General features: G+C 43.4%; 1 protein-coding gene across 1 annotated transcript; it reads left to right on the forward strand.

The window, feature by feature from the left end:
- The first annotated feature begins 24,796 nt into the window (after positions 1-24,796).
- On the forward strand, positions 24,797-83,649 carry LOC143794184 (carbonic anhydrase 15-like). Its single transcript, XM_077280949.1, has 7 exons — positions 24,797-24,863; positions 25,201-25,371; positions 25,460-25,605; positions 27,352-27,444; positions 27,521-27,587; positions 28,782-28,945; positions 83,201-83,649. The coding sequence occupies exons 1-7, from the start codon at positions 24,797-24,799 to the stop codon at positions 83,405-83,407; spliced, it is 915 nt and encodes a 304-aa protein (XP_077137064.1). The 3' UTR covers positions 83,408-83,649.
- The last annotated feature ends 60,530 nt before the right edge of the window (positions 83,650-144,179 follow it).

Raw genomic sequence — 144,179 nt, forward strand, 5'->3', positions numbered from 1 at the left:
AGTACCAAATTGGCTCTGTCACTAAGGGGTTAAATAAGGATAAAGAAATGATTTATGACTGAATTTGTAAAACATTATATGCCTTTATAATGAGGAACATTCCAATGGAGAACAATAGTATATATACAATATATATGAAACAATATAATAATATGCAATAATTAATAGTAATTGATGGACAATACGATGGTAACGTATACTGGAGCTGGTCAGACTGGAACAATCAGCCTTTCAATCATTGTTCAACAATGGACAGTCCCAGGTAGAGTTACCTCAGCATCCCAGGAGGAGCCAGGCTTAATGTTCTGGAAAGAACTCAGCCCTGATCATTACAGACATATAAATATTGATGTCTGAGCTCTATGGGACTGTCCAGTCTACCTGGTGGTGGGGTCAGTTCCTGCTCAGATCTGCTGCTCTGCTGCCTAACTTTCTAGAATCCAAAGTCGGCATGGACATCTATCAGCTCTGCGTGACCTTAATAACTTTTCCCGTGATTAGACAGGTGTCTGGAGGAGGTGAGAATAAATTAATATAACGATTGTCCTGTTATGTGAATAAATCTAGACATGGTTACCTCCACTCTTTCTAACACGAGGTCATTCACCATTGTACATAATGGATTGCTTTGCTCTGTAGTCCATTTAGATGCTGTGCATGAAATACTTGTATTAATACTTTTGAACTACAAAGAGGAATGTAACACCAAATGCCCTGTAAGTAGCTCCATGTGAAATTTGCCTTTTTCTATTTTAAATGAAGTTCCTAATCATATAATATATAGGGGAATCCTCAATAGATGTCTCAATAAACTGGTATTGTAGAAGAAAACCAAGAAAAATGTTGCTAAAATGTTGTTAAAATTAATATTTGCATACCTTCTATATAAAAAGGTAGGTAGCTAAGAATACATTAAATTCATAGAAATATAAAGGTATCTTTTTTGTATCCTTGTCCATGTACCTTTCTGTATAGGAGGCACAGTTACTCACTGCCCCTTATGTCCCCATGTGGACTCTATGCACTCTACCAATGTCATTGAATGATCGAATACTATACTTGGGTGTATGTATGTGTGTGTGTGTATATATAATCTTCCCTGTATGTACAAATTTGAAAACTTATATTTCTGGTAGTGAATTCTTGAATTCCTAATTTAAGACGTAGTTTAAATTAAATATAGGAGCATAAATTAATTTAATTGTTATCTGTCACACCATTGATACCAGTGGTGCCCGATGGATCGTATGCGAATGTTTTTAACCTCTCTACCGCAGATGTGAATGAAACCTAAAACCCTTAGATGCTCTTCTTCTTTAGATACATATATTATCCTATATAGTTTTATATACCTCTCAAATGTAGATTAGTGAAAAACTGATTTTCTTTTTTATTACAGCCTCATACAGTAGTTTTCAATATCTCTGCCGCTTTCAGTATAATAAGGTGTGCACATGTGTGTCCTTCACAAGACCAGTCTCTGGAAAAATAAAGATCTTGGAATCTATATGGAATTCATTCAGAAAATTGGCCATTTAAAAGTGAACTGCACTTTGAATAAACTTTTCATACATCAATAATACAGGCGATGATAAAAAAAACCCAAAACCCTTTGCAATGTATCCTGTTGTGTATCCGCTTTTTGGGCTCCCCTGGTGGTTGCTGGTGGTACTGGTGACTTGTTTGCACTTTGCTTCTTCTGTTCACCTGCTTCCATCAGTGTTTGGGAGTTTCCTATTTAGCCTTGCTCTCCAGTCATTTCCTTGCCGGTCATCATTGTAACCAGAGCCTTCGGTTGCATGTTCCTGCTACTAGTCTGCTGATCAGCTAAGTGGACTTTGTCCTTTTGTTTTGTACCTTTTGTCCAGTTTGCAGCTTTTGTAATTCTCTGTAGCTGGAAGCTCTTGCGGCCTGAAATTGCCACTCCGGTGTCATGAGTTGACACAGGAGTCTTAAAGTAATTTCAGGATGGTTTTTGAAAGGGTTTTCAGTTGACCGTGAAGTCCTCTTTTGTATCCTTCTGCTATCTAGTAAGTGGACCTCTCTTTGCTAAATCTACTTTCATACTGTGTATGTCTTTTCCTCTTAATTCACCGTTATTACATGTGGGGGGCTGCTATCATCTTTTGGGGTATTTCCCTAGAGGTAAGCCAGGTCTGTTTCTTCCTCTACCAGGCGTAGTTAGTCCTCCGGCTGGCGCGTGGCATATAGGAAGCCGTAGGTATGCTCCCTGGCTACTGTTAGTTGTGTGGTAGATTTAGCTCACGGTCAACTCGAGTTTCCATCACCCGAGAGCTCGTTCGTTACTTATGTGTTTTTTACGTTCCCTTGCCATTGGGAATCATGACAGTATGACCGGCCCCCCCCACATGTAACAACACAAGGAAGCGAATCAATCCGTCAGAGGTTTGATGGCTCTCTGAGGCCTTGTATTGATTATCGTCTCCTGAATAAATCTACTTTCATACTGTGTATGTCTTTTCCTCTTAATTCACCGTTATTACATGTGGGGGGCTGCTATCATCTTTTGGGGTATTTCCCTAGAGGTAAGCCAGGTCTGTTTCTTCCTCTACCAGGCGTAGTTAGTCCTCCGGCTGGCGCGTGGCATATAGGAAGCCGTAGGTATGCTCCCTGGCTACTGTTAGTTGTGTGGTAGATTTAGCTCACGGTCAACTCGAGTTTCCATCACCCGAGAGCTCGTTCGTTACTTATGTGTTTTTTACGTTCCCTTGCCATTGGGAATCATGACAGTATGACCGGCCTACAAAGTGTTAATTGTTTGGGCTGAAGCAGGAGAAAAGGAAGTGTTGAAGGGAAATTTTTTATTTTTTTTTCTTTCCCTCAGAGTTTTGCTGCCTAGCCCTTAATTGCTGTCTAGCTGCTTCTTACCTCCTCTTAACCCTTGAATGGCTCTGACCTTAGCTGTTTAACATGGATGTCCAGAGTTTGGCTGCAGGTTTAAATAATCTTGCTACGAAGGTTCAAAATTTACAAGATTTTGTTATACATGCTCCTATTTCTGAACCTAAAATCCCTACACCAGAGGTGTTTTCCGGAGATAGATCTCGGTTTTTGAATTTCAAATATAATTGTAAATTATTCCTTTCTCTCAGACCTCACTCCTCAGGAGATCCTGTCCAGCAGGTTAAGATTGTAATCTCTTTGCTGCGAGGTGACCCTCAAAATTGGGCATTTTCATTGGCACCAGGGGATCCTGCGTTGCTCAATGTGGATGCGTTTTTCCTGGCTTTAGGGTTGCTTTATGAGGAACCTAATTTGGAGATTCAAGCTGAAAAAGCTTTGATAGCCCTATCTCAAGGGCAAGATGAAGCGGAGATATACTGCCAAAAATTTCGTAGGTGGTCTGTGCTTACTCAGTGGAATGAGTGCGCCTTAGCGGCAAATTTCAGAGAGGGCCTTTCTGATGCCGTTAAAGATGTTATGGTCGGGTTCCCTGCGCCTACAGGTCTGAATGAGTCCATGACAATGGCAATTCAGATTGATCGGCGTTTGCGGGAGCGCAAACCCGTGCACCATTTGGCGGTATCTTCTGAAGAGACGCCAGAGAAAATGCAATGTGACAGAGTTATGTCTAGAAGCGAGCGGCAGAATTATAGGCGTAAAAATGGGTTATGCTTCTATTGTGGTGATTCTGCTCATGTTATATCGGCATGCTCTAAGCGTACCAGGAAGGCTGACAAGTCCATTTCAATTGGCACTTTACAGTCCAAATTTATTTTGTCTGTAACCTTGATTTGTTCATTATCAGTTATTACCGCGGATGCCTATGTGGACTCGGGCGCCGCTCTGAGTCTATGGACTTTATCTCGGATCTCCCTGTTTCTCAGAAGATGTCTGTCATCTGGGTGGTGTGTGACCGTTTTTCTAAAATTGTTCATTTGGTGCCATTGCCTAAGTTGCCTTCCTCATCTGAGTTGGTCCCTCTGTTTTTTCAAAATGTGGTTCGCTTGCATGGTATTCCGGAAAACATCGTTTCTGACAGGGGTACCCAGTTCGTGTCTAGATTTTGGCGGGCAGTCTGTGCCAGGTTGGGCATTGATTTGTCCTTTTCGTCTGCATTCCATCCTCAGACCAATGGCCAGACGGAGCGAACTAATCAAACTTTGGAGACTTATTTGAGGTGTTTTGTGTCTGCGGATCAGGATGATTGGGTTGCCTTTCTGCCGTTGGCGGAGTTTGCTCTTAATAATCGGGCTAGTTCTGCCACTTTGGTTTCTCCTTTCTTTTGCAATTCAGGGTTTCATCCGCGTTTTTCATCTGGTCAGGTTGAATCTTCGGATTGTCCTGGAGTGGGTGCGGTGGTGGATCGGTTGCATCGGATTTGGGGACAAGTGGTGGATAATTTGGAATTGTCCCAGGAGAGGACTCAGCAGTTTGCTAACCGTCGTCGTCGTGTTGGTTCCCACCTTCGCGTTGGGGACTTGGTGTGGTTGTCTTCCCGTTTTGTCCCTATGAGGGTTTCTTCTCCCAAATTTAAGCCTCGGTTCATCGGTCCTTATAGGATTTTGGAGATTCTTAACCCTGTTTCCTTTCGTTTGGACCTCCCGGCATCTTTCGCTATCCATAATGTGTTCCATCGGTCGTTGTTGCGGAGATATGAGGTACCGGTGGTTCCTTCTACTGAACCTCCTGCTCCTGTGCTGGTGGAGGGTGAATTGGAGTACGTCGTGGAGAAGATCTTGGACTCCCGTATTTCCAGACGGAGACTTCAATATCTGGTTAAATGGAAAGGCTATGGTCAGGAAGATAATTCTTGGGTAACTGCCTCTGATGTTCATGCCTCGGATTTGGTTCGTGCCTTTCATAGGGCTCATCCAGATCGCCCTGGCGGTTCTTGTGAGGGTTCGGTGCCCCCTCCTTAAGGGGAGGGTACTGTTGTGTATCCGCTTTTTGGGCTCCCCTGGTGGTTGCTGGTTGTACTGGTGACTTGTTTGCACTTTGCTTCTTCTGTTCACCTGCTTCCATCAGTGTTTGGGAGTTTCCTATTTAGCCTTGCTCTCCAGTCATTTCCTTGCCGGTCATCATTGTAACCAGAGCCTTCGGTTGCATGTTCCTGCTACTAGTCTGCTGATCAGCTAAGTGGACTTTGTCCTTTTGTTTTGTACCTTTTGTCCAGTTTGCAGCTTTTGTAATTCTCTGTAGCTGGAAGCTCTTGCGGGCTGAAATTGCCACTCCGGTGTCATGAGTTGACACAGGAGTCTTAAAGTAATTTCAGGATGGTTTTTGAAAGGGTTTTCAGTTGACCGTGAAGTCCTCTTTTGTATCCTTCTGCTATCTAGTAAGTGGACCTCTCTTTGCTAAATCTACTTTCATACTGTGTATGTCTTTTCCTCTTAATTCACCGTTATTACATGTGGGGGGCTGCTATCATCTTATGGGGTATTTCCCTAGAGGTAAGCCAGGTCTGTTTCTTCCTCTACCAGGCGTAGTTAGTCCTCCGGCTGGCGCGTGGCATATAGGAAGCCGTAGGTATGCTCCCTGGCTACTGTTAGTTGTGTGGTAGATTTAGCTCACGGTCAACTCGAGTTTCCATCACCTGAGAGCTCGTTCGTTACTTATGTGTTTTTTACGTTCCCTTGCCATTGGGAATCATGACAGTATCCTGTCAGAGAAATCCACTTCCTTCACCACTTATCAGACACATCTATCTCTGCCCTTGATCCTGATCTTGCCATCTACTATGAAAAAGCAACTCAAGTCCATCCTTTTTAACCCCTTAAGCCCCGAGGGTGGTTTGCACGTTAATGACCGGGCCAATTTTTACAATTCTGACTACTGTCTCTTTATGAGGTTATAACTCTGGAACGCTTTAACAGATCTTGGCGATTCTGACATGGTTTTCTCGTGAGATATTGTACTTCATGATAGTGGTAAAATTTATTCGATATAACTTGCGTTTATTTGTGAAAAAAAAGGAAATTTGTCGAAAATTTAGAAAATTTCGCAATTTTCCAACTTTGAATTTTTATGCCCTTAAATCACAGAGATATGTCACGCAAAATACTTAATAAGTAACATTTCCCACATGTCTACTTTACATAAGCACAATTTTTGAACCAATATTTTTTTTGTTAGGGAGTTATAAGGGTTAAAAGTTGACCAGAAATTTCAAATTTTTACACCACCATTTTTTTTAAGGGACCACATCTCATTTGAAGTCATTTTGAGGGGTCTATATGATAGAAAATACCCAAGTGTGACACCATTCTAAAAACTGCACCCCTCAAGCTGCTCAAAACCACATTCAAGAAGTTTATTAACCCTTCAGGTGTTTCACAGGAATTTTTGGAATGTTTAAATAAAAATGAACATTTAACTTTTTTTCACACAAAATTTATTTCAGCTCCAATTTGTTTTATTTTACCAAGGGTAACAGGAGAAAATGGACCCCAAAAGTTGTTGTACAATTTGTCCTGAGTACGCTGGTACCCCATATGTGGGGGTAAACCACTGTTTGGGCACATGGCAGAGCTTGGAAGGAAAGGAGCGCCATTTGACTTTTCAATGCAAAATTGACTGGAATTGAGATGGGACGCCATGTTGCGTTTGGAGAGCCCCTGATGTGCCTAAACATTGAAACCCCCCACAAGTGACACAATTTTGGAAAGTAGACCCCCTAAGGAACTTATCTAGATGTGTGGTGAGCACTTTGACCCACTAAGTGCTTCACAGAAGTTTATAATGCAGAGCCGTAAAAATAAAAAATCATATTTTTTCACAAAAATGATCTTTTCGCCCCCCAATTTTCTATTTTCCCAAGGGTAACAGAAGAAATTGGACCTCAAAAATTGTTGTGCAATTTGTCCTGAGTACGCTGATACCCCATATGTGGGTGTAAACCATTGTTTGGGCGTATGGCAGAGCTTGGAAGGGAAGGAGCACCATTTAACTTTTCAATGCAAAATTGACTGGAATTGAGATGGGACGCCATGTTGCGTTTGGAGAGCCCCTGATGTGCCTAAACATTGAAACCCCCCACAAGTGACACCAATTTGGAAAGTAGACCCCTTAAGGAACTTATCTAGATGTGTGGTGAGCACTTTGACCCAACAAGTGCTTCACAGAAGTTTATAATGCAGAGCCGTAAAAATAAAAAATCATATTTTTTCACAAAAATGATCTTTTCGCCCCCAATTTTTTATTTTCCCAAGGGTAAGAGAAGAAATTAGACCACAAAAGTTGTTATGCAATTTCTCCTGAGTACGACGATACCCCATATGTGGGGGTAAACCACTGTATGGGCGCATAGCAGAGCTCAGAAGGGAAGGAGCGCCATTTTACTTTTCAATGCAAAATTGACTGGAATTAAGATGGGACGCCATATTGCGTTTGGAGAGCCTCTGATGTGCCTAAACATTAAAACCCCCCACAAGTGATGCCATTTTGGAAAGTAGACCCCCTAAGGAACTTATCTACATGTGTTTTGAGAGCTTTGAACCCCCCCAAGTGTTTCACTACAGTTTATAACGCAGAGCCGTGAAAATAAAAATTCTTTTTTTTTTTCACAAAAATGATTTTTTTTAGCCCCCAGTTTTGTATTTTCACAAGGGTAGCATGATAAATTGGACACCAAAAGTTGTTGTCCAATTTGTCCTGATTACGCTGATACCCCATATGTGGGAGGGAACCACTGTTTGGGAGCATGGCAGAGCTCGGAAGGGAAGGAGCGCCATTTGGAATGCAGACTTAGATGGATTGGTCTGCATGTGTCACGTTGCATTTGCAGAGCCCCTGAGGTACCCAAACAGTACAAACCCCCCACAAGTGACCCCATATTGGAAACTAGACCTCCCAAGGAACTTATCTAGATGTGTTGTGAGAACTTTGAACCCCCAAGTGTTTCACTACAGTTTATAACGCAGAGCCGTGAAAATAAAAATCCTTTTTTTTTCCACAAAAATGATTTTTAGCCCCCCAAATTTTTATTTTCCCAAGGATAACAAGAGAACTTGGACCCCAAAAGTTGTTGTCCAATTTGTCCCAAGTACGCTGATACCCCATATGTTGGGGTAAACCCCTGTTTGGGCGCATGGGAGAGCTCGGAAGTGAAGGAGCACTGTTGTACTTTTTCAATGCAGAATTGGCTGGAATTGAGATCGGACGCCATGTCGCGTTTGGAGAGCCCCTGATGTGCCTGAACAGTGGAAACTCCCCAATTCTACCTGAAACCCTAATCCAAACACACCCCTAACCCTAATCCCAACTGTAACCCTAACCACACCCCTAACCCTGACACACCCCTAATTCTAATCCCAACCCTAATCCCAACCGTAAATGTAATCCAAACCCTAACCCTAACTTTAGCCCTAACCCTAACTTTAGCCCCAACCCTAACCCTAACTTTAGCCCCAACCCTAGCCCTAACTTTAGCCCCAACCCTAACTTTAGCTCCAACCCTAGCCCCAACCCTAACCCTAGCCCTAACCCTAGCCCTAACCCTAACCCTAGCCCTAATGGGAAAATGGAAATAAATACATTTTTTTAATTTTATTATTTTTCCTTAACTAAGGGGGTGATGAAGGGGGGTTTGATTTACTTTTATAGTGTTTTTTATATCGGATTTTTATGATTGGCAGCTGTCGCACACTAAAAGACGCTTTTTATAGCAAAAAAGTTTTTGCGTCTCCACATTTTGAGACCTATAATTTTTCCATATTTTGGTCCACAGAGTCATGTGAGGTCTTGTTTTTTGCGGGACGAGTTGACGTTTTTATTGGTAACATTTTCGGACACGTGACAGTTTTTGATCACTTCTTATTCCGATTTTTGTGAGGCAGAATGACCAAAAACTAGCTATTCATGAATTTCTTTTGGGGGAGGCGTTTATACCGTTCCACGTTTGGTAAAATTGATAAAGCAGTTTTATTCGTCGGGTCAGTACAATTACAGGGATATCTCATTTATATCATTTTTTTATGTTTTGGCGCTTTTATACGATAAAAGCTATTTTATAGAAAAAATAATTATTTTGGCATCGCTTTATTCTGAGGACTATAACTTTTTTGTTTTTTTGGTTATGATGCTATATGGCAGCTCGTTTTTTGCGGGACAAGATGACGTTGTCAGCGGTACCATGGTTATTTATATCCATCTTTTTGATCGCGTGCTATTCCACTTTTTGTTTGGCGGTATGATAATAAAGTGTTGTTTTTTGGCTCGTTTTTTTTCTCACGGTGTTCACTGAAGGGGTTAACTAGTGGGACAGTTTTATAGGTTGGGTCGTTACGGATGCGGCGATACTAAATATGTGTACTTTTATTTATTTTTATTTTTTTTTAGATAAAGAAATGTATTTATGGGAATAATATATTTTTTTTTCTTCTTTATTTAGGAATTATTTTATTTTTATTTTTTTACACATGTGGAAATTTTTTATTTTTTTTTGTCCCGGGGGGGGGGGGGACATCACAGATCGCCGATCTGACAGTTTGCACAGCACTCTGTCAGATCAGCGATCTGACATACAGCCGTGCAGGCTTACCAGCGCCTACACGGCACCCGGAAGTACTCCCTGCAGGACCCGGATGCAGCCCCGTGGTCATTTTGGATCCGGGGACTGCAGGGAGGAGACGCTCGGTACAAGGTGAGTACATCGCCTTGTACCGATTGTCTCAGGGAAGCACGCAGGAAGCCCCCTCCCTGCGCGATGCTTCCCTGTACCGTCGGTACACTGCGATCATGTTTGATCGCAGTGTGCCGGGGGTTAATGTGCCGGGGGCGGTCCGTGACCGCTCCTGGCACATAGTGCCGGATGTCAGCTGCGATAGGCAGCTGACACCCGGCCGCGATCGGCCGCGCTCCCCCCGTGAGCGTGGCCGATCGCTATGACGTACTATCCCGTCAGTGGGAATTAAGGCCCACCCCACCTTGACGGGATAGTACGTCATATGGGATTACGGGGTTAATCACAGCGCGTTAGCAATAAAGTTGAAAAAAAAAATACGATGTAGCAAGCTATAACAGCATAATAGCAGTGAAAATAGATGGGGTGATTGCAGCATCACCTCTGTGTGTTAACCCTTTTGGTTCCTATTGGCTGATCAATCGGTGCTAAAACGGTTAATTAAAAAAAAAAAGATTGCCGCTCTGCACGCCATGTTTCCTGCAGAGTGGATATGTAGACTTCCTGTACAGCTATAAAGGCTCGCACTCATCTGCGTTTAAAATATTGTTCAATGTTGATCCAGAAAAGTAGTGTAATGCTAGTACAATGCGATTTTTCTCACATCCATTTGACATGTGTATGCAATGCATTTTTTTCTCCATTGACTTGCATTGGCGAGTCTCGTCCGATATACGTGGCCACTCGCCGTATTCTGCTATTTGTTTTCTCATCCAGATTCGAGCTGAGAAAAATATTTGCAGATGAGTGCTACGTCAGTGAAAAACATTAGTCCGAGTGCAATCCAATTTTTTTATCGGATTGCACTCGTCCGATTTATACGCAGATGAGTATAAGACCAGTGAGAGATAATTGGTGGCCAGTGGCTGCAATCCTCTGATCTGTGCTGTGCTGTCTGCTCTGCTGTACGACTCATCTGGGGTCATAGCAGCAGCAGTTCCCAATCCCTGCTCCATCTCCCCCATGGAAAAAAAAAATAGTACCAAGTAGCTTCAGAGGTAGCGTATTAGGGTAGCGGATGTCGTAGTGTTAGTGACGTCCATTTTTCTTTTGCAGAAAAAAAAATTAGTACTAAATAGCTTAATAGGTAGAGCATTAGTGTAGTGAACGTGACTGTAATTTTTTTTTCTTCTAATTTTTTCTTCTAAATGTTTCCTTTTTCCTTTTCTGTTCTACCTTTTTTCCTCAATTTTTTTCTGTACTCTTTTTTTCTCCAGTTTTTTATAGTTAATTTAATAATAAAAACATCCTTAATACACACCCCACAGAATACACGTGTAAAAGCACAAGTTACACACACATCCCCACTGTTCAGAAGAATAAAATAAAAAAGGCCCATTTGTCAAGAAGACTCGTACGTTTAACCTTGCCTCTGACACAGATTGAGGCAGTGAGGAAAATCCCACATTCCCCTATTTTTCTTTCTCCTCTTCCTCATATATTGAGGAAGGCGCCCTATGACTGAAGAAATCCTTCAGCAATTGATCCCATATGAATTCCACCCCTGAAAAGTATCAGCATGTTATTTCAGATTTCATGGGCAGCTCAGAAATCCAATTTGATGCTACAGGACTCACTGAAATTTACTTTTCCAAATTATTCTTCACTGAGGAAATAATACATCTTATTGTAGCACAGACAAATTTATTTGCCCATCAGTTTTTCACCCAAAGTCCAACGTTCTCGTATGTCAGATGTACACCTGTAAATGCATCACAAATGATGAGATTTTGGGGCATTGTGTTGCATATGAGGATAGCGACAAAAAAAGGAGATTCTAGAGTACTGATATACTTTACACCACACCAGTTTTTCATATGGCCATGACAAGGGCATGATTTGAAGCAATCCAAAAATGTTTGCATTTTAGTGATAATGTGCAGTGTCCTCCCTGAGGCGATCCGAACTTTAATCATTTATACAAATTTTGGCCAGTCGTTGAACACTTCAGCAGAAAATTTGCTGAGGCGTACAACCTCAAAGGGACATCTGTATAGACGAATCACTGGTTTAAATTGAATTAAACTGTACAAACTGTGCCATTATACCTCAGGGTACACCCACAGATTTAGGGAAGCGGATGTCATAGTGTTAGTGACGTAGTTTGTTTTTTTTTTGCAGAAAAAAAATAGTGCCAAACTAGTACCAACTAGCTTCATACAAATGTACAAAACTGATAGAGACATACCCCAAGCGACTTGCAGCTGTAATCGCAGCAAAAGGTGGCGCAACAAAGTATTAAGTTAAAGGGGCCAAATAATATTGCACACCCCACTTTTCAGTTTTTGAATTTCCACAAAAATTTTAAATAACCAATAAATTTTGTTCAACTTCACAATTGTGTTCCACTTTTTGTTGATTCTTCACCAAAACTTTACATTTGGTATCTTTATGTTTGAAGCATGATATGTGGGAAAAGGTTGAAAAGTTCCAGGGGGCCGAATACTTTCGCAAGGCACTGTAGGTAGCGCACTAGGGGAGCGGATATCGCAGTGTTAGTGACATTCACATCCTGTGGTTTCAAGGTGCTCACCACATCTCTAGATAAATTTCGTGATGGGTGTAGTTGAAAAAATGGGGTCACTTGTGGGTGTTTGCACTGTTTAGGCACATCAGGGACTCTGCAAACACGACATGGCGACTGCTTTCTATTCCAGCTAATTTTATGTTTCAGAAGTCAAATGGTGCGCCTCCCTTTCCGAGTCCTGCTTTGAGCCCAAACAGTAGTTTTCCACCATATATAGGGCATCGGCATACTAGGGAGAAATTGCAGAACACATTTTGGGGTCAATTTTCTCCTGTTACCCTTGCAAAAATAAAACATTTGGGGCTAAAGCAAATTTTTTTTGGGAAAATTTGTTTTCACATCATTAAAAGTAGCCTCACCATAACCTTGTCAAATGACAAGTGCACTAGCAGGATGCAGCAGGCCCCCACTGATAAAGGCTGGAGCAACACAGGTGCAAACTACTGATGAGAACAACCACCCACTGACCTAAATAATGGAGGGGTTGGCTGCCTAGTAGCAAAAATGCACACCGATAAGGCTTGTATAAGATGTTATTCACACAAGTGGGAAGCAAAGTGTCTGGATAACAGCCTGTTGATCACGCCCATAGTATCTGCAGGCGGGCTGTCCAGCACTATATATATATATATATATATATATATATATATATATATATATATATATATATATGCACCACACAGAATCACCAAGCCAACATAAAAGGGCCTAGCTGCATCCTGCAAAAAATTATAAAAAGTGCAATAAAAGATGAAAAAATTAATGCATATAATAAATACATTAAAGAGGTATTGGTTACTATTTGTGCCAAAATGGATAAGCTCGCAACCCAGCTTATCCAGCCTGCCTGCTAATACTATGGGCGTGATCAATAGGCTGTTATCCAGACACTTTGCATCACACTTACCTGTGTGAATAGCATCCAATGTAAGCCCTATCAGCATGCATTTTTGATACTGGCAGCCAACCCCTCCATTATTTAGGTCAGTGGGTGGTTGTTCTCATCAGTAGCTTGCACCTGTGCTGCCAGCCTTTATCAGTGGGGCCTTCTGCATCCTGCTGGTGCATTTGTCATTTGACATGGTTTTAGTGAGGCTACTTTTTATGATGTGTGTTTTTGAGTTTCTCCATGTTAGCTGTTTTAAAAATGTATTTTAATTTTGTTCTTCCACATCGCTAATTCCGGTGAAGCATCTAAATTATTAATAAACTTGAATTTGTTTTTGAGCAGTTTGAAGGGTAAAGTTTTTAAAATGGTGTCACTTTTGTGTATTATCTGTCATATTGGTCCCTCAAAGTCACTTCAAACGTGATGTAGTCCCTAAAAGAAAGTTTTTGTACATTTTGTAGGAAAAATTTGAAATTGCTGATACATTTTTAACCCTTCTAACTTCCCTGAAAAGAACTGTACTATCAAATTATACTCATTGCACTAAAATATAACTTTTATTTTTCAATAAAATTAATAATAAAGACAATAACTATACCTACAATCGTTGTCAAAGTAACACACAAGGGAGAAAAAATGTCTCGCCTTAGAAAAAGACTAATGTCAACCTGTCTAGCCACGGAGGTTGGCACATTAGAGGAGTGTGCAAATGGCGCCCCTACTCAACGATGGCTATCCCTCCGGGCCTTGTAATGCCCTATTTATCAGAGAGAGACCCAATCATAACCATACACCAAAAACAACACCAGTGTTGCCGTTACCAAGATATTAAATTGCGAAATTAAAAAACCCAAAAGGCTACTATTTGTTACCCTAGGGATACTCTCTCAATTTGAAATAGTCTCATTAATGTCAGACATGAATATGACGCTTAACTACCAGGAGGACTATGTCTTACCCTAATAAGGTGCTGTTGTAGCCCTACCTTACAGCGAAGGTTGGCACGGTAACAATCCTGCGCATATGGTGTCCCCGTTCACCAACGACTATCCCTCCTGGCCCTAGTAGACCCTACTGATATTAAGTAGATGGGGTGAATAACACAATTTTATCACAGGATACACATGATGCAAGATACACATGATACAGAAAATCATACATAAAGGCTGAAGTGCTAAGTGCTTCTTCAAGTATTTTTACAGATGCTATGGACCCTTATGGACTCACCTTATAATCAGGGTATATCAACATACAGTACAGACCAAAAGTTTGGACACACCTTCTCATTTAAAGATTTTTCTGTATTTTCAGGACTTTGAAAATTATACATTCACACTAAAGGCATCAAAACTATGAATTAACACATGTGGAATTATATACGTAACAAAAAAGTGTGAAACAACTGAAATTATGTCTTATATTCTAGGTTCTTCAAAGTAGCCACCTTTTGCTTTGATGACTGCTTTGCACACTCTTGGTATTCTCTCACGGAGCTTCAAGAGGCAGTCACTGGGAATGGTTTTAACTTCAAAGGGGTGTCCTGTCAGGTTTAATAAGTGGGATTTCTTGCCTTATAAATGGGGTTGGGACCATCAGTTGTGTTGTGCACAAGTCTGGTGGATACCCAGCTGATAGTCCTACTGAATAGAATGTTAGAATTTGTATTATGGCAAGAAAAAAGCAGCTAAGTAAAGAAAATGAGTGGCCATCATTACTTTAAGAAATGAAGGTCAGTCAGTCCGAAAAATTGGGAAAACTTTGAAAGTGTCCCCAAGTGCAGTGGCAAAAACCATCAAGCGCTACAAAGAAACTGACTCACATGAGGACCGCCCCAGGAAAGGAAGACCAAGAGTCACCTCTGCTTCTGAGGATAAGTTTATCCAAGTCATCAGCCTCAGAAATCGCAGGTTAACAGCAGCTCAGATTAGAGGCCAGGTCAATGCCACACAGAGTTCTAGCAGCAGACACATCTCTACAACAACTGTTAAGAGGAGACTTTGTGCAGCAGGCCTTCATGGTAAAATAGCTGCTAGGAAACCACTGCTAAGGACAGGCAACAAGCAGAAGAGACTTGTTTGGGCTAAAGAACACAAGGAATGGGCATTAGACCAGTGGAAATCTGTGCTTTGGTCTGATGAGTCCAAATTTGCCTTGCGCTGGCGTGTACTCCAGAGGACAGAGAATGAACTTCAATCCAATATTGCGGCCAGCATGCAGCCAGCGGGTAAGGAAAGGGTGAATCAAACACCCGAAAACCCCGCCCATATGACCCAAAACCGGTCCCGCCAAATTCAGGTGACAGGTTCCCTTTAAAAGTTTCTCCAATTTTCTGATATTTTCACAAATAAATGAAAAAAAAATCTACTTCAATTTACCAATACCATAAAATACAATATTTCACGAAAAAAAAAAACAGTCTCAGAAATATTGGGATCCATTGAAGCATTCCAGAGTTATCACATAAAATGACCCTGGTCAGAATTGTAAAATTCGGTCTGGCCTGGAAGGTGAAACAGGCTTCGAGGTGAAGGGGTTAATGAACTTTTCTGATTGCCAGCAAAGCTTATGAGCAGCTCCTTACCTGTGGGATGGACCAATGGCTGGAATGATCATAAAACCAAGCCATCCGTGGCCAGCTTTTGGCATCAGAATCAGAAGTCATGTAAAAATATTGTGTTGACTTTTATGCATTCACATTATACATAAAAAAATACACAAAAAAGTATTGACACATTATCTCTAAATATTTTAGTTCATTTTAGCAAAGGAAATGTTTTTCACATATATATTTTTTAATACAGGTCAATGGTGTTACACCTCTCAAAACCCTGGGTGTGGTAAGTACAATGCAAAACAGTTATTTGGACAAAAAAGTATGTTATTTTTACCCTGATTATGGGACAGGTGACTATATACCGTACTTGTAGGGTGTGGACTGTCTTACCCTGTTCCTACCCCTGAAGACAACAGACTGCGGTATTATATGTAAAAGTAGCATTTGTTCAATGTACTGTAATGTAATATATTATGCTGATGTACAGTATATAAGATGTTAATGCATAATGGGAGTATAGCATAAGGATAAGTGGAGCGCCCCCACACCGCCGCAGGGCCTAGGGGTACCCGGAGCCGGGCCTCTGGGTCTCAGTCCTGGGGTTGTCACGGTGGCTAGACCCGGTCCGTGGCCCTGTTTGTCAGTGGGGGACGTCCGGTAGAATAAGTGATGATGATGGTGCAGTAACGGTGGTGTAGCGGTGCAGTTGTGGGGTGCAGGTCGCGGTAAATAACGAGGACACCAGGTTGCAGTCTCTTTACCTCTTTACTGGAGATCTCTCAGTCCGCAGTCCAGAATACGGTTCACCAGGCTGCGCAAGTCCGGTCGGTCCGATGGCACTTCCAGAGTTCTCCTCACAGGTGGAAATCAGTGCCCTCCTTCTTAGCGCTATGTGTTGTAGTCCTTCCCTGCTGTGCTCACGGAAAGTACCCCACAACTGTTGTGTCTGTTTCTTAAGTTCCCCCACAACTCGATTCACTGATGTTCTTCTCGTATTCCATCCCTCCCTGTTATTCAGGTTGGAACGGCACCCGTTTGTCAGGTAGGCCTGGAGTTCTTCCGGGACCCTAGAGACGCCCCTCTCCCGCAATTGCCCCCCAAGACTTCATAGGTGATATGTGGTAGACAGCCCGCCTTAAACTGACTGCCCTGCCGCTGTTTGGAGTATGGCTTGAAGCTGTATGCTATTCCACTCCCTCGGCGTTCCGGCCACCGGTAATGCACCTCAGTAGGATGTTGCTCCGGTCCTACAGCATGACCCCTACTGGTATTCTCCTTTTTGCTTGATCTCGTTTCTCACTCAGCACAATCTATCTCGCTTCTAGTCCTTTCTTGGGTCCCGCCGCTTCCCGGAGCTGGCGCGGACCCGTTACGTTCTTTCTAATGCCAAGCCTCTGTCAGGATCCCACCCCTGACAGAGACCCTACTGTCTCTTCCTCCACAACACCCTCTGCCACAAGGTGTTGCTTCGTTCAATCCAGTCAGCTTTCTCCTGTAACTTCCTGCCTGACCCCCAGTTTACCCACTATGGTGGGGAGTGGCCTAATGAATAGAACCCTTAGCTCCCCCCGGAGGCCCTGCTGTGAAACATATTGGTGTCTGTGATACCTGGTCAGATGAACTCCTTCAGTGCCATCGAACGCACCATGGCTCCCCATAGTGGCGGATCCACAGTACTGCAACGACCAGGACTCTGGGGCGCTGCACTCCCCCCTGGTTAAACACAGTACTCCGGGACTGGGAAGAAAACAACAATACAGGTTAGCAAAAAGACATACAATTTTCGTTGAGTGCAAAACAATAAGTATACTTGAACAGGCTTCCCTTTATGGGAGGTGAGGACACTTTAACGTTACAAACATGGTTAACATTATAAATTACAGGCTATAAATAACTCCTGTTACCCAACCGGGTATTCTACTAAGTGCAAAATTGTCGAACAATAATTTAACATTGCCTTTAAGGACTCACACTCTAAATCCACTAAAGACCTTCCTATAATCACATTATAAGGCACTTTAACTTTTTCATTCTCCTACTTTGGATCTGCAGGACCGCCTGTCCTATCGGCACCAGACCTACTGCCTCTCCTTTCTGTTACAGGACCGCCCCGTTCAGCCAGGGCCTTCTGCCTTTTCAACTACTATACACAGTATAGAACATAACTTTTCTTTCAGTTTGAGAACACTGAGCCGGCTCTACTTGGCTCCTAGAAGGACTCATTCACTAACCCCTACGGGTTCACTTTCTGTCCTTAGTAACACATTATTAACTTTCGATGGGGAACGCAGGGTCTACCTTCTATCCCCCCCTTCTTTTTCTTACCAACATTATTAACTATCTTCTTTTCATAACGTTAAACTTGCTCTCTACTATGCATGCTGGACACCACGTCTACCTCTACGGGTCCACTGCATCCTTCCATTACCTTTCACTTTCTTCTTTCCAAAAACATTATCAGCATTTCTTTACATTTAACTAATTGCATACACATAACTTTTACATGTAAACGTTATCATCACTTTTCTTTATCAGCATTATAGCTATTGGCCTTAAAGCATTATCAACAAATGAACATCCCCTTTAAGAGAGGATCAAGTCTTTCTGAGGTAGTTCGTCTTCTCAGACTACCAGTCCATGCTCAACAAAGGTTCCGGTACGGTATCTTCACAAAGAGTCTTTGTTTAAGTAAAACCAGTAGGAAGCTCCTTTAAGAAGGTGCAAACTATTTACAAGCAGTTTGTATCATGCACTGTTCATGATTCAGCAGTTTTTATAACATTGTGGAACAAAAAAGCAAAAATGAAAATGAAAGCAAAAATAAAAAGCAATAGGGATCCCGGGTAAACAAAGGGATCCCTTTAAGAGTTAACCCAGGACGGGTTTTAGCAGCAAAACAGCAAGGAAATAAACAGTTAACTATTTACAGTTTCAGGTTTCCGAGGCTTAGTTGGACGGCTTCCAGGGCTGCACCTGGCACTTAACCCTTCTCGGCCTGGGAAAAGTGAGGTCCAGGGTTACACCCAGTGCTGGACAAACGCCGTTAATCCGTCTTTCATGTATGGTTAAATCATGCGCAGCGATGGAGATCTGCGCAGCTTGAGTAGGGGCATTTGTTGCAGCAGAGGTAGAGGCTGCTGCAAGATCAGTCACTAGAACGGGGTCAGCAGCTGTGGCACCAGCAGTCACGGGAGTGGTGTCAGTTGTCAGGGCAGGGTCGTCCTTCATACCTGCTTCAGATGCGGTCCCTCCGGTGCCGGTCTGCTCCGTCTCCACTGGGGTCTGGAACGCTGGTTGCGGGACCTTGTGCTGCGGCGTTGTCATCTCTGCTCGCAGCATACCCCTTCCCGGCAGCGCCTTGCTTTCCAGCTTCGGAGCGCTGGGACTTCTTTCCTGCTCTGGACCAGATGAGGCTGCCGACAGATGTCCGGTGAGGCTCCTGATGATGGCCTTCTTCCACCCGGCCTCGGTGCTCAGCTGCGTCCGCCGGGGTCGGTCGCCGAGCTCGTCCACTCCGGCCTGCAGGAATTCAGCGTCAGCGGTGGAGGCCTGGTTGCGGTGCCCCTCCGGGTAGCTGGGGGAGTCCTCGGCTCCGACCCCACGCTCCGGCTCCGGGTGGCTCGCCATGGCGTCCTCCATGTCTCTGACTTCTTCTTCCTGGTCCTTTTCCCGCTCTCTCCTTCGTGGGCGGTTTCGTTTTCTCTGTCTCTGCCCACCGTTGAGGATCAGGAGGCGGATCTCGGCTGCTGACGGACACGTCCTCAAGGGACCGAGATATTTAGACTGGGCGGCCATTGTCTTTCGCGCTCTTCAGCTTCTTCACGCCCACTTCCACGCCCTTCTTCTTCTCCTGCGCTCTCCTTAGCGCTGTAATGGCGGCGGTTTTGGCGGGAACTCCTGGCGGCAAGTGGCAACACACAGTCCTTGTAATAAAGCACAGTCCAAGCACGATAAATCACAGTTCCAAGGCACACATGACCTGATTCTTCAGGCTTAAGTAGATCCTGTTCGTGACGCCAAGTTGGAGCGCCCCCACACCGCCGCAGGGCCTAGGGGTACGCGGAGCCGGGCCTCTGGGTCTCAGTCCTGGGGTTGTCACGGTGGCTAGACCCGGTCCGTGGCCCTGTTTGTCAGTGGGGGACGTCCGGTAGAATAAGTGATGATGATGGTGCAGTAACGGTGGTGTAGCGGTGCAGTTGTGGGGTGCAGGTCGCGGTAAATAACGAGGACACCAGGTTGCAGTCTCTTTACCTCTTTACTGGAGATCTCTCAGTCCGCAGTCCAGAATACGGTTCACCAGGCTGCGCAAGTCCGGTCAGTCCGATGGCACTTCCAGAGTTCTCCTCACAGGTGGAAATCAGTGCCCTCCTTCTTAGCGCTATGTGTTGTAGTCCTTCCCTGCTGTGCTCACGGAAAGTACCCCACAACTGTTGTGTCTGTTTCTTAAGTTCCCCCACAACTCGATTCACTGATGTTCTTCTCGTATTCCATCCCTCCCTGTTATTCAGGTTGGAACGGCACCCGTTTGTCAGGTAGGCCTGGAGTTCTTCCGGGACCCTAGAGACGCCCCTCTCCCGCAATTGCCCCCCAAGACTTCATAGGTGATATGTGGTAGACAGCCCGCCTTAAACTGACTGCCCTGCCGCTGTTTGGAGTATGGCTTGAAGCTGTATGCTATTCCACTCCCTCGGCGTTCCGGCCACCGGTAATGCGCCTCAGTAGGATGTTGCTCCGGTCCTACAGCATGACCCCTACTGGTATTCTCCTTTTTGCTTGATCTCGTTTCTCACTCAGCACAATCTATCTCGCTTCTAGTCCTTTCTTGGGCACCGCCGCTATGCTGAGCAGGCACAGTCCCGTTATGTTCTTTCTAATGCCAAGCCTCTGTCAGGATCCCACCCCTGACAGAGACCCTACTGTCTCTTCCTCCACAACACCCTCTGCCACAAGGTGTTGCTTCGTTCAATCCAGTCAGCTTTCTCCTCTAACTTCCTGCCTGACCCCCAGTTTACCCACTATGGTGGGGAGTGGCCTAATGAATAGAACCCTTAGCTCCCCCCGGAGGCCCTGCTGTGAAACATATTGGTGTCTGTGATACCTGGTCAGATGAACTCCTTCAGTGCCATCGAACGCACCATGGCTCCCCATAGTGGCGGATCCACAGTACTGCAACGACCAGGACTCTGGGGCGCTGCATAAGCTTAGGACAGCATAGGCTATAGAATAAGAATAATAGTCTTAGCATATAAGATAGGAAATGGTTAATGATAGCATTAACCCAGTGGGTGGGCATCAGTGCAGATAAGAAGGTAAGAGGCAGTTCAGTGTCAGCCAGTGAAGTGTACATTGTAGTGCAAGTTCAGGTGCGGTGGGTTGCTAGAGGCAGCATGGACCAAACATTCAGGGCAGTGGGAGGCCAAGTGGAGATCCCTGATGGACATTCCAACAGCGTCTCGAGCCTAAGGCTCAGCCAGGTACCATAAAATGGGCCTGATCTTCCGAAATCACGAGATTGATGGACATTGAGTTACATGAGGGGCAGGTGGACAGTCCAGGGTGCACTGCCAGAGTGGACAACGAATCCCTGAGGATGATGGAGTCAGCGAGCTTCTGGGTAGTCCAGAATGAATCCTTGGCAGAACAGAACAGGAGTTGTGCTAAAGAGGAAGGAAATCTGAATTGCTGTGCCCTATCCCACTTGTACCCACTACTTTGGCTGTTTAGTAAAGGTTTGACTGTTGCAAATAACCTGTTGTCCCATGCATTGTGTGTGGTGGCTCTTGAGGACGGAAGCATGGAGGCAGCAGAGACCAGTGGCCTACAAGTGAGTGTGATGCATCGCACACCCTACAGCACACTGGACTGGGACACGCATTGTTTGTAAAGTGCCAGAGCGGAACTGGGTAGCAGCTCGGTTGCACCTACCGCTCTGCAGCACTTTACACATTCAAGTTGTGGAGCTTAAGGGGATGCAGCAGAAACCTTCACACATTGGCAGTGATGCCTGAGGGACCCCATGACCACTCTGCCATACTGTGCACTGTTACAGGCTTCCTGTGCCTAGAGAAGATGTTCCTTTACGATAGGTATTACGTGTGCCACCATCTCCTGCAGCTGGACGACATGCTCAATGACACTCCAGTGTGGCGTGACCTCGGCATCCTTGGATAAATATGCCACCCATCCAGGAATACATGTCCCTCATCCTCGTATATATACACTCACTGGCCACTTTATTAGGTACACCATGCTAGTAACGGGTTGGACCCCTTTTGCCTTCAGAACTGCCTCAATTCTTCGTGGCATAGATTCAACAAGGTGCAGGAAGCATTCCTCAGAGATTTTGGTCCATATTGACATGATGGCATCACACAGTTGCCGCAGATTTGTCGGCTGCACATCCCAAAGATGCTCCATACAAGGCAGGATGGATCCATGCTTTCATGTTGTTTACGCCAAATTCTGACCCTACCATCCGAATGTCGCAGCAGAAATCGAGACTCATCAGACCAAGCAACGTTTTTCCAATCTTCTACTGTCCAATTTCGATGAGCTTGTGCAAATTGTAGCCTCAGTTTCCTGTTCTTAGCTGAAAGGAGTGGTACCCGGTGTGGTCTTCTGCTGCTGTAGCCCATCTGCCTCAAAGTTCGACGCACTGTGCGTTCAGAGATGCTCTTAGGCCTACCTTGGTTGTAACGGGTGGCGATTTGAGTCACTGTTGCCTTTCTATCAGCTCGAACCAGTCTGCCCATTCTCCTCTGACCTCTGGCATCAACAAGGCATTTCCCACAGAACTGCCGCTCACTGGATTTTTTTTCTTTTTCGGACCATTCTCTGTAAACCCTAGAGATGGTTGTGCGTGAAAATCCCAGTAGATCAGCAGTTTCTGAAATACTCAGACCAGCCCTTCTGGCACCAACAACCATGCCACGTTCAAAGGCACTCAAATCACCTTTCTTCCCCATACTGATGCTCGGTTTGAACTGCAGGAGATTGTCTTGACCATGTCTACATGCCTAAATGCACTGAGTTGCCGCCATGTGATTGGCTGATTAGAAATTAAGTGTTAACAAGAAGTTGGACAGGTGTACCTAATAAAGTGGCCAGTGAGTGTATATATATATATATATATATATATATATATGTCCCCCATCCTGGAATAATGTGCCCCACCCAGGTATATACAGTTGTGCTCAAAAGTTTACATACTCTGGCAGAATTTTTGCTTTCTACTGTGTTTTCTCTTTTTAAATCATCATGACAACCCAAAACATCCAAATGACCCTGATCAAAAGTTCACATACCCTGGTGATTTTGGCCTGATAACATGCACAGAAGTTGACACAAATGGGTTTGATTGGCTACTAAAGGTAACATCTATCACCTGTGACCTGCTTGCTTGTAATCAGTGTGTATACATAAAAGCTGTGGGAGTTTCTGGTATCCAGACATACTCTTGAATCTTTCATCCAGCCACTGACGTTTCTGGATTATGAGTCAAAGTCCCCTGCACCTCTCACATAACATAGTCTGAGGCAATCAGACTGTGGTGACCCAGAATTAACTCACCGGCACACCTTCCAACCCACTACTACCCCATATGAAATAATACGATAACACTAAATGATGGGTGAAGTATTTTATTTCAACCATTAGAAAGGCACTTAAATTTATTAAACGGCGCTCGCCGAAAAATGCCCTGTTGCATATTGACAAGCAAGTCAGCCAACGAGCCGTAACCATGTGTCCTTTCTTTAATTTACCACTGTGACTTGAATTCTAGAAAATAAAAACATATTTTAGCAATCATAAAATACAACCATAAAAGGGTAACGAGGGTGGGACAAGCACCTCCGGGACTCGAACAGGGGGAAGAGGAGGAGAAAAGGCGCTATGCCCCATTATAAGCACCAGGAAGGGGCTGTACTAGCCACTTCCAGTTTTCATTGGCCCCATCATTTAATAACCACCCCCTTAACATAAGAGTGGGTTGGAAGGAGCAGGAGCGTGCCATATAAACCATAGGGGTGTGAGGGGGGTGCACCGCAGTCAGAGGCACCCTCCTTAAACAGTATAGGGCCTGCCAATCATGGGAGAACATGACAGGATAAAAAATGGGATCTGGCCAAGCAGCCTTGATTTATGCTTTTACAGCTAAGGGATAGAAATAAAAATGCACAGCTCATTCCAGAAAAAGATATGGCAGGTGGCAGCAGCACTGCCAGAGTAATTGATTAACCATTTAATCACCAAGGAATTTTTCACTTTTTTTCTTTACTTTTTATTTTTTTCTCCTCTTCTTTCAAGAGCCATGACTTTTTTTTTTAAATTTTTATCAACATAAACGTAGGAGGGCTTAATTTTTGCAGGATGTGTTGTAGCTTTGAATGACACCATTGATTTTACCATGTTTTTATATATAGGAGTTTTGTGTATATATAATGCTTTGATTGCTTATTATTACATTTTGGTAGGGATGTGAGCTGACTAAAAAAATTGTAATTTTGGCATTTTGATTTTTTTTTGTTTATGGCGTTTACCTATTGGGTTACTTTATTTTATATTTCAATAAATCAAACTTTTATGAACCAATACTAAATATGTTTACTGTTTTACTTTCCTTCTTTATTTTTTAATGGGGAAAAGGGAGTGATTTCAGTATTTACATTTTTGGTGGGTATTTTTGAAACTTATTTTTTATTTTCTATAGTCCCTTTAGGGGACTTGCATCTGCAATCATTTGATCATTTATGCCATATACTCCAATACTACAGTATTGGAGTATATAGTGAAAATCTCTGTCTCCAATGGAGCTCATATGTGGCTGAGCTTAACAGAAAGACCGAGACGGCAGTGATAGGGGCCTTCACCAGGCCATTGGCGGTTATAGTAACCTATCGGTTCTCCGCTATCGTATCACATTCTGTTTCATAAATATAGTATAGTTTAAGACTGTATAGACTAGGTCTACACCACTATAAATTGGCTTACTTTATCTTACATAACGTATTTACCCAAAAATGTTGACGAATTGTATCACATTAGGCCACATCCCTTTCTAAAATGCAGAAAGATATGTTGCAAGTCATATAAGACAAATTATGACAAATTCTGGCCTGCTTATAACTTGATTAATATGCCCTATTCTATTCTATTTACGTGGGCGATTTTTTTGGTAGATTGATGGTCAAAACTAGAAAGATGAGAGACATGTCCTACTCGGGACCCAAAATTGCATTTAATGGAATGGGTGAGCAAAAAAAAAAAAGGACAGCACATGAATTCTGCATTCCAAGAGCTGCTTAGGAAACCTCTCTTTGGACGTCATTCCATTTTTAAAATCAGAAGTAAAAACAGACACCTAGTCAAAAGTAAACAGTCAAATAATTTAGATTGTGAGCCCCAATGGGGACAGTGTCAATAATATCTGTAAAGCGCTATATAAGTGAGTAAAATTAATAAATGAATAAATAGTCACAAGTATGTAAACATTTCTGCAGATGAAGACCAAAATATGCACGTGTGAAGAACACCTAATTGTAAATCCTGTTGCTCTACATATCATTATTTTCTGTATTTCTGGCCAGGTCCTGATCACTGGAAGGACATTAGTCACAATTGTGGAGGCGACCATCAATCTCCAATCAACATTGAAAAGACAAAAGTAAAGAGAGATGACCACCTGGGTGGTATCACTTTCCAGGGATTTGATCATGCTCCGCCTGGCCAGTGGAAGCTTATGAATGATGGACATTCAGGTTGGACCTTTTCTTTCCAACATTTTCTGTCTTTTTTGCAGCCTTATTTAATAAAGTTTTAAAGATTCTAGCCTATCACTTTTTTCAGTGTTGCTGAGTCTGTCGGGAGACATTTATATCAGTGGAGCAGGACTACCAAATACTTACAAAGCATTACAATTCCACTTCCACTGGGGAAGTCCCAACAAGGACGGATCAGAGCATACACTGGAAGGGAAGCAGTTTCCTATTGAGGTATGTTACTTCTTCGCACAAGTTGTGCAATACGATGTTCAAATATTTCTTCATATTTGTACTTCATATTTGTGTTAAGATCATTGGGTGGTAAATGTCTCTATGTATCATGCAATTATAGGAATAATATCAACTTGGTGTTTTGTCACACTATGTGTAATAAAATAAAGGGGTTGTGACAGAAGAAAAAGTCGGCACTCCATCCTCCAGGACGAACTCTGGTTCTTTATTCAAAAATCATGATCATAGATTACGTTAAAAAAATATGTATCAGACCATCTTCTTACGCGTTTCGGAATGAAATTCCTTAATTAGCTATGACTAAGTAATTTCATTCTGAAATGCACAAGAAAATGTTCTGATACGTACTTTTTAAATGTAGTCTATGCACATGATTTTTGAATAAAGAATAAGAGTTCATCCTGGAGAACGGAGTGCTGGCTTTTTCTTCAGGTGGCTATAAAAAAGTGAAAAATAAAGTTTTAAAAATGTGAAAAAATAAAACAAATTTGAAAAAATACCCCTTCTCCCTCATTAGAAATAATAATGTCTTAAAAATTGAAACATATTAGGTATCGCTACATTCGTAAATGTCTGACATAAAAAATAAAGTTATGTAACAGAGAAAGGTAAACGCCATAAAGCAAAAAAAAATAAAAATGGCAGGATTTCCGTTTTTCGAATGTCGCACCTCTGCAAACAACTTTAATGAAAAGTGATCAAAACATCTTACGTACCAAAAAATGGTATCGATTAAAAATGTCAGCTTGCCCATCAAAAAACAATCCCTCACACAGGGCAACAGATTTAAATAATAAAAGAAAAAAGGAATATAGTCAGCTTACCGGTCTTAGATGAAATCCCCAGACCTGCCAACGCCCAGCACGGTTCGGGGTGAGCGCCCACAGCAAATGAAGACAAAAAGAGAAATGATCCAGCTGGAGGTGGAGGCAGTTCAGACTTTGTGAGACTTTATTAGACAACTAAAGCGATAAATAGTTCTTCAAAAAGAAAAATCTTTACATAGCAAACACCTGGCACACCAGTGAGGAGGATCAACACGTTTCAACTATGAAGTCTTACTTAGTCTTGGTAGATCATGAGTAAGACTTCATAGTTGAAACGCGTTGATCCTCCTCACTGGTGTGCCAGGTGTTTGCTATGTAAAGATTTTTCTTTTTGAAGAACTATTTATCGCTTTAGTTGTCTAATAAAGTCTCACAAAGTCTGAACTGCCTCCACCTCCAGCTGGATCATTTCTCTTTTTGTCTAGATTTAAATAATGCAATGGGTCCCCAAAAATGCCAACACACTAAATCCTCTCCATGCTCAAGAACGGATAGGTTTTTTTTTAAATCTATGGTTTACTACTCTTTGCCTAGGTGATCAGCCAATTCAGATTGATCAGTTGCCTAGACAAAGACAATACTTGCAAGTTGTTTGCTGTACAGCTTGCAAGTGCTGCTCTATAATTGTCCAGATTCCAGATGCTTGATCTGGCCCGCCACAGTGTCCCTGCTCTCCTCTGATGATGATGATGATGATGAGGTAAAGCTTCCTCTGCTAGCGCCATCAGCTTAGAAGCAAAACAATGCTTATCCTCTGAACTTGTCAAAATTCAGGAGCACACCGCCCATGGCAAGTAGGTAGCTGAGTGAGAGACAGAAAAGTAGTGCCTGCCTCAAGAAATAAGTTGAATTTTAACCTTTAAGTGTTAAATTTGTGATTCTTGATATCTCCCCTTAGTTACATATTGTTCACATGAATACTAAATACTCCAGCATCACAGAGGCCAAGAAAGATCCTCAAGGCCTCTCAGTATTAGGCATTCTCATCACGGTAAGAGCTGCGCAAAAATGTAGATAAATAACATCTTTGTTTATCTGGCTGATTTTAATATAGTTTTGGTGTTTAGGTAGGAGAAGCTGAGAACCCCAGTTATAGTACATTGGTGGCGGCTATGAAGAATGTGTCTCTGGAAGGTCAGTATAGGCAATATATAATCTATAGACATATGCTGTTTTTTTATCTTTGTCTTTAAATAATATAACGGAATTGTTATTAAAATGTTATTATAATGTTATTGCTATGTAATGATCTATTTTGTGCTCTATTTTAAGCAAGTCATGTATACCTCCAAATGTTTACAGAAGATGGAGACAAAAATGTCTCCATCTCCCCCATTCTGTCAGTCCGTGAAAATTGAATTGCACTCAGATGTCACCTATGTGCAGCCCAGTGATTTCCATGGACTCATTGACTTGCATGGCCGAATATTGGATCAAACTTGGGCATGCTGCAAATTATTCCTTGGTTTGGCTGCACAGTTTTCTACCAGCTCCACCAAAATGGACGGAGCAGGGGTGGCATGGGGTGAGGCATAACAGCTCGATTTTCCCAATGAGCTGTGGTGTTCCCTGCACAAGAAATGTTCCTCTATTTAGGGACTGGAGTAAGATTTCAGGGGTTGGGCACTGAGGTACCTCCTCTTCATGAACCAGGAGCATCTGACTCATCCACGCCTCTTCATCAAGTCCCGTATTTTCTTTTTTTTTTTGTAAATCTGTTTATTAGATTTTGACAATTACAATACAAACCAAACATTTCCAATATGAACAAGACAATGGAAATAACAATAACAAAGTAAATAAGTATCCCAAGATCCCACCCCAACCCAAAACCCTTTCTCTGCATGTGTGTGACCAACGAGGTGTATTATGGAATTGGCGTGTTGCCTCCTATCCGCTGTAGTAAATACCATTGTGTATTTTCAAATTGCGATCTCAGCCTCTCCCTAGTCTCCAGAGGAACAGACGGAATGAAAGTGGCCCACGTGGATAAAAATCTACCCGACAGCTTCTCCCTGCTAGTCAGTGCGTCCATCCACTCCATTCTAAATATGAACTGGATTTTGGTGCGGATAAAAGAGAGTGATGGGACTGTTGGATTCAACCACTGATGCAATATGCTTTTCCTGGTCGCCGAAGCCCATATCCTGAGTGTTGCTTTGATGTGTCTGGGTAGTGTCCCGTATTTTCTTGATGAATCGGGACCTATGTTTCGCCAGGAATATAATAGTGCATGAATTTATTCTTTTAAAGTAAAAGTTAAAAACATAATTCTTTTTATTACAGGTTTTCTAGTAAAGTTTCATCACTTTGCTCATGTATTTCCAGGAGACTTTACTGAGATACCAACGTTTCCACTGGAAAACCTCCTTCCCCCCAAGAATAAGTTGACCCAGTACTATCGATACCAAGGCTCTCTCACAACTCCTGACTGCTCCGAGGCCGTGATTTGGACAGTTTTTGAGCTTCCAATTTCTGTTAGTCAAACACAGGTAAAAGAAACAAAAACTTCTACATCATTGCATAGCTACAAAAAGTGAATTAGCTGCTAATTAGGTCATTATTTAGCTGAGCTTCCCAACCATATAGATTACAATTAGAACATGTGTATTAGATCAGTTCTACGCATGAATCTTAAAATGAACTTTGGAAACTGTGTCAGAAAACCCTTTATTATATGGGTTGCTAGAGAAAAAGAGAGAAATACAGCGACTCCTAGTGCAATAACTTTAACCCCTTCACCCCCAAGGGTGGTTTGCACGTTCATGACCGGGCCAATTTTTACAATTCTGACCACTGTCCCTTTATGAGGTTATAACTCTGGAACGCTTCAATGGATCTTGGCGATTCTGACACTGTTTTCTCGTGACATATTGTACTTCATGATAGTGGTAAAATTTCTTTGATATAACTTGCGTTTATTTGTGAAAAAAACGGATATTTGGCGAAAATTTAGAAAATTTCACAATTTTCCAACTTTGAATTATTATGCCCTTAAATCACAGAGATGTGTCACGCAAAATACTTAATAAGTAACATTTCCCACATGTCTACTTTACATCAGCACAATTTTGGAACCAAAATTTTTTTTTGTTAGGGAGTTATAAGGGTTAAAAGTTGACCAGAAATTTCTCATTTTTACAACACCATTTTTTTTTAGGGACAACATCTCATTTGAAGTCATTTTGAGAGGTCTATATGATAGAAAATACCCAAGTGTGACACCATTCTAAAAACTGCACCCCTCAAGGTGCTCAAAACCACATTCAAGAAGTTTATTAACCCTTCAGGTGTTTCACAGGAATTTTTGGAATGTTTAAATAAAAATGAACATTTAACTTTTTTTCACACAAAATTTATTTCAGCTCCAATTTGTTTTATTTTACCAAGGGTAACAGGAGAAAATGGACCCCAAAAGTTGTTGTACAATTTGTGCTGAGTACGCTGATACCCTATATGTGGGGGTAAACCACTGTTTGTGCGCATGGCAGAGCTCGGAAGGAAAGGAGCGCCATTTGACTTTTCAATGCTAAATTGACTGGAATTGAGATGGGACGCCATGTTGCATTTGGAGAGCCCCTGATGTGCCTAAACATTGAAACCCCCCACAACTGACACCATTTTGGAAAGTAGACCCCTAAGGAATTTACCTAGATGTGTGGTGAGCACTTTGACCCCGCGAGTGCTTCACAGAAGTTTATAATGCAGAGCCGTAAAAATAAAAAAATCATATTTTTTCACAAAAATGATCTTTTCGCCCCCAATTTTTTATTTTCCCAAGGGTAAGAGAAGAAATTGGACCCCAAAAATTGTTGTGCAATTTGTCCTGAGTACGCTGATACCCCATATGTGGGTGTAAACCATTGTTTGGGCGCATGGCAGAGCTCGGAAGGGAAGGAGCGCTATTTTACTTTTCAATGCAAAATAGACTGGAATTAAGATGGGACGCCATGTTGCGTTTGGAGAGCCCCTGATGTGCCTAAACATTAAACCCCCCCACAAGTGACACCATTTTGAAAAGTAGACCCCCTAAGGAACTTATCTAGATGTGTTTTGAGAGCTTTGAACCCCCAAGTGTTTCACTACAGTTTATAACGCAGAGCCGTGAAAATAAAAATTCTTTTTTTCACAAAAATGATTTTTTAGCCCCCAGCTTTGTATTTTTACAAGGGTAACAGAATAAATTGGACCCCAAAAGTTGTTGTCCAATTTGTCCTGAGTACGCTGATACCCCATATGTGGGGGGAACCACTGTTTGGGCACATGACAGAGCTCGGAAGGGAAGGAGCGCCATTTGGAATGCAGACTTAAATGGATTGGTCTGCAGGCGTCACGTTGCATTTGCAGAGCCCCTGATGTACCCAAACAGTACAAACCCCCCACAAGTGACCCCATATTGGAAACTAGACCTCCCAAGGAACTTATCTAGATGTGTTGTGAGAACTTTGAACCCCCAAGTGTTTCACTACAGTTTATAACGCAGAGCTGTGAAAATAAAAAATTCTCTTTTTTTTCCACAAAAATGATATTTTAGCCCCCAGGTTTGTATTTTCACAAGGGTAACAGAATAAATTGGACCCCAAAAGTTGTTGTCCCATTTGTCCTGAGTACGCTGATACCCCATATGTGGGGGGGGGACCACTGTTTGGGCGCATGACAGAGCTCGGAAGGGAAGGAGCGCCATTTGGAATGCAGACTTAAATGGATTGATCTGCAGGCGTCACGTTGCATTTGCAGAGCCCCTGATGTACCCAAACAGTACAAACCCCCACAAGTGACCCCATATTGGAAACTAGACCTCCCAAGGAACTTATCTAGATGTGTTGTGAGAACTTTGAACCCCCAAGTGTTTCACTACAGTTTATAACGCAGAGCTGTGAAAATAAAAAATTCTCTTTTTTTTCCACAAAAATGATATTTTAGCCCCCAGGTTTGTATTTTCACAAGGGTAACAGAATAAATTAGACCCCAAAAGTTGTTGTCCCATTTGTCCTGAGTAAGCTGATACCCCATATGTGGGAGGGAACCACTGTTTGGGCGCATAACAGAGCTCGGAAGGGAAGGAGCACCATTTGGAATGCAGACTTAAATGGATTGGTCTGCAGGCGTCACGATGCATTTGCAGAGCCCCTGATGTACCCAAACAGTACAAACCCCCCACAAGTGACCCCATATTGGAAACTAGACCTCCCAAGGAACTTATCTAGATGTGTTGTGAGAACTTTGAACCCCCAAGTGTTTCACTACAGTTTACAACGCAGAGCCGTGAAAATAAAAAATATATTTTTTCCCAAAAAAATGATTTTTAGCCCCCCAAATATTTATTTTCCCAAGGATAACATGAGAACTTGGACCCCAAAAGTTGTTGTCCAATTTGTCCCGAGTACGCTGATACCCCATATGTTGGGCGCACGGGAGAGCTCGGAAGGGAAGGAGCACTGTTTTACTTTTTCAACGCAGAATTGGCTGGAATTGAGATCGGACGCCATGTCGCATTTGGAGAGCCCCTGATGTGCCTGAACAGTGGAAACTCCCCAATTCTACCTGAAACCCTAATCCAAACACACCCCTAACCCTAATCCCAACGGTAACCCTAACCACACCCCTATCCCTGACACACCCATAATTCTAATCCCAACCCTAATCCCAACCGTAAATGTAATCCAAACCCTAACCCTAACTTTAGCCCCAACCCTAACCCTATCTTTAGCCCCAACCCTAACCCTAACTTTACCTCCAACCCTAGCCCCAACACTAGCCCTAACCCTAACCCTAGCCCTAACCCTAGCCCTAACCCTAGCCCTAACCCTAACCCTAGCCCTAACCCTAACCCTAGCCCTAATGGGAAAATGGAATAAATAAATTTTTTTTTATTTATTATTCTTCCCTAACTAAGGCGGTGATGAAGGGGGGTTTGATTTACTTTTATAGCGTTTTTTTATATCGGATTTTTATGATTGGCAGCTGTCACACACTAAAAGACGCTTTTTATAGCAAAAAAGTTTTTGCGTCTCCACATTTTGAGAGCTATAATTTTTCCATATTTTGGTCCACAGAGTCATGTGAGGTCTTGTTTTTTGCGGGACGAGTTGATATTTTTATTGGTAACATTTTCGGACACGTGACAGTTTTTGATCGCTTTTTATTCCGATTTTTGTGAGGCAGAATGACCAAAAACCAGCTATTCATGAATTTCTTTTGGGGGAGGCGTTTATACCGTTCCACGTTTGGTAAAATTGATGAAGCAGTTTTATTCTTTGGGTCAGTACGATTACAGCGATACCTCATTTATATCTTTTTTATGTTTTGGCGCTTTTATACGATAAAAGCTATTTTATAGAAAAAATAATTATTTTGGCATCGCTTTATTCTGAGGACTAACTTTTTTACTTTTTTGCTTGTGATGCTGTATGGTGGCTCGTTTTTTGCGGGACAAGATGACGTTTTCAGTGGTACCATGGTTATTCATATCCGTCTTTTTGATCGCGTGTTATTTCACTTTTTGTTCGGCGGTATGATAATAATGCGTTGTTTTTTGGCTCGTTTTTTTTTTTCTTACGGTGTTCACTGAAGGGGTTAACTAGTGGGACAGTTTTATAGGTGGGGTTGTTACGGATGCGGCGATACTAAATATGTGTACTTTTATTGTTTTTCTTTTTTTTTTAGATAAAGAAATGTATTTATGGGAATAATATATATATATATTTTTTTCTTTATTTAGGAATTTTTTTTTTTAGTTTTTTTTTTACACGTGGAAATTTTTTTTAAAACTTTTTTACTTTGTCCCAGGGGGGGGGACATCACAGATCGCCGATCTTACAGTTTGCATAGCACTCTGTGAGATCGGCGATCTCACTCATCGCTGCAGGTTTACAGAGCTGCAGCTGCAGCCTGCTCCTGACCCGGAAGTCCTCCCTGCAGGACCCGGATGCAGCCCCGCGGCCATTTTGGATCCGGGGACTGCAGGGAGAAGACGCTCGGTACAAGGTGAGTACATTCCCTTGTACCGATCGTCTCAGGGAAGCACGCAGGGAGCACCCTCCCTGCGCGATGCTTCCCTGTACCGCCGGTACACCGCGATCATGTTTGATCGCGGTGTGCCGGGGGTTAATGTGCCGGGGGCGGTCGGTGACCGCTCCTGGCACATAGTGCCGGATGTCAGCTGCGATAGGCAGCTGACACCCGGCCGCGATCGGCCGCGCTCCCCCTGTGAGAGCGGCCAATCGCATATGACGTACTATCCCGTCGGTGGTCATACGGGCCCACCCCACCTCGACGGGATAGTACGTCAGATGTCAGAAAGGGGTTAAATATGGGTTTATAACCGTAGGCTAAAAAGTTTATGGTAATCATATGGGGTTGGCAAATAGTTTGTTACTTGCTTACATAGTGCCATTAATTCCACAGCATCATCACAGTCCCTATTGGAGCTCACAATCTAAATCCCCTATCAGAGTGATCTTTTTCAAGTGTTTATTTCTGTTAATGTTGTTGATTATGGCTTACAGCCAATGAAAACACAAAAGTCCCAGAGTCTTGAGGAAGAGTGGAGAGGCACCCAATCCAAGCTGCTTGAGGTCTAGTGTGAAGTTTCCACAATCAGTGATGGTTTGGGGAGCCATGTCTTCTGCTGGTGTAGGTCCACTGTGTTTTATCAAGACCAAAGTCAGCGCAGCCATCTACCAGGAAATTGTAGATCACTTCATGCTTCCTTCTGAGGAGAAGCTTTATGGAGATAGAAATTTAATTCTCCAGCAGGACTTGGCACCTGTTCACACTGCCAAAAGTACCTATACCTGGTTTAAAACAGTATCATTGTGCTTGATTTTGGAGAGCAAACTCGCCTGACCTTAACCCCATAGAGAATCTATGGAGTTACTGTCAAGAGGAAGATGAGAGACACCAGACCCAAACAATGCAGACGAGCTGGATGCTGCTATCAAAGCAACCTGGGCTTCCATAACACCTCAGCAGTGCCACAGGCTGATCGCCTCCATTCCTCGCCGCATTGATGCAGTAATTGATGCAAAAGGAGCCCCGACCAAGTATTGAGTGCATTTACTGAACATTTAAGTAGGCCAACATTTCGGAATTTAAAATAATTTTTCAGGCTGGTGTTATAAAGTATTCTAATTTACTGAGATAATGACTTTCATCAACATTAACAGAAATAAACAACTGAAATTGATCACTCTGTTTGTAATGACTCTATATAATATATGACTTTCACTTTTTGCATTGCACTGAAATAAATTAATTTTTTGATAATATTGTAATTTAGTGAGAAGCACTTGTATATACGGTATGTCCCCAATCCAGGTATACCTGGCCCTCTCATCCCTATCCTAGTATGCATGGCCCCCTCATTCTTATCCTGGTATGCATGGTCCCCTCATCCCTATCCTGGTATGCATGGCCCCCTCATTCTTATCCTGGTATGCATGGTCCCCTCATCCCTATCCTGGTATGCATGGCCCCCTCATCCCTATCTTGGTATGCATGGCCGCCTCATCCCTATCTTGGTATACATGGTCCCCATCCCAATACTGGTATGCATGGCTACCATCAAAACATAAAAAAACCAAAACATCCTACTTACCTTCCCTCCGTTCGCTCGCAGCCTCTTGTTCTGTTGTCATCTGCTGATTTATGCTGATAAGCAGTGGATGGCAGCTGATGGAATACTCACTGCTCTCCACACCCGGAGTATAAGAGTGGAGAGCAGTGAATATTCATTGATCTTTAATAGCGGGCACAGTAGCCTGCTTCCTGTGGCCGGGCAATCACATGTGGCCGCTACTTAAGGGAATGAATATTCACTACTCTCCACTCCTATAGTCCCGGTGTTCAGAGAAGTGAATATTCACTCTCTTTAGTAGCGGGCGCATGTGATCACCTGGCCACTGCAGGAAACCGGCAGCTGCGATTATTGTGCTCTCAATTAAAGAGAAATGAATATTCACTGCTCTCCACTCCCATTGGTGTGGAGAGTCATGAATTTTAATTTCTCTTTAGCAGAGGGCTCTAGGGTTAGCCGCTGCAGCCGGCTCCTGCCTCCTGTGACCCGCAGTTCCACCATTGCTGCTCCCCCACCTCCCCATCCACAGCTACAACAGGTACATCATTTCAATTGAATGTGCATCTAAGGACACACATTCAGCTGAAATAAAATGCTCCCTTCAGCGACCCCCTGCCAAGAGGTCTACAGTGCCTGCGAGCCACATGTAGCAGCCTCAGAGGCTGCATGCAGCCCATGGCCACATGTTTGAGACCCCTGATTTATACCAACAAATTTTTGTGGAGGTTTTTTAACTTTGTACAAACTGGGGTGTGGTTTAACTTTTTTTGGGCTGTTCATTTTATTTATATAAATATATGGACGGGTGTATCAACAACAGGACCCAGGTCCTACTCTGCCATTATCTATTTTTACATCTGCTGATACATAGTGAGGTGAACTACAAGAGTTCAGTACGTTACTGATTGGGGTACACCTTGTAGTGGTAGGATGACGTTTATGTTTTTTTTAATCAAAACAAAGTGCCCTTTGTTATTTATATATAATATTAATATTTATGTATTTGCCCATTATGTTTTTATCTTAGGTTCTGCTTCTTAAATGGCCACACTGTAAATACACAGCTATGCAATGCACTTATACCAACCTGTACTCCGGCTCAATTTTTTGGGGGGCTTTTGTTTTACATGCACATATAAATACACACACCACACAGGTCTGCTACATGCACATATAGACACACACAGAGCTCTGCTGAATGTCTGTGTCTTCCCAGCGCTTTCACCAAGCCACAAATATTCAGCACAGTGACAGCCGGAGGTGCAGGAATACAGAGGACCAGTGCCCATCACCCCTCTCTGTCCTGTGCCCTGGTCATTGCTCCTTTCTTGTGTTCAATTGTATTTGCGCCATTCAAGCGCGAATACAATTGAAGTGAGTGCCACCCTGGAGAGGCGTAGAGCAGCCGTAATCAGCTCCCTGCCGGGAACTCCAGCAGAACGAAGGCCATTTCTGACCTGCTACCTGTTGGAGACTGGGCATGCAAGGGACTTCGGATAGTGTGACACAGTGACATCATAGCGCCATCCAACGTCCAGTGCTGCACTTCATAGCAGAGTTGACACTGGTTGTGCTGGAAAGGGAGCCATGATTAGGTGAGTATAAGCCTTTTTATTTTTCTTATACTATTTAGCTAATGAATGGGGGCCATCACAAAAGAGGCTGTGGGGATATTATACTGGGGGTGGCTGACTGTGCATATATTTTATTGGGGGCTGCTGGCTGTAGGGATATTATACTGGAGGCTGGTGACTGTGGAGATATTATACTGGCGGATGCTGGCTGTGGGAATATTATACTGGAGGCTGGTGACTGTGGAGATATTATACTGGCGGATGCTGGCTGTGGGAATATTATACTGGAGGCTGCTGACTGGAAATATACTGGGGCTGCTGGCTGTAGGGGATATTATACTGGGGGGCTGATGACTGTGGGAATATTACACTGGGGGCTCCTTGACGTGGGGGTATTATACTGGTGGCTGCTGGCTGTGGGGATTCTATACTGGGGGATGCTGGCTGTGGTGATATACTGGAGGATGCTGGCTGTGGGGTTATTATACTGGGGGATGCTGTCTGTAGAGATGTTATACTGGGGGATGGCGACTGTGAGGATATTACACTGTGGGCTGCTGGTTGTGGGGTACATATTATAAGGGAGGATGCTGGCTTTGGGGTACATGTTATACTTGGGGATGCTGGCTGTAGAGTACATTATACCTGAGCTGTGGGGGCATCATACTGTATATTGGGGGTCTGTTGTGGATATCACTGTATGGGGAGCTGTTGTGACCATGATATCATGTATGGGGACAGTTTGAGGAGGGGGTACAATTTGGAGAGGACAACGTGGTAGGCAGTATGATTGCACAGTGTGGAGAGGGGGCACAGAATCGATACAGAAAGGAAGTAGCGTGAAATGGGGGCACAGTATGGAGAGAGGTTATTACCATGGCGGGGAACAGTTTGGAGATATAGAAAGTGCACGAAAAACAGTGGAGAAGGGACAGTCATGGTATAGGCCATTGTTCATAGGGGCATAGGGGCAGACAGTATGGCAGTTACGGTATATCTGATAATGGCAGACAGAAGGGTAGTTTTAGATCATTAAAGTGGCTAGTGTAGCTCATAAGGGCAGACCGTGTAGAGGTAATATACCAAACAAGGTTTATTTAGGGCATAGTATGGAAAGATATATTTGTACAGAGGGGACATTTTAATAATGCTCCTATTTTTAAGAGCACCATATGGGGATTTGCTGCAATCGACCGATGGAGAGGGAAGTATGCAGAGACAAGATGTGGATGTGAAAAGTCATCATGGAGTCTGGACAAGATGGAGAGGAAAAGAAAGAACAACTCCAGTCAGAGGAGAAGTCACCTGCCTGCATCTCATCAGTACTGTGATTCCTGTATGGTCCGTAGTCTGATAATGATTGATAACAACAACTCCAAGCATCTCATTACTATTGTTAATACTGGGAGTTGTAGGCTCATGAGACTTCAAAGTATATGGGGCTGACTTGACAATACAATTGATTGCTGTACTAAGCTTGGTGATGTAGTCATGTACTTATGGTGTGTAACAACTCTGCTGGCATCACGACATGGCCTCACATCTCTCACACTATCTTACCCACTGCTCCAGGTCATGATGTGGTTTCTGTTTCATGCCAGCTCCATGTTCTGTGTCTCTGCTCTCTGCATGCTTCATGGCTGTGTGTATAAGGGGGCGGCGCCTGAACTCTCTGGTTCTTATAGGAATCAGGTGCATCTGTCTAATCTGTTCCTGACCAATTACCAAGAGGCCTCCAGTATTTAGTGCAGCTCCACCCAGTGGTCTGGGCCTGTGCAATGTGTTAGCTCAGTTAGTGTTTAGCTTCTGAGTTTGCCAGGCCTTGCTCTGTGTTACTCCCTCTCTGGAAGCTTTTCTCTGTGCTATTGCCTTGGTCTTGTTGTCCGCCCTCCAGGAGGCAGAATATCCTGGTCCCCGTGTCTTTGTCCTTGTTTCTTGTCTTGTTCCATTTCCTTGTCTGAACTTAGTCTTATCTCGGTCTCCTTGTCTGTGGCTTCCTTCCCTGCTGTGTCTTTCCTCGTGTTGTCAGTCTGCTTACACTCCACACTCTTGCAGCTCTGCCTGCTCTGTACCCTTGCGGCTTTACCTTCTGCTCCTTTCTACTCTGCTTATCTTGTGCTGCTGCAGTTATCCCTTGCTGCAGCTCCTCTCCACATTCCTTGTGGCTCCGCTCTGCTTTGCTGCAGAAACCTCTCGCTGCAGCTCCTCTCCATATTCCTTGCGGTTCTGCTCTGCTTAGCTTTTGTTGCTACTCTATCTCTTGCTGCTCTACCATTCCTATCCGCAGCCTTGCGGTTCTCTTCCTGTGTGAACAGGTCCCAACCTGTTCCTTCATTCTCCTTTCCTTCTGGCTTGTTTCCGTACCTACATCTCCTGTGTGAACAGGCCCCAACCTGTTCCTTCATACCTCATTCCTTTCTGCTTGTTTCCTTTCCTGCACCTCTTGTGTGAACAGGTCCCTACCTGTTCCTTCATATTTCATATCCATTCCTGCACCTCCTGTGTGAACAGGTCCCTACCTGTTCCTCCACACTACATATCCGTACCTTCACCTCCAGTGTGAACAGGTCCCTACCTGTTCCTTCATAAACCACATCAACCAGTCCTGTGTTCTCTGCCATGCCTTCCAATCCAGTGTTCCTGCCGTTCCTGCTGTGCCTTCCAGTCCTGTGTTTCCTGCCGTCCTAGCCAGCCCTGTGTTCTCTGCCGTGTCTCTGCCAGCCCTGAGTTCTCTGCCGTGTCTCTGCCAGCCCTGTGTTCTCTGCCGTGTCTCTGCCAGCCCTGTGTCTCAGCCGTGCCAGCCTACTCGTCTGAGTTTCAGCCGTGCTCTTCTGCCAGTCGTGCCTGATGCCCACACCAATCCTGGTGTTCCTGTCTCCCAAGTGGGATCAGCAGCCACAGCCAGACACCACCCTGGAGTAGCACCTGGCAGCTGCCTGCTGCACAAGCCTGACCTCACCATCAGAGGCTCCAGTGAAAACCCAGGCAGCTGTCATAGTCACGCCCCTTCCAGGATAGTCTGGTTTGTGGCACAGTGGGGCCACAAACCACCCGAGCTCACGCCCACCAGTCAGGGCGTGAGCGTGACATGGTGATTCTGGTGATGCAATCATATACTGATGGTGGTTCTGGTGATGTATTCATGTACTGATGATGCAACTGTTGTATTTATTTACTGATGGTGGTTCTGGTGCCGTATGATGGTTCTGGTGTCTTATTTATGTACTATTGATGGCTCTGGTGTTCTATTTATGTACTGATAATGATTTTGGTTTCATATTCATGATCTGATGAGGATAACTGCAGCAATGGATCAACCATCACTACATGAATGTCACCAAAACTACAATCAGTATAAGAATACAACATCAGTCTTTCACTTTTGGCCGTTTTTTTCTTTTTGTGTAAAGGGTAAATTTTTAGTGTAAATGGTTGTTAGAGCTTGTTACCTGACCCAATGGAGGGGGATGGAGGGGTGTATTAGCAGTCCTGTTACCTTAGGGCCCCTTCACACTGGTCGATTCTGCTACGATTACGACGCATTTGCGTCATATTCGACATCGCAGTACGAGCTCGTAGCCAGCGGTCACACTCTACGATGTTAACGCTTTTTCTGACGTAGTTGCGATGTGAACGTCACGCGTCGCAATCGTACGCTACCCTTCACACCGCCATAGTCCTACGACTCCGAGCGTGACGTATTACCAGCATGGGCGTGCTAAAACGTCACGCCCAATCAGGAGACAGGTATGCGGAAGCCCAACCCACGTAGTCGCATTACGAGCTCGTATGACCGCCGTCACATACTACGATTTCGACCGCCACAGCGAGACATTTACGACGAAAGAAAGTTCTGCTCTTTCTTTCACATCGTACGATGCTGGGCTGCGTCGCAAATCGTAACGCCATGTCACACTTTGCAACCTCGGAACGAGGACGGATAAACGTCACAAATCGAACGCTCGTTCAGACTTTGATTGCACAGTGTGAAGGGGCCCTTAGTCTCTGACCCATTCATTTGCTTGGGGGCTGAGTGTTTATCGGGGGAGGGCACCATTGGCTTCATCTGCCTAGGGCACAAAAATACTTTGTCACGACCCAGGTAATGAGGTGCAGGGGGCGGTAGCTGCAGGCTGGATGTTGATGTTGGCGAGGTGAGGGCCTTACGCCCGTGCAGGCCGCCTGTAGCCGATGGTGTTGGCTGGCCAGGACCATAGGCTATAGAGTTCAATAAAAGAGACTCCCATTCTAAAATACAGGTTTTACTGAAGGGTAACTTGGTAAGGGTTATGTACAAGGGGTAGCAAGCACAAAGACTTATGGATGTTCTCGTCACAGTGTAAAGCATTTTCACTCTAAAAGTGAACCTGGAAATTATAGGCCAGTAAGTCTAACCTCTACTGTTGGTAAAATATTTGAAGGGTTTCTGAAGGATGTTATTCTGGATTATCTCAATGAGAATAACTGTTTAACTCCATATCAGCATGGGTTTATGAGAAGTTGCTCCTGTCAAACCAATCTAATCAGTTTTTATGAAGAGGTAAGCTATAGGCTGGACCACGGTGAGTCATTGGACGTGGTATATCTCGATTTTTCCAAAGCGTTTGATACCGTGCCGCACAAGAGGTTGGTACACAAAATGAGAATGCTTGGTCTGGGGGAAAGTGTGTGTAAATGGGTTAGTAACTGGCTTAGTGATAGAAAGCAGAGGGTGGTTATAAATGGTATAGTCTCTAACTGGGTCGCTGTGACCAGTGGGGTACCGCAGGGGTCGGTATTAGGACCTGTTCTCTTCAACATATTCATTAATGATCTGGTAGAAGGTTTACACAGTAAAATATTGATATTTGCAGATGATACAAAACTATGTAAAGCAGTTAATACAAGAGAAGATAGTATTCTGCTACAGATGGATCTGGATAAGTTGGAAACTTGGGCTGAAAGGTGGCAGATGAGGTTTAACAATGATAAATGTAAGGTTATACACATGGGAAGAAGGAATCAATATCACCATTACACACTGAACGGGAAACCACTGGGTAAATCTGACAGGGAGAAGGACTTGGGGATCCTAGTTAATGATAAACTTACCTGGAGCAGCCAGTGCCAGGCAGCAGCTTCCAAGGCAAACAGGATCATGGGGTGCATTAAAAGAGGTCTGGATACACATGATGAGAGCATTATACTGCCTCTGTACAAATCCCTAGTTAGACCGCACATGGAGTACTGTGTCCAGTTTTGGGCACCGGTGCTCAGGAAGGATATAATGGAACTAGAGAGAGTACAAAGGAGGGCAACAAAATTAATAACGGGGATGGGAGAACTACAATACCCAGATAGATTAGCGAAATTAGGATTATTTAGTCTAGAAAAAAGACGACTGAGGGGCGATCTAATAACCATGTATAAGTATATAAGGGGACAATACAAATATCTCGCTGAGGATCTGCTTATACCAAGGAAGGTGACGGGCACAAGGGGGCATTCTTTGCGTCTGGAGGAGAGAAGGTTTTTCCACCAACATAGAAGAGGATTCTTTACTGTTAGGGCAGTGAGAATCTGGAATTGCTTGCCTGAGGAGGTGGTAATGGCGAACTCAGTCGAGGGGTTCAAGAGAGGCCTGCATGTCTTCCTGGAGCAGAACAATATTGTATCATACAATTATTAGGTTCTGTAGAAGGACGTAGATCTGGGGATTTATTATGATGGAATATAGGCTGAACTGGATGGACAAATGTCTTTTTTCGGCCTTACTAACTATGTTACTATGTTACACTCATTGTTTCTCGTGACACGCAGGGTCTCTCGTGACATGTTGTTTTATCCACAGACCCCTTTAAGATGGAAGGCCACTTTGTCTCATCTTCAGTCAATTCCAGGTCACGCTAATTCCTTGTCCCTTAGTTTCCCTTGCTGTAGTTCACCAACCCTGGTAGCACAGCTCACAGACACTTCCTACTGCTGCTTAAAGTTGTCCCTATCTGTCCTAAGTCCTAAACTATGTCTTACCCTACATTTATCCTACACTGTACACTACCAACATTACTTAGACACTATTACATTATACAGGTAAACATAATATACGTCACATGACAGAAAAAACAACAACTTCCTTCTCACTCCCCAATGGGGGTGATGTTTTTGTCCTTTCTCATTCTCGGGTCCTCTGCCAGAGGCCTAGGAATTTGAGGGTTCTGCGCAGGATTTTAGTTGTTCCAGCATTGTGCTTTTCTGGAAAGAGAGTTCAGATGTTGCTCCTGTGATCTATTGTAGCCATTTTCCCAACTTAGGGGTCACTGCTCCAAGTGCTCCTATCACCACTGGAATCACTGTTGCCTTCACCTTCCACATCTTCTCCAGTTCTCCTTTGAGGCCCTGGTATTTCTCCAGTTTCTCATATTCCTTCTTTCTGATGTTGCTGTCACTTTGCACTGCCACATCTATTATCATTGCTGTCTTTTGATCCCTGTCTACTATCACAATGTCTGGTTGGTTAGCCAATACCTGCCTATCCATCTGGATCTTGATGTCCCACAGGATTTTAGCCCTTTCATTCTCCTCCACTTTTTATGGGGTCTCTCATGTGGACTTAGGGGGACTTACCCCATATGCTGTGCAGATGTTCCTGTATATAATTCCCACTACTTGGTTGTGGCATTCGGTATACACTGTTCTTGCTTGCATTTTGCATCCTGCCACTATGTGTTGGACTGTTTCTAAAGTTTCTTTGCATAGTCTGACCCTTGGTTCTTGTGTGGTAGATTCTTGCTTCTATGGATCTGGTACTTGGTGCTTGCTCTTGCGCCGCTATGATTAGGGCCGCTGTGCTGTCTCTGAGTCCAGTTTTCTCCAGCCATTGGTAGGATTTTTCCATGTCAGTCACCTCCATTATCTGTCAATGGTACATCCCATGCAGCGGCTTGCCTTGCCATCGCGCTTCATGTTCCTGTTCTTCCTTACAAATCTGTTGTTGTTGCTGCCTTAGGCGAGGGTCACACTTGCGAATGCAATGTGAGAAACTTGCGCGAGTCTCTTGCATCAATACCCGTACTACCGCAGGCACTCGGGACTGGAGTGTGCAGCTGCATGTATTTATATGTGTGACCCTGGTCTTAGGCTTTGTCTCAGCATCTCATCTTTTGGTGCCTTGGTGCATTTTTCTGATGTATTCCTGGATACTCCTTGTTTCATTCATGATGGTGGCTTGGATGCTTATCAAGCCTTGACCACTCTCCTTTCTGTTGGTATACAATCTTTGTATGCTAGACTTAGGGTGGAGACCTCCATGCATTTTGAGGAGCTTTCATGTCTTCACATCTCTAGCTTCCATCTTTTCTTTTGGCCAGTACACTATGCCAGCAGGGTATCTGATAACTGGCAGGGCATATGTATTGATGGTGTGGATTTTATTCTTCCCATTGAGTTGGCTCTTCAGGACATGTCTTACCCTTTGATCGTATTTGGTTGTTTCAGCTTTCCTTGCCTCTCTATCATGATTATCGTATCCTGTGGGATGATGACGTACTTGTAGCATGTCTGTACATCTGCTATGTGCCCTGTTGGTAATTCCACTCCATCAGTCTTGACTACCTTGGCTCTATAAATTACCAACCGGCCACACTTCTCTAGTCCAAAGGACATCCCGATGTCTTCACTGTAGATCCTTGTCAGGTGGATCAGTGAATTGATGTCTCATTCATTTGTCGCACACAGCTTGACATCATCCATGTAGAGGAGGCGCCTGATGGTGCTTCCACTCTTGAACTTATATACATAGCCAGACTCTGTCATTATCTGACTGAGGGGGTTCAAGCCTATGCAGAACAGCAATGGGGACAGTGCATCACCTTGGTATATGCCGCATTTGATGGTCACTTGTGCTAGTTGACTTGAGTTAACTTCCAATGTTGTTCTCCATAGCCCCTTGAGTTTCTGATGAAGGTTCTTAATTTCCTGTTGACATTATAGAGAGCCAAGCATTCACAGATCCATGTGTGTGGCATTGAGTCATAGACTTTCCTGTAGTCAATACAGGCTGTGCTGAGATTGGTCTGTTTGGATCTTGGGTCTTGAGCGACTGCTCTATCTACTAGGAGCTGGTGCTTAGAGCCTCTGGTGTAGGTCGCAATGCCTTTCTGAGCTGAATTCATGTACTGGTTCATATGGTGCTGTAGCTTGGTGGCCATGATGTCTGACAGGAGTTTCCATGTTGTTGTAAGGCAGGATATTGGGCGGTAGTTGGATAGAACTGTTCCTTTGTTTGAATCCTTCATGATCAGCACTGTTCTTCCTTGTGTTAGCCAAGCTGGGTGGTGGCCAGCTTCTAGCAGTTGGTTCATCTGCTTTGCCATGAGTTCATGTACCGCTGTTAATTTCTTTAGCCAGTAGGTGTGGATCATGTCTGGGCCAGGTGCTGTCCAGCTTTTCATGTTCTTGACCCGCTGTTGGATGTCTGCTTCTATAATAGTTCTTGCTCTAGGTGGTTGCTGTGTTTCATTCTCAGATCTTGCAGCCACATTGCACTTGTGTTGTATGTTTTTCCTTCCCCCATATGTTCCTCCAGTATTGTTCAGTCTCTGCTATTGGTGGAGTTGCTGCCTTTGTGCTGTTACTCTGTAGTTGGATGGTTCTTTGGAGAACAGGGCATTTATCTTCTTGGCCTCTCTAGTGTATCTCCCTAGTCTTGGAGCGAGTGCTGTGAGCCTTTGTTTAGCAGTCTCTAGAGCTTCAGCTAGGGTCAGGCCTTTTTACTTGTCCAGCTTGGTCTTATTCTTGATCTTTACACCCTTCTGTATTTCGGTTAGTTGGCTGACTTCCCTTCGTGTCACCTTTATCTTTGTTTCCAGTCTTCTTTTCCAAGGAGGCACATACTTCTGTTCTTCTTGCTGGTTGTATAGCCAAGCATTTCCACTATTGCTGAGGCAGTAGCATAGATCAGTTTATTAGTTTAAGTTATGGTGGTGGTATTGATGCAAGTGCTCTATTGGCATCTTCTAGCATACTGTCTGGAGATGTTTCTTTGCTGAGCCTTGGCAGTCGATCTCTGGTATTAATGGTATTTAGTTTATCTAAGATCTTCTGTTTTAGATCAGCTGCAGTGCTCTCTAGTTGCAGGATTGGATCAGTATTTTCAGGGAGTTGCACATGTTGTACTTCCAGGTCTTCATGTGGGGTGGATCTGCAGTGCAGTTGATAACACAGGTCAACAAAAAAAATTTTTTTTCTGGTGTCCAAAATATTTTAATGAATTTGGGGTATTTTTGGGGTGCTGATTCTGAATATGTCATCAGTTTTGCCAGATTGGCTCAAGTTTTTGAGATTTTTGGTATCTTATTTATAGCACTTGTTGGTAAATGCGACGCATCATCTCATTAATTTCTTTGGATTAGTACTTGAACTGAGCAGTTCTCAATATAGTTTTGTGTTAATTAGTGTTCTAAAAGTTTGTTCATAGCTTGATTTTTGCACTAACTTTATGTTGTTGTCTGTTTTCCAGTGAAAAGCATGAACTCATCAAGAAGAAGTTGTCTTAACGATCCAGACTCATTCTGTTACATTTGTGGTGAATACACACTGCCAAAACATAGAAGAAACATAACAGACTTCGTAAAAAAAGTGTATTTTGCCTATTTTGGGGTTATGCTTGGGGACCAAGACAAGTTTTGGGCACCACACATAGTGTGCAAAGCATGTATCGAATTATTACGAAAATAGAGCAAAGGACAAAGAAAAAGCTTCAAATTTGGTGTTCCAATGGTGTGGAGAGAGCCAAAAAATCATCATGATGACTGTTATTTCTGTGCAGTGCAAGTGCAAGGATTCAATAAGCATAAGAAACGAAAATGGGAGTAACATGGAATCTGCAAGAAGGCCTGTCCCTCATTGTGAAGATGTGCCTGTACCTGTGTTTACCATCAATAACAGTCATCATGATGATTTTTTGGCTCTCTCCAGACCATTGGAACACCAAATTTGAAGCTTTTTCTTTGTCCTTTGCTCCATTTTCGTAATAATTCGATACATGCTTTGCACACTATGTGTGGTGCCCAAAACTTGTCTTGGTCCCCAAGCATAACCCCAAAATAGGCAAAATACACTTTTTTTTACGAAGTCTGTTATGTTTCTTCTATGTTTTGGCAGTGAGTATTCACCACAAATGTAACAGAATGAGTCTGGATCGTTAAGACAACTTCTTCTTGATGAGTTCATGCTTTTCACTGGAAAACAGACAACAACATAAAGTTAGTGCAAAAATCAAGCTATGAACAAACTTTTAGAACACTAATTAACACAAAACTATATTGAGAACTGCTCAGTTCAAGTACTAATCCAAAGAAATTAATGAGATGATGCGTCGCATTTACCAACAAGTGCTATAAATAAGATACCAAAAATCTCAAAAACTTGAGCCAATCTGGCAAAACTGATGACATATTCAGAATCAGCACCCCAAAAATACCCTAAATTCGATGAAATATCTTTGGCACCAAAAATGCTGTTGACCAGTGTAATAGCTTTAATAGTTAAATAGTTTAATAGTTGTGATAAAAGCTTTCTTTTTATGACATTGAAACATTGGGGGACTAATAATAATAATCATTTTATTTCTATAGCGCCGACTTATTCCGCAGCACTTTACATTTTAGAGGGGACTTGTACATACAATAGACATTACAGCATAACAATAAACACATAGATCTAAACAGACACCAAGTGGAATGAGGGCCCTGCTCGCAAGCTTACAATCTATGAGGAAAAGGGGAGACACGAATGGTGGATGTTAACAATTGGTTTCGTTGTTCGGACCAGCCAAAGTGTAAGAATCGGGTGGTCTTGTAATGCTGCATGAACCGGCTATTAGCCTAAGTATGTAACAGTACAGACACAGAGGGCTATTAAATGCATAAAGCAAGTGAGAGCATGATGCGAAGAACCTGGTTATGGTAACATTTTTGAATGGGCAACACAGGGATAGTTAGGTTAATGCATTGAGACGGTAGGCCAGTCTGAACAAATGCATTTTTAGGGCATGCTTAAAACTGTGTGGATTGGGAATTAATCGTATTATCCTGGGTAGTGCATTCCAAAGAATTGGTGCAGCAAGTGAAAAGTCTTGGAGACGGGAGTGGAAGATTCTGATTATTGAGGATGCTAACCTCAGGTCATTTACAGAACGGAGGGCACGGGTAGGGTGGTAGATTGAGACGAGGGAGGAGATGTAGGGTGGTGCTGAGCCATGTAGTGCTTTGTCGGTGAGTGTAATAAGTTTGTACTGGATTTTGGAGTGGATGGGTAACTAGTGTAATGACTGGCACAAGGTAGAGGCATCGGTGTAAGGATTGGCAAGGAATATGATCTTAGGTGCAGCATTGAAGACAGATTGGAGAGGGGAGAGTTTGGTAAGAGGGAGACCGATTAGTAGAGAGTTACAATAGTCCAGACGAGAATGAATAAGAGAAACAGTGAGAGTTTTTGCAGAGTCGAAAGTAAGAAAGGGTCGAATTCTAGAAATGTTTTTGAGGTGCAGATAACAAGAGTGAGCCAGTGATCGGATGTGGGTGGTGAATGATAGCTCGGAATCAAGTATGACCCCAAGACAGCGGATGTGTTGCTAGGGAGTAATGGAGGAACCACACACGGAAATGGCAATGTCGGGCATAGGCACATTAGTAGAGTGAGGAAACACAAGGAGTTCAGTTTTTGACAGGTTCAGTTTCAGATAGAGGGAGGACATGATGTTAGAGACAGCAGTAAGACAATCGCTGGTGTTATCTAAAAAGGCAGGCGTGATAACAGGAGAAGAAGTGTATAATTGGGTGTCATCAGCATAGATATGGTGCTGGAAACCAAATCTACTGATTGTTTGACCAATAGGGGCAGTATACAGTTGTTTCTCAGTCAGTGGACATGCAGTATTGTATCCATCCAGAGTTTCCTCATACGCTTCATCTATCCTCTCTCATTTGGTCTACTGTTATAGTAGCATTTCATCAGATCCAGATTCTCTTGCCTTGTCCATGTATGGTTTGTTCCAGTAGCCCATCTATCATCAGATTGTCCTGGTTCCTAAACATCTGACACGGACCTTGTTAATCCGGGTGACGTCTGAGCTGGCATGACTCTCTTTGTTTGTGACACTCTCATGTTTATTGAGGTAGGCTCTATAGTGTTAGTAGCCTTGGTATAATTTATTTTAATTTCATTTTTACACAGGGCAGAGCCAGGATTTGAACCCCAGTCTCCCAGGTCATCGTGCACTTAACCATTACACTATACCAGCAACTATATACAAAAGAAGCAGGACACAATACACACACAGCGATTGGTGTCTTCACGGATAGGACTGTGACAGTCCAGTCCACATCCCTTACTTGCCTCCACTCCCCTTACAGTCCTTCCATCTTTAATGATGTTTGTCCTAGACAATTCGGAACCTGGAAGGCACCGATGCAACACAAAACACATAAACAATATCTCTTATGGGATAAGTAAGTACCTTGTTCCTGATGGGCCAGCATGACCCTGATTCCACTAGGTCAGGACCCCAAAACAGAGAGTTCAAGCTTTTTGGGCCCATAGGCCAATTGTTGTGAACTCTGTTTTCAGGCTCCCTCTTGTGGTCACTGGTGGTATGGTGTGACTTTTGCTTTGGGCTCCCCCTGGTGGCTTTGTTTGTTATCCTGCTGGTCTCTGGCTATCAGCTGGTTCGTTATCCTCTGGGAGGTTCCTATATAGCTCTGTTTTGCTTTCACTTGTTGCCAGCTGTCGATGTAATCAGTGCTACTCCGATTCCTTCTGACTACCTTGTTTCCAGTCCATCCAGGACAAGCTAAGTTTTGTTTGCTCATTTTTTGATCAACAGTGTTTATCATGTTTTCTTGTCCAGCTTGCTAAAATGTGATTCCCTCGCTTGCTGGATGCTCTAGTGGACTGAGCTTCTCCCCACACACCATTAGTTGGTGCGTGGGTTCTTGAAATCTCAGGATGGATATTTTGTAAGGGTTTTTTATTGATCGCATAGACCCCTGCTCTATTTTCTGCTTTCTAGTACTAGTGGGCCTCTTTTGCTGAATCTGATTTCATCCCTACGTATGTGCCTTCTTCTTACTTCATCGTTAATATTTGTTGGGGGCTTCTATATCATTGGGGATTATTTCTCTGGAGGCAAGCGAGGTCTTTCTTTCTCTTTAGGGGTAGCTAGTTCCTCAGGCTGGCTCGAGACGTCTAGGAATTTTTTAGGCACGTTCACCGGCTACCTCTAGTTGTGTTTGATAGGTTCAGATTTGCGATCAGTCCAGTTACCATCTCCCTAGAGCTTGTCCTTAGTTTATTCACTTGCTGGTCTATTCGTGATCCTCAGCCACTAAGGATCATAACAGTACAGCCGGCCCGTAAAGTGTTAATTGCATGGCAGAAGCAGGAGAAAAGAAGCCTTGAGAATTTTTTTTTTTTTTGCCGTGTGTCTAGCTGCTGTGGCTTGCTTCTCTCCTCCTCTTAATCTTGGTGTGGCTCTGAGTTCAGCTGCTGACATGGATGTCCAGAGCTTGGCTTCCAGTCTGGATCATCTTGCTGCTAGGGTTCAAAGTATTCAGGATTTTGTTGTTCACAGTCCTATGTCAGAGCCTAGAATACCTATTCCGGAGTTGTTTTCTGGAGATAGATCTAGGTTCCTGAATTTTAGGAACAATTGTAAGTTGTTTCTTTCTTTGAAACCTCGTTCCTCTGTTGATGCCGTTCAGCAAGTTAAGATTATCATTTCCTTTTTGCGCGGTGACCCTCAAGATTGGGCCTTCGCATTGGCGCCAGGGGATCCTGCATTGCTTAGTGTAGATGCGTTTTTTCTAGCCCTTGGATTGCTCTATGAGGAACCTAATCTTGAGAACCAGGCTGAAAAAACGTTATTGGCCCTCTCGCAGGGGCAAGATGAAGCAGAGGTGTACTGCCAGAAATTTCAGAAATGGTCGGTGCTTACTCAGTGGAATGAGTGTGCCCTGGCTGCAAATTTCAGAGAAGGTCTTTCTGAAGCCATTAAGAATGTCATGGTGGGGTTCCCTACGCCTGCAGGTCTGAATGAGTCAATGACTCTGGCCATTCAGATTGATCGGCGTTTGCGGGAGCGCAAACCTGTGCACCATTTGGCGGTGTCTTTTGAACAGACACCTGAATCTATGCAATGTGACAGAATTCTGACCAGAAGTGAACGGCAAAATTATAGATGGCAAAATGGGTTGTGCTTTTACTGTGGTGACTCAGCTCATGTTATCTCAGCATGCTCTAAGCGCAAAAAAAAGGTTGATAAATCTGTCACCATTGGTACTTTACAGCCTAAGTTCATTTTGTCTGTTACCCTGATTTGTTCCCTGTCATCTTACCCGGTTAATGCTTTTGTAGATTCAGGTGCCGCCCTGAGTCTGATGGATTGGTCGTTTGCCAGGCGCTGTGGTTTTGATTTGGAGCCTTTAAAATTCCCTATTCCACTAAGGGGAATTGATTCTACACCATTGGCTACGAATAGACCTCAGTACTGGACACAAGTGACCATGTGCATGACTCCTGTTCATCAGGAGGTGATTCGCTTTCTTGTACTGCATAATTTGCATGATGTTGTCGTGTTGGGTCTACCATGGTTGCAGACTCATAATCCAGTCCTGGATTGGAAAGCTATGTCGGTGTCAAGTTGGGGTTGTCAGGGAATTCATGGTGACGCTCCTGTGGTGTCAATTGCTTCGTCCACTCCTTCTGAAGTCCCTACGTTTTTGTCAGACTACCAGGATGTATTTGAGGAGCCCAAACTCAATTCTCTACCTCCTCATAGGGACTGTGATTGTGCTATAAATTTGATTCCTGGTAGTAAGTTTCCTAAGGGACGACTTTTCAATTTATCTGTGCCAGAGCATGCTGCCATGCGGAGTTATATAAAGGAGTCTTTAGAGAAGGGACATATTCGCCCGTCCTCATCCCCTCTTGGTGCAGGATTCTTTTTTGTGGCTAAAAAGGATGGTTCCCTGAGACCCTGTATTGATTATCGCCTTTTGAATAAAATCACGGTCAAATTTCAGTATCCTTTGCCATTGTTAACTGATTTGTTTGCTCGCATTAGGGGGTCTAGTTGGTTCACCAAGATAGATCTTCGTGGTGCGTATAACCTTGTGCGTATAAAACAGGGTGATGAATGGAAAACTGCATTTAATACGCCTGAAGGCCATTTTGAGTACTTGGTGATGCCTTTTGGACTTTCTAATGCTCCTTCAGTCTTTCAGTCCTTTATGCAGGACATCTTCCGTGAATATCTGGATAAGTTTATGATTGTGTATCTGGATGATATTCTGGTTTTTTCGGATGATTGGGAGTCTCATGTTAAGCAGGTCAGGATGGTCTTTCAGGTCCTGCGTGACAATGCTTTATTTGTGAAGGGCTCAAAATGTCTTTTTGGAGTCCAGAAGATTTCTTTTTTGGGTTTCATTTTTTCTCCTTCTACTATTGGGATGGACCCAGTGAAGGTTCAGGCTATTCATGACTGGACGCAGCCTACATCTGTTAAGAGTCTTCAGAAGTTCTTGGGTTTTGCTAATTTTTACCGTCGCTTCATAGCTAATTTTTCTGGCATTGTTAAGCCTTTGACGGATTTGACCAAGAAGGGTTCTGATGTGACTAATTGGTCTTCTGCGGCTGTGGAGGCCTTTCGGGAGCTGAAGCGTCGGTTTTCTTCGGCTCCGGTCTTGTGTCAGCCAGATGTCTCACTTCCCTTCCAGGTGGAGGTTGATGCTTCCGAGATTGGAGCGGGGGCTGTTTTGTCGCAGAGAAGCCCCGATGGCTCTGTGATGAAGCCATGTGCTTTCTTTTCAAGAAAGTTTTCACCTGCCGAGCGGAATTATGATGTCGGTAATCGGGAGCTGTTGGCTATGAAGTGGGCATTTGAGGAGTGGCGACATTGGCTCGAGGGAGCTAAACATCGTGTGGTGGTCTTGACTGATCACAAGAATTTGATTTATCTCGAGTCGGCCAAGCGGCTGAATCCCAGACAGGCTCGTTGGTCGTTGTTTTTCTCTCGTTTTGATTTCATGGTCTCGTACCTGCCGGGTTCGAAGAATGTGAAGGCTGATGCTCTTTCTAGGAGTTTTGTGCCTGACTCTCCTGGAGATTCAGAGCCGGCTGGTATCCTTAGAGAAGGCGTGATTTTGTCTGCCATCTCCCCAGATTTGCGACGTGTGCTGCAAGAGTTTCAGGCGGATAGACCTGACCGCTGTCCACCGGAGAGACTGTTTGTCCCGGATAGATGGACCAACAGAGTCATCTCCGAGGTTCATTCTTCGGTGTTGGCGGGCCATCCTGGAATATTTGGTACCAGAGACTTGGTGGCCAGGTCTTTTTGGTGGCCTTCCTTGTCGCGGGATGTGTGTTCCTTTGTGCAGTCTTGTGGAATTTGTGCTCGGGCGAAGCCTTGCTGTTCTCGTGCCAGTGGTTTGCTGTTACCTTTGCCTGTCCCGAAGAGGCCTTGGACGCACATTTCCATGGATTTTATTTCAGATCTCCCTGTCTCTCAGAGAATGTCTGTCATCTGGGTGGTGTGTGATCGTTTTTCTAAGATGGTCCATTTGGTGCCCTTGCCTAAGTTGCCTTCCTCCTCCGAGTTGGTTCCACTGTTTTTTCAAAATGTGGTTCGTTTGCACGGGATTCCTGAGAACATTGTTTCTGACAGAGGATCCCAGTTTGTGTCTAGATTTTGGCGGACCTTTTGTGCTAAGTTGGGCATTGAATTGTCTTTTTCGTCGGCCTTCCATCCTCAGACGAATGGCCAAACCGAGCGAACTAATCAGACCTTGGAGACTTATTTAAGATGTTTTGTTTCTGCTGACCAGGACGACTGGGTTACTTTTTTGCCGTTGGCCGAGTTTGCCCTTAATAATCGGGCTAGTTCTGCTACTTTGGTTTCTCCTTTTTTTTGCAATTCAGGGTTTCATCCTCATTTTTCCTCGGGTCAGGTGGAGCCTTCTGACTGTCCTGGAGTGGATGTTGTGGTTGATAGGTTGCATCAGATTTGGAATCATGTGGTGGACAATTTGAAGTTGTCACAAGAGAAGGCTCAGCTCTTTGCCAACCGCCGTCGCTGTGTGGGTCCCCGAATTCACGTTGGGGACTTGGTGTGGTTGTCTTCTCGCTTCGTCCCTATGAAGGTCTCCTCTCCTAAGTTCAAGCCTCGGTTTATCGGTCCTTATAAGATTCTGGAAGTCCTTGGCCCTGTGTCATTCCGTCTGGACCTCCCGGCATCATTTGCTATTCATAATGTGTTCCATCGCTCGTTGTTGCGGAGGTATGTGGTACCTGTGGTTCCTCCGGTTGAGCCTCCTGCTCCGATGCTGGTTGAGGGAGAATTGGAATACGTGGTGGAGAAGATCTTGGATTCTCGTGTGTCTAGACGGAGGCTCCAGTATTTGATCAAGTGGAAGGGCTATGGTCAGGAGGATAATTCTTGGGTTGTCGCCTCTGATGTTCATGCGGCCGATTTGGTTTGTGCCTTCCATGTGGCTCATCCTGATCGCCCTGGGGGTTTTCATGAGGGTTCGGTGACCCCTCCTTAAGGAGGGGGTACTGTTGTGAACTCTGTTTTCAGGCTCCCTCTTGTGGTCACTGGTGGTATGGTGTGACTTTTGCTTTGGGCTCCCCCTGGTGGCTTTGTTTGTTATCCTGCTGGTCTCTGGCTATCAGCTGGTTCGTTATCCTCTGGGAGGTTCCTATATAGCTCTGTTTTGCTTTCACTTGTTGCCGGCTGTCGATGTAATCAGTGCTACTCAGATTCCTTCTGACTACCTTGCTCCCAGTCCATCCAGGACAAGCTAAGTTTTGTTTGCTCATTTTTTGATCAGCAGTGTTTATCATGTTTTCTTGTCCAGCTTGCTAAAATGTGATTCCCTCGCTTGCTGGATGCTCTAGTGGACTGAGTTTCTCCCCACACACCATTAGTTGGTGCGTGGGTTCTTGAAATCTCAGGATGGATATTTTGTAAGGGTTTTTTATTGATCGCATAGACCCCTGCTCTATTTTCTGCTTTCTAGTACTAGTGGGCCTCTTTTGCTGAATCTGATTTCATCCCTACGTATGTGCCTTCTTCTTACTTCATCGTTAATATTTGTTGGGGGCTTCTATATCTTTGGGGATTATTTCTCTGGAGGCAAGCGAGGTCTTTCTTTCTCTTTAGGGGTAGCTAGTTCCTCAGGCTGGCTCGAGACGTCTAGGAATTTTTTAGGCACGTTCACCGGCTACCTCTAGTTGTGTTTGATAGGTTCAGATTTGCGATCAGTCCAGTTACCATCTCCCTAGAGCTTGTCCTTAGTTTATTCACTTGCTGGTCTATTCGTGATCCTCAGTGTTGTGAATTTGCTTTTTGCTCCCTCTAGTGGTTACTAGTTTTTTGACTCTGGTTTTTCTGTCATTCCTTTTATCCGCACCTGGGTCGTTACTTAGGGGTGTTGCTATATAAGCTCCCTGGACCTTCAGTTCAATGCGTGGCAACGTAGTTATCAGAGCTAGTCTGCTGTGCTCTTGTCTACTGATCCTGGTTCCAGTTATATCAGCTAAGTCTGCCTTTTGCTTTTTGCTATTTGTTTTGGTTTTGTATTTTTGTCCAGCTTGTTCCAAATCTATATCTTGACCTTTGCTGGAAGCTCTAGGGAGGCTGGTGTTCTCCCCCCGGACCGTTAGACGGTTCGGGGGTTCTTGAATTTCCAGTGTGGATTTTAATAGGGTTTTTGTTGACCATATAAGTTACCTTTCTTTATTCTGCTATCAGTAAGCGGGCCTCTCTGTGCTAAACCTGGTTCATTTCTGTGTTTGTCATTCCTCTTACCTCACCGTCATTATTTGTGGGGGGCTTCTATCCAGCTTTGGGGTCCCCTTCTCTGGAGGCAAGAAAGGTCTTTGTTTTCCTCTACTAGGGGTAGCTAGATTCTCCGGCTGGCGCGTGTCATCTAGAATCAACGTAGGAATGATCCCCGGCTACTTCTAGTGTTGGCGTTAGGAGTAGATATATGGTCAACCCAGTTACCACTGCCCTATGAGCTGGATTTTTGCATTCTGCAGATTTCCACGTTCCTCTGAGACCCTCGCCATTGGGGTCATAACAGTTTGCCAGGCCAATATTAAATGTTTAATGCATTGCAGAAGAGGGATTATAAGAAAGAAGATTCTGAGTTTTGTTTTTTTTTTTTCTTCTTCCCCTTTACCTCAGAGTGGCTATGCTTGCTGCAGACATGAATGTCCAGACCTTGATTACAAGTGTGGACCAGCTGGCTACTCGTGTGCAGGGCATACAAGACTATGTTATCAGAAATCCTAGGTCAGAACCTAAAATACCGATTCCTGAACTGTTTTCCGGAGACAGGTTTAAGTTTAGGAATTTCGTGAATAATTGTAAATTGTTTTTGTCCCTGAGACCCTGTTCATCTGGAGATTCTGCTCAGCAAGTAAAAATTGTTATTTCGTTCTTACGGGGCGACCCTCAGGATTGGGCTTTTTCGCTGGCGCCAGGAGATCCGGCATTGGCTGATCTTGATGCGTTTTTTCTGGCGCTCGGTTTACTTTATGAGGAACCCAATCTTGAGATTCAGGCAGAAAAGGCCTTGCTGGCTATGTCTCAGGGGCAGGACGAGGCTGAAGTGTATTGCCAAAAATTTCGGAAATGGTCCGTGCTGACACATTGGAACGAGTGTGCACTGGCCGCTAATTTTAGAAATGGCCTTTCTGAAGCCATTAAGAATGTTATGGTGGGTTTTCCCATTCCCACAGGTCTGAATGATACTATGGCACTGGCTATTCAAATTGACCGGCGGTTGCGGGAGCGCAAAACCGCAAATTCCCTCATGGTGTTGTCTGAACAGACACCTGATTTAATGCAATGTGATAGAATCCTGACTAGAAATGAGCGGAAAATTCATAGACGCCGGAATGGCTTGTGCTACTACTGTGGTGATTCTACACATGTTATCTCAGCATGCTCTAAACGTATAGCTAAGGTTGTTAGTCCTGTCACCGTTGGTAATTTGCAACCTAAATTTATTCTGTCTGTAACTTTGATTTGCTCACTGTCATCTTATCCTGTCATGGCGTTTGTAGATTCAGGTGCTGCCCTGAGTCTCATGGATCTCTCATTTGCTAAGCGCTGTGGTTTTACTCTTGAACCATTAGAAAATCCTATTCCTCTTAGGGGTATTGATGCTACACCATTGGCAGCAAATAAACCGCAGTATTGGACACAGGTTACCATGTGCATGACTCCTGAACACCGCGAGGTGATACGTTTCCTGGTTTTACATAAAATGCATGATTTGGTTGTTTTAGGGCTGCCATGGTTACAGACCCATAATCCAGTCCTGGACTGGAAGGCTATGTCAGTCTCAAGTTGGGGCTGTCATGGTATTCATGGGGATTCCCTGCCTGTGTCTATTGCTTCTTCTACGCCTTCGGAAGTTCCGGAGTATTTGTCTGATTATCAGGATGTCTTCAGTGAGTCTGAGTCCAGTGCACTGCCTCCTCATAGGGACTGTGACTGTGCTATAGATTTGATCCCAGGCAGTAAATTTCCTAAGGGAAGACTGTTTAATCTGTCGGTACCTGAACATACCGCTATGCGTTCATATATCAAGGAGTCTCTGGAGAAAGGACATATTCGTCCGTCTTCTTCCCCTCTTGGTGCGGGATTCTTTTTTGTGGCAAAAAAGGACGGATCTTTGAGACCTTGTATTGATTATCGACTTTTAAATAAGATCACTGTCAAATTTCAGTATCCTTTACCGCTGTTGTCTGACTTGTTTGCCCGGATTAAGGGTGCCAAGTGGTTCACCAAGATAGACCTTCGTGGTGCGTACAACCTTGTGCGCATTAAGCAAGGTGATGAATGGAAAACCGCATTCAATACGCCCGAAGGTCATTTTGAGTACTTGGTGATGCCTTTTGGGCTCTCCAATGCGCCTTCAGTTTTTCAGTCCTTTATGCATGACATTTTCCGGAAGTATCTGGATAAATTTTTGATTGTTTATCTGGATGATATTTTGGTTTTTTCTGACAATTGGGATTCGCATGTGGAGCAGGTCAGGTTGGTCTTTAAAATTTTGCGTGAAAATTCTTTGTTTGTCAAGGGCTCAAAGTGTCTCTTTGGTGTGCAGAAGGTTCCCTTTTTGGGGTTCATTTTTTCCCCTTCTGCTGTGGAGATGGACCCAGTCAAGGTCCGAGCTATTCTTGATTGGACTCAGCCCTCGTCAGTTAAGAGTCTTCAGAAGTTCTTGGGCTTCGCTAACTTCTACCGTCGTTTTATCACTAATTTTTCTAGCATTGTGAAACCTTTGACGGACATGACCAAGAAGGGCTCCGATGTAGCTAACTGGGCTCCTGCTGCCGTGGAGGCTTTCCAGGAGTTGAAACGCCGGTTTACTTCGGCGCCTGTTTTGTGCCAGCCTGACGTCTCACTTCCCTTTCAGGTTGAGGTGGATGCTTCGGAGATTGGGGCAGGGGCCGTTTTGTCGCAGAGAGGCCCTGGTTGCTCTGTTATGAAACCTTGTGCCTTTTTCTCTAGGAAGTTTTCGCCTGCCGAGCGAAATTATGATGTGGGCAATCGGGAGTTGTTGGCCATGAAATGGGCATTTGAGGAGTGGCGTCATTGGCTCGAGGGTGCTAAGCATCGTGTGGTGGTCTTGACTGATCACAAAAATCTGATGTATCTCGAGTCTGCTAAACGCCTTAATCCGAGACAGGCCCGCTGGTCATTGTTTTTCTCCCGCTTTGATTTTGTTGTCTCGTATTTATCAGGTTCAAAGAATGTGAAGGCCGATGCTCTTTCTAGGAGCTTTGTGCCTGATGCTCCTGGAGTCGCTGATCCTGTTGGTATTCTTAAAGATGGAGTTATCTTGTCAGCTATTTCTCCGGATCTGCGACGTGTGTTGCAGAGATTTCAGGCTGATAGGCCTGAGTCTTGTCCACCTGACAGACTGTTTGTCCCGGATAAGTGGACCAGCAGAGTCATTTCCGAGGTTCATTCCTCGGTGTTGGCAGGTCACCCGGGAATTTTTGGCACCAGAGATCTGGTGGCCAGGTCCTTTTGGTGGCCTTCCTTGTCAAGGGATGTGCGGTCATTTGTGCAGTCCTGTGGGACTTGTGCTCGAGCTAAGCCTTGCTGTTCTCGTGCCAGCGGTTTGCTCTTGCCCTTGCCTGTCCCGAAGAGACCTTGGACACATATCTCCATGGATTTCATTTCTGATCTTCCGCTATCTCAGGGCATGTCTGTTATCTGGGTGATATGTGATCGCTTCTCCAAGATGGTCCATTTGGTTCCTTTGCCTAAGCTGCCTTCCTCTTCCGATCTGGTTCCTGTGTTTTTCCAGAACGTGGTTCGTTTGCACGGCATCCCTGAGAATATTGTGTCAGACAGAGGATCCCAGTTCGTTTCCAGGTTCTGGCGATCCTTTTGTAGTAGGATGGGCATTGATTTGTCGTTTTCGTCTGCTTTCCATCCTCAGACTAATGGACAGACGGAGCGAACCAATCAGACTTTGGAGGCTTATTTGAGGTGTTTTGTCTCTGCTGATCAGGACGATTGGGTGACATTCTTGCCGTTGGCTGAGTTTGCCCTTAATAATCGGGCTAGTTCCGCCACCTTGGTTTCGCCTTTTTTCTGCAACTCTGGTTTCCATCCTCGCTTTTCTTCGGGTCATGTGGAGCCTTCTGACTGTCCTGGGGTGGATTCTGTGGTGGATAGGTTGCAGCAGATCTGGAATCATGTGGTGGACAACTTGAAGTTGTCACAGGAGAAGGCTCAGCGCTTTGCCAACCGCCGCCGCGGTGTGGGTCCCCGACTACGCGTTGGGGATTTGGTATGGCTTTCTTCCCGCTTTGTTCCTATGAAGGTCTCCTCTCCCAAATTTAAACCTCGTTTTATTGGGCCTTACAAGATATTGGAAATCCTTAATCCTGTATCTTTTCGTCTGGATCTTCCTGTGTCGTTTGCTATTCACAATGTATTTCATAGGTCCTTGTTGCGGCGGTACATTGTGCCTGTAGTTCCTTCTGCTGAGCCTCCTGCTCCGGTGTTGGTTGAGGGCGAGTTGGAGTACGTGGTGGAGAAGATCTTGGATTCTCGCCTCTCCAGGCGGAGGCTTCAGTACCTGGTCAAGTGGAAGGGCTATGGTCAGGAGGATAATTCCTGGGTGGTCGCCTCTGATGTTCATGCGGCCGATTTAGTTCGTGCCTTTCATGCCGCTCATCCTGATCGCCCTGGTGGTCGTGGTGAGGGTTCGGTGACCCCTCACTAAGGGGGGGGGTACTGTTGTGAATTTGCTTTTTGCTCCCTCTAGTGGTTACTAGTTTTTTGACTCTGGTTTTTCTGTCATTCCTTTTATCCGCACCTGGGTCGTTACTTAGGGGTGTTGCTATATAAGCTCCCTGGACCTTCAGTTCAATGCCTGGCAACGTAGTTATCAGAGCTAGTCTGCTGTGCTCTTGTCTACTGATCCTGGTTCCAGTTATATCAGCTAAGTCTGCCTTTTGCTTTTTGCTATTTGTTTTGGTTTTGTATTTTTGTCCAGCTTGTTCCAAATCTATATCTTGACCTTTGCTGGAAGCTCTAGGGGGGCTGGTGTTCTCCCCCCGGACCGTTAGACGGTTCGGGGGTTCTTGAATTTCCAGTGTGGATTTTAATAGGGTTTTTGTTGACCATATAAGTTACCTTTCTTTATTCTGCTATCAGTAAGCGGGCCTCTCTGTGCTAAACCTGGTTCATTTCTGTGTTTGTCATTCCTCTTACCTCACCGTCATTATTTGTGGGGGGCTTCTATCCAGCTTTGGGGTCCCCTTCTCTGGAGGCAAGAAAGGTCTTTGTTTTCCTCTACTAGGGGTAGCTAGATTCTCCGGCTGGCGCGTGTCATCTAGAATCAACGTAGGAATGATCCCCGGCTACTTCTAGTGTTGGCGTTAGGAGTAGATATATGGTCAACCCAGTTACCACTGCCCTATGAGCTGGATTTTTGCATTCTGCAGATTTCCACGTTCCTCTGAGACCCTCGCCATTGGGGTCATAACACCTCAGCCACTAAGGATCATAACAGCCAATATAACTACAGCTACCCAACGGTCCATGGGCATGTCCCAACTACTTCCAGTCCTGGCAACAGTCCTGCCAGGTCAGCATTGCACCTGCTCCGCAAAGGCTCACAAGCTGTCCACAAGACTTTAAATCAGTTGGGACACCGGGTCATCTCCCCCCCACCCTCCAAACATTGGTCCTTCTTGAAATGACACAGTCCATGAGGGGCACAGTCCCTTTAGTGTTTCCTTCCCTGTCTACTGGGATCCAGTCCTTGGCTGAGGGGTGTAGGACCCTCCAGTGGCTGCGGCAACTCTGTAATCCAGCAAGGGGATGTGCAACAAGCACAACAAAACTGGGAAGAAGGAAACTTAACTTTCTTGGCAGTCTGCGGCCATCGATACTAGGGAGTCCCGGAACTTGTGGGTCTTCTGGCCCATTCAACTCTGGGCCAATGCACACGTGTGCAACCTGTTCAACTAGGCCCGCTCATCATCTGATTCGTCTTCCTTTTCTTCAGGTGGCCATGTTCAGACCCAGGTTACCTTGGCCTTTATTCTCACATTCACAGCCGCATACATCATGGCAGCATTGGCTGCCTGCTTACCTGTTCAAGGCCTCCAACAATTGCACTACCCAGGGTGCACCAGGCCCAAGTAAAGATAGCAAACAACACAGGTGCAAATAATACCGATGCAGCCAACCTACAATCAGGAATTGGCTGCTTGGAGCAACCATGCAAAAAAAATAGTCTGTATGTGGCATGTTCACACAGGACTGCAAAGTATATGGTGAAAAGCCTATTAATGACGCCATAAATATAGCGGGCTAACCATGATGCATCCTGTGTGAACAGAGGCCACAGTGTACAGAGCCATCTAGGGCCCAGGCGCACCCTGGAAAAATGTACAGTGCACCAAAAACATAACAATGTATGCAAGGTATTGGTTGATATTATGGCCACAATATTGAAGCTGCCAACCCACGTCAAGGGTCCTTGTATCTTGGCAGTCCTAATCTAAAAAAAACACCATTGGAGGAAAACCTCCACTAAACTCAAAAAAAACACCAGAACACAGGCATGCTTACCTGTTCAAGGCCTCCAACAATTGCACTACCCAGGGTGCACCAGGCCCAAGTAAAGATAGCAAACAACACAGGTGCAAATAATACCGATGCAGCCAACCTACAATCAGGAATTGGCTGCTTGGAGCAACCATGCAAAAAAATAGTCTGTATGTGGCATGTTCACACAGGACTGCAAAGTATATGGTGAAAAGCCTATTAATGACGCCATAAATATAGCGGGCTAACCATGATGCATCCTGTGTGAACAGAGGCCACAGTGTACAGAGCCATCTAGGGCCCAGGCGCACCCTGGAAAAATGTACAGTGCACCAAAAACATAACAATGTATGCAAGGTATTGGTTGATATTATGGCCACAATATTGAAGCTGCCAACCCACGTCAAGGGTCCTTGTATCTTGGCAGTCCTAATCTTTTTTTTGCATGGTTGCTCCAAGCAGCCAATTCCTGATTGTAGGTTGGCTGCATCGGTATTATTTGCACCTGTGTTGTTTGCTATCTTTACTTGGGCCTGGTGCACCCTGGGTAGTACAATTGTTGGAGGCCTTGAACAGGTAAGCATGCCTGTGTTCTGGTTTTTTTTTTTTTTTGAGTTTAGTGGAGGTTTTCCTCCAATGGTGTTTTTTTCAGCATTGGCTGCCATCTCTGATAGTCCCGAAACCCAACCGTCAGATAAGGCCCCACAAGAGCTTGGGCCTGTCTCTCCACTGGGGTTTCTGACCCTGACTCTCAGGGGTGTGATGACCCTGGGTGCTGCCACCACCTGGCAAGGCTGGTTAGCTGCCAACTCCTTTTTTCCCTCAGTCCGGACCAGAAAGAATGCGACCGCAAACCAGCCTCACAGTCCATCTTCCTTCAGGAACAGGATATTTTCTTTTTCCTGTAAACTGGGCCCTGCCAGAGGGATTCGGCATTGACATAAACTTTGTGTATCTTCCATGAGAAACCCATAGCCATGTGCGCACATATAGTGCTTCATGTTTCCCCCGGACATCTGTTGTTTCAACATTGTCCCTTTGGAGCCATTTAGTGGGGCCTGGCCCACTACTCCCACTCCTTTTTAGTTTGAACCATGGCCGCGATCCACTTTGCCCGAGTGGTGCTGGAACTACTCCCTGGATTGGGGACCACCTCTGAGTTTGGGTAGCGTACTCACCGACATCCGAGCCTGCAAGGCTACCAGAGAAGTTGTCTCTTTTCCTAACGCTAAGCCCCTCTCACAATGGGCTGGTCCCAACACTTAACTCTATCCTCAGCCTCATGTCGCTACCTAACTACAGTCAACAACCTTATGCTACCTATTTTATGTCCTAAGGCCTAAACTATGTCTATTCCTTCACTTATCCAACACTGTACACTACCAGCATTACTTATACACTATACAGCTAAACATATTACACTTTATATGACACAATACATATACAAAAGACAAAGGTCACAACAAGATTGGTGTCTTCAGGGGTAGGAATGTAACAGTCCAGTCCACATCCCTTACAAATATACATACACAGCTATGGTACATGCGCACACACACACACACACACACACACACACACACACACACACACACACACACACACACACAGCTCTTCTACATGCACATATAGCCAAACACACACAGCTCTGCTGCAGCACATATAGACAGACACACACAACGCTACCAGCACATTTACACACACTCACACACTATACATATCACATGTTGCAGTTCCTTCCAAGCATAGGCAGCAACGTGGCTCAGTGATTGCCATTGTTGTTTGCAGTGCTAGGGTCCTGGGTTCAAATCCCACTAAGGACAAAAGGAGTTTGTGTGTTCTCCCCGTGTTTGTGTGGGTTCCTCTGGGATTTTTGGTTTCACACTCCAAAGACATTGTGATAGGGAATTTAGACTGAGACAAATTCGGCACAGCGATGATAATGTATGTAAAGCACTGCGCAACAAGATAGCGCTATATTAGCAAACCATAACAATAATGTGACTGATCACATGACCTGAAAGGTCCTTGAGTTAGTCGGGTGGAAGGTCCTTCAGCTGTTCAGATCGTACTGGTCCCAGTGGCTTGCTCTCCTGCTCTGCACCAATCAAATAGATCAGTGTTCGGCTAGGAGAGAGCAGCTCTCTTTGATCAGGAAGGATGCGTTCTCCTCCATCACCGGAAGCTGTCTTCAGACAATAAGACATGCACACTTTTTGGCAAGGGTTTTTCTTAAAAAGTTAGAAAAGTAAAAAAAAAGTTAAAAAGTACGTCTTAGGCCATGTTCACACTTGCAGTATTTGGTCAGTTCTTTATCTCATTATTTGTAATCTAAAATCAAGAGTGGAACAATAAGAGGAAAAGTATAATAGAAACACGTCACTACTTCCACCACTTCTGCATTTTTCACCCACTCCTGGTTTTGGCTTACAAATACTGAGGTAAAACATTGAACAAATACTGAATGTGTGAATGTGGCATGGAAGCAACGCATGTACAAAATACTGATGACAACCACTCACAACCTACCAACCTACGGGGCTCCCTCTCCCCTCTGATCGGGCTCCCGCGAGGTGCTGATCGTTGCCATGGTGATCCAATTTTGTCATGGCGACATCCAGGTTACCAGCGCTAGCAAGCTAGCTAGATTAAGGGCAGTGCATGATTTAACTAGGCTGTGTCAGTTCAGCACCGACAGCTTATAAAGAATTGCAAAGCTTTATAAGGGTATGTGTCCACGTTCAGGAAACGCTGCGTGTTTGACGCTGCGTGGGGCCGCAGCGTCAAACACGCAGCGTCCAGATGTTCCAGCATAGTGGAGGCGATTTTATGAAATCCCGTCTCCACTATGAGTGGTAACACGCATCCGTCGGCCCTGCGACTCCGGACATGCTGCGCGTCTTTTAAGATCGCAGCATGTCCGTGTACCTTGCGGCGACGTTGCGCCGCCGCAAGGTATAACACAGGGCCCTATGTGTGGGTGCGATGATCCCGGATGTGTGCAATGAACACATCTGGCATCATCGCGTCACAGAAGGGGGCGGGGCTTAGCGCCGAGCGGGTTTGCCGCTCCGACCAAACCGCCGGCCATCCTGAAGGTGGACACGTACCCTTAAGCATTCAGACTGCAAAAAGTGAAAGTCCCATTTAGGCACTATGTAAAAAAGAAAAAAAAAAAGAAAAAATCTAAGAAAAAATAAATCACAAAATAATAATAATAAAAAAATGTATATTATACCCATAAATAAGTATTTTTTATTTTTTTTAAAAGTACACACATTTGGTATTGCTGCATCCTGAACAACTCGACTTATAAAACTGTCCTACTAGTTACCGCCTTCAGTAAATAACGTAAAACAAAAAAAGGAGGCTTTTTCATCATAGCACGGAACAAAAAGTTAAATAAAACACGATAAGAAAGACAAATGTAAATAAAAATGGTATAGCTGAAAACGTCATCTTGTCCCACAAAAACAAGTTGCCATACAGCTCCATTAGTGGAAAAATAAAAAAAAGTTATAGCTCTCAGAATAAAGCGATGCAAAAATAATTATTTTATCTAAAAATTAGTTTTTATTATGTAACGCCAAAACACAAAAAAAATATAAATGTGCTATCGCTGTATTCGTACTGACCCAAAGAATAAAGCTACCTTATCAATTTTACAACACACGCAGAATGGCATAAACCCTCCCCCCAAAAAAAGTAATTCCAGAATTGCTGTTCTTTGTTCATTATGCCTCCCAAAATTTGGAATCGAAAGCGATAAAAAAAAGTAATGTCCCTAAAAAGTGTGGCAATAAAATCGTCATCTCGTCCCGCGAAAAACAAACCCTTACATGACTCTCTGCAGAAATATGGAAAAATGATAGCTCTCAAAATATGGCAATGCAAAAACTTTCTTTTGCGAAATATTAGTATCTTTTAGTGTGTGACAGCAGCTAAACATAAAAAAAATTATATATATTTGGTATCGCTGTAATCGCACCGAGCCAAAAAATATTCATCTAATTGCTTATATAGCACGAGGAATGGTGCAAAAAATAAATAAAACCAATTCTTCACCTGTTGTGGATTTGTTCATTCTGCCTCCCAAAGATCTCAGTAAGGTTCGGCTCACATATATTCCGCACGCTGCGCTAAGCTCCTACACCGCGGTTTCCGTATAAAATCTCTGAAATATGTTATTCAGACAGAACCCCCGATGGAAGATTCAATATAAAGAGGCATGTGGAGACACTGTGGATGCCGTCTGGCCTAAGATCCGACAGTGTCCGTCTTTTTAGGCATGCATAAAACAGCCGACGGCCACAGTTTTGTGCACCTCTGAAAAGGACAGCGCTGATCGGAGGCTAGATGGAGTCCAGAGTAACTCTGCTGCCTCCTTGTAGTGAATGGATCCCTTGGGGGTTTCATTTGAATCACGTCATTCGGTGATTTAACCCCTTAAGCCCCGAGGGTGGTTTGCACGTTAATGACCGGGCCAATTTTTACAATTCTGACCACTGTCCCTTTATGAGGCTATAACTCTGGAACGCTTTGACGGATCTTGGCGATTCTGACATTGTTTTCTCGTGACATATTGTACTTCATGTTAGTCGTAAAATTTATTCTATATAACTTGCGTTTATTTGTGAAAAAAATGGAAATTTGGCGAAAATTTTGAAAATTTCGCAATTTTCCAACTTTGAATTTTTATGCCCTTAAATCACAGACATATGTCACGCAAAATACTTAATACTTAATAAGTAACATTTCCCACATGTCTACTTTACATCAGTACAATTTTGGAACCAAAATTTTTTTTGTTAGGGAGTTATAAGGGTTAAAATTTGACCAGAAAGTTCTCATTTTTACAACACCATTTTTTTTTAGGGACAACATCTCATTTGAAGTCATTTTGAGGGGTCTATACGATAGAAAATACCCAAGTGTGACCATTCTAAAAACTGCTCCCCTCAAGGTGCTCAAAACCACATTCAAGAAGTTTATTAATCCTTCAGGTGTTTCACATGAATTTTTGGAATGTTTAAATAAAAATGAACATTTAACTTTTTTTCACACAAAATTTATTTCAGCTCCAATTTGTTTTATTTTACCAAGGGTAACAGGAGAAAATGGACCCCAAAAGTTGTTGTACAATTTGTCCTGAGTACGCTGATACCCCATATGTGGGTGTAAACCATTGTTTGGGCGCATGGCAGAGCTTGGAAGGGAAGGAGCACCATTTGACTTTTCAATGCAAAATTGACTGGAATTGAGATGGGACGCCATGTTGCGTTTGGAGAGCCCCTGATGTGCCTAAACACTGAAACCCCCTACAAGTGACACCATTTTGGAAAGTAGACCCCCTAAGGAACTTATCTAGATGTGTGTTGAGCACTTTGACCCACCAAGTGCTTCACAGAAGTTTATAATGCAGAGCCGTAAAAATAAAAAATCATATTTTTTCACAAAAATGATCTTTTCGCCCCCAATTTTTTTTCCCCAAGGGTAAGAGAAGAAATTGGACCCCAAAAAATGTTGTGCAATTTGTCCTGAGTAAGCTGATACTCCATATGTGGGTGTAAACCATTGTTTGGGCGCATGGCAGAGCTTGGAAGGGAAGGAGCGCCATTTGACTTTTCAATGCAAAATTGACTGGAATTGAGATGGGATGCCATGTTGCGTTTGGAGAGCCCCTGATGTGCCTAAACATTGAAACTCCCTACAAGTGACACCATTTTGGAAAGTAGACCCCCTAAGGAACTTATCTAGATGTGTGTTGAGCACTTTGACCCACCAAGTGCTTCACAGAAGTTTATAATGCAGAGCCGTAAAAATAAAAAATCATATTTTTTCACAAAAATGATCTTTTCGCCCCCAATTTTTTTTTCCCCAAGGGTAAGAGAAGAAATTGGACCCCAAAAAATGTTGTGCAATTTGTCCTGAGTAAGCTGATACTCCATATGTGGGTGTAAACCATTGTTTGGGCGCATGGCAGAGCTTGGAAGGGAAGGAGCGCCATTTGACTTTTCAATGCAAAATTGACTGGAATTGAGATGGGATGCCATGTTGCGTTTGGAGAGCCCCTGATGTGCCTAAACATTGAAACTCCCTACAAGTGACACCATTTTGGAAAGTAGACCCCCTAAGGAACTTATCTAGATGTGTGGTGAGCACTTTGACCCACCAAGTGCTTCACAGAAGTTTATAATGCAGAGCCGTAAAAATAAAAAATCATATTTTTTCACAAAAATGATCTTTTTGCCCCCAATTTTTTATTTTCCCAAGGGTAAAAGAAGAAATTGGACCCCAAAAAATGTTGTGCAATTTGTCCTGAGTACGCTGATACCCCATATGTGGGTGTAAACCATTGTTTGGGTGCATGGCAGAGCTTGGAAGGGAAGGAGCGCCATTTGACTTTTCAATGCAAAATTGACTGGAATTGAGATGGGACGCCATGTTGCGTTTGGAGAGCCCCTGATGTGCCTAAACATTGAAACTAATCATGAAGGTGAAGAAATACACTGGCACTGAAGGAACAGATTATTCCAATTAATCCTTTCTCCAATACGAGATCCTTTTTTCGGCTATGAGGGTACAGCAGCCCGTGGAAGATTTGGGAGGTGCTTTGCATATATCGTGAGCAGTCCAAGCAAATTAAGTAAGAAATAAAAAAGTTGCAGCACTCACCCACGATTCTTCACTTCTTTATTGTACAAAACAATCCATAATTTGGATGTGGCACAAAGACGGCTTGGGCTTGTGAGGGGAGCAGGGCTGTGCAGGAACGAGACAGACGACAGCCGTTTTGCGCACTTGCGCTTCTACGGGTCCATGTGAGTTGTGCTAGTGATGTCATTTCCTTTTATAGGATTTAGACATTTCACCAATTATACAAATACATATGTGATTATAATTAAAAACAACGTTATACTCGTATTGCATATTACGGCGGCGCAACCACTTAAATGAACACTGACATATCGAGTTTTTCGTTCAATCCCCAGGGACCCTGTGCATTGGTTCTAAGGATCCACCTGGCTTCCCGTTGTAAAAGTAATCTATTGTGGTCACCACCTTGTTTTGGTGGATTAACCATTTCTAGCCCGGCAAACCTCAATGCATTAGGATCACCGCCATGACTTTCCTGTATATGTTTTACTAGGCGTGCTCTCCCCCTACCCGTGAGGATTGAGTTATAATGCTCACGGAATCGCACCATGAGCGGCCTTATTGTTTTGCCTATGTAAAATCGATTGCAGGGGCAGAAAATTACGTAGACAATGAATTTACTTTTACATGTTATGAAGTCTTTTACTGTGTGGATATGTGTACCTATCCTTAATGGATTATCTGTTTGGTGCAGAGAACACATACTACAATTTCCATACTTGTGGTTACCTGGTGGTGCAGATTTCTCAATCCAATTTGTATTACGTTTTTCTATACGATTTTTTACCACTAAGTCACCTATATTATTTGATCGTTTATACGAAAACAGAGGGGTAGTTGTTACAAAGTCTGTATCTTTTTGCAAAATGTGCCAATTCTTGCGTATTGCCGCATGTATTTGGTTATCAAGCGGACTGTGCTTGAATATAAATGGGAACTTGCGATTTTCATTGCGTTTTTTTGTCCCATCATTTTTCTTTTGTCTTCTATTTCCCTTTTTTAAAAGGTCTATTTGGGACAATGCTGTTGCACGTGTGTCGGCCTCTTCCAACAAGTATTCCGGATATCCTCTTTTTCTAAAACGCATTTTTAGCTCCTCAATTTGTTTTCTATAAATCTCATCACAGTTATTGATTTTTCTTATTCTTACCATCAGATGGTCAGAATAAGAAAAATCAATAACTGTGATGAGATTTATAGAAAACAAATTGAGGAGCTAAAAATGCGTTTTAGAAAAAGAGGATATCCGGAATACTTGTTGGAAGAGGCCGACACACGTGCAACAGCATTGTCCCAAATAGACCTTTTAAAAAAGGGAAATAGAAGACAAAAGAAAAATGATGGGACAAAAAAACGCAATGAAAATCGCAAGTTCCCATTTATATTCAAGCACAGTCCGCTTGATAACCAAATACATGCGGCAATACGCAAGAATTGGCACATTTTGCAAAAAGATACAGACTTTGTAACAACTACCCCTCTGTTTTCGTATAAACGATCAAATAATATAGGTGACTTAGTGGTAAAAAATCGTATAGAAAAACGTAATACAAATTGGATTGAGAAATCTGTACCACCAGGTAACCACAAGTGTGGAAATTGTAGTATGTGTTCTCTGCACCAAACAGATAATCCATTAAGGATAGGTACACATATCCACACAGTAAAAGACTTCATAACATGTAAAAGTAAATTCATTGTCTACGTAATTTTTAATTTTCTGCCCCTGCAATCGATTTTACATAGGCAAAACAATAAGGCCGCTCATGGAGCGATTCCGTGAGCATTATAACTCAATCCTCACGGGTAGGGGGAGAGCACGCCTAGTAAAACATATACAGGAAAGTCATGGCGGTGATCCTAATGCATTGAGGTTTGCCGGGCTAGAAATGGTTAATCCACCAAAACAAGGTGGTGACCACAATAGATTACTTTTACAACGGGAAGCCAGGTGGATCCTTAGAACCAATGCACAGGGTCCCTGGGGATTGAACGAAAAACTCGATATGTCAGTGTTCATTTAAGTGGTTGCGCCGCCGTAATATGCAATACGAGTATAACGTTTTTAATTATAATCACATATGTATTTATATAATTGGTGAAATGTCTAAATCCTATAAAAGGAAATGACATCACTAGCACAACTCACATGGACCCGTAGAAGCGCAAGTGCGCGAAACGGCCGTCGTCTGTCTCGTTCCTGCACAGCCCTGCTCCCCTCACAAGCCCAAGCCGTCTTTGTGCCACATCCAAATTATGGATTGTTTTGTACAATAAAGAAGTGAAGAATCGTGGGTGAGTGCTGCAACTCTTTTATTTCTTACTTAATTTGCTTGGACTAAACATTGAAACCCCCACAAGTGACACCATTTTGGAAAGTAGACCCCCTAAGGAACTTATCTAGATGTGTTTTGAGAGCTTTGAACCCCCAAGTGTTTCACTACAGATTATAACGCAGAGCCGTGAAAATATATATATTTTTTTTTCTCAAAAATGATTTTTTAGCCCCCAGCTTTGTATTTTTACAAGGGTAACAGAATAAATTGGACCCCAAAATTTGTTTTCCAATTTGTCCTGAGTTCGCTGATACCCCATATGTGGGGGGGAACCACTGTTTGGGCGCATGACAGAGCTCGGAAGGGAAGGAGCGCCATTTGGAATGCACCTTAAATGGATTGGTCTGCAGGCGTCACATTGCATTTGCAGAGCCCCTGATGTACCCAAACAGTACAAACCCCCCACAAGTGACCCCATATTGGAAACTAGACCTCCCAAGGAACTTATCTAGATGTGTTGTGAGAACTTTGAACCCCCAAGTGTTTCACTACAGTTTATAACGCAGAGCCGTGAAAATAAAACATCTTTTTTTCCCACAAAAATGATTTTTAGCCCCCCAAATTTTTATTTTCCCAAGGATAACAAGAGAACTTGGACCCCAGAAGTTGTTGTTCAATTTGTCCCGAGTACGCTGATAACCCATATGTTGGGGTAAACCCCTTTTTGGGCGCACGGGAGAGCTCGGAAGGGAAGGAGCACTGTTTTACTTTTTCAACGCAGAATTGGCTGGAATTGAGATTGGACGCCATGTCGCGTTTGGACAGCCCCTGATGTGCCTGTACAGTGGAAACTCCCCAATTCTACCTGAAACCCTAACCCAAACACACCCCTAACCCTAATCCCAACGGTAACCCTAACCACACCCCTAGCCCTGACACACCCATAATTCTAATCCCAACCCTAATCCAAACCGTAAATGTAATCCAAACCCTAACCCTAACTTTAGCCCCAACCCTAACTTTAGCCCCAACCCTAACCCTAACTTTACCTCCAACCCTAGCCCTAACCCTAACCCTACCCCTAACCCTAACCGTGACTGAAATACGTGGCACTGAAATACGTGGCACTGAAATACGTCATACGTGGCACTGAAATACGTCATACGTGGCACTTAAATACGTGGCACTGAAACAAGTGGCACTGAAATACGTGGCACTGAAATACGTGCAACTGAAATACGTGCAACTGAAATACGTGCAACTGAATTACGTGCAACTGAAATACGTGGCACTTAAATATGTGGCACTGAAATACGTGATACATGGCACTGAAATACGTGATACGTGGCACTTAAATTCGTGGCACTGAAACACGTGGCACTGAAATACGTGATACGTGGCACTGAAATACGTGGCACTGAAATACGTGGCACTGAAATATGTGGCACTGAAATATGTGGCACTTAAATACGTGGCACTTAAATACATGGCACTTAAATACATGGCACTATGACTGTCAGAAAATGTTCATTAAACGGTTAGGGGTGAGGTTAGGGGTAGAGTTAGGGTTATGGTTTGGATCCCTTTATCACCTTGATGGTGGTGGGTGGCTTTTCAGTGTGTTTTCTGTTTTTTTTCGATAAAAACGCATGCGTTTTTAACGCAAACACATGTGCTTAAAAACGCAAGAAAATACTGCAGGTTGTATTTCTGAAAATGAACGCATGCGTTTGAAAACGCAACCAAACGCGTACAAAAAACGCATGCGTTTTCAATGTTAAATATAGGGAAAAAACGCATGCGTTTTTTGTGCAAAAAACGCTGCAGACAAAAACGCAAGTGTGAAACCAGCGACGCTTTTTATAGCAAAAAAGTTTTTGCGTCTCCACATTTTGAGACCTATAATTTTTCCACATTTTGCTCCACAGAGTCATGTGAGGTCTTGTTTTTTGCGGGACGAGCTGACGTTTTTATTGGTAACATTTTCGGACACGAGACCATTTTTGATCACTTTTTATTCCGATTTTTGTGAGGCAGAATGACCAAAAACCTGCTATTCATGAATTTCTTTTGGGAGAGGCGTTTATACCATTCCACGTTTGGTAAAATTGATAAAGCAGTTTTATTCTTCGGGTCAGTACGATTACAGCGATATCTCATTTATATCATTTTTTTATGTTTTGGCGCTTTTATACGATAAAAACTATTTTATAGAAAAAATAATTATTTTGGTATCGCTTTATTCTCAGGACTATAACTTTTTTATTTTTTTGCTGATGATGCTGTATGGCGGCTTGTTTTTTGCGGGACAAGATGATGTTTTCAGCGGTACCATGGTTATTTATATCAGTCTTTTTGATCGCATGTTATTCCACTTTTTGTTCGGCGGTATGGTAATAAAGCGTTGTTTTTTGCCTCGTTTTTTTTTTTTTTTTACTTACGGTGTTTACTGAAGGGGTTAACTAGTGGGGCAGTTTTATAGGTTGGGTCGCTACGGACGCGGTGATACTAAATATGTGTACTTTTATTGTTTTGTTTTTTTTATTTAGATAAATAAATGTATTTATGGGAATAATATATATATTTTTTTTATTATTTATTTAGGAATTTTTTTTTTTTTTTTTACACATGTGGAAAATTTTTTTTTTAACTTTTTTACATTGTCCCAGGGAGGGACATCACAGATCGATGATCTGATAGTGTGCACAGCACTCTGTCAGATCACCGATCTCACTTACGTCGGTGCAGGCTTACCAGCGTCTGCTCTGAGCAGGCACTCGGTAAGCCACCTCCTTCCCTGCAGGACCCGGATGCCGCGGCCATCTTGGATCCGGGACCTGCAGGGAGGAAGGAGGTAGGAGACCCTCGGAGCAACGCGATCACATCGCGTTGCTCCGGGGGTCTCAAGGAAGCCCGCAGGGAGCCCCCTCCCTGCGCGATGCTTCCCTATACCGCCGGTACACTGCGATCATGTTTGATCGCGGTGTGCCGGGGGTTAATGTGCCGGGAGCGGTCCGTGACCGCTCCTGGCACATAGTGCCGGATGTCAGCTGCGATAGGCAGCTGACACCCGGCCGCGATCGGCCGCGCTCCCCCCGTGAGCGCGGCCGATCGCGTATGACGTACTATCCCCTCACCGGGAATTAAGTCCCAGGTCACTTTGACGGGATAGTACGTCATACGGGATTAAGGGGTTAAATGGAAGCCCTATATAAGTGCTCAGCATAGAGCGCCGGATAAATGTGATTCCAAACATTATGTAAAATGTTCTTAGGGAACAAAAATATAGGGCCATCCATATTACTAGTAGTACAAAGACTCTGGAAAAGCACTATGACTCCTCGACCCCCCAAAAGAAATCCAGCAAATTCTGTTCTCTCAAATCCAAATGACCCCCTTCCTTTCCAAGTCCCACATTGTGCCGAGACCATATTTAGCATCCACATGTTTGGCATTTATGTAGCGATGAGAGCCTGCCTAATTTACATGTACATGACTCCAGAACCATGAGCTGGGCATAATGTACTGGGCACTACAATGTACGGGCATTACAATAGCAGATTTGCAATTTTCATTCAGCAACATACACTGCTGAATGGAGTCAAAATCATCACTGCAATGACAGTTTGCAATTTTCAAATTGTCACTACACTTGTAGATAAGTTCACAAAGGTGTATAATTTCCAAAATGAGGTTACTTGAGGAGGGTGTTCTGCTCTTCTAGCACTTAGGCACTCTACTGTATATATGGAGTCTGTAAACTATTCTAGGAAAATCTGCACTCTAGGAAACAAGTAGCACTCCATCCCTCCTGAGTCTCACCATGTGGATAAGCAGTACTGCACAGCCACAAATGGGGTATTTCAATGTTCAGCAGAAATTGTGTGACAAACTTTGGTGCCATTTTTACCCATTTCCCCTTGAGAAAATGTAAAAGCTGAGGCTAAAATATTGGTGGTAAAAATTTTATTATTTTTTCTTTACTGCCCAATGGTATAAAATTCTGTGTCACACCGTGGTGTCAATAAAATCTCTGCAGCCTTAGATGAGAGGTGTAGTTTGCAAAATGGTGTCACTGATGGAAGGTTCTGCTGTCCTGGCTCCACAGGGGCTCTCCCAGTGGGTCACGACACCCGCAAATCATAACAGGAAAATCTGCACTAAATGATGGCGCTCCTTCCCTTCTGAGTTTTGCATTATGACTCTGGAGCGCCCCCACGTGTAGGGCAATGGGGCACTCAGTACCGGGTCTATCTCTCTCGGTTCTGGGGATGTCACGGTGGCCCGACCCGGTCCGTGGCCCTTCTGAGGGGCGTCCAAATTAAAGGTGAAAGTTTGTCTGGTGTTCGTGACGCCACCTGTGGTACTCGGTCAGGGTGACCGACGCTGCTTAGGGGTCCGCTGGGGTGATGGAATGGCAGCTAGATGATATACCTTCCCACAGGTGAAGTATGTCCCCAGGGCTTCCCGGATGTGTAGGTGGTGATGGTGGACGATGTAAGGCGCAGTGAATAACGAGGACACAAAGGTTGCAGTCTCTTTACCTTTTACTGAAGAGCTCAGCGTCCACAGTCCAGAGTACCGTTCACAGGGCAGGCAGAATCCGGCCGGTCCGAAGGCACATCCAGAGTTCCCTTACCCAGGTGGAAATCAGTAGCCTTCCTATTAGCGCCTGTGTGTTGTAGTACCTCCCTGCTGAGCACCACGGGATAGTCCTCACAACTTTCGTGGATGTTTCTGATCTTCTCTCTCTCTGTCCCCCAGATGGTATGGATAGGACAACCCGTATGACGGGGTAGGCCTGGAGCTTAATTATAGGGACCCTAGTGATGCCCCTCTCCCACAATTTGCCTCCGTGTCTTCTTAGGTATTAAGGTTGGGCAACCAATTTGGAATTGACTGTCCTGCCAGTCTCTGAAGTAATACGTAGAGTCAATTACTCCCTCGGTGTTCCGGCCACCGGCTACGCGCCTCAGAAGGAGGCTGTCGATCTTGGGGCAGGACTCCTCCCGGTATTATCTCCTTGTGCTGTGACTTCGTTTCTCACTCTCCACAATACAATTCCTTTCCTGTCCTTTCTTAGGATGCTGCCGCAATGGGTGCAGGCGCAGCTCCGTAACGTTCTATCTCGTGCTTGGCCTCTCTCAGGATCCCACCCCTGACAGGGACCCTCTGTCTGCAGCTCAGATGTTCCTCCTTCTCCCCCTGTCTGCCTGACAGGTCCTCTCTGGGTCAAACCCAGGTAGCTTCTCACTGACTTCCTATCCAATCCACCAGTTTTACCCGTGTGTGAGGAGTGCCCTAATAGATAGAAGCAAGGCTCCCCCCTGGTGGACTGGAGTGTGAAGTGTAGAGTGTGACTTGTGATACCTGGTCAGGTGAACTCCTTTAGTACCATCAGACGTAATATCACTCCCCCTGGTGGAAGAGCGGCATTACTGCAACGACCAGGACTCTGGGGCGCTGCACCTCAAAAGCAGTTCCCGAGTACATGTAGGGCATTGGCAGGAGAAATTGCACAACAAATTGAGAGGTCCATTTTTTCCTATTAACCCTTATAAAAATTAAAAATTTGGGGCTAAAACAATAGTTTAGCAATAAAAATGTAATTATTCTTTCTTCACCGCCCAATGGTATAAATTTCTGTGAGGCACATGTGGTGTCAAAATACTCAATGCACCCCTAGATGAATTCATTTAGAGGTGTATTTTGGAAAATGCCATCACTTATGGGGGGTTTCTGTTGTTCTTGCACCTCAGGGGCTCTGCCAATGTGACATGGCACCCTTAAATCATTCCAGCAAAATCTGAACTCTAATATGGCACTTCTTTCCTTCTGAGCATTGCACTGTACCTCAAAAGTAGTTTTCAACCACATATGAGGTATTGGTGTACTCAGGAGAAATTTAGCAACAAATTGTATGGTGCAATTTGTTACCCTTGTGAAAATAAAAAAAAATTAAGCTAAAAGAACATTTTGTGGGAGAAATGTGATTTTTTAATTTTCTTTTCACAGCTCAACTTTATAAACTTCTGTGAAGCACCTGTGGGTTTAATGTGCTCATCACACATCTAGACAAATTCCTTGAAGGGTTTATCTTTCAATTGGGGTAACTTGTGGGGGGTTTCCACTGTTTAGGCACATCAAGGGCTCACCAAATGTGACATGGCATCCGCTTATTATTCCAGTCAATTTGCCTTGAAAAGTTAAACTGTGCTCCTTCCGTTCCAAGCCCTGCTATGCACCCAAACAGTAATTTTCCCCTTCATATAGTGTATAGGCCTACTCTCCTGTTACCCTTAAAGCTAAAAAAAAAAAACATTTTGGGGAAAAAATTACATTTTTTATTTTCAAGGCTTAACGTTATAAATATCTGTGAAACACCTGGGAGTTCAAGGTGCTCAAGCTACATCTAGATAAGTTCTTGGGTTCACTTGTAGGTGGTTTCCACTGTTTAGGCACATCGGGGGCTCTCCAAATGGTGTCTACTCTCGATTCTAATCAATTTTGTGTTCAAAAAGTCAAACGGTGCTCCTGAGCCCTGCTGTGTACCTAATCGGTAGTTTTCCCTCACATTTGGAGTATCGGCATGCTCAGAAAAATTACACATTTTCTCCTGTTACCCTTGTTAAAAAAAAAATTGGGGTCTAAAGTAAAATGTTCATTTTTTCCTTCCATATTGCTTCAGTTCCTGTGAAGCATCTGAAGGGTTAATAAACTTTTTGAATGTGGTTTTGAGCACCTTGAGGGGTGCAGTTTTTAGAATGGTGTCCCCTTTGGGTATTTCCTGCCATACAGTCCCCTCAAAGTCACTTCAAATGTGATATGGTCCCCACAAAAAATGGTTTTGTAAATTTTGTTGGAAAAATAAGAAATCGCTGGTCACCTTTTAACCGTTATAACTTCCTAACAAAAAAATGATGTTTCAAAAATTGTTCTGATGTAAAGTAGACATGTGAGAAATGTTATTTTGTGTGACATAACTCTCTAGTTTAAGGGTATTACAATTTGAAAATTGCTAAATTTTCAAAATGTTAGCCAAATTTATTTTTTTTTTCACAAATAAATGTAAGTCATGCAGTACAAATTTTACCACTATCATGAAGTACAATATGTCATGAAAAAAATAGTCTCGGAATCAGTGGGATCCCTTGAAACGTTCCAGAGTTATAACCTCATAAAGTAACACTGGTCAGAATTGTAAAATTTGGCCTGGTCATGAAGGTGAAAACAGGCAAGCGGTTAAAGCCTTTCTCTGAGTGTTTTTCAGACATTTGTGTAGGCAGCTTGCTAAAAATGCCAGTAAAATACACAGTAGTAGCATACTCTTAGGCCATGTTCACATGTTCAGTATTTGGTCAGTATTTTACCTCAAAATTTGTAAGCCAAAACCAGGAGTGGAACAATCAGAGGAAAGGTATAATAGAAACATGTCACCACTTCTGTATTTATCACCCACTCCTGGTTTTGGCTTACTAATACTGATGTCAAATACTGACCAAATACTGAACGTGGCCTCACAGTCATTACTTACTACAAAGTTAGAGCACTACTATCACTCCCCAATGCTCCTTGACTAACAAGTCTGTTCTGCACACACACGCTGCACAAATATGCTGCAGAGCAGGTTGTCAATCAAGGTGCAGGTAGAGCGAATAAGTGCGCTCATTGCATAGTGAGCAGTGACTGGTACAGTACACTAGCCCGTCCTATGACAGGAAGTGAGTTAAACAGTAACTTAATTTTATCCATGTAGACACTGTACAAGTAGCACTGTCAAGTTTGATTAAAATGCTATTTCCGGCAGAGTAAAAGGGCTCTCAATGTGGTGGAAATGGTTCCTTTTTACATTACGTGCAGGGGCCTACATTGAAATCTTGGGGCCCCATATCAAAAGTCATTAATGTGACCCCCTACAAAAAAAATTATCGAAGAAGACTGGGTCATGGTGCATAGTCATAGTCCCAGAAGAGCATATCTCCAAAGGGTTTACTCACACTAGCAGATAGATTGGTCTTTGACCAATGTTGTTCAATGAGGCAGTGCAGGTCTGAATATTTTTTTCTCAGCTGTGATTGGCATGAGAAAAAAATTGCAGCATGCTGCGATTTCACTCAGAAATCGGTACAGTGAGAGAAAAAAATCATATGCCATATGGACCATCAGTATGGTATCTAAGTTTTACAAATACATTACAATTCTGTACCATAGGAAACTGTAAATGTAAATGATTAGTACCTGCTGAGTAAAAGAACAATGCATACAGCACACGGATGACAAGTGAGAAGAAATCGTCCCACTCTCCTGGTTGAGAATGGGACTAAATTTTTGATATACTATTGTGAATGTAACCAAAGGCAGAGAGAAAGACATGTATTGTGGCACTTGCAAAGTAATTTTGACCCTATTGAAGCCTCTTAGTGTTCTCACTCAATATGGTATACCTTTCATGGACCCTACAAAGTATTATGTTAACAAAAATACCCCCCAAACATAGTAGGATACCTCTACATATGTATTTCTCCACAGTATCCTCCATACGCACCATATGATTACGTCACAGTAGCCCATCCTCCCTCACAAGGTATGATGCCCCCACAGTGCTCCCAACGCAGCAGGATACTTTTATCAAAATGATGTCCTAAAAGTTCCTCCACACACAATATGAGGCCCCCATTAACCCCAACACAGTATGATAGCACCATAGTTTCACAATTCATTGTGATGGCTCCCAAAGTCCAATAACACAGAATGATGGCCCCCACGGTCCTTCAACACAGTATGATGGCCCCCACAGTCCCTCAACACAGTATGAGAGCCCCCAACAGGCACTCAACACGGTATGATGGTTTCTAACAGCCGCACAACACAGTATAATGGCCCACACACAGCATTCCACACAGTATAATGCCCCCTATAACCCTTCATACCGTGTAATGAACCCTACATAGCCCTTCACACAGTTTAAATCGCCCCATAACCCTCCATACAGTATAATGGCCCCACACAGCCTTCTGCATAGTAAAATGGCTCCCACACAGAGCCCCACATAGTATAATTGCCCAATACATCCCTCCACAAAGTATAATTACCCCTTAACAGCCCTCTACATAGAATAATGGCTCCCACTCACAACCTTCCATGAAGTATTATGACCCCCACAGCATGATAGCCCCCAGCAGCCAAGGTACCAAAATTGGGCGCAACTGGTGATTTTATTTGTGCCAATTATTTTGGAGCATTTTTGCAATTTGTTGTGTAATGTGTGACTTTACCAGCTAAAAGTCGTAAGATCAGTTAAAGATAGAACAAAAAGACAATTTGGGCATTTATGCAAAATCTATGAATTGCGTGCACCATTTTAATAAATTTAGCACAAAAATTATCTGCAAAAACAACAAGTTAAAAGGAAAATAACTTAAAAAACACAAATTATGAATCAGGTCTTATAGGATGCAAGTAAGAGGTTTTGATGATTGGCTGTGGCCATTATAAGGAAACAGGTCATGTATTGAATTGCAAAGGGTGAGAAAGGATGTATTAGAAAGTACAAAGATATATAGGAAAGCACAGAACCGTGGATGGTTTTGTGAATGGAAACTAGAATGCTCAACTATCATTTAGTTTGTATAAGCAGATTGTGACGACTCTGTTGTCAGGTGTCCCAGGACCAGGGGCTTCTTCCCTGTCCCTAACGCTAGGGCACCCTAACTCACAGTGTTCCCTGGACTACTTCTGATGGTGAAGACGCCAGGGCCACATACCTTGCATTAGCTTCTGAATCCCCCCTCAGTCTGTACCCTTTCCCCACCCAGGGAAGATGGGAGTAGCAGTGTACCGTAAAACACCAACCAGACTAAAAAGGTAATACAAACAGGGATAAAGGAAAATACCAATCATGCAAATATACGCATAAACCCCGGGGAGTCAAGGATGGGGTTAAACCAAAGTAGGAGAAGAAAGGAAATTGTCACATACAAAACCTAGAAACAGTTACAGATAAATCCACCAAATGCGTTCTCCAATAACAGCCACCAAGAACGACCAGCCATGCAGCAAAAGCTGTCTCTGACAATGAGTGCTATCCAGGGCCCAGTTTATATAGGAGATGGTAGTGGCGAACAGTGCACAGCTGACAGCCTTGATGCAGGAAAGCTTCTAGGTACTCTCAACTGAGCAGATTAACCCCTGCACTGCTATTAGAAATTTACACTTAAACTTAGTTTAATATGAAGGTGAAGTGCTTCCAATCAGTGCCGGAGTAGGAGAAATCAGATGCTGTAGTCTTCTGGCTCCTCTCTGTCGCGGTAAACCTGTGACACAGATATTGGGGTGACTGTCATACATGGCCAGTGATCCAGTTATAAACTTATTATATATATATATATATATATATATATATATACATAATAAAGATAGAAAATGTCCTTATAAATAAATTCTTCAATTCCTTTAATACCTTGTCATGACTGGGAAATTTTCAGGTTTTTGCGCTTTCAATTTTTTACTCCCTCTCTTCCATCAACATTTCTTGTCCATCAACATAGCCAAAGGAGAGCTTGATTTCTGTAAGACAAATTGTGCTTTTGAAAGACACCATTTACTTTACCATGTAATGTACAGGCAAGAGAGTAAAAAAAATTTCAAGTTTTGTGAAATCGTAAAAAAAAAATACATTTCCATCATTGCTTTTTGGATTTTACAGCATTCATTAGGGTGGCTCTTTGATTCTTCAGGTCAGTACAGTGATACATAACTCAAAGGATTTTTTTTATATTTTAGTGGTCAAAAATTTCAGAACCGTTGTAAATAATTTTTTTTTGCTTTGTGTCACCATTTTCTGAGACCCATTACTTTTTAATTTTTCCATCAATGGACTTGTGTGAGGGATTACCGTTTTTTTCTGACTATAAGACGCACTTTTTTCCTCCAAAAATGTGGAGGAAAATGGGGGTGCATCTTATAGTCTGGATGTACCTGCTCTGGCTGTGGATGGGGAGGTGGGAGAGCTGCAGCGGCAGAGTAGCGGGTCACAGAGTCAGGAGCCAGCTGCTGTGGTTTACACCTGTGCCCACTGCTAAAGAGAAATGAATATTCACTGCTCTCCACACCCATGGGAGTGGAGAACAGTGAATGTTCATTTCTCTTTAATAGATTATTTACTTTCAAAAACAACAAAAAAATTTTTTTATTAGTCCATCATCTTTTTGATCTAATATTGGAGATACCAAGGGATGCTGAGGTAAGAGGAGGCTGCTCAGACTGCTTTCCACAATCTTTATGATCTCCTACTGAAGATACCAGGGGTGCTGAGGTAAGAAGAGGCTGCTCAGACTTCCATCCACTATCTTTTTGATCTAATACTGGAGATAACAGGCGTGTTGAGGTAAGAAGAAGTTGCTTACATGGCTGTCCACCCTGTCTATCTGACCTAATGCTGGAGATACCAAGGGATGCTGAGGTAAGAAGAGGCTGCTCACACTACTGTTCACCCTGTCTTTCTGATCTAATACTTGAGAAACCAGGGGTGCTGAAGTGAGAATAGGCTGCTCACACTGCTGTCTATCTGATCTAAGACTTGTGTATACTAATAGATCACAGACTGCACATGAGTCAACAGTGTAATGCAGCAGCAAAAAAGGAAAACATAGTTGTAGGATGTATAAAGAGAAGCATAGAGTCTAGATCACGTGAAGTAATTATCTCCCTCTACTACTCCTTGGTCAGGCCTCATCTGGAATACTGTGTCCAGTTCTGAGGACCACATTTAAAAAAATACATTGAAAAACTGGAGCAAGTTCAGAGAACAGCTACCAGGATGGTAAGCGGACTGCAAAGTATGTCCTATGTAGAGGATCTGGGAGTGTTTAGCTTGCAACAAAGCAGGCTAAGAGGAGACTTAATAGCTCTCTACAAATTCCTGAAGGGATGTCAGAGTGTAGAGGGATCATCCTTATTCTCATTTGCATATGGAAACATGAGAAGCATTGGAATGAAACTGAAAGGGAGAAGGTGCAGATTAGATATTAGAAAAAACTTTTTGACAGTGAAGGTGTTCAATGAGTGGAACAGGCTGCCACGAGAGCTGGTGAGTTCTCCTTCAATGGAAGTCTTCAAACAGAAGCTGGACAGACACCTGTCTGATATGGTTTAGTGAATGCTGCATTGAGCAGGGGGTTGGACACGATGACCCTGGAGGTTCCTTTCAACATTCTATGATTCTCTGATTCTATTACTGGAGATACCAAGGGGTGCTGAGGTAAGAAGAAGCTGTCCATCCTGTATTTCTGATCTAATACTTGAGATACCAGGCATACTGAGGTAAGAAGAGGCTACTCACACTGCTGTCGTCCTGTCTATCTGATCTAATACTTGACATATGTGGAGTGCTGAGGTTAGAAGAGGCACATTAGAAGATAGGGAAATTGTAACTACAGTCTGTAATATCTAGGTGTTCCTCTCAGGCTAAAATAAGGACATCTACAAATCTTTATTCAATGCCACATAATGATTCTTCCGTATTGTGTTTACAGCTTCGAATCCTGACAGACACAGCCTATTTCTCAGCTCAAGGAGAAGTTCGTCAAAAAATGACAGAAAATTTCCGACCACCTCAGCCACTTAAGGGTCGCAAAGTATTTGCTTCTAAAGATGCCACTGTCAGTTCTTCAGCTGTGCTCCAGGCCTCAGTATTAACCCTGACTTTGTTATACACAACAGCCAAAATATTTCAAGACTAGATTCGCTATCTTAGCAGTTTTTCTTTTCTGAAATTTCCCAACTGGACTGAACGTAATGAAAAATGAAGGGAGTGGAGAATGCATCACATATAAATAATGTGTCTGCATGCAAGTCATCACACATCAGTGAACACACTGGATAAACTATGGAACTGTTACACCACCAAGAACACCAGGCATCAATGAGACTGTCCACATGTATGCATTTATAAAATGCTAGCTATCAACGATAACTGTCATGAGGTGTGCTCATTCCTTGCTCATAATCTAAATCAGTGTTTCTCTTAAAGGGAACCTGTCCTCAGGATTGTGCATAGTAGTCTATGGATGGCGCAGTTATACCGAATACAATGATACCTTGGTTGACGAAATCCGCCTTGTGGTTGTTGTTTAACCTTTATTTTCAGTTCAGAGTTGATGATTTGCTCGTGCTCCAGGGCTGCCTGTGGGGGGGGGGGGGAGCTTCATGTGGTGCACTGATTAGGTATTTATGTGTATGGCTTCTGACCGTTCATTGATTCCTCAGTGACCTTCCCCCTAGTTTACATAATGAATTATATATGTATCTTGGAAAAAAATTCCCCTTCTGCAGGCAGGCGCCAGCGGTGGTGCCTGCGCTGCAGCCTGATCGCATATGTAATGTGTTTATAATTAATTTATTTGATGTTATCCTGAAATTCATTAAGAAAAAACTGTTTGAAAATGGCACCAGCTGCTCAGTAGCAGCTATCGGTGATCCAATAGCTGCTACTACGGAGGCACCAGCGGCGCCATCTTGCAAGAGAAAAATAAAATCTCCTCCAAGATGGCCCCGCCAGCACCTGCGCAGTAGCAGATATCCGTGCCGATCTCTGCTACTACGCAGGCGCCGGTGGCACCTCCAAGATGGCGTCAGCGCCTGCAGCAGCGGTCGGCTCACCAATACTGCACAGGCGCGGCCGATGCCATTTTCAAACGGATTTTTTAAAAATGAGGCATCAGTGACCTGTCAGAAGTCATACACATGAATACCTAAGCAGAGCACCACATAAAGACTCCCTCCACAGGCCGCCCCAAAGCACGAGCATATCATTAACTGAAAATAAAGATTAAACAACAACCACAAGACGGATTTCATCAACTAAGGTATCACTGTAATCAGTATAACGGCGCCAACCAGACACTGTCTATAGTTTACTGTGCACAATCCTGCTGACAGGTTCCCTTTAACAGTGAGGCACACAATTGTTATTAGTGAGGTGCAGCTCAGGAAAGAAAGCTTTCTAAAAAATGAACTAATACTACACACTTCGTTTTCTGTTTGTAGTCATACTTTGTGTATCAGCATACCTTTTGTGTCAGCTTTAATATTCTTTTGAGTTTAGAAAACAAGTGAAAGGAGAAACGACCAATGTTTTTCATTTTGGCATTGACTCCTACAATACCTGGTGATGCCACTACTTTCCAAAAGATGACTTCTCTGGAAAAAAGAAAAGTTTAGATGCCCTAATAAAAAAAATGACTACATTCACATACCTGTGTGAATTTAACACCTGTGAGAAATTTGGCAATCTGGTGGCATCGTATTGCACCTGTTTTTTTCTCATCTCTTTTGTTTCAACTGCAGAGATGTTTGTTCCCAAGCAAATAGAAAAAACCCTGGATATTTTTATTTTTAAATCAAATCATATTCAAATTAATCACTAAGCAATGTATCTGATTTGTGAGAAACAAAAGCAAAATGGAAGCCAATTAGAAGTGTACTGATAACATCTCTCTTTAAAGGAAATCTGTCAGCAGGTTTTTGTCATGTAATCTGAAGACAGCAGGAGATAGAGGCTGAAACACAGATTTTAACGATGCCACAAGCAGGGTGCTGTTTCCTTACAGTGAAGGTTTAATATCCTGGTGATTATCATTGCCTGGATTAGCCGTCATGCCCTTCCTATACCGACCATGCCCCTCTTCTGATAAGCATCTCACTGTCTATAGACAATGTGCATAGAGAGCCTCTTGTGGGTAGGGGGGAAGCTTTCTCAGGTCTACTTCATGTTAAATCTAAAAACTGATTGTGTCACAACTGCTGCACCCAGTAAACCAATTGATACATTGTTGGATTCAGGGTCTTTTTACTACATTTGCTGCTCTCAGATGAGATCAGCTGTTAAGAATTATGGACAGGATAATGATCTGCATGAGAATCTGCCTCCAGAACATATTTTAAATAAATGGGGTAGTTACTAGTGTGATATGTAATGGCCGCTCTCTGCCCTCCTGATCTCAATGCAGAGCTGTGTGTGATTATACCTGACACATCTGCAGCTTCCTCTCAGCTTGCATCTCATAGGCAGTCAGTGTTACAATACAGCAGAGCTGTGACAGCTGCAAATGTGTTTGTAAGGAGACAAAGTTCAGTTCTAGTGCTCTCTGTTAATTACGTCTCACATTGGTAACTCCTCCATTGATTTAAAATAAGCTCTGGAGGCAGATTCTCATGCAGATTAGTTTCTGGCCCATAGCCTGAAAAAGCTCATTTATATGTAACAAAAACCTGGATTTCTCTGGAATAATACATTGGATTACAGATATCATATTATTCAGCTTTTTATGACTTGCATGTACATAGAGATGGTTTAGGGGAGTTGATTCTACTGACAGATGCCCTTTTATCAATTGCACAAAAATGTAAAATGTTGTATAAAGTAATTACTGATAAAAACTATGTGAATAATGCTTTGTTAAATCATAAAACTTTGACAGTATATACATATGTAATACGTATATAAGAAATAAATATTTAAAACATTTCTTACTGATACTTTGTGAAATTCAGAGTACTACATCATTTGTATCTAGGGCAAAGGGTTATCATCTGATTTTTCCTTAGGTTATGTGTACACGTTGAATATTTGCAGCAGAAATTTTAGCCCCCAAAATGCGTCTTTTGACAGGACAAGCTCAGTGTAACATATGCACTTTTTAATGCATTTTTAACTTTATTTTGCATACACATTTAAAGGGACTCTGTCACCCCCTCCAGCCGTTAGAAACTAAAAGAGCCACCTTGTGCAGCAGTAATGCTGCATTCTGACAAGGTGGCTCTTTTAGTTATTGGTGCAGTCAAAGCTGAAATAAGGCATTTTATAATTTCGCAAAAATACCTGTCTTTAGCCCTGGAGGCAGGTCTTAGCCCCCCTGCTGCACACGCCACACTGCCGTCACTCAAGGCTTCTTCGGCGCTGGGCGCCGCCCCCTCCGCGCTGTTTTCAAATCAAATCCGGCGCCTGCGCTGTTTTGTTCTGCCTGGGGCAGGCGCAGTGTTTGCTGCCCGTCTGACCTCACATGCAGTCTCGCAGACTGCGCCTGTGCGGCAACCCAGCTTGTGAATCCCAGCCCACTGCGGGGCTGGGATTCACAAGCTGGGTGGCCGCACAGGCGCAGTCTGCGAGACTGCATCTGAGGTCAGACGGGCAGCAAACACTGCGCCTGCCTCAGGCAGAACAAAACAGCGCAGGCGCCGGATTTGATTTGAAAACAGCATGGAGGGGGCGGAGCCCGGCGCCGAAGAAGCCTTGAGTGACGGCAGTGTGGCGTGTGCAGCAGGGGGGTTAAGACCTGCCTCCATGGCTAAAAACAGGTATTTTTGTGAAATTATAAAATGCTTTATTTCTGCTTTGACTGCACCAATAACTAAAAGAGCCACCTTGTCAGAATGCAGCATTACTGCTGCACAAGGGGGCTCTTTTAGTTTCTAACGGCTGGAGGGGGTGACAGAGTCCCTTTAATGTGTTTCTTTCACCCATTTATTTGAATTGATAAACAACACTGCCAAAACTCAAATAATTTACATGCAGCGAACTTGAAACGGCTTTAAATCTGCAAGGAAAAATAAGCAGAACATGCATGACATTTCAGAAATCTAATTTCGCTGGTACTATAAACTGCAGCGATTTCGGTGCAAAAATGTCTGCTACAAATACTTAATGTGTGCACATACCCTTATGCTTACCCTTTGGTCTAATGTCCTCTACTGTAATAAACAATACTGGAATTTGGAAAGTGGGGGTTGTGTGTAGTCACACAACTAAAGTTCATAGAAGAAATTTATGTCCTCCTATAAAAACAAAATTATATGCCAAGAAGACATGACAATGACAATAACATATGACACTGTTTTGTGGGAACATAGAACATCGCATATGTAAGTAGATCTCAAGTGTTTACCCATGAATATGTTTGCAAATGTATCGTCTTATGATTTATCGCATGTTACTCATAACCCTATAAAAGAGGGATCTTATGTACCATTAAATGAGACTCTATTACAAGACAAATGTGTCTTTGTTTGTTCTCCCTCCCAATCCCATAACTTAGAATTTTGAAATTTAAAAATAGTAGGCTGATGGTATGTGTTAGGGTTGGCAGATTGGGCTAAATAAAATAAATAATAAAGCGCAATCACAACCCGGTGTCCACCGTGCAGAGATCGAAAACTGCTGCTAGTAAACAATGATGGAACATACGACAAGGGATTGCCTGTACGCACTGGGTTAACATCACTCAGTGTGAACAGGAAGCTGAGTTCCAACCTATTACTCCACAGAGAGGAACAGTACAGAAATAGAACAGATGCACTGCAACTGAGCTGCGTCACTTGCACAGAAACGAAAGAGAAGCTCTGCAACTGAGCTGTCAGTCACACAGAAACGAAAGAGAAGCTCTGGAACTGAGCTGTGTCACTCGCACACAGAAACAAACTGGTGATTTGCAACTAAGCTGTGTCACTCGCACACAGAAATGAAAGAGAAGCTCTGCAACCGAACTGTGTCACTAGCACACAGAAATGGAACAGATGCTCAGAGCTTAATACCCTCACTAGGGTTGTGCTTGTTCTGGAACTCTGCTGTGCTAACCGCACACATGTAGGAACCAGATGCTAAGCCAACAGCTAATTGCCCCCACTGACACTAGCTGCCTGCCTACGTGTTCAGTCCCAAGCTAGACAGACACACAACAATTGCAGACAGTGATAGAGACTCACTCACATAGCCGTACATAAAATGATACTAGCACACCGGCATGCGTCTCTGAGAGCCTTTTAAACATTAGGCTACACCCCAAACACTCATGCACAGCCAGCCATGACATCGCCCGCAGGCCAATCTGGAGCTGCAACATCACGGACATGCTCAGTAAAGTGATTTCTGGACTTAGGCTCCAGAGCACCAGACTGCACCTGTGCAACACTGGTTACTATAGGTTTGGAGAGCCAACAGTAACCAAGCACATACCAGGAGCCCGAGCAAGACCCTGGGAATGACGTCTATGCTGAGCAGCAATCTTAGGCCTCTTTCACACTTCCGTGGCTGCGGGCGCATCGCAATGCAGTGAATCGACGTATCTACGGATGTTGTGAAAGTAGCGGAAAACGTGTGGAACGCATCCAGTGTTATGACGGATGCGTCGAAGGAGTTCCTGCCTGGATTTTCAGGTATAAGATTCTGGAGGAGAGAGAGAGATTGATTTTACCTGACTAGAAAATCCTTCAGGGCATGCTCAGAACACAAAAACGTGATACGTCGCTGGATTCCTGTTTTTCACAGTCAGCGATGCATCCTGCGCCCATAGGCTTCCATTATAGCCAGCAACGGGCAGTGCAGGATGCGTCGCTGACCGATTTTCCGACGTGCAGAAAAAACATTCCTCTGAACGTTTTCTCCGCCCGACGGACCGTTTTTGGCTGATGGATCCAGTGCATGATGGATGAAACGGATGGCCATCCGTCACAATCCGTCGCTAATACACGTCTATGAGAAAAAACAGGATCCTGCAGAAAAATTTGCAGGATCCTGTTTTCTCAAAACTCGACGGATTGTGATGGGAGATGAAAGACGGAAGTGTGAAAGAAGCCTTAGTGGCTGGACCTGAATAGGAGACCGCAGTGGCAGATAAAGCTTGCAATCTATCCCGTACAGTGGGAGAATCCCGACGCCTAACAGTATGTTTAAAATATTCCACTTTTTATTTAGTCTTGGCAAAAATCATCTTGACATGTTTTAATCGCGTACTGACCTTAATTGTAACGTGATTTACTTACAAATGCTTCAATTTAAAATCAAGAACCATTACTAGTGATGAGTGAATATACTCGTTACTCGAGATTTCCCGAGCACGCTCCGGTGACCTCCGAGTATTTTTTTAGTGCTCGGAGATTTAGTTTTCCTCACCTCAGCTGAATGATTTACATCTCTTAGGCTAATTTCACACTAGCGTTTTGAGGAGCTACGGAGGGCTGCGGACTTCCTCCGTGAAGCCCCGCCCTCTGCCGCACCTCTGCCTCTGGCTCCGCCTACTTCTGCATGCAGCCTGCATACTTATCTTTAACATTAGGTACGCAGGTCGTGCCGCTGTATGCGGATGCTTCCGCATGCATTGTTTTGACGATGCAGAGAAAAAAAGAAATTGCTACAAGCTGTGTCCTACGCTGGTCGCCGCATCATCAAAAAGACGCATGCGGAAGCATCCGCATACAGCCGCACGACCTGCATACCTAATGTTAAAGATAGGTACGCAGGCCGCATGCAGAAGTAGGCGGAGCTAGAGGCAGAGGTGCGGCCGAGGGCAGGGCTTCACGGAGGAAGTCCGCAGCTCCTCAAAACGCTAATGTGAAACCGGCCTTAGCCAGCTTGATTACATGTGGGGATTCCCTAGCAACCAGGCAACCCCCACATGTACTTATGCTGGCTAACAGATGTAAATCATTCAGCTGCGGCGATGAAAACTAAATCTCCGAGCACTAAAAAATACTTGGAGGACACCCGAGCGTGCTCGGGAAATCTAGAGTAACGAGAATATTCGCTCATCACTAACCATTACCCTTCCGATGACTGACATCATAAATACGTGTATACATATGCAACATGTATGAATGCAAAATATCACAATACACAATATACAAAGGCCATTTTCATAAACTCTCCAATAATCAACTTAGAAGTACTGTAAGTAGCAATCATCTCATAATATACACCATTCGATACCATAAAATTTCATCTTGACTTCATCCCTATCAACCATTCTCTATGTGACAATTTTTTGCAGGACGAGCTGTACTTTTGAACGACATCATTGGTTTTACCATGTCATGTACTTGAAAATGGGAATAAAATTCCAAGTGCGGTGAAATTGCAAAAAAAGTGCAATCCCACACTTGTTTTTTGCTTGGCTTTTTTGCTAGGTTCACTAAATGCTAAAACTGACCTGCAATTATGATTCTCCAGGGCATTACGAGTTCATAGACATCAAACATGTCCAGGTTATTTTTTATCTAAGTGGTGAAAAAAAATTCCAAACTTTGCTACAAAAAAAAAAAATGGTGCCATTTTCCGATACCCGTAGCGTCACCATTTTTTGTGATCTGGGGTCAGTTAGTGCTTATTTTTTGCGGGACGAGCTGCCATTTCTAATTATGCCATTTTGGTGCAGATATGTTCTTTTGATCCCCCGTTATTGCATTTTTGTGCAATGTCGCGGCAACCAAAAAAAGTAATTCTGGCGTTTTGAATTTTTTTCTCGCTACTCTGCTTAACGATCAGGTTAATCCTTTCTTTTATTGATAGATCGGGCAATTCTGAACGCGGCGATACCAAATATGTGTATATTTGATTTTTTTATATAGTTTTATTTTGATTGGGGCGAAAGGGGGGTGATTTAAACTTTTATTTTTTCTCATATTTTTTTAAAGATTTTTTTTTACTTTTGCCATGCTTCAATAGCCTCCATGGGAGGCTAGAAGCTGGCACAACTTGATCGTCTCAGCTACATAGGAGCGAAGCTCAGATCGCTCCTATGTAGCTGAATTCCTGCATTGTTATGAGCGCAAGCCACAGGGTGGTGATCATAGCAATCCGGCATCAACAACCATAGAGATCTCAAGGAGACCTCTGGTTGTTATGCTGATGCATCGCTGACCCCCGATAATGTGACCGGGGTCAGCGATGCGCGCATTTCTGTCCGGATGGCCGGAAGCGCTAGTTAAATGCTGCTGTCAGCGTCTGACAGCGGCATTTAACTAGTTAATAGTGGCAGGTGAACCGCAATTCCACCCGCAGCTATTGTGGGCACATGTCAGCTGTTCAAAACAGCTGACATGTCCCGGCTTTGATGCGAGCTCACTGCCGGAGCCCGCATCAAATCAAGGGATCCGACCTCGGACGTACTATCCCGTCCGAGGTTAGAAAGGGGTTAACTTTGTTTGTTTATATTTAATATTTAGATGTGATTGTCATATCCCTTGACTTTCTGCCATTACTGTGCTTTATCAAATATATTATACATTGTGTGTTTTTCTCTTACTACTCACTTACACATTGCGATGAGCACTAAAACTTTACTAGCAATTTACCAGTATTTACCAATATTCACCAGTATTTTGGTGAACAGTTGATAAAATATAATGATATGTTAAAGAATGCTATCCAGTGAATAGAAATGTTAAGATCTGTAATATATCCCCAATTATCCTCATAAAATTATTACATTTCAGTGACTCCTAGGTCAACCATTATTATTGTACAGAGAACAATTCTAAAAGTTTCACCTGCTAAAATGCTGAGAAATAAAATTGTAATGAAACATATAGTATATTTTATCTAGAAAAACAACATCAGTAATCCAGTAAACCTGTATATATAAAATTCTACATTTACTATACAGGCCAGTGAAAGGTGCTACAGTCATTACCAGATAAATATACATAATTGTCACAACAGGAACAAGCTGAGATTTGACCTGTAATGAATATAGAAACCAACCCAGCTGCATATCAAATGCTAAGAGAATGGGGCACCTATGGTGGCCCAGCCTAAAACAGCTACACCAACTCCAAAAAACATGGCAAATAGGAGAAAAAGGAGTACCAGGTGATAATTTTACTAAAAAACAGTCTAAATCTTTATTAAATATCAAAAAGAATAAATAAACCACATTAAAGTATAATTAATGAATATAGTATAATAAAAATGACCAAATACTTATTTTCCACCATAATTTGCAAAATAAATCTTGCCAAATCAGACAAGGTGATTTTCTGGATTTGTTTTCTCATTTTGACTCTCATAGTTGTGGTCTACCTATAATGTCAATTACAGGCCTCTCTCATCTTTTAAAGTGGGAGAACTTGCACTTGCAATTGGTGACTGACTACTTTTTTTCCCCACTGTAGATCCTAGCGACAAGTGGCTGGCTGGAAATGCTGGTTTCACATGAGCTTATCTTCTACAAGGCTTTCAGAGATAATTTTTAAATTAGATCATGGATGGACAACATTTTTTATGTGAATGCATATACTGTATTGTTTTGCTCATTTTTCAATATCTTTGTATATTTTTATAAACACTGCCTACTTTTCAGATTAAATATATAAAATGTAATACAGTCATCGGCGAAAGTGTTGGCACCCTTGAAATTTTTCCAGACAATAAAGTATTTCTCCCAGAAAATGATTGCAATTACACATGTTTTGTTATGAATAGGGTTGAGCGAAATGGATCGTTCATTTTCATAAGTCGCCGACTTTTGGTAAAGTCGGCGTCTCATGAAACCCGACCCGATCCCTGTGTGGGGTCGGCCATGCGGTACGCGATCTTGGCGCCAAAGTCGCGTTTCGTATGACGCGTTTAGCGCCATTTTTTCAGCCAATGAAGGAGCGTGGGCAGAGTGATGACATAGGGGTTAGGGCGTGCACGCCTATCATCATTTTATCGCTTGTGCGCAGTAGCGATTTGGAATGTGTAAAACGAAATTCTCTGTGCTGGGACGGAGGGGAGAGAGAGAGAGAGAGGGAGAGAGAGGGAGAGAGAGAGGGAGAGAGAGGGAGAGGGAGAGAGAGAGAGAGAGAGAGAGAGAACATGTTTATTTCCTTTGTGTGCTTTGGAACTTTCCATCCATTTCTGGGTGTTTCTTCAAGTATGTTTGGGTTCATTGTCCTGCTGGACCCATGATCTAGGACGCAAGCCCAGATTTTTGACACTGGCCACTTCATTGCGTCCCAAAGTCCTCTGGTAATCTTCAGATTGAATGATGCCTTGCACACAGTAAAGGGACCCAGTGCCAGAGGTAGCAAAAACAACCTCAAAACATCTTTGAAACTTCACCATATTTTAATGTAGGTACTGTGTACTTTTCTTTGTGGGTCTCATTCTGCTTTCGGTAGACAGTAGAATGATGTGCTTTACCAAAAAGCTTTATCTTGGTCTCATGTGTCCACAAGATGCTTTACCAGGAGGATTTTGGCTTACTCACGTACATTTTGGCAAGCTACAGTCTAGCTTTTTTACGTCTCTGTATCAGCAGTGGGGTCCTCCTGGGTCTCCAGCCAGAGAGTTTAATTTCATTGATTTGTCAACAGATAGTTCACACTGACATTGATGCATCCTGAGCCTGCAGGACATCTTGAATTTCTTTGGAACTTGATTGGGGCTGCTTATCCACCATCAGGACTATCCTAGTTGCAACCATCCATAACTTTTTCTCTGCTATCCACGTCCAAGGAGACTAGCTACAGTGCCATGGATTGTACACTTCTTGATTACGTTGCGCACCATGGACAAAAACAGCAAGATTTCGGGACATGGACTTGGAACCTTTTCTTTTCTCAAGTCCTCAGACAATTCTCTTCTCTTTTTTTCCATGCTTTGTGTGACACAAACAGACACACAAAGATTGCTTCAACTTCACCCCTCTTGTTTCTGTCATGATTTTTGTCACAGTAAAGTTTGTATGAGCATCACATGCTTGAAGCAAAGTTGTTTACCCACAATTTTGGAAAGGTGGCAACAATTTTTTCCGGCCTATTTTGGAGGTTTTGTGTGAAATTTTTTCCAATTTGAAAAAATGTATGTGCATAAGCCAAAATTCTTCAGGAAAAGCGTCTTGTGGACAGATGAGACCAAGATAGAGCTTTTTGGTAAAGCACATAATTCTATTGACTACTGAAAATGGAATGAGGCCTACAAAAAAAAGAACACAGTGCCTACAGTCAAATAATGTTGAGGTTCAAAGATGTTTTGGATAATGAACAGAGAAACAAAGTCCAAGCAGCACAGCCCCGCTGAACATGGAGATATGTTATGGTTTCCAATGGCAAGGAAACATCAGAAGCATAGAATAAACGAACAAGCTCTCGGGTGATGGAAACTAGAGCTGACCGCGATGCTAAACCTACACACAACACTAGAAGTAGCCAGGGGGCATACCTGCGTTGTCTCTAGATGCCGCGTGCCAGCCGGAGAACTAACTACCCCTGGTAGAAGAAAACACAGTCCTGGCTTGCCTCCAGAGAATGTCCCCACAGGAGATAGCAGCCCCCCACATATAATAACGGTGAGAGCAGATGAAAAGACACACGTAGTATGAAAGCAGATTTAGCACAGAGAGGCCCGCTAACTAAATAGCAGAAAGATACAACAGAGGACTTCGCGGTCAGCTGCAAAACCCTTCAAAACACCATCCTGAAATTACCTTAACTCATGTGACAACTCATGCCACTGGAGTGGTAATTTCAGCCCAACAAGAGCTTCCAGCTGCAGAGATTCACATAAATGCAAACTGGACAAAACATACAAAAATAGACTTAAGGACTAAAGTGTCCAACTTAGCTGAGCAGAAAACTGGGAGCAGGAACATGCAACAGAATCACTCTGGATACATTGATGGCCAGCATTAGAATGACTGAGGAGCAAGGTTAAATAGGATACTCCCACATCCTGATAGGAACAGGTGAACTGAGAAGGCAAGGCTTGCAGGACACCAGTACCACAAGAGACCACCGGGGGAGCCCACGAACCGAATCACAACAGAGATAATATAATGCGGAATCTGTCAAAATGTACCAGATCATGCAGCAAAGAACGGAGGTGCTAGCGTGGAACATAGAAATCCATAATAACAGCAGAAGTAAGAAACGCCAAAGCACTCACCGATCTTGCAGCTCAAAAAGTCCTTTATTACTTCATGTACAAAAGAGGGTCTTCACGGCACAGGGAGAGGGAGGACAAAGTGCATAAGTGCGGCGGACGAGACAACGGCCGTTTCGCGCTTGGAACCAGCGCTTCAACGGGTCAACGCTGGTTCCAAGCGCGAAACGGGAAAACTGGAGCAGTTTGCAAAAGAAGAGTGGTCCAAAATTCCAGTTGAGAAGTGAACAAAGCTCATTGATGGTTATAGGAAGCAATTGGTCACAGTTATTTATTCCAAAGGATGTGACTCTGTGGGACTCACTCTTTTTGACATCCTGACCATCATTTCTGATCAGCGTGAATCGACTTTCATCAGTGAACAGCACTGAGGCCCCATGGTCCCTCATCCAGCGTAGATGCTCTCTGGTTCATGCAGGATGATGACACCTGTGTCTAGTGGTGTGGTCAGGTACCTTCGCAGGTCATCTAGCATGCAGACCACGCTGATGTAAATAGTTTCAAATGGTCTGACGTGACACTTGGGTGCCTCTCACCTCCCTTAAATGTGCCTGGAGTTTTGTGGCATTCATTATCTGGTGCAGAACGGCATTGTTTACAATGAAACGGTCATTAATGTGGGATGTGGTCAAAGGACAGCCACTTCTCTGCCTTTCTGTGACTCTTCCAGTCTCTCTATTGCAAATTGCTGATGACACTCTAAGCACAGTGGCCAATTCCATTTGAGAACATCCTGCCTGAAGCCTCGCAATGGCACGGTAGTGTTGATTGTTAGGTGTTGTCTTGGTCCCATGATGTCAAATTCTGAACAGTATGATGTGTAGGACTGTTTTGCCAAGTATTCAAAGGGGTTGGATACGGCTTTAAATTATTATAATAATCAAATGATTACAGAAAAAAGGAAATATTGTAATATTGTGTACAGTTTTGCATAATATAAATCACAAAGGTAAAGTACTTACATTGCACACTAGACAGGAAAAACTTCACTAGGAGTAGCACATCATCTGTCCAGGAACATCAGCTGTGAGAAGCAGAACAGCGAATACAGAGAAATTCCTGGGATCCACACTGTGGCGTCACGGGCGTCCCCTTTATAGTCCACAGGTTAACAGGGCTTCTGTCTTAGCTGAAGTCTTCCCCAAGTTATATCTTGTTTAGAACCAAATGCTTGCGTAACCAAGTATTACACAAGCCCTAACAAGTTCTATTTGTCCGATATAGTATCCCTTTGGCAGAGTGGCAACTTTTCAGACATCAATCAACAGCGGACAAATACATCACCGAATAAACTATGCCAAAGGCTCTCCTGGTACCAAATATTTTATCATACTATAAACACGACATTTCTCACTAAACATGAATAACGAAACTATGCAGTAATTGGATGATACTATAAACAAATGCTTTCCCACTAAAGATTGATAAAGGAGCTATGTGGTCCAGGTCTTGGGAAAATTATAGAAAATACAAGGCTTATATAAGCTGAACTGTTACTGTCTAATATCTTAAAGGTTCCTTGAAGACAGGCTACCAATATGGATTCCTGATGGCCATTAAAATAAGAGTTTAATTTCATTGATTTGTCAATGGATAGTTCGCACTGACATTGATGCATCCTGAGCCTGCAGGACATCTTGAATTTCTTTGGAACCTGATTGGGACTGACTGCTTATCCACCATCAGGACTATCCTGGTTGCAACCATCCATAACTTTTTCTCTGCTATCCACATCCAGGGAGGCTAGCTACAGTGCCATGGATTGTTCACTTCTTGATTACGTTGCGCACCATGGACAAAGGAACATCAAGATTTCAGGACATGGACTTGGAACTACATACTATAAGGACTGTTTAAATGCCAGTTCTAATTGAACCCCAAAATTTATTGGCCGATTCCTGGATCAAACACCTGTTGTGAATTTTGTCATTAAGCTCCTTGTTAGGGAGCAACCAGTTCTGCAAAAAGGGCTGAAACATTGAACAGTTGGACATGTGCATTCAAATGTTTAGAGAAGGTCACATTTAGGCTACTTTCACACTAACGTTGTTTGCAATACGTCGCAATGCGTCGTTCAGGAGAAAAAACGCATCCTGCAAAGTTGTCTGCAGGATGCATTTTTTCCCCATAGATTAACATTACCGACGCATTGTGACGTATTGCCACACGTCACAACCATCGTGCGACGGTTGCGTCGTGTTTTGGCGGACCGCCGCCACAAAAATAGTTACATGTAAAGTTTTTTGTGCGTCGAGTCCGCCATTTTCGACCTCGCATGCGCGGCCGAAACTCCGCCCCCTCCTCCCCGGACCTTGCAATGGGGCAACGGAAGCGTCGTAAGACTGCTTCCGCTGCCCACGTCGGGCATTTATTTCACAGCATGCGTCGGTACATCGGCCCGACGCACTTCGATGGGCCTGTACCGACGCTAGTGTGAAAGCAGCCTAAGTTCACCTGAAAAGGTTAGAAGGCATTTTAGGTTCGTCCTGAAATTTTGTCTAAAAGACAAATATCCCTAACTTTTTGTGAGTAATGTATATTCCATGAGTTGGAATTGGATGTGTATATCGTATATATACTATACGTTCACAGTGAGTTCCCCAGTAACTGGCCTAGTAATGGAAACAGGCCTTGTCTATCACTCCTCAGTCAATTGCGTAATTGTCCTGATAAGAGGCAACAGAGTATTAGTTCGTGATTACGTGGTAGATCTGTGTGATCTCCTGGTTGTTTCCCTGACATATTGTGGCAGCAGTGGGATCTGTGTGATACCCTTGGTGGTTCCTAACAAACTGATGGCAGTGGTGGAATCAGCATGAAACTGATGACAGTGGTGGAATCAGTATGATAATGCTGTTAATTCTTGACACCCATAAATAAAAATATCACCCATGGTGCACCCCTAAATAAATATTTGCACAAAATATTCTCCCCACACTGCCCCTCCACAATATTCCCCTACACAGTCACTCTCCATATTATTCCCCACACTGCACCTCTCTATATTATTCCCCAACACAGCCCCTCTCCATATTATTCCCCCACACTGCCCCTCTACATGTCTCTCCACACAGCTTCTCTCCATAATATTGTACCTACACTCCCTCTCTCCATAATGTCCCCTCCACACAGTTCCTCTCCATAATATTGCCCCCACACAGCTCCTCTCTGTAATACTCCCCCCACACAGCTTCTCTCCTATAATGTACCCCCACACACAGTTACTCTCCAAAATATTCCCTCCACGCAGCTTCTCTCTGTAACATTCCCCCACACAGTTCCTCCACATAATATCTCCCTTCACAGTCCCTCTCCTTAATATTCCCCCCACTCCGCTCCTCTGTAATTTTCCCCTCTCCGTAATATTCTACCCCACACTGCCCCTCTCTGTAATATTCCGCCACAGCTCCTCTTCGTAGTATTCTCTTCCACAGCTCTTCTCTGTAACATTCCCCCACACAGTCCTCTCCATAATACCCCCCACACAATGCCTCTCCATACTATCCCCCACACAGTGCCTCTCCATAATATTCTCCTCATAACTTGTCCCTGTGCACAGGGTTGGGACAAGGGATTGGCAGGATAGGCACGCGCCTAGGGTGCTACCTCCTGCCTCCCAGAGGGGGGTGAACTTTGGGGGAAAAAATGACATGGTTGAATGCCTTTGGCTTTCTGGCCCCTTCCTCAGTCAGCAGGCATTAAGCACAGTTATGGCCGGGCGCATGCACACAGTGGACCAGTGTTAGTCACTGACATCGTTCACCCTTCTATCTGCCTGCGCTCAAACCGTTACCCCCTCCTCACCAGTGGCGTACTGCTAATGGTGGCATGTCATGAGGTCCCCCCGCCCGTCATTGGTAAGTTCAACTGTATCAGCATCTTGGATGACGATATACAGTACAGACCAAAAGTTTGGACACACCTTCTCATTTAAAGATTTTTCTGTATTTTCATGACTATGAAAATTGTACATTCACACTGAAGGCATCAAAACTATGAATTAACACATGTGGAATTATACACTTAACAAAAAAGTGTGAAACAACTGAAAAAATGTCTTATATTCTAGGTTCTTCAAAGTAGCCACCTTTTGCTTTGATGACTGCTTTGCACACTCTTGGCATTCTCTTGATGAGCTTCAAGAGGTAGTCACAGGGAATGGGCTTCCAACAATCTTGAAGGAGTTCCCAGAGATGCTTAGCACTTGTTTGCCCTTTTGCCTTCACTCTGCGGTCCAGCTCACCCCAAACCATCTCGATTAGGTTCAGGTCTAATATTAGGTGATTTTATCTCCCGTGCAGTAACGTCGAAATAGGCTTTTTGAGTCCCCTGATGATATTTTACAACCATCTGATAACATTCATGCTGCATACTATATCTTACCAATCGTGCATTATTCACATCAATGGATTTGTTACATTGTGCTAATTGTGTTATATATGTTATGTCCATTAACTGCTATGCACAGATATTATGTTGATTGTATTTTTCTCTAAGTATTTTGCATGTTATGACAGACATTTCCTTGCTAGCTGTGATAAAATTACATCGATGTTTGATCTATATATATAATGTGTAGTGATGAGCGAAGGCGAAGTGAAGGCTGCACGGTGAGAGTGTGTTTGTGCCCTCTGATGAAGGCAGGACCGATACGCGTGTTGGGGCGGGCACACACACCTCTCTGGACCTTCCCTGGAGCTGTGGTTCACTCTCTTAGGCCTCTTTCACACTTCCGTCTGCTGGCTGGCATCGTAATGCGTTGTTGTGAGATATCGACGGACGTCGTGAAAATAGTGAAAAACGTGTGTAACGCATCCAGTGTTTCGACGGATGCGTTACACACGTTGTTGCCTAAATTTCAATGGAGAAATTTCTGGGAAAAAGAGAGAGAGAGAGAGAGACTTTTCCCTGGGTTGGAATATGCTTGCAGGCATGCTCAGAAGTAAAAACTGCATCCATCACTGGATTCCTGCGTTTCACAGTGTGCGCAGGATCCAGTGTCCATAGGCTCCCATTCTGTGGAACGACGTATGCAGCAGGAGGCGTCGGGGGACGTTTTTCCGCTGCAGACAAAAAACGTTTCATGGAACGTTTTTTGGAAAAGACGGGCCGTCAAATTCCTCAGGATCCAGTCCACGATGGACGAAACGTGTGGCCATCCGTCGTGATATGTCGCTAATACAAGTCTATGAGAAAATGCAGGATCCTGCAAATTTTTTTGCAGGATCCTGTTTTCTCAAAAGCGACGTATCTCGACGGGACTACAAAGACGGAAATGTGAAAGGGGCCTTAGGTAATATGATTGCTGTTACATTATGGAGATTTACATCATACCATGGTGTTGGATATTAATTGTTGTTATAGCCATGTTATTTACCTTTAACCTCTGAGATGATATAATTGAATTATAGATTGTATTTGTAATATTTTATACCTCAGATGGAATAACGGTTGCACATATATAGGGGGAGCCACGGGGGTGTAGTGTGCCCCTGTCTACAGCAGCAAGTTACACATAGATTTTCCCTACATGTTGACCTCCCCTGTATTGTTTCTGTTTTAATAATAAAGTTTGCAAATTTTATGACAATTCTGGACAAATACATCACTTGTTGCTTTTGCAATTGTTCTTTGTTAAGCTGTGTATAGTAGGGATGCCTAATTTAATTTTTGCTGTAGGTGCAGGAAAACCTAGATTCACTTCTGCTATCTCACAACAATGGAAAGATACGGGCGGTGCTTAAACTTTACACTGCAATCCCCATCCCAAAGTACATTTTGGAGAATAATCGGGGGCATCAATCTCTGAGAAGGAGGCAGAACACATTAGATATAGTGACTATGTATAAGAAATGTGTAGCCGCATTTAATATGGGGAGTGGTGGTTGTTTGTACCTTGATTTACTCTTAGTGAATAATTAGAGGCCAATAATTAACTGACTTACGCACCTTCTAATGCTGCCATTAGTCACTCATAAATCATACCGACCGAATTATGAAGCTTTCTGATGTATATTTCATTTGTTTAAAAATTTCAGCGCAACTCAGAATTTGCACAAAAATGTTGCTACATTCAGCATTTCCATGCCAGATCAAGCCAGCTTAATCATTACAGGCAGAGAATCAATGGGACAGGATGTACTAATCCTGCCCGTAATATGAATAAATATTACAAAATACATAGATAAGGACACCGCGCTAACTAAATGAGACAGTACAACTGTATAAAATGAACGTCTGGCTAGACAAAATGTGTACCAAACTGAAAAAGACGTGCGGCACACTGGAGATGAAAATGAAAATGAAACTTATGTCCACACTGCAGTGGACAATAATCAAAGCAATAATACCACAGACAAAACCAATGTAAGTGCCTGGTGAGGGCACAATAAACCATGAAAGTGTGTGTATAATAGAGGAATGCACACTTACTGGATGATGGTGTTGTTGCTGTGTAAAATGCTGGCGGTTATTCAGCAAGGGCTGTCAGCGTTCTCTTAGATATTAGAACAGAGCCACCAGCGGTTCAGGTGTCTGACGGTGAAGTGTCAGGCTTTTTGGTGACGTCACCGCAACCACGCCCCCTCTTCTCACCGCTCCTTGTAGCGGTTTGCTTCCTGCCCACGTGTGCCGGTCTTCTGTGTTCCAGGCGCGCGCGGCGTACATTCACCAGGGAGGACGCTCCCCACACTTTCAGGTGTTTGTGCCGCCCGGCGCTGCTGTTTTGGACACTTCACCGTCAGACACCTGAACCGCTGGTGGCTCTGTTCTAATATCTAAGAGAACGCTGACAGCCCTTGCTGAATAACCGCCAGCATTTTACACAGCAACAACACCATCATCCAGTAAGTGTGCATTCCTCTATTATACACACACTTTCATGGTTTATTGTGCCCTCACCAGGCACTTACATTGGTTTTATCTGTGGTATTATTGCTTTGATTATTGTCCACTGCAGTGTGGACATAAGTTTCATTTTCATTTTCATCTCCAGTGTGCCGCATGTCTTTTTCAGTTTGGTACACATTTTGTCTAGCCAGACGTTCATTTTATACAGTTGTACTGTCTCATTTAGTTAGCGCGGTGTCCTTATCTATGTATTTTGTTCCCTTTTTCATGACAGAGCCAGCACAGTAGCTGTCTAGGCACCTGCAGCTTTTTAGTTTATCTTTTTGGGAGCGCCGGTGTGTTTATCCTTTTTTGTTGCATGAATAAATATTGATGCCACTTAAGTGGCATACATTTTTCAAGTAATGTACTCCAGTCCCTGACTAGAGTAAATTTCTGGCAGAGGTGAAAGCTAGTTAGGCCAGTTAGGGGAGGCATGCGCCACTTAATGGATTAGGCCCATCATGTTTCCGGGAGCCAGTTCATTAAGACTGGTATGTACAGGTCTTAATGACTCAGCCCCACAGTTTATGAAGTAATCACTAAAGATTTCCCATAGTTTCAGGTGACTTTTCAAAAAAATCTGTTGTGTGTTTACACGAGGAATAACCACATTTCTGGTTATTTAATGACATGTAACCTCCATTTCCACCAATTTTCACCATTTGCAGGCTTGGTTTTACATTTTTAATCCAGTAGATCCTCTCTTGTTATGTACAGCACCTTCCCTTAGTCTGCAGCATCCTTTCAATTTATGTATGACACTGTACCTTATTATTTAGCATCCTCTGTTGTTGTGTATAATGCCATCCCATTATTACATAGCATTCTCTCTTGTTATATAATAGCACCATTCCTTACATAGTATATTCTTTTGTTATTTCTGTTATTTAAAGAGCCCTCTTTATATTACATAGAGTCATCTCTTGTTAGATATAAAATAGCATGACAGCTGATAGAGCAGCATCTGTTGAGTAGACCAGTCCATCAGCCACCTCCATTAGAAAGCAAGCTTTCACTTTCCTATTTTACATCAGCAGTTATTTTAATTTATATCTAGCAAAAGTGGATGCTATGAAATAAACAGAGGGAACTATAAATAAAAAGCGAGGATGATATGTAATAAAGAAAGTGCGCTATAAATACTGTAAGAAAAATAACAAGAGAATATGCTATGTAAGGGCTAGTTCTATACATAAAAAGAGGGGATTCTATGTAATAAGAGATGGCACTATACATAATTAGAGAGGAAACTATGTAATATATATATAATATTTAATATATAGTCTCATTATTTCGGATACATGAGGAATACCTGTAAAGTATTCCAGGGAATCATCAGACTGCGTATTTGACCTACTGTATTACATATGGGGGTTAATGATGATGCAGCTTAGATAGCTAATACAGCAACCTTACTGTAAGCCTCTCTCTGTCTTTAATAGCGTGAGCGATAGTGCCTAACTTCTTATACTTTTGTTTCTTAACAGATTATCAATTTTTTCGTGACCTCACATGTTTTCCTATATCGAGGAATGTTTGCAGAGAATGAAAATACCAAGACTATTGTTCCTACTTAATCCAGCCTACTAACCCGTTCCATGCCAAACAGGAAGGTATTATGCAACTACTGAACATCTTAAGGGTTACTTACAGTAATTAGTAATATTGTGTAATCCTGTAAAGTTCTGTGCCCTATTACTTAATTAAAACTTTGGATATCTGAAATAAAGAACCATTTGATGTTGAAAAGAGGTACCGTACTTAAAAACGGAGCACATAAAAATGTTGAAGTATATGATCAAAAAGCATTAGCACTGCTCTATTATTCTGCTCACTTTCTGGAAAAGCTTGCTCATTAATGCATCTTAAAAATATATATGTTATTTCATACAGATATTTATTGCAAGATACAGAACAAAATAATTGTGACATTTTTTATAATTAACATATTGGAAAAATAAATTATAAATCTTATGTATCCTGTACGAAAATAGTTACATTTCTAATTATCTATTTGTGTTTTATATTGTAGAATAAGACTGCAATTAGGTTGTACAACCAGGGTTGGTGAATTTCAACTAAAGTATTAGCACCCATATCTCTTGCACAGATGCTTTGTTATTTAACCATTTACAGCATGACTAGAGAAGGTTAAGCTATATTTAATATAGTTGTTTTTTTTTAACCAAAGCATCTCAATCACTTAAGGGGCAGATGTAGACAATAGAAGATCCCTTATTCAAGAAGAGGGTATAAGCCCCTTGCTTTCTAATAGACGATTATAAATCACCAGCTTTATGTCTTTCCAACAATCCATCTATGAAATTCATTAGCTCGGTCCTTTGTATGCAGTCAAATATATAGTAAGAAGAAGCTAGGTGCCTTTAGAATGGCATGGGGGCCCTCACCCTTTACTAGGCCCCTGTGCAGCTTCAAAGGTTGTCCATACGACAAGTCCACCCATCAACCAACAAGACACTTGTGAGACAATGTGAAGCAGATGAAAATCTTGTTAATGTATATTGTAACATTCCAGTCTAGAACAAATGAAAATCTTATCCATTTCACATGCTGCATTATCAAGATATTTGCATTACATTATACCGCTTGCTAGAAGCCTTTAGTGAGCTTTACCAATTGAAATTCCATTTTGCGGGAGGGGGGCCACAGTTTTGCTTATCCTTTTCCCCCAATTCCCATTACTTTTTAAATGGGTAGGCGATTCTTCTGTCTTTTCAACAGGTTTGTGGATCTGTTTTCCTGCAGTGTGCTGGATAGGGTCAGAATCTGATCTTGTCCCAAGTCTAGACACAAGCGCATTTTTAGCAGCAATGGTGGTCATTGCCTTTAAGAGTACTTGGTTCCTGCTGGGACCTGAATGATGTACAAGTGATGGCACAGACCTTGCTTTGATTTGTCCATCCAGTTTAACAGTTGTCTTTGCCTCTTCTGCTTCTTTGCTATTGACCTTTTTGAAGACACTTTTCCACTCAGGTCGTTTCGCTGCCTCTTTTGACACTTCTGCTTCCTTCGGAGGGCAGTGGTGACAACACCCTGCAACTTCTTTATGTAAGGCTTGGAGCTCCTGGCCTAATTCTGTTCTCATAGCTTCAAGAGAGTTTCTCATCTCCAATCGGAGTGCACTTAGCTCAGTTTGCAGTTTTCCATCTAGCTCTGAAGCAAAGAAGCAAGGACTGGAGCAGTGGCAATATTTTTTACTTTCTAGAGACCCATTACCCTTATTTCTCTCCAAAATCTTCTTGTTATTTAGATGTCCATTGGCTACTTTATCTACAAGCTCCATCATTTGGTTTCTAGGGCTGTGTTCCCTGATTTGTGCCCGGATTTGTCCTCGTAGTTGAGCCAGTCTTGGATGGCTTTTCCTTTGGTTGAGATGTGCATTTTTCCCAATTTTGCTTCCATCATCCTGCTTTCCAGATTGCGGTGTCTTTAGCTCTTGATCCATATCATTTCCTACACTCTGAGGTGAGATGGATGGACTCTCACTCTGCGAGCCTTCTGAGATAGTGTAAAGAAAACCAATCGTGCTGTGGTTTGTCATCTTGGTTGAGAAGCAGGGCTGAATGTGCTAGCTCAAGATTTTCACATGCAAAGCATTACAACTCCTATGAGAATTTATGTCACAGCTACTGTGGCAACCAGATAGCACACCACATAATACAAGGACAAGTAGATCCCTAGGGAACATGGGATGACTTGTTGTGTTCTACACACCTTAAAGGATGGAGTACATCAGGGTTGACAAGTTGATTATTTCTTTATTCCTGCATAATATATGTATTGTGCAGGAATAAAGAAATAATCAGCTTGTATATACATACAATCACAAATAATTAATATATTTATGGAGAAATTGGAAAACACAAGAAAGAATCAAATAATAGAGATTGTGAAATACAACATCCAAGACTATAAAATATATATCTCACTATAAAACGAGGACGGAGTTTAACATAAGAGTTACAATCATAAAAATATTTATAAGCTCATCAAGCCTCAAAGAAAATTACAGATGCATGCATTTTTTGCACAGACACTAGAAATAGAATTTCCCATTTTTATGAGCTGTTCGTAAATTTATGGAGCGTTGGCAACCCTGGAGTGCTTGCAATGTTTCACCACTCAGTTTATTTATAAATAGCATATTATTTATTGCTTTTCCCTACATTTTCATTACATTTAGTAATTTAATTTCTCTGTCACTGTGGTTATTCTTCTTTCTTAATACACTTTTTCATAAAATTTTAACCCTTTCACGATCTTCGACGTATCCATGAGTCTTGGTTGGGAAGGGGTTCCCGACCTAGGACATATGGATATGTCCTGGTGATCATGCGGCACCATAATTAAGGGTATTGTGATTGCATCAAGGTACCTCCAGGTTACCTGTACTCATCGCCATGGATGGCTTCGCCACATCCCCGGAACTACGATCGCTGTGATTGGCTACTCAATTCTGAACAGCCAGTCACAGCGATTTCAGTGTTTAGGCAAATATAATTGCCTGAAACATTGAAATCCAGCTATGATTAGTGCTATAGCAGCATTGATCATAGGCTGGAGCTAAGCAAAGGCAGGGCCACCAGCCCAGCACTGATTGGAGGGATTGGAAGATGACGTTTGATCTCACCCATCAGTGAGCAGAGGCGTGGTCTGACCTCACAGTGACTACTATGCTCTGCCTCATTCGAACTTGGAGACTTGTACAGAGAGGTCACTGTGCCATTTTGTTGCTGGGTTTGCTGGGACTTATAGTGCCACAAACTATTTTAGCCGTGCCACCACTTCTGCTGCTGCAGAAGATCAGAAGAAACCTGTTCCTGCCCCCTGCTTTTTTCTAAACCACCCCAACTCCACTCACCTCCCTCCACCCTTTTTTCCCTCTCTCCCTAGCCACTTCCCAACTGAGTACTGATCAGTATTCAGTGTGTCCTGCAACTGCTATGCACTGATCAGTGATGCACATCACTGATCAGTGTTCATTCTTGCTTTCGTCCAGGGCTGTTTTTCCCTGTCAATTTGTTATCCCCCCCCCCTTTGCACCACCTCTGTGCGTGCTTTCTGCTGCTACTGAGATGCTGATCAGTGATTGAGCATCTGTGCTCATTTTCGCCACACACATCACTGATCGGCATCCGGTTGTTGTTTTTTTTGTGAAAAAAGAATTAAATAAAAATAATAATTTAGATTAGTTGATAGGACTAGATTAGGGACAGTAAAAATGTACTGTAGTAAGCGGCATCTACTACAGTATTTTTAACTGAATATAGTCAGGATTAGTGTCAGATAGGTGCAAGCGATCGGTAATTTTATTTTTACTAACATCTATTTAGTAATTGAAGTTTCAGAATTTAAGTGAAATCTTGTAGTACTTGTACTACAATTTTTTCTACTGTATACAATTACAGTTAGCATGATTAAATTACGGTCACTCAGTAATTGTTTTTTCTGTTCTCTGTTCGTTTAGTAAGTTTGCTTTTTATTTTACCAGATTTTTACATTCTCCTATTTATTATAGCGATAGCAAACTACCTCATAGATGCTCTAGGACAGCAAATCAGTTAGTACCCACCATTAGAGACCCCCTGTGGACCCCACCGCATGAAGATTTTGAGCCACAGATTCATTATTTTGTGACCTGATCAGGAATACAATTTGACACTACTGGCCTTCCCAAAAATCGAGTTTTTCAAAGACTTTTTCTCTAAGAATTTTGTAGATCTCATGGTGGACAAGACAAATTTATATGCCTAACAATTGTTATCCCAAAACTAGGGTTGAGAGAACCTGAACTGTAAAGTTTGGGGTCTGTAACGGACATCTAGTGTCTGGTACTGAACCCCCAATCATGGACTTCAGTGTACATGTGGTTTCCTGTTCGGGTTTGGTAGACTAATAAAGCTTGTTGAAAAGCTTCAGCTTTTCCTTGTGGGCACTTCCGGTGCCATCTCAGCCATGTCAATTAGAGGGGCCCGAATGCCATTTTTTAAATTATTTAAATAAATAATGAAAAAAAAACGTTCTGGGGAACCCCCCATTTTTGATAATCTGCCAAGGTAAAACAGACAGCTGGGAGATGGTATTTTCAGGCTGGGAAGGTTCATGGATATTTGGTCTTCCCCTGCCTAAAAATAACAGTCCTCAGCCGCCTCAGAGAAGACGCATCCACCCTGTGGATAGCAGTAAAGTAACCACTATGCACAGGTGTTGGCCTATGAATACTCTCATCAACGTTGCCTGCTCTTCCTGCTATCAGGGTCCTCTCATCCCTACCCAAAACCCCACTTTATCATTTTTTAACTGAACTCCCATGGATGCAAAATAAATGATGAAGTTTTGGGGCCTTGTCTTTCATGTGGGTTAGTGAAGAACCAGAACTTCTGCAATATTGGAGTGTTGATGTTTTATAAAACACTCCAGTGTTCCGTATGGCTATGACCCATAAACGCTTTGATGCCATCCACAATTTTTTGCATTACAATGATAATGCACAGTGTCCTCCCCAAGATGACCCCAACTTTACCGACTTTTAAAAAATTTGTCCCGTCAGTGATCACTTCAGCAACCAGTTTGCTGAGGTGTACATTCTCCAAAGGGAAATTTGCGTAGATGAGTCCCTAATACATTTCAAGGAGAGGCTTAAATTCAGACAAAATACCTGCCTAGTAAGGTATTGTAAACTAATTACAAGCTGTGTGAGAGTACTTCAGGGTACACCCACAGAATTACTGTTTATGAAGGGAAGGACACCTGTAGTCATCCATGGACTACTAAATTTATTTCTGACTTAGGCTGCCATCACACTAGCAGTATTTGATCAGTATTTTACATCAGTATTTGTAAGCCAAAACCAGGAGTGGAACAATTAGAGGAAAAGTATAGTAGAAACATATGCACCACTTCTGCATTTATCACCCACTCCTGGTTTTGGCTTACAAATAATGATGTAAAATACTGACCAAATACTGCTAGTGTGACGGCAGCCTTACTCTAATTTATTGCACGACTTTTGGTACTCTACACAACTCACATATACCAATCTGATGCTCTCTACACAACTTACATTTACCAACCCGATGTACTTTACACAACTCACAAATGCCAACCTGATGCACTCTACATAACTTACGTATGCCACCACATTATACAATTCACATACCAGGAAAACACTAGATCAATTCCAATAACGGGTCACTTGTGGCAGTTTCCACTGTTTAGGCACATCAGGAGCGTGACATGTCACCGGCAGACTATTCCATCAAAGTCTGAGTTCCAAAACATCACTCATTCCCTTCCGAGCCCTACCGTGTGCTCAAACAGTAGTTTTCCCCCACATTTAGGGTATCAGTGTACTCAGGGGAAATTGCACAACAAATTTTGGGGTCCATTTTCTCCTGTTACCCTTGTAAAAATGAAAAATTGGGGCTAAAACAACATTTTGTGGGTTTAATTTGTTTTTTATTTTCATGGCTTAACATTATAAACTTCTGTAAAGCACCTTTGGGTTCAGGTGTTCAGCATACATCTAAATGAATTCCTTGAGGGGTCTAGTTTCCAAAGTGGGGTCACTTGCCGAGGGTTTCCACTATTTAGGCACATCAGGATCACTCTATATGCAACATGGTGTCCACTCTCGATTCGAGCTAATTTTGTGTTCAGTCAAATGCTGCTCCTTCCCTTCCAAGTTACCCTTGTGAAAAAAAAATTGAGGCCAAAGTAACATTTTTGTGGAAAAAAAGTAAAATGTTCATTTTTTCCTTACACATTGTTTTAATTCCTGGGAAGCACCTCAAGGGTTTATAAACTTCTTGAATATGGTTTTGAGCACTTTCAGGGGCGCAGTTTTTAGAATGGTGTCACTTTTGGGTGACCCCTCAAAGTCAAACGTGATGAGGTCCCTAAAAGAAATGGTTTTGTAAATTTTGTTGCAAAAATGAGAAATTCCTGATCAAATTTTAACCCTTTTAACTTCCTAACAATAAAAAGAAATGTTTAAAAAATGATGCAGATGTAAAGTAGATATGTGGGAAATGGTATTTATTAACTATTCTTGTTTGCCACAACTCTATGGTTTAAGGGCATAAAAATTAAAAGTTTGAAAATTTTTAAATTTTCAACATTTTTGCCAAAATTCTTATATTTTTACACATAGAGACAAATAAAAATCAAACAAATTTTACCACTATCATAAACTACAATATTTTATGAAAAAACATTCTAAGAATCACTGAGATCCACTGAGGTCCTCATAAAGTGACACTGGTCAGAATTGAAAAAATTGGCCTGATCAGGAAGTTAAAAACAAGCTGGGGGATGAAGCGGTTATTTAACAATATTTTATGGCTGTATTTTTCATAGTTCATGTTTCTCTACAATATTAAGCTCATAGTCTTCCTATGTTGCATAAAATCATTGGTACTCTTCGGGCAGTAGGGTTACAATGTGAGTATCACCTCTACCCCCTCTATGGCTGTGCTCCTGGCGGAAATATTTCCTAATATATGTATAAAAGGGGACTCTTTGTCTGACTTTATAACTCTTGTTATAGCTGCCATATAATATGTACCGTATATTATAGCCACCATTTGACAGATGTGAGTGAACATACATTTATAAAGCTAATGTTGCTAAATGGTACCTTTACATATCTGTATACAATAAGCCCCCCTAGTTGCAGCTACAAACAGCCAATATGACTAAGACGACTACTAATTTTTCCCTTCACAATCCATTAATGGTTATTATTTTTTAAAACGGAAAACCAAAGTTCTTCTATTGAATATATAATATTAAATATCTGTATCATGATGCACCCACTTATTACCTCTGCAAGAATATATTAGATTCATATTGTTTGATAGTGACTAATGTACATAATCATGTTGTTTACATGTGCTGGGATATTCCCTGTAATGTGTCTGGATGGTGCCTGTTTGTTCTGTTGATTAAGGACAAACCGTTACAAGGCATTAATGATCTCTAAGGTCTAATTAAACATGCTGCTGCTCATCTATCACCCTTTCCCTAAAGATACAACACATGCATAGAGGTATTACATATGTAAGCCTAAATACAAAAAAAGATGACACAACAGTAAAATACAGCATTTACTATTCTATGTACTTAGAGAACTTACAGTGGCACATGGACTGGAATGTATAACACATAAATGCAGAATTATGCCCATAAATAATTTGTACTACATAGGTTTTGTAACACCAGATTTACAACTCAATTCCTGAAAACTTTTCATCACAAGGGTATCTGAAATGAAGCAAATTCCTACACTTCCACCCATCTATATATATAATTGTCTAAGGGTTTTTCTGTCTGTCTGTCTGCCTGGGCCTCGACCAATCAGCGACGGGCACAGTATCGATGTAGATGTCATAATGGTTGCCATGGCGACGATGATGTCATAAAGGTTGCCTCAACCAATCAGCGATGGGCACAGTCTGCCGCGAATTCTGGAATCATCATTGTCCATATACTACGGGGACATGCATATTCTAGAATACCCGATGCATTAGAATCGGGACACATATAATTGTCTAATGGTTTTTCTGTCTGTCTGTCTGTCCTGGAAATCCCGCGTCTCTGATTGGTCGAGGCCAGCCGGCCTCGACCAATCAGTGACGGGCATTGTCCTCCACTGCTCTCAAGTGCCGCCATTGTGTTGTCTGGCGGCCTCGACCAATCAGCGACGGGCAGCGTATCGACGTAGATGTCATAATGGAAATCCCGCGTCTCTGATTGGTCAAGGTCGCCAGGCCTCGACCAATCAGCGACGGGCACAGTATCGACGTAGATGTCATAATGGTTGCCATGGCGACGATGTCATAAAGGTTGCCTCGACCAATCAGCGACGGGCACAGTCTGCCACGAATTCTGGAATCATCATTGTCCATATACTACGGGGACATGTATATTCTAGAATACCCGATGCGTTAGAATCGGGCCACAATCTAGTAAGTCATAATCGTACAAGTTTATGGACCACCATCTGTCACGTAAAAATTCCAAATCGGAACTGTAGGTGGTCTTTGAGATACAGACTTCCAGATTGACTGCCTCCACTAGAATACATATGACCCCTGCATTAGAAGCGGAGGTCACCATGATGGCTTTAGATGGAGAGGCAAGGGATTCTGTCATGCTATGAACCCCCAAGAATGAGACATCTTTAACAAAGTATTACAAATATTGGAGGAAACCCATGAAGACCCCACGGACGTAGGGGAGTTTCGTATGCGCTTATTTTTCTGGGTTCAAAGGGAGAGGGAGACGGTGACCCAGTATATGAATGTACTACAGGAGATCCATACTGCCATTACTAGAAAAGGCGGCATAGGGTCTACTGACATAGTGCTGTGGGGTCAGTTGGTGACAGGCTTGCGAGATGTGCTGTTGTAACAAGCTTTGAGAGAGAGCGCTTGCGGGTAAATCCACACATGACTTTTTCCAAGGTGGGGAGCGAGGCGCGCACGCAGGAACAGGGGGTGACAGTCCCAATGGGGAAGGTCTGGAGAGGAGAGGTATCTGTGACAATGGCCACCAAACCGAGATGAGTGGAAGAGCTGCAGAAGGAAATTCAGGATATACAAGTAGAGTTGGCTGATTCAAACAAGAAACCAGCAGTTTCATCAAATCCGCCTGGGGGTAGAAATGGTCCTGAACTTCGTCACGAAAGAAGAACGCCCCACCAAGAGGAACTCCCTACATGTTACAATTGCACATTTGGCTCGGGGGTGCGCACGACAGAGTAGGCCCCTTCAGCGCCGCCCGGAGCCTGAAGAGTCAAGAAGGAGTATCAGAAGTCCCATAAATCTATTCTCCATGTGTCCTCTCGTCTGGGCCAAAATGGATGGGCGGGCTGTATGGTGTCTGGTAGACACTGGCTTGCAGGTGACCACAATGCCTGAAACATACTTTTGACAGATGGCACTTTCCCTAGGCGATGAGGCCTGAATGTGGCCCAGTAATAAAATTGATGGCTGCCAATCACTTGCCCATCCTGGTCGCAGGGGTGGTCTGGATGCAAATAACCGTCTGCGGTAAAGACCTGGATCGGAAGGGAGATCCAACTTCAACGGGAGCTGGGTGTCACCTGGCAGGTGTTGATCCCTTGGGCATTGTTAACCAAGGTGGTCACAGAAGCGCACAAAAGAGGAGCTCACTTCAGTCAGGAGAAGACTCTTCATTGGCTGCAAAGATTAGTTTATCATCCTCGGCTGAAGGCTGTAGTGGAAGAAACCTGTCGGCTATGTAGAAGGTGCGAATTAGCAAAACCTCCAGTGCAGAGAGCTCCCACACAGACCATTATGACCTCTGCTCCCTTGGAAGTATTGATGATAGACTATCTGACAATTGGCCCAGCTCATCAAGGATATGAACATTGTTTGGTGATGACGGTCCACTTCACAAAGTTTGCCATTGTGACCCCGTCACGTGATCAAACCGCCTGGGAAAGTGATGGAAGAATTGCACCATCTGTACCAGATCAAAAAATCTCGGACAACGCCTTACCACCCTCAAGGAATTGGGTCTGTCAATGGTTCAACCGCACTCTGATTCAGATGTTAAGGATGCTGGAGGAAGATTGAAAGGCCCGGTGGACTGAATTCATAGCTGAATTTGTGTGGGTGTACAACAACTGAATACATTGCACCACCGGTTACACTCTGTATACCCTGCTGTTCGGCCGCCAAGGAAGAGAGATTACCAAGCTGGAGCTGGATCCAGATGAGGACTACCCATGGATCGATGGGGGTGTCCACCTGGGTCCAAAAACATCGTTATCATATGCAGACTCTACATCGTCTGGTACAGACCAGATTTCAGGAACTAGAGCATCTAGAAACAATTCCTCTGTGAGGGACAGCTCTCCAGGCTGGGGACAGGGTGTTGGTTAGAGATAAACATCCTCGAGATAAGCTGGAGTACCGGTGGGAGAAGATCCCATATCTGGTGAAGCAGAGAATCAACTCCGAAGGACCCATCTATGAAATCCAACCTGAAGGGGAAGAAAACGCTTCCACTCGTATAGTTCACCGGAATATGCTATGGCCATGTTTTTCAAGAGATCCTGACCAGATAGAGGAGGTACAAAATGCAAAATGCTCTTTAAATACCCCTGCCAGTCATTGCTGATTGGGAAGAAGAAGAAGGCCCTGAACAGCCACCTGTAGAACCAAGAGAGAGACAAGAGCCTGAAGTCCCTGTAGTGGCTGTCCCGTTGGAAACGGGCGCGCTCCCTGCCCTCACCTGTACAGCCTGACTCAACTACCCAACTTGACTTGGCTACTCCTTCTGACTTACGGCGTTCCGAATGGGCAACAGTCTGCATACGCCCCAACCGATACAACCAAGATCAATTTATTTGGCAGCAAATCATTCAGGAATAGGTGAATGTCAGCGTGTCGAGCTCTCACCCGTGGAATGGTGAGCAAAAGGAGAGGGGGAGTGTAAGAAGATGTACCAGTTCTGTAACTGTCCGAGCTGTCACCATTGTTGCCCTGGAGAAAGCTTTTCAAACTGGATCGACCTTTGCACTTGACAGCAGGGGCGTGACGATGATAAAAGGGCCTGTGCATGGGAAAGAGAGGGCAGACTTGGCGGGAAGACAGAGCACGCAGCAGGGAAAGTTTGGTGCTCTATCCTCTGACCATCGTGATAACGCAGGCTCGCGCTGTAGATCCCCTGTGTCCAGGTACACTGACTGTGGATAGACATCTTCCATGTGCCCATTGTCTCCCTTGACCAAAAGCTACAGACGCTCCGGGCCTGTGGTTACTGCACGTGTGCCGCCTAAGACAGACCGGGTGACTCATCTAGAACTGTGCCATTCCTCACTCGCTTACTGCTGCCGAGCTGAGTCACGCTCCGGCGGTGTTACACATTGTGCTGCAGCCTGTACGACGAACCTTGGATCCAGGACCCCGGACCTCCAGCTTCTTCTGGATGACACCGGAATCATCACATGCCAGTTGCGTGGAAGCCGCCATTGAAACTCAAGGCTCTGCAGCTAGGAAGCCGGCAGACTGATAAGTTAACCCTCCTGCTTAACCCATTACCTCCCTGCGTGGAGCATTCTTCTGTTAATAAAACTCTTAACTCTTGCTCTTCTTCCTGTCCATTACTGCATCCTGCTACCTGCTAACTCATCCACGAGTAATATGGTGATGCAGCCGCCCATGGCAGAGGATTTTATATGGACTGTTACAGACGATTTGGTTGTGTACTGGAGGATGGCGTTTGAATAATGTTGGTAAGTTGCTAAAGTAAAGATACCGTATTTTTCGGACTATTAGACGCACTTTTTCCCCCCAAAAAAAGGGGGGAAAATGGGGGGTGCGTCTAATAGTCGAAATGCAGGCTTACCCGTTCCGGCAGAGGTGCGGTGGCAGAGGTGCGGCGGCAGGCGTGCGGAGATGAGGAGGCGCAGTGAGAGGGGTCCCTTTCCCCGGTAAGGTGATGCAGCAGCCCGGTAATGCAGCAGAGCCGGGTGAATCCTGTTATTACCGGTGGTGGCGGCCATCTTGCGGAGGCCGCGCGTGCGCAGATGGAGCCTCTGCAGCCCGGGGCTTCAGGAAAATGGCCGCGGGATGCCGCGCGTGCGCAGATGGGGATCACGGCGGCCATTTTCCTGAAGCCCCGGGCAGCAGAGGCTCCATCTGCGCACTCGCGGCCTCCGCAAGATGGCCGCCACCACCGGTGATAACAGGATTCAGATACTCAGAATGAACACCGGCGCTAAAGTGAGACTGTGCCCCCCCCCCCAAGCTGCAGGCACCTATGCAGGTGGTGTGTGTACACCTGCTATTTCTGAATAAAGACTAATAACATCAAACTTAGATGCCGCGCTACAAGGGTATGCTACTACTTCGTAGAGCAACACAAATAATGCAATAAACAAATCCTAAGGTGAGTTACCTTGTGGCCGTCACTGATGTGTCCCCGTAAGGCAGTGGGCTACTGTGATAACTGTGCCGGCACTATCAGCAGCGTGCGCGCAGGGGTTTCTACAGACTGGGAGGACGCTCCCTTGTCTGTGTTGTCTGAGGAACGTTGCTCTCATCAGCACGGAGAACACAGTTATTAGAATAGCCCACTGCCTTACGGGGACACATCAGTGACGGCCACAAGGTAACTCACCTTAGGATTTGTTTATTGCATTATTTGTGTTGCTCTACGAAGCAGTAGCATCCCCTTGTAGCGCGGCATCTAAGTTTGATGTTATTAATAACAGGATTCACCCGGCTCTGCTGCATTACCGGGCTGCTGCATCACCTCACCGGGGAAAGGGACCCCTCTTACACTATACCTCCTCATTCCAGCGCCTCCTCATCCCAGCGCCTCCTCATCCCAGGACCTCCTCATCCCAGGACCTCCTCATCCCAGCGCCTCCTCATCCCAGCGCCTCGTCATCCCAGCACATCAGGCCATGGTGTCAGGACGGGACCCTGCTCAGGTGCACGCCGTACCACATCACCCCACCTCTGCCGACACCATGCCTCCTGTGACCCTGCTCTGCCACCGCCAGCCCTCAGGTAAGATACTGTAAATTCGGACAATAAGACGGACCCCCATCTTATAAAAAAATCTTTTTTTCTGCAATTTTCACCCCAAATTTGGGGTGCGTCTTGTGGTCCGGTGCGTCTTATAGTCCGAAAAATACGGTATATAAGTTGAACTAACCTGGGTCACTGTCTCGATACCGTACTATCATGAAAGCCACTGCTTCACAAACTAAAGAGAACTGTAAGGAAAATCATTGAAAACAGAAGCATTTCAAGTGGCTTTTACTATGACAATCATGATTTAACTGACCATGAAATGACTATATGTGAGGTCTTATTTTGTTTGACCTTTTCATAATAAGGTAATTACAGCAAGCAATAAGCCTGACAAATTAGTTAATATTAATGAAGAATTCACTATACAGGAATGAAAAGAATGTGTTTAATACCTGAAAGTTTCCTCCGGTACCACGTCTCCTGCAAGGTCATATACAGTATACGCATATACAGTATAGGTACACTGCACCTTTAACCAGGGCTGCCACCAGAAATTTCAGGTCCCCATACTGGCAAAATTTTCAGGCCAACTTGAGACTCTGCCCAGGCTCCACACCAGCTCTGTCACCAACCCACGAACCTTCCACAATTCCACCGCCCACTCAGAAAAACTCCACTTCTGCCCAATCACACATGATCAGTTCCCATCTAACACTAGATCACATACATAGCCAGCAGCTTTTGTTTTGGTCAACAGATTTTTTTAAGCCGCCACCATGACAAGGTAGGCTCTTTTAGCAGAGCCCTACTGTACTCATTATCACAGTTTCAAGCGTTATCTGATGTTGTGTTTAAACCGGCAGACAAGGGGGGAACATTGTGATCTGGCCGCAGGACAAATACGAACGGGAGGCCTTTAGACAATTGAGAGATTCTGAGACATATTCTAAGTTAGCATTTAACCCTCTAATATCTTTCTCCCTCGATCTCCAAAAGATCTTGGTTAGAGCTCTGGATGGGGATGTAATTACGAGACAAGTTTTCCATGGACTCACTGTGATGTCTCCAAAAATTCCAACATTTTATTTACATTTATTGATTTCTACTTGAAACCCATAGTGGAAACCATACCATCATTTGTACGGGACACCACGGATGCCCTGGCTAGGGTCGACGGCATTCTTGTGGACCATGATACATTGATGGTCACCGCCGACGTGGAGAGTCTTTATACTTGCATTGATCATGAGCATGGCATCAATGCGGTCTGCCTCTTCCTGGGGGCCTCCGACCGCGACGGTCCCTTGTGAGGATTTATCCTCGAGCTGCTGCGCTATGTCCTTACCCACAATTATTTTGTCTATAAAGATCACTTTACCTGCAGAAGTGCGGCACAGCCATGGGCGCGGCCTGTGCGCCCTCGTATGCTAATCTCTTCCTGGGGTCCTGGGAGAGATCTCTTTTTGGCGATGGGGGCCCACCAGCCACCTCCCATGTGCTGTGCTGGCACAGATATATGGATGATATTTTCTTTTTGTGGGACGGTCCGGCGCAGCAGCTCGGGGACTTTATTAAGACGCTGAATCAGAATTCCCTAAACATATACATATGATGTGAAAAAGGTCAACTTTCTGGATGTTAGTTTTGAGGTTGATCAGGCTGGACATATCCAGACAGATGTTTACCGTAAACTAACATCTGTGAATTTATTGATTCATGCGTCTTCTGCTCACAATCCTTCCACGATTTGGGCCGTCCCGGTCGGACAGTTCCTCAGGATGAGGCGGATCTGTTCATCTGATGCCAAATTTGAGAAACAAGCCTCTGATTTAAAATCTCTGTTTGTTGCACGCGGTTATTCTAATTGGTGCATCAAATAGGGTTATCAGAGAGCAAGTGCCACTCCACGGGGCGAGTTGTTGAAATCTTCCAGAGCTCGACCACACACAGCGACAACTGGACCTATAAGATTTATATCTACATTTAACCATGAATGGGAGGATATGAGGCAGATCCTTAAAAAACATTGGTCGATCCTGAGCACCGAGCCCTCCCTGGGAACAACTCTCGGGGATTTTCCCTCAATGACTGCTAGAAGATCAAAAAATCTCAAAGTCTTCTAGTGAGCAGCCATTATATTCCTACTTCTAACAATCCATTTGGCTCTAGGGGCCCAATTTTGGGCTCTATACCATGCGGTCGCTGCCTTGCCTGCACAAATGTCCTGCGCTGCTCCACATTTAGCTCCTCTGATGGCAAGCAGCAATTTGACATTTGACACAGGATATCGTGCAGTAGCACGAATGTGATCTATTATGCAACATGTGGCTGTTCTAAAATTTATATAGGACTTACATCCAGGGAGTTGAGAATACGTGTACGGGAGCATGTGCGGGACATTTGTGCGGCCAAGACAGCGACCTATCCTTCCATCCTTAAGACGATCCCACGACACTATAGACACTATCATAATAGTGACCCCTCATAATTTCAAGTGAGAGGGATTGATATTATTCATTTAGGAATCAGGGGGGAGATTATAAGAAAATATTGGCACAAGTGTTGTGATTTTGCTTTTTGCTCCCTCTAGTGGTCATTAGTGATTTGACTCTGGAGCGTCTGTCTTTTTCTATATCCTCACCTGGGCCGTTAGTTCAGGGGCGTTGCTATATAAGCTCCCTGGACCTTCAGTTCAATGCCTGGCATCGTTGAAATCAGAGCTAATCTGTTGTGCTCTTGTCCTCTGATCCTGGTTCCTGTTTTTCAAGCTAAGTCTGCTTCTTTGCTTTTTGCTTTTGTTTTGTTTGGTATTTTTGTCCAGCTTGTTCCTATCTGTATCCTGACCTTTGCTGGAAGCTCTAGGGGGCTGGTGTTCTCCCCCCGGACCGTTAGACGGTTCGGGGGTTCTTGAATCTCCAGCGTGGATTTTTATAGGGTTTTTGTTGACCAGATAAGTTATCTTGCTATATTCTGCTATTAGTAAGCTGGCCTCTCTTTGCTGAACCTGGTTCATTTCTGTGTTTGTCATTTCCTCTTACCTCACCGTTATTATTTGTGGGGGGCTTGTATCTTGCTTTGGGGTCCCCTTCTCTGGAGGCAAGAGAGGTCTTTGTTTTCTTCTCCTAGGGGTAGTTAGATTCTCCGGCTGGCGCGAGTCATCTAGCGATCCCCGTAGGCATGATCCCCGGCTACTTCTAGTGTTGGCGTTAGGAGTAGCTATTTGGTCAACCCAGTTACCACAGCCCTATGAGCTGGATTTTTGTATCTTGCAGACTTACACGTTCCTCTGAGACCCTGTCCACTGGGGTCATAACAGTATGCCAGGCCGTATTAAATGTTTAATGCATTGCAGAAGTGGGATTATAAGAAAGAAAATTTTGAGGTTTTTTTTTCCTCTCTCATTTTTTCTTTTTTTTTTCTTTTCCCCTTTACCTCAGAGTGGCTTAAGCTTGCTGCAGACATGAATGTCCAGACCTTGATTACAAGTGTGGACCAGCTTGCCGCTCGTGTGCAGGGTATACAAGATTATGTTACCAGAAATCCTAGGTCTGAACCCAAGATTCCGATTCCTGAACTGTTTTCAGGAGACCGATTTAAGTTTAGGAATTTCAGGAATAATTGTAAATTATTTTTGTCCCTGAAACCTTGTTCGTCTGGAGACTCTGCTCAACAAGTAAAAATTGTTATTTCATTCTTACGGGGTGACCCTCAGGATTGGGCTTTTTCGTTGGCGCCAGGAGATCCGGCATTGGCTGATATTGATGCGTTTTTTCTGGCGCTCGGTTTACTTTATGAGGAACCCAATCTTGAGATTCAGGCAGAGAAAGCCTTGCTGGCTATGTCTCAGGGCCAGGACGAGGCTGAGGTGTATTGCCAAAAATTTCGGAAATGGTCCGTGCTGACACATTGGAACGAGTGTGCACTGGCCGCTAATTTTAGAAATGGCCTTTCTGAGGCCATTAAGAATGTTATGGTGGGTTTTCCCATTCCCACAGGTCTGAATGATACCATGTCCCTGGCTATTCAAATTGACCGGCGGTTGCGGGAGCGCAAAACCGCAAATTCCCTCATGTTGTTGTCTGAACAGACACCTGATGTGATGCAATGTGATAGAAAAACCGCAAATTCCCTCATGGTGTTGTCTGAACGGACACCTGATTTGATGCAATGTGATAGAATCCTGACTAGAAATGAGAGGAAAATTCATAGACGCCGGAATGGCTTGTGCTACTACTGTGGTGATTCTACACATGTTATCTCAGCATGCTCTAAACGTATATCTAAGGTTGTTAGTCCTGTCACCGTTGGTAATTTGCATCCTAAGTTTATTCTGTCTGTAACTTTGATTTGCTCACTGTCATCTTATCCTGTCATGGCGTTTGTAGATTCAGGTGCTGCCCTGAGTCTTATGGATCTCTCATTTGCTAAGCGCTGTGGTTTTATTCTTGAACCATTAGAAAATCCTATCCCTCTTAGGGGTATTGATGCTACGCCATTGGCAGAAAATAAGCCGCAGTATTGGACACAGGTTACCATGTGCATGACTCCTGAACACCGCGAGGTGATACGTTTTCTCGTTCTACATAAAATGCATGATTTGGTTGTTTTGGGGCTGCCATGGTTACAGACCCATAATCCAGTCCTTGACTGGAAGGCTATGTCAGTGTCTAGTTGGGGCTGTCGTGGTATTCATGAGGATTCCCTGCCTGTGTCTATTGCTTCTTCTACGCCTTCGGAAGTTCCGGAGTACTTGTCTGATTATCTGGATGTCTTTAGCGAGTCCAGGTCCAGTGCATTGCCTCCTCATAGGGAATGTGACTGTGCAATAGATTTGATTCCAGGCAGTAAATTTCCTAAGGGAAGACTGTTTAATCTGTCGATACCTGAACATACCGCTATGCGTTCATACATCAAGGAGTCTCTGGAGAAAGGACACATCCGTCCGTCTTCTTCCCCTCTTGGTGCGGGATTCTTTTTTGTGGCTAAAAAGGACGGATCTTTGAGGCCTTGTATTGACTATCGGCTTTTAAATAAGATCACTGTCAAATTTCAGTATCCTTTGCCGCTGTTGTCTGACTTGTTTGCCTGGATTAAAGGTGCCAAGTGGTTTACCAAGATAGACCTTCGTGGTGCGTACAACCTTGTGCGCATTAAGCAAGGGGATGAATGGAAAACCGCATTCAATACGCCCGAAGGTCATTTTGAGTACTTGGTGATGCCTTTTGGGCTCTCTAATGCCCCTTCAGTTTTTCAGTCCTTTATGCATGACATTTTCCGGAACTATCTGGATAAATTTCTGATCGTTTATCTGGATGATATTCTGGTTTTTTCTGATAATTGGGACTCGCATGTGGAGCAGGTCAGGATGGTCTTTAAAATTTTGCGTGAAAATTCTTTGTTTGTCAAGGGCTCAAAGTGTCTTTTTGGTGTACAGAAGGTTCCCTTTTTGGGGTTCATTTTTTCCCCTTCTGCTGTGGAGATGGACCCAGTCAAGGTCCGAGCTATTCTTGATTGGACTCAGCCCTCGTCAGTTAAGAGTCTTCAGAAGTTCTTGGGTTTCGCTAACTTCTACCGTCGTTTTATCGCTAACTTTTCTAGCATTGTGAAACCTTTGACGGATATGACCAAGAAGGGCTCCGATGTGGTTAATTGGGCTCCTGCTGCCGTGGAGGCTTTCCAGGAGTTGAAACGTCGGTTTACTTCGGCGCCTGTTTTGTGCCAGCCTGATGTCTCGCTTCCCTTTCAAGTTGAGGTGGATGCTTCAGAGATTGGAGCAGGGGCCGTTTTGTCGCAGAGAGGCCCTGGTTGCTCTGTTATGAGACCTTGCGCCTTTTTCTCTAGGAAGTTTTCGCCTGCGGAGCGAAATTATGATGTGGGCAATCGGGAGTTGTTGGCCATGAAATGGGCATTTGAGGAGTGGCGTCATTGGCTCGAGGGTGCTAAGCATCGTGTGGTGGTCTTGACTGATCACAAAAATCTGATGTATCTCGAGTCTGCTAAACGCCTGAATCCTAGACAGGCCCGCTGGTCATTGTTTTTCTCCCGTTTTGACTTTGTTGTCTCGTATTTACCAGGTTCAAAGAATGTGAAGGCCGATGCTCTTTCCAGGAGCTTTGTGCCTGATGCTCCTGGAGTCGCTGAACCTGTTGGTATTCTTAAGGATGGTATTATCTTGTCAGCTATTTCTCCAGATCTGCGACGTGTGTTGCAGAGATTTCAGGCTGATAGGCCTGATTCTTGTCCACCTGACAGACTGTTTGTGCCTGATAAGTGGACCAGCAGAGTCATTTCCGAGGTTCATTCCTCGGTGTTGGCAGGTCACCCAGGAATTTTTGGCACCAGAGATCTGGTGGCCAGATCCTTTTGGTGGCCTTCCTTGTCTAGGGATGTGCGGTCATTTGTACAGTCCTGTGGGACTTGTGCTCGAGCTAAGCCTTGCTGTTCTCGTGCCAGCGGGTTGCTCTTGCCCTTGCCTGTCCCTAAGAGACCTTGGACACATATCTCCATGGATTTCATTTCTGATCTTCCGGTGTCTCAGGGCATGTCTGTTATCTGGGTGATATGTGATCGCTTCTCCAAGATGGTCCATTTGGTTCCTTTGCCTAAGCTGCCTTCCTCTTCCGATCTGGTTCCTGTGTTTTTCCAGAACGTGGTTCGTTTGCACGGCATCCCTGAGAATATTGTGTCAGACAGAGGATCCCAGTTCGTTTCCAGATTCTGGCGATCCTTTTGTAGTAGGATGGGCATTGACTTGTCGTTTTCATCTGCTTTCCATCCTCAGACTAATGGACAGACGGAGCGAACTAATCAGACTTTGGAGGCTTATTTGAGGTGTTTTGTCTCTGCTGATCAGGACGATTGGGTGACCTTCTTGCCGTTAGCTGAGTTTGCCCTTAATAATCGGGCTAGTTCCGCCACCTTGGTTTCGCCGTTTTTCTGCAACTCTGGTTTCCACCCTCGTTTTTCTTCGGGTCATGTGGAACCTTCTGACTGCCCTGGGGTGGATTCTGTGGTGGATAGGTTGCAGCGGATCTGGAATCTTGTGGTGGACAACTTGAAGTTGTCACAGGAGAGGGCTCAGCGCTTTGCCAACCGCCGCCGCGGTGTGGGTCCCCGACTACGTGTTGGGGATTTGGTGTGGCTTTCTTCCCGCTTTGTTCCTATGAAGGTTTCCTCTCCCAAATTTAAACCTCGTTTTATTGGTCCTTACAAGATATTGGAAATTCTTAATCCTGTATCCTTTCGCCTGGATCTTCCTGTGTCGTTTGCTATCCACAACGTGTTTCATAGGTCCTTGTTGCGGCGGTACGTTGTGCCTGTGGTTCCTTCTGCTGAGCCTCCTGCTCCGGTGTTGGTTGAGGGCGAGTTGGAGTATGTGGTGGAGAAGATCTTGGATTCTCGTCTCTCCAGGCGGAGGCTTCAGTACCTGGTCAAGTGGAAGGGCTATGGTCAGGAAGATAATTCCTGGGTGGTCGCCTCTGATGTTCATGCGGCCGATTTAGTTCGTGCCTTTCACGCCGCTCATCCTGATCGCCCTGGTGGTCGTGGTGAGGGTTCGGTGACCCCTCACTAAGGGGGGGGTACTGTTGTGATTTTGCTTTTTGCTCCCTCTAGTGGTCATTAGTGATTTGACTCTGGAGCGTCTGTCTTTTTCTATATCCTCACCTGGGCCGTTAGTTCAGGGGCGTTGCTATATAAGCTCCCTGGACCTTCAGTTCAATGCCTGGCATCGTTGAAATCAGAGCTAATCTGTTGTGCTCTTGTCCTCTGATCCTGGTTCCTGTTTTTCAAGCTAAGTCTGCTTCTTTGCTTTTTGCTTTTGTTTTGTTTGGTATTTTTGTCCAGCTTGTTCCTATCTGTATCCTGACCTTTGCTGGAAGCTCTAGGGGGCTGGTGTTCTCCCCCCGGACCGTTAGACGGTTCGGGGGTTCTTGAATCTCCAGCGTGGATTTTTATAGGGTTTTTGTTGACCAGATAAGTTATCTTGCTATATTCTGCTATTAGTAAGCTGGCCTCTCTTTGCTGAACCTGGTTCATTTCTGTGTTTGTCATTTCCTCTTACCTCACCGTTATTATTTGTGGGGGGCTTGTATCTTGCTTTGGGGTCCCTTTCTCTGGAGGCAAGAGAGGTCTTTGTTTTCTTCTCCTAGGGGTAGTTAGATTCTCCGGCTGGCGCGAGTCATCTAGCGATCCCCGTAGGCATGATCCCCGGCTACTTCTAGTGTTGGCGTTAGGAGTAGCTATTTGGTCAACCCAGTTACCACAGCCCTATGAGCTGGATTTTTGTATCTTGCAGACTTACACGTTCCTCTGAGACCCTGTCCACTGGGGTCATAACACACAAGTAGAAGCCAAGTGGATTGTTTTATTGGACACTATGACTCTTGGGGCTTAAATGAGTCATTGTCATTTGCGTCATTCTTATAGATGTTTGCAATTTGGAATCCACCCCAAGTGTGTTTCCGCTTCTCTGGGATTTTCCTTACTTGTTTTTGTCCCTTTATTTCTCCCTCTTCCCCCATATGGTGCTGGTTTGTCCCCTTGTTTTTAATTTAATTTTAATTGTTTTTAATCATTTGACTGTTTCTATAATTCTTACAGCGGGACTGATCTTGTGGTCAGATTCTCTTTATGACGGACTTTGGAAGGATGGACTTACCATGTGCTTGAATATTCACTCTATTGGCCAATGACGATACCAACATCCGCATAGCTACATATGAGATCCAACGGCATTTTCAATATTTGGACAATTATATATGTGATCCAGTTATTATGTTATTATTATGCTGTATATCTGGTACTATTGCGGTATATTTATGGTACCATACCTTTAAAGTTGCGCTAGAAGGATTAAATGTAACAACATGTTATTTGCTATCTTAGAATGGTCATAGCTTGAGGTAATGGTGGTTGTTCGCATGCGTGCCGCGTCTCTGGTTTCCTGGTGGACGGTGACGTGTCTTCTTGTCTTGCTCACATGCGCGGGGATATTTTCTCTCCTCGCGCGTGCGCAGTAATGCGAAACGCCGAGCCGTGCCATTCAGGACCTGTGGGATGCGGTGCGCATGCGCCGCTTAGAAACCGCCGTGATTGGCTCTGCCGATACCATGTGACATGCCATGTGACCATAAAAGGTCCTTGCTGTTACACTTTGGCATTCCCCTTGATAAAGTGGTGTAGGGAAAACACGAAAGGCGCGTCGGGGTCGTCTGGGGGTCGCCTAACAACCTATCCGGGGTCCTTGTTCTTCTGCCTGTGGTACGTCCTCTCCCTGTAGAATTGTGTTTGGATGCAGTGACATCCCTTGTGAGAGAAGGGATCTTATCCTATTACTGTGATGCACTTTTGCACAAGCACCTTAAATGATTATGGATTTATCTGCCCAGTCAGGCAGTTGCAATGAGTGTGTTGTGAATTCCGCTCTTGGGCTCCCTCCGGTGGTTGTAAGTAGCACTTTTGTGAATTCTGCTCTTGGGCTCCCTCCTGTGGTTTTGAGTGGTATAGCTGCTTCTTGGATTTAGCATCAGCAGCTGCTCCCACTGATCGTCTTTCTGGCTTGGCTATTGTAGTCTGGCCTTATTCCTCAATCATTGCCAGTTGTCAATTGTTCCTGCTTGGAGCCACTGCTCTTTTGGATTTCTCTGACACTCTGTCCAGTTCAGCAAAGAGAAGTCTTTTGGTCCTTTTGCTGTCCACTTGTTGTGGACTTTATTGTTCAGCACATTCTATGTTCTGCTCATTTGTCCAGCTTATCAGTATGGATCTATTCAGCTAAGCTGGAAGCTCTGGGCTGCAGTTTTTGCCCTCCACACCTTTAGTCAGGTGTGGAGATTTTTGCATATCTCTGCGGTGGACTTTTTCTAGTTTTTATTACTGACCGCACAGTGTTTCTTTCCTTACTGTCTATCTAGCTAGAATTGGCCTCCTTTGCTAAATCTTGTTTCATACTACGTATGTCATTTCCTTCTCCTCTCACAGCCAATATTTGTGGGGGCTGTCCTATCCTTTGGGAATTTTCTCTGAGGCAAGATAGCTTTCCTGTTTCTACCTTTAGGGGTAGCTAGTTCTCCGGCTGTGACGAGATGTCCAGGGAGTGACAGGAACATTCCACGGCTACTGCTAGTGTTGTGTTAAGATCAGGATCTGCGGTCTGTATAGTTACCACCTGCTCAGAGCTAGTCGCATGTCGCTCCTAAATTACCAGTCCATAACAGAGTGACCCCGTTACCTTTCTGTCTCTTTTTTCTGTATTTTGTTTCATTTTTTATTAATTAATTTGTGGTGATTTGTGATTATTAGGTGTATTTTTGAACTTTTAATAAAATTGACATTTATTAATTGTACCTGATTACTCTCATTCCTCTTGTTTATATATTCTACTCTAACCTATTAAACATTTGTTAAAATATCCTGTACTCTTTTTAGGTATATTTTTATTTATGTTTCTTTAGGGGAATGTGTCGCATACATTTTTTAAAGTGAACAATAATACCACATACAAGGGACAAATACCGTCACACCATGGCCGGACCACATATTACCACCACATAGTGGCCGAATAATACCACATACAAGGAACAAATGCAGTCATACCATGACTAGATGACATATTACTGCCATATAGTGACCAAATAATACCACATACAGGGGACAAATACCGTCATACCATGGTCGGATCAAATATTACCACCACATAGTGAGCGAATAATACCACATACAAGGAACGCTATGACCAGTCCATATATTACCACCACATACAAGGAACAAATATCGCCACCACATAGTGAATGAATAAGACCACATACAAGGAACAAATGTCGCCACACCATGACCAGATCACATATTATCACCACATAGTCACCAAATACTACAATATTGATCATAAATAAAAAACCCACAATACTACTGTTACCATAAGTGCCATTATACACAGGAGCTCTGTACATAGTTTACAGTGCATAGTGTCATTGTACAGGTAATACAGTGATCACCGGTGACATTATACACAGGAGCTTTGTACATAGTAAACAGTGTAAAGTGTCAGTGGACAGGTAATACAAGGATCACCAGTGACTTTCTACACAGGAGCTCTGTATGTAGTGTCAGTGTACAGGTAATACAGTGATCACCAGTGACATTATACACAGGAGCTCTGTATATAATATACAGTGTATAGTGTCAGTGTACAGGTAGCACACTGACTCACCAGTGATATCTCTAGTTGAAGTCCTTCATCTTCATCCAGCACACACCACCATCACTTTTTAGAGCCAGGACTCATATCTGCAGAAAATGACCGTTATCTTGAGCACATTCCCCAATTTTTCCCCAACTTGTACATTATGCCAGATGAAGAAAAAAAGCAACAGTGTCGCCCTGCATAGAATCAGGATCTCCCACCCCCCACTGATAACAGTATCCTCAAAAATAAAATATATTGCAGCAGTAATAATATCTCATAATCAGCCCCTTCAGTAAAATTTGTTCCACATCCTGCTCCTGATGTGTCTCATTCCTGGCCCCATGTCTCTCCATCCTGGCCTCATTGTCTCTGCATCCTGCCCCCATATCTCTCGCCCCCATGTCTCTCCATCCTGCCCCCATGTCTCTCCATAGTGCCCCCATACTGCGACTTTACAAAAAAAAAGTTTCTCCTTACATGGCTGAGGTCCAGCGGTGTCCTCCCCTCTATTCATCTGAGGCGCAGACGTGCCAGCGTACCACAGTGACATCACACACTGACGACGTGTGCGTTATCCTCAGCTACTGGCCTGTGATTGGCTGGAGGCTGTTAACTGTTGCCATGCAGGAAGTCTTCCCTCATGGCAATAAAGATTTTAACTGAACGTGCATCCGAGGACTCATGTTCAGTTACTGAACAGGCAGAAACCTGTCTCTAGGGCCCGGTGAGCAGAAGAGAGGGGGCCTGGTCCAGGCCTCCTCTGCTCACTGGGCCCCATATGCCAGTAAGGGCAGTAATACCCTAATGGCGGCCCTGACTATAACCATCTGTATGATCCAGCGGAGGCATGGGAGAAGGTCATACAGTCAGATGAAACCAAAATAGAACTTTTAATAATAAAAGGTTTAAAAACTTGATACATTTGTCAATTATTCACCTCCCCATCACTTCCTTATAATTCTTTTTAAACCTCCATGGTCTAAGGGTCTTCTTGGAGCACAGGTTCAGTAGAGACTGCCAACTCTGGCTCCCTTTGTATCTAGAACACAGTTTATTACTATATTTGCCAGCCACATTACAAATAGCATATGTCTTTCCAATATAGCTTTCCTGTTATTTCTCATATATTTTACATAATGTACTGTAGAAAATCATTAAGTATGAATGCCCATAATTGCCTGCTATTACTAGTTTTTATAGTAACTGGTTTATTAATGTTCCTTTATTGTCTTAAAAAATACTACAAACCTTAAAATATTCAATGCTATTGTCTATCAAAGACATTCTTGTTGTAGATATAAGAGATATCCGTAGGCACTACTATTACGGGTGGTGCGCAAGTAGGTGCCCAAACCATATAATCTTGAAAAATAACTTGGCACACACGTGGACTGATGCTGAGTGAAAATTTAATAAAGAGAGTACATACAGACGTTTCGGTCAAAGACCTTCTTCAATGTACCTCTCACAAGTTAATTTGTCTGTTACTCAGATACGTGAGGAAAAGAAGGGGGGAACCCTTTATAGGCTCCGTCAGGAGTAATCATGAGCTGTGCAGCATATCCGCTATAATGGTCCTCTCAGGACGCGGCATCCACCGCTAGTCCTCTGTGTAAGGAGACCACTGCCTCCTTACACAGAGGACTAGCGGTGGATGCCGCGTCCTGAGAGGACCATTATAGCGGATATGCTGCACAGCTCATGATTACTCCTGACGGAGCCTATAAAGGGTTCCCCCCTTCTTTTCCTCACGTATCTGAGTAACAGACAAATTAACTTGTGAGAGGTACATTGAAGAAGGTCTTTGACTGAAACGTCTGTATGTACTCTCTTTATTAAATTTTCACTCAGCATCAGTCCACGTGTGTGCCATTCTTGTTGTAGAGACCCACCTGAAAATATCCATCATCGGATACGTGCAGAGACGTGCTGATAAGCAATCAAGGTTAAATGAGTTCATATTGAAGCAAGAAAAAGAGATTACGTGAAGTTAATCGTCCTTGACTTGATGGTTTATCTGATACTTTACGATTGATAAAAAAGTGGCTTTACATCTAGGGAAATGGATTTATATTTAAAATGTACTTAGTCTAATGAGGCATCTGTCAGATTTTCGCACTTTTACATTTTGGATCACACTTTTCCCTGTTTACATATGCTGCAGAAATCTGTAATATTAACCCCTATATCTCCAAAGATGGTTTGCACGTTAATGACTAGGACAATTTTTACAATTCTCACCACTGTCACTTTGAGGTAATAACTCTGGAACGCTTCAACGGATCACGGTGATTCCAAGATTGCTTTTTGTGACATATTGTAATTCATGATAGTGGTAAAATTTCTTCATGTGTTTATTTGTGAAAAAAGTGGAAATTTGGCAAAAATTTTGTAATTTGGGAATTTTCAAACTTTGAATTTCATGTCCTTAAATCAAAAAGATCTGTCACACAAATTAGTTAATAAATTTCCCACGTGTCTACTTTACATCAGCACAATTTTGTAACCAGTTTTTGTTAGTATGTTAAAAGTTGACTAGCGATTTTTCATTTTTACAACAAAATTTACAAAACCATTTTTTTAGGGACCACCTTACATTTGTAGTCACTTTGAGGGGTCTATATGATAGAAAATACCCCAAAGTGACACCATTCTAAAAACTGCATCACTCAAGGTGCTCAAAACCACATTCAAGAAGTTTATTAACACTTCAGGTGCTTCACAGGAATTTTTGTAATGTGGAAAAAAAATGAATATTTAACTTTTTTCACCAAAAAATTACTTCAGATCCAATTTTTTTTTTATTTTAACAAGGGTAACAGGTAAAAACCGACCTCAAAATTTGTTGTGTAATTGCTGAACATGCTGATACCCCATTTTGGGAACTAGCCTACTCAAGGAATGTATTTAGATGTGTGGTGAGCACCTTGAACCCCCAGGTGCTTCACAGAAATTTATAACGTTGAGCTGTGAAAATAATAAAATCACAATTTCCCCACAAAAATGTTTATTTAGCCCCAAATTTTGCATTTTCATAACGGTAACAGGAGAAATTGCACCATACAATTTGTAGTGCAATTTCTCCTGAGTACGCCGATACACCATATATGGGGGAATACTACTTTTGAGGCACAGTGCAAAGCTCAGCAGGGGAGAGGCACCATATTGGATTTCAGAATTTGCTGGAATGGTTTGAGGGTGCCATGTCACATTGGCAGAGCCCCTGAGGTGACAGAACAACAGAAACCCCCATATGTGAACTCATTTTACAAACTATACTCCCCAATTAATTCATCTAGGGGTGCAGTGATTATATTAACACCACATGTGCCTCAAAGAATTTTATGCTATTGAGCAGTGAAGAAAAAATAACTGACCTCTCCATCCGTAAGTGTAATAAAAACTATTTTTGGGGATCTGCAGACTGGATTGGGGACTTTTTTACAACATTCCAGTATGCTGTAAAAAAGGGCCCTAATGGTGGTAGCCATACTTTATATGGAGAGAACCTGGTGACAAGCTTTCTTTAATCTACTCAGTTATCTGAACTCCAAGTTACCCATCTACTACTTAAATGTGAAAACCAGCCTGTGACGGATACCATATAAACAGGTTTGTGGGATTATGTTTATTTCATTAAAATTCTATAACAAAATTCAGGGGGACAAGGGGTAGGCAGAGTGCTAGCTCTTGCCTACAGGAGGGGTCATTCTCTGAAAAAAAGATTGCTGAATTTCTACAGTGGCCCTGCACTCTCCTCCAGCTGCAGGGATTCAGCACAGTGACGGCCGGGGCGCAGGCACACAAGAGAACAGGGTCAGTCACTGACTCTGCTCACCCCTCTCATTGCCTTCCCTGGCCATCGTTCCCTCCATGCGCTCAATTGTATTCATGCCTGTCAGATGCAAATACAATTGCTGTAATTGTCACCTAGGCCTGTGCCTTGTTGGAGAAGGTGCATGCAGAGGATGCAATGACATCATTGCCCCATCAAGTGCCCACTACTGTACATTATAGAAGAGGAGACGGCAGATGGGGAGTCTGGATTAGGCGAGTATAAGCTTTTTTTTTAATTATTATATTTCATAGCCAAAAAATGTAAAGGCTGTGTGCGGGTGTAGGGGGGATAAAATGAGGGGCTGTGCGAGGGGGGGCATAAAATGAGGGACTGTGCAGGGGAGCATAAAATGAGGGGATGTGCAGGGAAGCAGGAAAAGAGGAGATACTCCCACAGCCCACACTTAGTATGATATTCCACATCTCCTCACCTCACAAAGTATCAGTATCGCTTGAGGAAAATGACTGCAGGCATTTTCCTGAAGTGGCTTTACCTGGTAGAACTTGACAGCTGTGTTGGCATCTAAGTGACAACGTGTGCACATACCCTTAGGCCACATTCAAATGTTCCGTATTTTACATCAGTATTTCTAAGCCAAGATCAGGAGTGGGTGATAAATACAGTATAGAAGTGGAGATGTGTTTCTATTATACTTCTCTTCTGATTGTTCCACTCCTGGTTTTAGCTTACAAATACTGAGGTAAAATACTGACCAAATACTATGTAAGGACTCTGAACATTTTGATTACCTTTTGTTCATTACTGCCCTTTTCCAAGATGGCGTCTTTGGTCTCATGTGCACTGTGTCTTCCTGCTATATAACTCCTCCCCAGCCTTTAGTCTGTGCTAGAGTATTCTGCCTTGCATCCAGCTCCACCCTGGCAACTCTATGGCTTTGCACCTGCACCTGCACCTGCTCCTGTGAACCTGTGTGGAGATCCTGCTACTCAGCTCTGAGTTTCTGCTGCATACATCAGTTTCCAGTAATCCTCCATCTGGCTGCTTGTGTTTGTTTCCATCTGCATTTGCTGGACATGTAAGCTGTTGCTGCTCTGCTTAAACCTGAGACTTTTACCCAGGCCTCCCTGGTTGTGCTAAGATATTATTTGAACTGCCTTGTAAGCATATCTATCTGTGTTTGGACTACCAAGGACTTATTCGTGTCAAGTATCCTCAAGAATAATTGTGCTTCATAGACTTTCTGCGTGATTGCACTCTCCTCTGAAGTTTCCTATAGACTGTTAAGCTGTGTTTATATTTACACCAAGTGTTGTGGACTTGAGTTTCTCTCTGCACCTGTTTGAATCACCGTGTGATAATATAGACTTTACCACTGATAAAACTGTGTCTTGTAGTTGTCTTGTTCCATGCAAAGAGTCTCTTGAGTTATCCCTTATAATCATTACAGGATACTCTAGCCTCAAAAGAGGAGACTGCTGGAACAATGACTGCAGAAAGCAGACCAGAGCAGGTGTTCTCCATAATTAGATCACTGCAGAAAGATGTGGAAGGTCTGCAAAAGAAGTTTGGAAGCCTTGAACACAATCAACAAGTGTTTGGACAAACCTTGCAGGACTTAAGCACCCGCATGGCAGCCCAGGAAAACAAACTTGCTGGCATAGAGTCCCAGTATGGACGGGCTTTTCAGGACATAAGCACGCAAATGGCTGCACAAGCGACTTTTCCATCTGGGCAACTGCCACCAGCTAGCCCACCTAAGTTGCACCCATTCAGATTTAATGGTGATCACAACAAATTTCTTGAATCAATGTATGCTATATTTTGATGTGCATGCTTACCGTTTTCCTAATGATAGATCCAAAGTATTGTGTGTAATAATGCTGCTGACCGAACGAGCGCTCGCCTGGGCGAATCTGATGATTAAGTCTCGTGACCCCCGGTTAAATGATTTGGACGATTTTTTGGCCGCTATGGCATTAATGTTTGATGACCCTAATCGCTGTGCAACCGCTGAATCCACTTTATTGTCTTTACGCCAGGCTAAACGTTCTGTTATTGAGTATGCTACTGAATTCAGGGGATTAGCGGTAGATACTAATTGGGACAGTTATGCACAATTACCTATTTTTAAAAGGAGTCTGTCTAGCATTGTAAAGGATGAATTAGCTCGCTCTGAATCACCACAAGAGCTAGAAACATTTATACAGCATTGTGTGCGCATTGACATTCGCCTTACTGAGCGTAGGCAGGAGAAGTTTGCTGCATATAACCGTATTTCTAACTTTTCCCTTCCTTCCAAAAAGCCTGCAGGTAAAACATCTCGAGAGGTAGAGGAGGTGCCCATGCAAATTGATTCTGTTCAGAGACGAGAGAGTAATGAGCGCCGGGAGCATCGCCTTCGAGAAAGTCTATGTTTCTACTGCGGCCAGTCTGACCACTTTCTAATCAACTGTCCCAAGTGTCCCAAGCGGCCTAACAAGGTGCTAGGAGCAGTAGGGGAGTATGACAACTATGATGATGAATCTGACATCTCTGAATGTAGCCTGCCTTTAAATGCTGTATTCCATTCACTTTCTATGACTTCACCAGCCAAGGAGCTAAATGAAAAGAACTCTCACTGTTCTCTCCCAATTAAGATCCAGTGTACAGGACAGTGGATTTCCAGTGCAGCTATGATTGACTCTGGTGCAGGTGGAAATTTTATGGATATCGCATTTGCCAAGGAACATGGTATTGAAATTCAGCAAAAAGCCTCTCCAATTACCATGGAAACAGTGGATGGATCACCTTTAATCTCCGGGCCTGTGGATCAGGAGACCGCAGCCCTTGAGATTTTGTTGGAGCCTAATCATCAAGAGCAACTCTCTTTCTTGTTAATTTCTTCTCCTCATTTTCCTGTGATTTTAGGCATCCCTTGGCTGCGTTCTCAGAATCCAACTATCAACTGGGAGACCAAGGAGATTATCTTTCCAACAAGGAGCAACTCAGCATTAACTGAAGCTGTCCCCGAGTCCACAGCTACGGAACCACCGGTACAGTTATTTACTTTACCTTCAGCATATAAAGAGTTCTCTGACATCTGTGACAAGAAGAATGCAGATCAGCTTCCTCCAAACAGGCATTATGACTGTCCCATTGAGTTGCTTCCTGGGGCAGCTATTCCTTTTGGTAACGTATATCCTTTGGCGGGACCTGAGCTTCAAGCCTTAAAGGAGTATATTGATGAAAATCTGGCCAAAGGCTTCATCTGTCCTTCTTCCTCACCAGCAGGGGCACCTATATTTTTTGTAAAGAAGAAGGATGGGTCCCTGAGACCCTGTGTGGACTATCGAGAGCTCAATAAGGTAACTGTACGGAATCGTTACCGTTTGCCTCTGATTCCCGAATTACTGGAAAGAGTCCGCCATGCTAAGGTGTTCTCTAAACTGGATCTTCGTATTCGTCCAGGGGATGAGTGGAAGACTGCATTCCGATGCTGGTATGGACACTCTGAATATCTCATGATGCCCTTCGGGCTTTGTAACGCCCCTGCAATGTTTCAACACCTTGCTAATTACATTTTCAGAGATTTGTTGGACCAGTTTGTGGACGATATTCTAATCTTTTCTGACTCTCTACAGGAACATGAAGAACATGTCAAAACTGTTTTAAGACGTCTGAAAGAGAACCATCTGTATATTAAGCCGAAGAAATGCGAGTTCCATCGTTCTGACATACAGTTCTTAGGTTATATCATCTCTCCCCAGGGGCTGAACATGGAATCTGGTAAGATTCAGGCTGTCCTTGACTGGCCGGTACCCAAGAACGTTAAGGAGGTGCAACGTTTTATTGGTTTTGCAAATTTCTACAGTCGTTTTATTCGAAATTTTTCTGATATTATTCGTCCCATTACTTCCTTGACAAAGAAGGAAAAGCCCTTTAAGTGGTCATCTTAGGCTCAAGAAGCTTTTGATCGGCTTAAGATCTGTTTCACCTCAGCACCGCTGTTGATACACCCAGATCCAACACTTTCTTTCATTGTGGAGGTGGACGCTTCTGATAATGCTTTGGGGGCTATTCTCTCCCAAAGAACTGGAGAGAAGGGTCTGCTACATCCTTGTGCTATCTTTTCCCGTAGACTAACCTCAGCAGAGAAGAATTACAATGTGGGAGACAAGGAATTGCTGGCTATTATTGCGGCTTTCAAGGAATGGAGGCATCATCTGCAAGGAGCTGCACAAGAGATCGTAGTGCTTATTGACCATCGCAATTTAGAGTTCCTCAGATCCGCTAGATGTCTTTCTCCTCATCAGGCTCATTGGAATTTATTTTTAAATCAATTTAATTTTGTTATCTCATACCGTCCAGGTTCTTGTAATGGGAAGGCTGATGCTTTATCCCGAATCCATGCTGCAGATTCCGTACCTGGAGCACCATCCAAGACCATTCTATCTGATGCCAATTTCATTGAAGTTATCCACGATCAGGACTTGTGGAAGAAGTGGAGGGAGGCTTATGATGGTGATGTATTTCTGGCCAACCCACCTGTTGATATTAATCTTGTTGTTATGACCCCAATGGCAGAGGGTCTCAGGAATATTGCTAAGTCAGTAAATACAGAAAACCAGCTCATAGGGCAGTGGTAACTGGGCTGACCATATAACTAATCCTAGCACCACAAATACCAGCAGCCGGGGAACGTTCCTACGTTGATCCTAGACGTCTCGCGCCAGCCGGAGAGCTAACTACCCCTAGAAGGGAAAAGAAAGACCTTTCTTGCCTCCAGAGGAAATACCCCAAAAAGTTGGGTAGAAGCCCCCCACAAATAATAACGGTGAGGTAAGAGGAAAAGACAAACATAAGAATGAGCTAGGAATTTAGCAAAGAGAGGCCCACTAGCTAATAGCAGAATATAGAAAGATAACTTATATGGTCAGCAAAAAATCCTATCAAAAATATCCACACTGGAAATTCAAGAACCCCCGAACCGTCTAACGGCCCGGGGGGAGAACACCAGCCCCCTAGAGCTTCCAGCAAGGTCAGGAATCACATTTAGTACAAGCTGGACAAAAATGATAGCAAACAAATAACCCAAAAAACAAAGAAGCAAGACTTAGCTTAATTTAACACGAACCAGGACCAGCAAACAGAATGTGTCTGATAACACCGATGCCAGGCACTGGACTAAGGTTCCAGGAGGTTTATATAGCAACACCCCTGAAGTAACGACCCAGCTGGGTGCAGACAGAGGGAAGGAAATCCCAGAGTCATATCACTAGTAACCACTAGAGGGAGCCAAAAAAGTCTAATTCACAACACTTGTCTTTAAGGGTGGCATGTGGTTCAGAGATCGACGTATCTATGTCCCTGAGGCTGTCCGTCTGCAGATCCTCAAGTTGGTACATGACTCCAAGTTGGCTGGTCACAGAGGGGTACACAAGACACAAGAGTTCCTAAGCCGATTTTTCTGGTGGCCAACTTGCCTGAAGAATACTAAGGACTATGTTCTCTCTTGCGAGGTATGTGCTCGTTACAAGACTCCTCGTGTGGCACCTACGTGTCTCCTGCAACCATTACCTGTTCCATCCTGACCTTGGGGTCTATATCAATGGACTTTATTGTGGAGCTGCCTACATCGGGGGGCATGAATACGATCATGGTAGTAGTTGATCGCCTGACTAAAACCGCTCATTTTGTTCCATGCACCGGCCTCCCCTCAGCTAAGGATACAGTGAACTTGGTTATTCAGAATGTCTTCCGGCTGCATGAGGTCCCAGATGAGATAATCTCTGACCGTCGAGTACAGTTCACTTCAAGATTCTGGAAGGGGTTTTGCTCTGCACTCAATATTAATGTCTGTCTCTCTTCCGCTTACCATCCCCAGACAAATGGTCAGACTGAGCGTACCAACCAGACGTTGGAACAATATCTAAGATGCTATGTTAGCCATCTCCAAGATGATTGGTTGGAATTACTGCCGTTAGCCGAATTTTCATACAATTCTCAGAGCGCCTCCACTAAGTTCACTCCTTTCTTTGCCAATCTGGGTTATCATCCATGTATCTTACCTAGGTCTCCGATTAATTCTCCGATTCCAGCAGTCGAGGAAAGGCTGACTGAGATGAGGCAAAATCTGGAGGTTCTGAAGGAATCCCTGACCTTGACTCAAGAACGTTATAAGAGATCGGCTGATAGATTCCGTAAACCTGCACCCATGTTCAAGTTAGGAGATTCCGTGTGGTTATCAACTAAAAACCTGAAGTTAAACATTCCTTCACAAAAACTTGGACAGAAATTCATTGGCCCTTTCAAGATCAACGGTATTGTGAGCTCTGTGGCCTGCCGTCTGAAGCTGCCTAGGACTATGAAGGTACACCCAGTTTTTCATGTATCTTTACTAAAGCCTGTATCTCCTAATACCTTCCAGGGATGTGTTGTGCCACCTCCCCAGCCTGTGGTGATTGATAGGCAAGAACAATTTGTGGTGGAGGAAATTGTTGATTCCAGGATTCGCAGGAATCTGCTCCAATATCTTATAAGATGGCAAGGATATCCCCCTGAGGAAGACTCTTGGGAACCTGTGGAAAACATCAATGCCCAACAGAAGATCTCTCGTTTTCATCAAAGATTCCTTGGGAAACCAGGTCCAGGCTCGTCCTGAGGCCGCTTCTAAGGAGGGAGTAATTTCAAGACTCTGAACATTTTGATTACCTTTTGTGCATTACTGCCCTTTTCCAAGATGTTATATAACTCCACCCCAGCCTTTAGTCTGTGCTAGAGTATTCTGCCTTGCATCCAGCTCCACCCTGGCGACTCCCTGGCTTTGCACCTACACCTGCACCTGCTCCTGTGAACCTGTGTGGAGATCCTGCTACTCAGCTCTGAGTTTCTGCTGCATACATCGGTTTCTAGTAATCCTCCATCTGGCTGCTTGTGTTTGTTTCCATCTGTATTTGCTGGACATGTAAGCTGTTGCTGCTCTGCTTAAACCTGAGACTTTTACCCAGGCCTCCCTGGTTGTGCTAAGATATTATTTGAACTGCCTTGTAAGCATATCTATCTGTGTTTGGACTACCAAGGACTTATTCGTGTCAAGTATCCTCAAGAATAATTGTGCTTCATAGACTTTCTGCGTGATTGCACTTTCCTCTGAAGTTTCCTATAGACTGTTAAGCTGCGTTTATATTTACACCAAGTATTGTGGACTTGAGTTTTTCTCTGCACCTGTTTGAATAACTGTGTGATAATATAGACTTTACCACTTATAAAACTGTGTCCTGTAGTTGTCTTTTTCCATGCAAAGAGTCTCCTGAGTTATCCCTTATAATCATTACATACTAAACATATGGCCTTGTAGTGGAAATGAGTCAATTTATTAGATGTAACTCTAACAGGATAATTTCTTTACAGAATGTCACTAAAATGAAAAAAAGCTCATGTATTTATCCACATTAGAAAATCATTAAAAAATAGATGAATATATTGACATAAGTTGGATACAATATGGAGATAAATACATATGAATTCAATATCGTTGTAAAAACAGATTAAGTACTCATAAAATGTCGTCAATGAAATGTCCATATTAAGGATCCTTATTACGGACTATACAGTGTTATGGAAGAAACACACTCAAATGTGGCTTACAAACACTGATGCAAAATGGTGACCAAAATAAGTGTGAAAGTGACCTAAAACACAACATATATGCATGTTATATATATTTTTTAAGTTGTCCTGTGCTAGTAACAACAACAGTCATTAAGAATAAATAAGTTTCTTTTACCAACTTGTGAGTAACAAACAAATAAAACCAGCAACCGTGACACAACGACTAATTAGTTCTTACTAAGAGGCTGATGAGAGACTAATGGTGATTACTGCCCAGCACCTGACTCACAGGAGGCTCAGTTTACCAGCCCTAAGGCACACAGGAATGTCTTCTGGTGTAACCCCTGCACTGCCAGTTCTTCCCTATATCACTCAATTAAAATCAATACAAATTCATGGCATTAAAAGGTTAAAGCTTTACTTTGGATTAGCAAAGTCACACCTGACTTTTTGTGAGACCAACCTTCAACTGCACTTGGTTATGTATAGGCTAATATGGAAAGTTAAAAAATAATTATATTGTATTTAAAGGGGTTTTCCAGGCACCTAATATCAATGACCTATCCCTAGGACAGCTAATCGATATCAAATTGGTAGGTGTCTGGATCTCGGCACCCTCCATCAATTTGCTGTTTTGAGCTTCAGTGGTGGCTGGATGTAAACATATAGAATGGAGCTGAACAACTCAACTCTGTTCAATGTGTAGTGGTGTGTGTCCTGTACTGGAGATCAGCCATTAATCTGTGGAACAGAAGCAGATCCACTGTACCCTGCAGCGGACGGGTGCTACAGATCACTGTTCAGTCCTTTCTATGTTAAAGGGAACCTATCACTCGATTCAAGCTACCGAGACCACGGCAGCTTGAATCTGCATCTGGCTGCACAATTATAGACTTGTATGGTTTTAATCTGAAAAGTGTCATAATTTTAGAGAAAATTTAGGTGAGATGCCATGACAGCGTTTCAGAGAATAACATATTTGTGTGCAATCATGCAGCCAGGCTCTGATTCATGTTGACCGTAGATTGGACAGGTCTAGTGACAGGTTCCCATTAACCAATGGCGTGTGTAGTCTGACATGCAAGTAAACTGATCTGCTCTCCAAAAACAGGACAGTGTGATGCTAGTCAGTTCTTACGGCCAAGCCGTGGGTAAGAGTGGTCAAGGAGTCCAAGGTCAGAATCCAGGAGGGTATGTCATAAACAGAAGGTAGAGACAAAAGCGTAGTCAGGTAACGTTCTGAGGTTACAGTACTGGGAGGATAACGGATCAGAGCTGAAGGGGTTAAATAGGCGGGTAATCAGAACAAAGTCCAAGGTCAGGCAATAGATCAAACGTATAGAACACAGAGAGCACAGCACAAACCTCACAAGATGAATGTACATCTGGCAATGTTCTGGGAAACTCAGCTCAGTTAAGAAACATGGCTATTCAGGCTATGTGCACACGTCAGGATTTCTAGCAGAAATTTTCCTGACAAAAACCGGACATTTCTGCCAGAAATCCGCATGCGTTTTTTTCGCTTTTTTTCATGTGGTTTTTGTGCGGTTTTTGTGCGTCTTTTCCAAATGCATAGAATTGCGGGAAAAACATGGAAAATCAGCAAAATTAATGAACATGCTGCTTTTTTTTACCGCGATGCGTTTTTTTCGCGGGAAAAAAACGCACCATGTGCACAAAACATGCAGAATGCATTCTAAATGATTGGATGCATAATGTATGCATTTTTAATGAGTTTTTATAGCTTTTTTATAGCGAAAAAACCTAAACGTTTGCACATACCCTAAGTGGAATAATGAACACATGAGACAGCCGACGCCTCACAGTCTCAGATAGGATAGTTGCGCTATCAATCAACACTCTGACAGCTCAGCATGCCCCTGTACCAGATTGGATGGCCAAGCTGCCAATCACAGTACTGACAGCTTCAGTACACCCCTATACCAGATTGGACAGCTTAGCTGTCAGTAACTGCATCCCGGACACCCTGTGGGTTGGTACCGTGACAGTACCCCCTCTTTTAGGGGGGGCCACTGGACCCCCAGGCTTCTCAGGAAATTTTGGATGGATGGTCCTGACTAGCCCATTGTCCTGCACATCTCGAGCAGGGACCCAGGATCTCTCCTCTGGTTCATGTCCTCTCCAGTGGATGAGGTACTGGAGGGAATCCACAACCCTCTGAACCTCATATTCCAGGCCACAGTCTACTGAAATCGGAGGAGGCGGTGATGTGGCAGACAATGCAGAAGGGACATACTCCTTTAATAGGGAGTTATGGAATACGTTAGGGTTGCGAAGGGATGGAGGAAGTTTTAACCTAAATGCCACAGGATTGACCACCTCTAGGATCTCATATGCACCAATAAACTTTGGACCCAACTTCGCTGACGGCACATTAAGACGACAACCAAACTTATCCGCAATCTTAAAAGCAGGACCCATCGACCGTCTTCTATCAGCCTTTCCTTTTTGGTGAATCTGAGCAGTCCCAATATTCTTTTGACCCTCCCTCCAGATATCCCCAAGTTTCTGCATGGTGACCTCCACCCCATGGCATTCAGAACTAATCCTGGAACATTTGCCAAAATGGGGATGAAAACCATAATTACAGAAGAATGGCGAGGTTCCGGTAGATTGGTTGACTCGACAGTTGACAGCAAACTCCCTTTGCACTGCCACAAAGCACCTTAAAATCTGTTCCAAAGATTGATTTGTTTTCTCAGTCTGACCATTGGTTTCAGGGTGATAAGCAGATGAAAATGACAAGTCAATCCCTAGTTTATTGCAAAAAGCCTTCCATAATTTAGACACAAATTGTACTCCCCTGTCAGGCACAATGTTCGGAGGGATCCCATGCAATCGTACAATATGACAGATGAACAACATGGAGAGTGTCTGCATTAGGTAATCCTGACAAAGGAACAAAATGAGCTTGTTTGCTCATGGCCTGAATGTAATAGGAAAATTAAACTGAGAGAAAAACAAGGACCATTTGACCTGTCTAGGAGTTAACCTTTTAGCTGATTCAATGTAAACTAAATTCTTGTGATCCGTGATCACCATAACTGGATGAACCGTCCACTCCAAAAAATGCCTCCATTCCTCATAGGCCAATTTGAAAGCAAATAACTCCTGATTCCCAACATCATAATTTCTCTCCGCCAGTGAACATTTTTTAGAAAGAAAAGCACATGGATGCAGGTTAGTCAGAGTTTTGGGCCCTTGCCATAAGACTGCCCCCCACAACGATCTCCGAAGCACCCACCTCCACAATGAACGGTTCTTGGAGATCAGGTTGGATCAGAATGGGTTTGGACATAACACACTCTTTTAATCTTTCAAAAGCCCTGATAGCACCCGGCGACCAAACCTTGAGATTCACTCCCTTACGTGTAAGGTCAGTAAGTGGTTTAGCAATTTGTTGAAACCCCTTGATACATTTTCTATAGTAGTTGGCGATTCCCAAAAAATGCTGCAAAGCCTTAAGATCACGAGGTTGAACCCAATCAATTATGGCCTGCACCTTCCCAGGGTCTATATTAAACCCTTCTGCTGACAAGATAAACCCCAAGAAAGATTTCCTGAACAGGAAAAACACATTTCTCTAATTTAGCAAACAGAGAGTTCTCCCTCAGTCTCTGTAACACCACACGGACATGTTTCTGGTGAGTGTCCAAGTCTGGCAAGAAAATTAGAATGTCATCAAGGTATATTACAACAAATCTTCCAATGTAATCAGAGAAAACATCATTCATAAAATTTTGAAACACAGCAGGTGCATTAAATAATCCAAAAGGCATGACAAGGTTTTCAAATAGACTTTCAGATGTTAAAAACACCATTTTCCACTCATCACCTTTCCGGATGTATATTAAATTGTAAGACCCTCTAAGATCAAGTTTAGAATACACCCTGGCCCCCAGAAGCTGATTACATAGGTCGGGGATGAGTGGAAGTGGGTAGGTATTTTTAACCGTGATCTTGTTTAGTTCTCGGAAATCAAGGCAAGGACGGAGACCGTCATCTTTCTTTTAACAAAGAAAAATCCAGCAGCTCCAGGGGAGGAGGAAGGACGGGTATGACCCCTCCGTAAACGCTCCTTAACATATTCTGTCATGGCGGCCCGCTCAGGCCCCGACAAATTGTAAAGGTGAGCTTTTGGCAATTTGGCACCAGAAATAAGGTCAATAGCACAATTATAGGGATGATGGGGAGTCCTTCAGGTACCCCGGAAGACCCTCCAGACTAGCGGAGCATATTTATACATTTTTTTAAACATTTCTTGGAACTGTTGGAACTTCATTTCACAATCTCCATCAGACACCAATTAATAACTGGATTGTGAGTCTGCAACCATGGAAACCCCAGTACTAATCCAGCAGGTAAATTATCCAACACAAAACATGAGATGGATTCAGAGTGGAGTGCTCCCACTTGGAGTGTGAAATCTACCATTGACCAAATTGTGAGCTAATGGTGTCTTATCAAGGGCTATGATTTGACTGGGTCTTTCTAATCTAACTGTCCCTAACCCTAACTTCAGAACCAGTACCAAATCAATAAAGTTAGCAGCAGACACACAGTCAATGAATGCCAATGTTGATAACAACTGGCTCTCGAAGGATATCATCGTATTAATCAGTACTTTATCAGAGGAAAGAAAAGGTACCTGGGAGTCTGGGTGACCTCCGTGGTCATCACCCAGACTCCGACCTCTCCCGATAGTTTGTGGCTTGAGGATGAGTTGGGCAATTCTTAACAAAATGTCCAGAGAGACCACAGTATAGACAGAGTCCGAGATCTTGTCTATGTCTTC

Source organism: Ranitomeya variabilis, chromosome 1 (assembly GCF_051348905.1).
Source record: "Ranitomeya variabilis isolate aRanVar5 chromosome 1, aRanVar5.hap1, whole genome shotgun sequence".
NCBI lineage: Eukaryota > Metazoa > Chordata > Amphibia > Anura > Dendrobatidae > Ranitomeya > Ranitomeya variabilis.

What these genes read in the sequence shown, in the direction of transcription:
- LOC143794184 (XM_077280949.1), top strand. Translation starts at nt 24,797, where the DNA reads ATGGTCAAAACTAGAAAGATGAGAGACATGTCCTACTCGGGACCCAAA. An exon ending in GGAAGCAGTTTCCTATTGAG is followed by an intron (nt 25,606 to 27,351) that starts GTATGTTACTTC and finishes ATCTCCCCTTAG; the next exon opens with TTACATATTGTTCACATGAA. An exon ending in TTTCTGTTAGTCAAACACAG is followed by an intron (nt 28,946 to 83,200) that starts GTAAAAGAAACA and finishes TTGTGTTTACAG; the next exon opens with CTTCGAATCCTGACAGACAC.